This window comes from Mustela lutreola, chromosome 5 (assembly GCF_030435805.1).
Source record: "Mustela lutreola isolate mMusLut2 chromosome 5, mMusLut2.pri, whole genome shotgun sequence".
Taxonomy (NCBI): domain Eukaryota; kingdom Metazoa; phylum Chordata; class Mammalia; order Carnivora; family Mustelidae; genus Mustela; species Mustela lutreola.
Genome location: NC_081294.1, coordinates 120,597,369 through 120,738,621, shown reverse-complemented (window position 1 = coordinate 120,738,621; position 141,253 = coordinate 120,597,369). Strand labels below are relative to the sequence as shown.

Genomic DNA, 141,253 nt, shown 5'->3' with positions numbered 1-141,253 from the left:
TTCATCCATTTTGAGGATGCCTGGGTGGCTCTATGGGTTAAAAACTCGGCCTTCAGCTCAGGTCATGATCTCAGGGTCCTGGGATCGAGCCCCACATCAGGCTCCCTGCTGAGAGCCTGTTTCCTCCCCTCTCTCTCTCTCTCTCTCTCTCTCTCTGCCTGCTGTGATCTCTATCAAATAAAGCAATAAAATCTTAAAAAAAAAAAAAAACCTTCATCCATTTTAAACTTCATGTTGTAAGTTTCATGGACAGGATAAAGACAACAGAACTTTACACCAGAACTTTAATCCCTGGCTTATGAGCATTTTGCTTCTCTTAGTTTCATTCAAAATCACTTGCTAAACATTTATTATACTATTGAAAGCTCCACTCCCTCAGCACAAATCATCAGTAGTAGAATTATGAAGTTGGCACGAATCATTTACACTACTAACTTAAAAATTTAGTGAGTAAATATTAGATGCAGAACAGTATGTAAGATGCTGCTTAAGATATAAAAATGAGTAAGACTCAAGACCTACTTTCAAGGAATACTATGGTATAACATGAGATGAGGATCTCGAAGTAACCATAGTAGCTTTGAATGAGGTCAGTGAATCATCTCTACTATTAGGACGTGATCGTGAGGATGGAAAGAGCTATGGAGGGTGTGATCACATCCAACTGAAGTGATGATGCAAATCGAAAGGAAAGAAGAAATGATGAGCAACATTCATGCTAAGTACCTTGAGGGAGGGTAGCATGACGGCAAGACACTGGGCTTGGGAGTCATAAGGAGGTGGGTTCACCTCTCGGATCGTACAATTACTGGACTGACTCAGTGAAACCACTCCTCTGTCCGTTTTGCTTCGGTAAAATGCCCAATACCTCCAATCTGTTGTAAGGACTGAGAAGAATAACGCATGTCACGATCCCTGCACAGGGCCAGGCTCACTGTAGGTGTTTCAAAAACATTTATTTTCTTGCCGAATTAACTCTGTTCATGTTTCATCCCTTAATTGCCATAGCTCTTATATTAACTATTTAACATACAGGAAAGTTTTTTGTTTTTGTTTTTAAAGATTTTATTTATTTGTCAGAGAGAGAGAGAGAGTGCGCACAAGCAGGGTGAGAAGCAGGCAAAGGGCGAAGTAGGCAGGGAGCCCAATGCAGGGCCCGATCCCAGGACCCTGGGATCATGACCTGGGCCAAATGCAGACACTTAACTGATTGAGCCAGGCAGTTGTCCTGGAAAGTGTGTGTGTGTGTGTGTGTGTGTGTGTGTGTGTTTTAAGATGAGTGTTCTTACCCCTTGTTAATTCTATCTGCTATATAATTGCATAATTCTTAACTATAATCATTGCTCTATTAACTCTCTCTCTCTCTCTCTGAAAAATCCAAAGAGAGAATCATGAAAGTGTTCCACAAACTGTTAAGTAATAGCCAGTGTAAGGAAATAGTATTACTGTCGACCTTATCTTAGGTTCCGGCCTTTAAAACGACATCCCAGCCCCCCTTTGAATGGGAGAAACCTTTAACAGACCTGAACTGGGTTTTACCCTGCTGCGCATTTAGACAATTTCTCTATTGATTGAAGGCTATTTCTCGGAGAATATTTAGAGTCTGCTTGAGGCTGGCTTGGGATCTTGCCAATGTTTTCCGTGGATATGCAACACTATACACACAAAAAGAAAATAGGTCAGAATCTCCTCTGGTTGTGCTGCCTCTTTCCTTAGCTAAAGGTCATTCTTAATCCTCCCCCAGCTCCCAGAACGCCGTGTGCAATGGGTTTTGAAGTGTTCTGGGAAAGAAGTGGCTTCTATAAAGAAAAGCAGGGAACAGATTTTTCATGAGAGCGAAGGGCCCTGCGTGTTTCTCAATTCCGTTTAAAACGCTGTAAAAAGGAGTTCGAGGGAAACTTCATGTCGGTCTACTTGCCGTGGTTAAACTTCGAAGTTACATCCCTGGACAGAACCCTGGCTGGAAGTTTAACCATGAGCCCTCCGTGACAGAGCATGGTAAATGAGAGGTTGCCACGGGCCGGTGTCACCACACCTCGTGCAGAGGGTGGTATCAACACGGCCCGAGAGTTCCCACGAAATCCAGTGACCAGCACGCTGGGACCAGAGTGAGACGACAGCACTTCTCGGAAACCCAGCAATGAGGACAAATTCTGAGAATGCCACGCGGCATCCTCAGACCGCCACAGACGATGTGGGGTGGGACAAGACACACACACGACAGCGAGGCCAACCTGGAAAGCCGCCTCCTTGCTTCCTCAGAGCTCCCACTGCTCGTGAGGAACACCAGCTGCTCCCAGATCTCTGCCTGCAGCAGCGGCCAACCAAGTCCATTTCCCAGAGACACTGGCAGGCCCCCCATCACCCTGAGTGTTGGCCACTGGCTAGACCACACAGCGGTCCCCATCTTAGAAAAGCAGTTATTTTCACCATTTGTTGTTCCCTGTGTATGAGCTCATTTCCACACTTCCTAAGGCTACCACACAATTTGAATTCCCTTTTTCTATTCATAGCAGTTGCCTCATCTAGTTTTGACTCAGCCATTATCAAAGCACGTGTCATGCTCTCAGACATGTGTCTGGAAATACTATGTATGTGACTCAGGAAACAAGGAAACATGAGCACGCAGGTATCATCCCTTTGGGATGATGTCCTTTATTTTCCAAGAGTGATGTTTTCCAGGTATCTGCTAATAAAAACTATACCTACCTACATACATGCATGCATGTGTAAATACAGGTACATATTTATGTGCGTATATAAAATCTGGTTGACGCTAACATAATCTGTAACAATCATTCACGTTAAAAGAAAGCATGGTAGTAACGTCTCCCGAAACAAAAATGATGAAATGGAAAACTATGTCACTGAAAATATGAAACAGAGCACGTTATTTCTAGGATCTATTACATTCTTTTGCTTCCTTGAGCACACACTCTATATTGATGTTGCTAAATTGTGGATATCAGTACATTTCTGCCTCCTTTTAGCCACCTCTCCCTTCCCTGCCAAAAAAACCCCAATTCTCCCAAACCAAGAAATGGTAGGTTTTGTGTTTACTTCCATTATATGGTATTTCCATTCATGCTGGGGAAGTGACTATGTATGTGTTTTGCTGTGAAACTGGTAAAAATGCCTGTGACTGCCCAGGCTTGGGGGCTGGAGTTCTAGAAGAATGCCCAGCCCAGGCTTATCTCAATGCCTGAGCTCAGACATTTCATACCTCTTCTACCTCTCACTTTCATGTCTCATCTTAATGTGGGCTTTCACTCACCTTCGTCTGGCTGTTAGCCCACCTTTGTACTAATCTCCTTAGCTTTCCTATGGGGTCTGGAAACACTCAAATAACATCAAGATGACCCTAACACTTTGTTTTGTCAAGTACTCTGAAACCTTGGCTCCCTGTTGTAGGGATATCTGATCACCGTAGCAAAACAAGTATATATCGACTCTAGTTCCCAAATGAATTGTACCTTCATTTCTTGCCATTAAACAGAAGTATGGCATTTGGGAATGAACTGGGTAAGTTGAGTTTCATTAAGTAGATACATTGAGAAGACATAAGTAATGCTGCTCTTAGTTCACATGGCTGTCCTTTGAACCAAAGAAGCCACTCTGGCAAGGGGTGCTTACCCTTGGGCCCACAAACACCCAGAGGGCTCTTAGATAGAATTTCACGGGTATATACATTTGGAGGGAAAAACCCACTAATTTTCCAAACCTGAAATTTTGCTTTTCTTTTAATTATGAAGATAGGCAACAAACTATAATGGTTTCCTATGACTTTGTCACCATTAGTTGTTGCCAGTACCTTGAAATATCATTAATGTTCATCCCTACTTTCAAGGTGTAACACTTACTAAACCCACCAGATCTTATTTAATGTGTTAATAAAGAAACACCTATATTACTATACCACATCTGTTTTTAAAATTTTCGTCAACATAATTGGTTCCCTTAGTATCCTATGTTTTTTTGTTTTTTTGTTTTTTTGTTTTTTTGTTTTTTTTTTTTTTTTTTTTTTTTTTTTGGTCCTTGCAAGAACATCACTGGCTCAGTGGGTTAAGCCGCTGCCTTCGGCTCAGGTCATGATCTCAGGGTCCTGGGATCGAGTCCCACATCGGGCTCTCTGCTCAGCAAGGAGCCTGTTTCCTCCTCTCTCTCTCTCTCTGCCTGCCTCTCTGCCTACTTGTGATCTCTCTCTGTCAAATAAATAAATAAAATCTTTAAAAAAAAAAAAAAAAAAGAAGTGGTTCACAGGCTCCACCAGACTTCCAAACAGGGCCGTGGCTCAAAATCAAAGAACGTGACTCCCTGCGCTAGGGTTTCACAGATGAACTTGAGTTGCCGATTTATATATACATCATCCCAGTGGGAGCACAGCAAATGATAATGACTAATGCTCGAGAAATGGGATTTAGGCATGGGCTTCTAACAAGTGTTCAACCCTCCTGGGTCAAGAAACTTCAATGAAAGGGCGGAGAGAAAGAGAACCCGCTGTCAGCAAGCGTTCAGAACTGCAGAGCAAGCCATTGCATAACCATAGGCTGGATTCGCTGGTTGGCCTTCTTTGTCCAGCTTGCTGAGATGATGATATCCCGGTCTTCAAGAATGATTATAGGTTACGAGGCCTGCAGGTTCAAAACTGCCCTCTGCGGCTATTTGTAAGTTCCTCTGACTCTTCCTTTATTGCCTACTGAGATCCCTGGTTGTTCACCCTAGAAGTTCTAGCTCATTCCTTTGACTCAGGGTTTCAATTAGACCTTTACAACGGAAGATGATTCTTCGTCTTCAAGAGAAGCTGACTCCATGGTGTCAGGTCCTGCCGGACTTGAGATGACCCCTCCCTTAATTTCAGTTGATTCATATTCTCCGTGGCTGACTCAGAGGCATGGCTCAAATAATGATGACATCATTTTAAACTTATAAAATTTGAAGGGGGCCAGGGACAGAAATAGAAGGGAAAGCACGTAGAATGGATGATAGGAATAAAAGGAAAACTGTATATGGAATGAATGACTGCCAGAGGCCCTTTGTCTTGGAATAAAACAGAAACTTAACTAATAATAGCACATAACTTACATGTGAGTGGGGTTTGTCTAGTCATTATTCAGTTCAAGGTCCTTCGAACCCAGCCAAGAGTTACAAAAACTGTATCTCAGAAAACATTAAGGACAGGACCCAGGCCCCATATTGGAAAGTGAGGCTTAAGCCAGGCCAGGGGGCTAGGCTCTCTACTCCCTACTCTTGGCAGGACTTCTCCACACAACACAAAATCTGAAAAGCCTAGAGTCCTCGGGGGTACTGCTTGAGAAAAACGAAACAAAACATAGAACTGTATACTGGCCGAAAACTAAATGAGACTCAGGAGAAAAACAGTAAACATCAGCACTTCCTAATGTTTATAACACTCGCCAAAGATCAAAAAGGACAGGGAAGCATTGTTGGCCATTTGAAGTAAAACAACAACGACAAAAGTGGTAATACATAGAGAGGACAGGATTTAGCAAAAGAAACTGGAGGTCAAAAACCATTGAGAATCTACTTGAAGTTATATTTCAATTTTTTAAAAGGTTACTGCTTATCTATTCATAGGTTTAGTTTTGGTTTTTTTAAAGATTTTATTTATTTATTCAACAGACAGAGATCACAAGTAGGCAGAGAGGCAGGCAGAGAGAGAGGAAGGGAAGCAGGCTCCCTGCTGAGCAGAGAGCCCGATGCGGGGCTCGATCCCAGGACCTTGGGATCATGACCTGAGCCGAAGGCAGAGGCTTTAACCCACTGAGCCACCCAGGTGCCCCCATAGGTTTAGTTTTTGTTCATATACATTGAAGCATAATATATGTACATTGTATTATCCACAAGACAACAGGACCTGTGATACAAATAATATCTTCCATGGTTTTTAAGTACATTTCTTATATAGTTTTCTGAATAATAGCCAAAAAAATTATGTAACATTCTTGGGCTTTATTCAAAAATAAGTAAATAACTTTATCTTTGGGTTATTTTGTTTCTCATGATCTCTCACCCAACTACAGGGAAAGCCTGATGCTTGTAAAAAGGAAAACACACACACACACACACACACAAACAAAAAGGAGGATGGAGGGCCCCACTGGTCTCTAAACATTGTGCACGTGAGCGGTTGCTACACAGGTTTCCAGATTCTGATTTGAATCTCAGGGGCCAGAGCTGTGTGTGTTCCACAAAAGGCCCTTTGAAACTCTGTTCCCTTCCTGGTCTGACAAAGCCCTAGATGGCTGACCTTTGAGGGACGGACAGGTTGGTTTGGCTTGGCCTCTGATCTCCGTGAAGGACTGTGAGCCATGCTCCTCTGTCTGGGAGCTGCCGACTACTTCCTCCATTATATTTAGCTCTTCGGTTATTTTCCTAATGAGCTGTCTGTTTGCCTCCAGCCTTCCAGCCAGAAAATGAATGTGTGCAAATTACAAAGTACTGAGTGCTTGAGACCTACAAGGGGCTGCTCTACACACTTTGAAATCCACCCGCTCTAGAGTTCTTGCTGGGGCTGGGTCTTTATTCCATTTGCCCCATGGCCCGACAGGAACATGACCTTCCAGTCCTTCTCTCAAATGATCACCTCCACAGCTGCCCTTCCCCACACCCCCCCCCCAGCCTTGCTGGAGTGCTAAGGTAGCTAAGAGGCTGATGAAGCACGGGCTTACTGTGGCAGCAATTCAAGGACAAAGGAAAAATTAAAATGTATTTTAATCAACCTGGTAATTGCCATGGGAGAATTATTTACAATTATGACATGACTCTGAATAGTCTATTTTGAATTATGTGCAGAGAGGTTGGAGAAGGAATCTTAAGAAGAAGGAATGGGGACTCTTAGGGTCATCATCAGCCTCTACTTCCTAGTGTCCTACAGACAGGTTTTTGACCTGCCCCACTCCTCCACGAATCTTCCGCTCTGAGTCGACATGACTCAGAGAATTCAGTCCCACTGGAAATGTGGAACGTGGTGAGCCTCAATCTGCCTTCATAGGAACTTCTCCACTCCTGTAGTTGTACCCTTGCATGCCCCCAAGTAACTGGAAATTGTAGAAACTCACTACTTTCCATCTTCAAAGCCAAATGACATTTTGGTGGTGGCTTGGAATCTTCATTTTCAGGGAGTTGATGGACACCAAAATATATACATGGCTATGTCTTCACAGACAGAATATTGCACGACCCCCGCCTTTCATGTCTTACAAAGGACTTACGTGCACATTTTAATTAGGTCCCATTATATAAAATGGACATTGATATTTTTAATTTTAAGACCTAGGAGGTACTGTGTAACCAAGCTCTCTCTGAACCAGGAGAAGCATTTTGTACATTGTTGGTGGAAAAGCCCATCATCAGTATGTCTGTGAGAGTCAACACAGATGGACACATGGCTGCCATGCAAAAATCGTTTTCTGCTCAAGGTGAAACCAAAGAATAAATGACCTAGAGAAGATCTGGAGTTGATTTAGCAACTGTTAGATACTGCCAAATACTGAGACTTGATTTTTAAAAACTTATTAAAAGTATATATACATATATATATATACATGGATAGTGTATGTTTTTAGAGGACTCACAACAAGAATTCTTGGGGGGGGGGGGGGACCATTACCCAGAGCACTTAAAATACAGTGTAGGTTTTAAAAGTTAATTTATACATAGCTTTTAGAAATCGTTTTAGAAAAAAGAAAATTACAGGCAGAAGATCCCATGACTTAATTGGTGGTGACAATTTTTAAATTATATTTTCAGGGCTCAAACAACCAATACGTCCCACACCCCACGTATCCCTACTTTTCCCCCAGTAACTTTCTGCTGGGCAGGAACGAAGGGACAGCAGTTGCAGGGTCTGACTGACATTATGTGCCTACTACTTCTCCAGCCCTGGCAGGGCGAAATCATGGGGCTTGGAATTTTATAAACACGAGTTTCTTACTCCATGCTCTAGGGAAGGTAAACTCCAAGGCCTGGCAGACGGGGAAACGCCTCCCAGTTTCCAAAATTGGACAGTCAGGCCTGAACCATGGGATTCAGCTGCCCCAGAGTAAGCCTGGGTGGCCACACTGTGGCCACATCAAAGCAAAACACACATGCAATTTGGGGACATTCACCCTGCAAGTTTTGATGGGAATGTGAGTAGGAGGAGAAGAAGGAGCAGTCCCTACCTCTTACTTCCAGGTCCCCCCTCCCCCTGGGACCTCTAGGATAAACTGCTCCCCTCTGTAGTCTGGGACTCTCACTTGTTGGACAAGGAGCTTGTTGAGTCTCACACATGAATGAGGAGCAGATGGAGAAGTAAGCCTCACTGACACTGCTTCCCTGAGTGATTCCTCTCCCAAACCCCTCATGGAAAGCCCTCCCCCACCAAAAAATCAATCTCCTGACCTTTAAATCTAGCTTCTGTCCTACTGAGAGGTTGCCAAGCACAAAGCATTATAGGGACTCCTATCACAAAACTAACAGGGCCTGAGCCACCGGAAGGAGAGAGCTGCTCTTTAAAAGCTTTTAAATGCTGTTATATTTTTACAACCACTTACTGAAGAGGTGAATTATTTTCTACTCCTCCTTCCCCAGAAGCACAGACATTAAGGTTACCTGGAAACCTGTCCAGGAAGCATGGGGCAAACAGCAACCAAGCCATGGAAACATCCAGATCCGTCATCGAAAAGGAGATGCTATCAACAAGGTCATATCTGGGTAGAGGTGGACTGGAAATTTCATTAGTTTGCATGTCCTGGCTATTTGGGGTATGTGGGGGGGCGTTTACACATGCATTTGGGAAGGGAGTTTGTTCTTAGCTTGGCATGTGGGGGAGCTTGGTTAGGCTAAGTTGGAAAAGAGGCTCGAGACTGGATGCTACTCATACTGTGGACTATCCCAAGGAAGGAGGAAGCACAAGGAGAAGACAAGGCGTCGGAAGGCACTGCGTCTCATCTGGAAGAACTTCCAATCTGCTGGCGATGTGATGAACACAGAGAATGACCCGAGAGCCATCCTCAGGTTTCAGAAGCACAATAACATACCACGGAATAACGTCTCCTAGGGAGACCGGATTTCATACTGAAGGTGGTTTTGAATAAGATCTTGAGAGACACAACAGCAAAGATGGGAGAAAAGATGGGGTGGGGAGCGCCTGGCATGGTATGTTAGCCGGACGTGCGCACTGAGGACATGAAACAAAATGACGGGAAGAGGGTTTGAGGAGAAATTTACAGTGTTGTTTATTTTGAGGTTTTCATTTTCCTGACTGTATGGGTGAGAAGGGGGAAATGACTGTTCTGTCTCTTCATGACCTTAGCTACTGAGGAAAAGCCTTCACATTGTGAAAGCCGGGTTTTTCGCTTTTTTTTTTTCTTCTTCTATTTCTAAAGAGCTTATTCCTAATGTGTATTTCATTTCCAACCAACACCCCGTCTATGTCAGATGAGGTGATAAAACGTGTAATTATAGAGAAGCAAAGCTGTGACTCAGCTCCTTCCCCGCGCAGCCTTGCCCACAGACGCGGGGCTTTGGGAAGTCCAGCTGGCAGAAAAGCAGCCGCGAGGAGCGGGGACACAGAAAAAAAGGCTGTGTGGCCACTCACTGCACCCATTCCCTTTTGCTCTACCCCCAGAACATGTCCTTTCTCTGATTCAGCATTAAGAAAGCGAACCAACGAAACTGTAATCTGAAAGGGAAGCTATGGGCAAACCCTGTTGTGAAAAATCAGCTGGAACCCTTAAGGCAAGCTGCGGGACAAGCCCTGGGCTTTCCACACCGAGTGCTTTCCACACAGCAGCCCTCGGTTGGATGAGGGGCGTCTGGGCCTCTGGTGAGTCAGTAGAACATGGCCACGAATCTTGAGCAACCGTAGAGAATCAGACACTAAAAATACAGACAGGAAATCTCCACAACACAAAGAATTCTCAGGAAGGGAAAGGGGGTGAGTGATAAAACCCCAGCCGATGGGGCCACACACCTCCCCAATTACACAAAACCAAAGCTGTCGATCTGGGACTACCGAACGACATTCTCGCCAGCCTCTCGGCCTGCGTGTTTCACAGATGGTGGCTTCCTTGGGTAATAGGACTGAGAGAACACTCATCTGAGCATCAGGGAACGTAGCCATGGTCTCGCCAAACCCTCTTGATTGGTGGGAGACACCTGAGCTCGGCCCCTCTGAAAATGGAACGAGCACATATCAGATTTGCACCTGGTCTTCCTCACTCACCTCACAAAGGGGAAGTGGTGTTTAAAGGCATGAACTGGAAGCTGGGTACTTCACTGTACCTATGATATCCCGCGGTCTTAAAAAATTCAGACAAGCCCTCTCTGAGTCTTAGTTTCACCATCTCCAAAGTGATGTGAATTCACCTTACCTATTTTATTCTACAAAGGTCACATATTAAAAATGCCAGACCCGAGCATGTTTCTTTGAGTGAAGAACTCTTGTTTTCTGGCTTTATTCATATCTACTACCCTCATAACTCAGGATCAATCATAATCTCTTAGCAAAGTTTCCTTTTGCATTTGTTTCCTCTCTCGCATAAAACACATGCGCATGCGTGCACACACATACACACGCTAATAAAGATTCTGAATTCTTTCATTTTCTTCAATTTCCATACATTTCTCTGAGTGAGCAAGAACAGGAGAGAATCTACAACACAAGCCAAGAATTACTCATAATATTGCATATATCCATGAGAATATATTACACACACAAGCATCATTCTTCCCCTGTGCCCTAAGGGGTAGGGATGGGGTGAGTTTATTTAGACTAAGCTAAACTCTGCTGAACTTGGTTTTCAAGGTGTTCAAGCTTTTGTGTGCTTACTCACCTGAAATGTCCCTGTCCCTGTGCCTGGAAAGTACTCAGTGCTTGCATCATGCTCCTCCCTCCTGTGGACCCCCACCCAATTCCACTAAAGCCAGAAACCCTGGGACAGCTGGTGACCCCCGCCCCATCCCCCACCAGTGAGTTCTGGAAGGAAAAAGGCAGTCAAGAGAAACCGTATATTTCCTAACTTCTCCAGCCCCCAAAGATCATTTTTCTCAGTAAAAACCTTCAAGAACCAAACATCAAAAGCCAGACACAAAGCCCAATTAAAAGCACACACACACACACACACACAAAATTAACGAGGCATAGAGATTTCTGTAGGAGAACTTTGAGGGAACAATGAGATTTGAGATTACACAACAAGGTGGGAAAGGGGATTGGACGCGGGTCGGAAAAATCCCGGAGGAACAGCTAGCTGAAACTGGAAATGAGGACGTGGGTATCTTCTCTGGCATCTATTTCCCTCTAAATGTGGGAGAAGAGTCAGAGCAACACACTGGGGAGAGTCAGGTGAGAAAGTCACCTTTGTGTGGCTCAGACACTACCCTGCCTACCCTGTGTACCTTCATGTCCAGGCCAGAAGCTGCTCCCATCCCCCTCCTGCAGGTGAAAAGCCCCGCCGCCTGTGTCTCCTCCCTCCCAATTCCAGTCAAGTCAATTCTCTTCAGGTGCTTCTGCTGCTGTAAATCCAGGCTATCATTCAGGCTCCCTGGTCACTGGCTCAAACCCTTCAGAACTTTCCAGGTCTGTTTTCTCTCTAATTCTAACACCATCTTGTGTCTCTTCCCCAACACCAAAATTCTGCCATAATCCTCAGAACAGATCAACTCTAGTCATCTACATTTTTTTTCTAGGTGCAGAAAAAAACAAAAACAAACAAACAACAACAAAAAAGAAACAAAACAAAAATCCTCCAAAACCAAAACTCTGGGCGGGTTCCCCTCAGTTCATTTCCCCTCACCCACATTTTCAGCTCCCGCTCTGACCAACTCACCGTCTCCAAGAACAATCCCATCCTGGGCCTCCTGCCAGAATAATGTTTTTACAGTTTTCACTTGAATTTCTAAACAGCATACTTCTGAACACACAAATAATAGACAAGGCAGACCTATTTTTGGAGCTAAGAGTGACAAAAATCTCAAAATACAAATCTGTCCCAAGTTGGTTTTAAAAAAAGATAGTGCCCTTGAAAAAATAGCTGTGCTTATCAAATACTCAAATATATTCCACGAGCACAAATAGTAAGCGTCCAAAGCGAGGGGAAAGGGTCAATGCCGTCTGGTTTACAGAAAGTGAACCTGAGTCATGGTGAGGTCCTGAAATTCCATGAACTCATTCTGCCTGTAAATGCCCCAGAACCAATGGTGAGCAAAGCAAACTCTGGCCAGGCAAGCAGAAGCACTTTGTTTTCCACTACGCGGTGACGCCAGATCCCCCGTGCCTCTGACAAAGGCCCTCGTCAAGCCGGTGTGTCATCACTTGCGTTCGCCACGGCTGCAGCTCAGGGCGCAGGAAAACCCACTTCCCGACTTCCCAGTAACTGGGTTGCCTCCCCGGGAGCGGGGGCCGGCCGGCCGGGATCGCGCGGGGTGCAGCGCCATCTGCTGGACGCCGCCCGGAAGAGCCGCAGCCGAGCTGACCTCGGACTCCCCCGGAGGCCCTAGGGGTGCCCTGTTTGCTTTGAGGCAAGGACCGAACCTGACTGGAAGGAGAACAAAAACACTAGCAGAAAGACGCACTCTTGATCCCAACCCACCCTCAGAGGCTCACGCGATCCTTTCTGCACTATATTATGGGGTGTGGTGTGTGTGCACACGCCTGTGTGTCAAGGTTTGATGTGGTTGTACATTTGGGTGGGTCCAGAGGTGATCTCTTAAAGGTTGGGAAGGTGTATCATCGTCATCCTCCGTGCTGGATTTGTGAGGAGCTCTATAGTGGGCAGCTACTCTCACATAAATTACCTCACTGAATCTCCTACTACTCTGTACAGGGGATAAAAACCCTCTCACCCCGGCTCTGCTCTAGCAGAATTACTTATAACCTCACCTGTTGACAGCAAACGAATGAGTTTTCCCCCCTCTCAAGCGACTTCACCTGCATGGAGGCAAAGACTCACAGTCCCTCAGCCAGGTGGTACTGGCCATCACTGTGGAGGAGATCCAGGGCACACCCCAAGGGGAAGTAAACTCCAGCCAGCTGTGTGAAAAAATCTGAAGTCAAAACTCAGCCACTTCCAACAGGCTGTGTGTCAGAAAACCCGTGCGTGTGGGTCTTTGTCAGAGATATACTCACATATGTCACAATTATGAGGTGACTTTCCCTCAGAAGTTCCTGACCTAAAGCCGTGGATATTTGTTGAAGCAGGAGGCCTGAAAGACAAAAGTAAAGGTGTTTCATGAAGAATGCCACTGTTTAGCAAGATAGCAGTGTCTACCAACAGTTCTAGAAACACCAGGGATTGACCCAACAGACTGAGTCTTCTGGATTTTCCTGGTGACTGAATAATACAAACAATAGTACGGCGAGGGCTTCCTTATGTCAGGCAGTAGGATAAGTACTTCACCTTTTCTTTTCTCCTGTAATCCTCACAACTACTCTAGGAGATAAGCACTAGGCTTAGCCTGCTTTACACATGAGGAAACTGAGGCTCAGAGAGTTTGAGGCCTAAGTTTACCCAAATCAGGTATAAAGGTAGGACTCAAGCCCAAATGTGTCTGGCCCAAAGACTATGTTCCCAATGTTTACTGCTTCCCAGATGTTAGTGCCATACGAGGCAGTGAACTATAGTATATTTTACTTGTTATTTCAAGGCCAAAAATGACTCATCAGCCACATGACCACACCAGTCATTTTCAATGACCCCTGGACTACCCAAGCAGGGCCTGAAGAAAGAACTTTCGTTCATTTTGTTTTGAGCCAGGATGACAGACCAAGAATGGCTGGAACAAATAGTTCTAGGTCAGAGGTCAGAGGACAGACCCAGACTCCCAGGGCCAAAACAAACAAGGCTCTCTGTGCCTTGTGGGGGCCCACAGGCTGGGTCTGGCACCCATGTCTTGGGATGGGATGACGGGGTGTGAAAGGTGGCCTCCCCCATTCTTAGGCAACTGGGGTGGATGAGGAAAACATCGTCCTGCCTTCAGCTTCCTGTTCTGCCACATACCAGCAGGGAAGCTGTGTGACGGCCAGGAAGGGCAGCCTTCGGCAGCGTCATCTCCCAGAACTTCACAGAGGCCAAAGCTTCTCACTCTAAAGTGGCATTAATGACTTCCATGCTGAACTGTCATCAGGTCACGCGAACCAGTGTGTAAGAAGGTGCTGGTGGACCCCAGGGTTCTGCAGATAACAGTGAACGTATGGTTATCGGTTTCACAGCTAAACAAATATTTTATTAATTCTCGCATGTGCTTTTTGGAGAAATGGTAAAGAGATATTATCTGTGCAGTCTTTTGCCCTCTGATAAAAATTCTGGGTAGTTACACACTTGGAGGTTTCTGTGAGGCGGTTTGACCTGCCCGGCCAACCCAGGTGACATGTTCATCAAAAGCGTCCTATGGGGCCCAAGTTCACATCTACTAACAGCAGCGCTATCTTCCCCCATTGAGCCAAACAGTCTTAAGAGCAAACAAAAATAGTGCCAGGTGTACATAAAAAGGCTCTGAATCATTGAACACTACATCAAAAACTAATGATGTACTACAGAGTGGCTAACTGAACATAGTAAAATAAATTTTAAAAAATAAATAAAGTAAAATAAAAAATTTTAAAAAATTAAAAAAAAAAAAAAAGGCTCTGGGGAGCACTAGAGAGACAAAGTGAAGAGGGGAGTGAATGCCAGAGCCCAGGGCCTCCCTGTGGAAGCAGGGCACTAAACCCTAGCTGTTCTCTCCTAGCCCTCCTAAGAAGGCCCAATTGGCCCATCAGTGCAGGGCAAAAGGACACTGGAAGTCTAGGTGACACAAGCCTCAAGACTTCTGACAAGTCTTTTGTCTAGGAGGTGCTGGGAGATGCCATACAACATATTTCTTTCTAAATTGATTTTTTTTTCCCCTCCTAAATGTTATCTAAGTCCTGGAAAGCTATCTCCATGAGCTGATTTTAAAATATCATAAGGTATTTTAAAATACCTTATGATACGTGAAAAACTGCCAGCAGCAATGAATGTCTACCATGAGGGGAATGGTGAAGCAGAGGCTGGTGTAGTCTATAATGTTTACAAGAGCTTATTAACACAGAGAGAAGAGCCATAACGTAAAGGAAGCCTTGTGTCAGGCTCTAACAGAAAAGCATAGAGAAAAGCACAGGCGGAACTATCTTACGGTGGCGTCTGATAGTACGAAAGATAAATGATGATGGTGATCGTTATGATACGGTAATGGTGGACGCATGAACTTGTGCATTTGTCAAAACCCACAGAACTGTATAACACAAAAACAAACCTTAATGTGAAGAAGGCAGTTCAGCTAATAATAGTGTTTCAATATTGGTTCATCAATTATAACAGCTGTACACCTCATGCAGGATATTAATAACAGGACGAATTGTATGCATGGGAAGTATGTAGTATTGGTTCAGTGTTTCTGTGACCCTAAAACTGTTCTAAAGAATAGTATTTCACTTTTGTTAGCAACCTAAAAAACAAATAAATGAAAACCCAGAAGGAAATAATTAAAATGCTAACAGTACTGTTTTTTGGATGGTGAGATTATGACTAGTTTCTTTTTGTTGTTGTTATTTTTACTCTTCAAATTTTCTACATTCTAACTTTGTCTCTTTTTACCTATGTATATCACTTTGCCAACTGGGAAAAATAAATGTACGGTTTTACATTCTTGTCTGGGTGGCCAGTCTCTGTGACAGAAAATGTATTTGCTCCAAGTGTTTGGTTGTCTAGTTCTTATACACAGTAGTAACTTAATAAATTTTGCTTATAAAACATAAGCACCTTTAAATATGTCGTCACCTCTGTCAGCCCTGGAGCCCGAGAATTTGTTGCCTCACAGCTCAGAAGACAGCAGATTAAAATAAAAATTGTGAGAGAAAGGGCTCAGAGCCTTGAAGGATGAGCTGGATGGGTCTCTGTGAATTGAAAGTCTCTTTCCGGGGCGCCTGGGTGGCTCAGTGGGTTAAGCCGCTGCCTTCAGCTCAGGTCATGATCCCAGAGTTCTGGGATCGAGTCCCACATCGGGCTCTCTGCTCAGCAGGGAGCCTGCTTCCTCCTCTCTCTCTCTCTGCCTGCCTCTCTGCCTACATGTAATCTCTCTCTGTCAAATAAATAAATAAAATCTTTTAAAAAAAAACAACAAAAAAAAGAAAGTCTCTTTCCAAGTAGCCAGAGGCCTGTTCGGGCATCTTTAGAAACACCCAGTAAATGGTATTGACTGTCAGGAGAGTAATGGGTACTGAGATAAGACAAGATCCCAAGATGTTGTATAATTAAGCAAGGAGAATCATATAGAAATTAGTCGTAGTACTGGTTTGAGGACTGGGGAAGGTTAAGCCAGGAAAGCTCTTCACTAAGTTCCTGATTCCTGGCAAAGCAGTCAAAAAATGGTAACTGGTATTTGAGAGCATCAGAGGAGTTTGTTATATTCTAGTTTTAGAGCAAATCTTCATCGTAGAGGTGTTTTGCAGTTTACAGTGAATCTTGGCATTGATCTCATTTCCTGCTTTCATTTATTCATTTGCCATATGACCCTTATGTGACTATGAGCTTCTCGAAGAGAGAGCCATGTGTTACTTGTTTTTGTATGGCCTATGTTTGCCTGGCCCATTGTTGGATTAAAGGTAGCTGCAAATTTTTTGACATCTCCCACCAAGAGGTGCAATCTATTTCTCCTTCTTTTGAATCTGGGTTGGCCTATGACTGCTTGGAGCAATGGAGTAGAGTAGAAGTAGCATTATGCCAGCTCCAAGCCTAGTCTTAAAGAGAACTTGGTATCTTCAAGCCATGAGCATTCACATACAAAATCCAGCTACCCTACTGGAGAGGGAGATGAGCCCAACTGAGCCCGGCCTTCCAGCTGAACCTGCCAAAAAATCAGACAAATACAAGGCGCCATTTTGAACTATCCAGGTCAGATCAGCCACCATCTGCCTGTCCCAGGGGACCTCAGTTGACTCCACATAGAGCAGAATAATCACTCAACTAAGCCCTGCCTAAATTCCCAGCTCATAAAACCATGAGATACAGTAAAATGATTAATTCAGTCACTAAGCTTTGGGGTAGTTCATTATGAAATAAGAGATAACTAGAATAGGTCTTAATAAATGTTTGCTGCTGGCTGGCTGGCTGGCTGGCTGGATAAATGGGTGGCTGGGTGGATGGATGGATGAATGGATGGTTGGATGGATGACTTAAAGGGCCATTGTCTTTCCTAGAGAAATAATGCTCAGAAAGCTAAAGAAACTTGCCAAAGCTATCAAAGTGCACGTTTGTCATTCACTCTCTTCCTCCAGGATTTGAACCTCCTCCTTCTTTTGGAGAATCCCCTCCCATTTGAATGTGGCTGGAATACAAGAGTCTAAGTTGGAAGAGGGCTGCTCCATTTCTTGACTACCTCCAGTACTGCTGTGAGAGGTCGGCTGCCATCTGACTCTTGCTCCTTTACAAGAGGGTAGCATTTTTACTAGCAGCTTTTAGACTTTTCTCTTGCTTATAAAACTTTTCTTTTGTTTATAAAACTTTTAATTGCTCTACAATTTGTCTGGGTGTGGGTTTTTCTTTATCTCTCTGTGTGGTACACCACAAGTCTAGTTCATCTGACACCTTTAAAGTTCTTTAATTCTGGGAAATGTACCACCTCCATGATTTCCCCAAATATTTCCTGTATTTGGTTTTTAGTTTTCTCTTTTCTCTGGAACTCCTGTGGTCTGGATGTTAACATCTTTACTTCTTTCTTCCTTATGTCTTAGCTTTGTTTTTATGCTATTGTCTCTTTACCCTTTCTTGCTCCCTTCTAGGAAAGTTCCCTTAACCTTATCTAATTCATTCTTCAACTCTATTTATCCTACTATGTACCTTATATATTGTGTTATTTCAGCTATTTTAATACTTAACATTTCTATTTAGTTCTTTTCATGATCTCCTATGCTTGTTTCAAATTACTAATATATTGTCGTTTTCTTCAGGATATTTATATTAAGCTCATTTTATATCTTCCTTCTATTCATTTTAGTATTTTTGCTTGCATAGTATGTATTGTTCAAATTGGGGTACTTTCTGTCCTTTGAGCTCATACTGAAAGGGGGAATCAGCTATCCTCTGACACTGCATATCAGGAATAGAGTTTAAGGAAAAGGAGGCATGCACCCAAGCACTAGAACCATTGCCTCATTCCCATTTGCAACCCCTTTATGGAGAAGCACAATGGAGGTGGGTAGTTTGTTCATAATTTTTAAAATCTATGTTTCTTTCTTGCTTCTGTAGTTTCTTCAGGGTTGATCTGGGGCAAGGAGCTTCAGCCATGCCAGTTGGGCAACTGTCAGGAAGTTCTGATTCCAAATAAATAATTAATTTATTAATTAATTTCAACTAAAAGGACAATTAAAAGAGGAAGAACTCACATGTGAGGCAAAGCTGGTTCCCAGCTCATGGGGGCGTGCACTGTTGGCTCTGAGTGTTCCTACTGTCATTTTTGCCATATAGTCACCCAGTGGTCCCAAACCTGGCCTGCAGAAGCAGCTGATCTAACCACAAAGCAATGACATCTAGAGTCCTGGCCTCAGTGACCCCATCCACATCTGTGTTTGAAGTTTCTGTAGCACTCGGAGACGGATTCAAAATTGCCGAAGACATTTCTTCATTGCTCATTTCAAACACATGCCACAATTGCCCAAGCAAGTAGGAAGAGAGGGAGGACTGTCAGCTACGGGGTGGACTTCACCAAGGAAAGCCTGGCTTGGCCGTTGCCACCGTAGCAGCAGTGGGCCAGGTGGACAGGGACAGGACACAGAGCTTCATGTTACACAGAATAGCAGGTCTAAGAAACAATAGGGCCTTGTTCTGTATTGCTTACTGAGAAGTGTCCTCAATATTTCTTTGCACTGAGAAAGTCATTTCCTTGGTAACAAAGGCACGTCCTTGTGTGCTGTGCTGAGAGTCTACAGCAAAAGGCCAAGGCTATGACGTGTGAGTGCATGCCAATGCTGAGATTTTGAAACAGGTTTTTTGCAGATGCTCATATACCAACAAATGACCTCTGAACCCTGTTTCCTTAAAGAGTTCAGAGTTAAAATTTTCTAAGGTTCATAAGTTAGAAAGAATCAGAATGAAAAATCTTTTGAATATCAGTGTCTGACCCTGAATTTAGGCCTGAAATTTTTAGTCTTATTCCCACAGGTCAGGGTCAAAATCTTATTATCTATTCCTCTCCATGCTAAAGGAGGCTCCTGTTCCGGCTCCTGAATACGACATCATACTTTCAATTTATTTTTTAGAAAGAGAGCACACAATGGTATGTGCATGCATGCATGGGATTGTGGGGGTAACCATAGGAGGGCGGGAAAGCGAAAGAGAGAAACTTATGTACGACCCATGTGCAGTGTGGAGCCCGATGCAGGGCTCCATCCCAAGACCCTGAGATCATGACCTGAGCCGAAATCAAGAGTTGCATGCGTAGTAGATTAAGCCACCCAAGCACCCCATACTTCGAGTTAGAAACATTCTACCCTCTAAAGTCTACGCATTATTATTCATGTAAACTTTCAAAGAGATATAATTAAAATATCTCAGTGACATGTTGTTATTATACACAAGATGACAGTGAGTAGATAAGATAATAACAGTTGTCACATATCAGTGCTTTACATACACTTATTTATTTGTGCCTGTCATCAAGTAAAACAAAGGCCATCAAAGATAAGGGGCATGAGGCTGGCTCAGTGAACATGTGACTCCTTTTTTTTTCTTAAGATTTGTTTATTATTTGAGAGAGAGAGAGCACGTGCATGTGCATGAACATGCGCGCACGTGCACACACACGCACGTGAGCAGGGAGGGGCAGAGGGAGAGGGAGTCCACTTGAGAGTCTCAAGTGGACTTGAGCATGGAACCTGATGCAGGGCTCAGTCCCACGACTCTGAGATCATGACCTGAGCTGAAATCTAGGGTTGGACTCAACCGAGTGAACCCCCCAGCTGTCCTGAGTCTGAGACTCTTGAACTTGGGGTTGTAAATTAAAGCTCCACATTTGATGTAGAGATTAGAGAGGACTTAAAAATAAAATCTTTAAAAAAAATTTAAAAAGAAGACCATTAGAAGTAATAAAGAAGTGGAGAAGAGACGGATAGATGGATGGATGAATAGATTAAAAAAAAAAAAAAAAAAGCTACGTCTACTGATTTGCCAGACAAAGGAACACAGGCTAGTGAAAAAAAAAAAAAAAAATTCACTGAGTAAGTCAAGGTTCACTAAGAGGGAAAAATTAGAGTTTTTAAAGTCCGGGGGAAGGGAGGTGTTCCTGTAGTTGTTGCTGACTAAGGCATGAAAGCTAGTACTCTGGAGAGGACAGAAGGAATCCACGGAGTTTAAATACAGTTGGCTGAAACAAACCATACTCCAAGCTCATTGCTTAGTAAAGCCTTCAGTTAGGACCACTAAGAGTCTGGGGTCTCAAGGTCAATACAAGGTCCTGGTCCTTTATCAGCTCCAGCTGGTCAGAGCCAGCTGTGAGAAAGACACCGGGGTTTGTGATTCTCCTTCACCAGCACCACGGCGGGCAGAACATTTTCCTACATGTTCTTCACCACAGCCTTTAAGACAGTGCAGGTCTTACTAACACCCCCCGCCCCATTTTACAGAGCGGTAGATGAAGGTACATGAAATGTTAAGGAATTTGCCCCAGGTCAAGACAGAATTTGAACCTGGGCAGGAGAGTTCAGGACCAACATGCTTAACCCCTCAACAGCTGAGCACAGATCTAAAATCAATATTGATATACGTTGCTTATGTAAAATAATTCAAATTATTTAAATTATATTTACCAAACTTATTTCCCCATCTCATCTAAACTAAACAAACAAATGTCAGTTCAAAGAGTGCCATGAGTAATACTATGACCACATGCTAGATTTAACTTGGATCTGCCTTTAACCTTGAAAAACTGCTTGGTACAAGTTGAATATTCTATGAAAATAAGAAAAGGATATATTTGCCTTTTAATTTTTGCATCTTCTGTCACCATAGGAACCAAGTCTATCTCTCTACAGTCCTATACCTTATACCAAAACCATCCTGAAGGAGCAGGGGTCCCCTTTATAAAGACTTTCTCACAGACATCCCCTCCACCCATCCCAGACTTAACCACTCCACTAGTTTAAAACCTCATATGAGGAATATTATCTTTTTTTTTTCTTTTAAAGATTTTATTTATTATTTACAGAAAGCACAAGTAGGCAGAGTAATAGGCAGAGGGAGAGGGGGAAGCTGGGTCCCTGCTGAGTAAGGAGCCTGACACGGGGCTCAATCCCAGAACCCCGGGATCATGACCTGAGCCGAAGGCAGACGCTTAACCCATTGAGCCACCCAGGTGCCCTCAGGAACATTTTCTAAGTGAAAATTATTTGCAGTTGTTTGCCCTTTTATCCTTTCCTTGCATCTTAAACTCCAACAAAAGTGAAACATCTCTTGGATTTAGAGGAAATATTAACATTGTCTTCTCATTTGGGGAGATTTAGTTTTTAGAAATAGATAATCTCTGATTAATCTGATGACTGAGAAAGTTGGCTAAGCTGCCTAATGGAGTTTTTAGCTCCAAAGGAGTGTCACCCAAAATAATGTAATGTGACTTTCACCTTACCAGTGAAAACTGTTAATAAGGCAATTCCAAAAGAGAAGCCCCCCAAATTTAAAGATCAGTGATATGCCATTGCAATAAAGGAACTGCCTCCCAAGATGATTTTAATGATAATATTTAGGTATACACATGTCAGTATGTTTGTTAGAAAACTCCACGTGATACAACTTGAGTCATACCTCAGATGTACATTGAATTCAAGCTTATAAACAACCGCATGGCTTCCCTTCTTGCCAAGTCTATGGGTTATAAACCTAAATATAGATGACCAAGTAAGATTTCACTAGGATAAAGAGTTCCATGGCCAAGAAAACAGTAAGTAAAGGACTGCAGTATCTTTAGGGCCCTTTACAACACAAAGATTCTAAGATTCAATATTTCAAAAGAGCTTCTGGCAGCTTGAATTATTTTTCAGCAGTGAGTTCCCACTGAATCAGCTATATTTTTTCTCCAAATTTCTCTTGTAAATGATGATGTTCATTTATAGGCTGGTATTAAGAATCTTGTCACTGAGAACCCTTTCCTTAGACTCATTAGCACTGAGCTCCAGGCAACTGAATTAATTAGTTTGGGAAGTAGCTTCAACTCCCACTTTTCCAGGACCCAAATAACCAGAGAGCTCAGAGAACCAGATTTAGTTTTTGCACACAGCTTTGCTAGAAGGAAATGAAAAATGTCAATATTATGACTATTCCTAATACTGCTACTATCAATAATCATAGTAATGGTTACTATTTATTAATAAGTACTATTAAAGATTTTATATATAATTTTTTTCTTTATTTGGATATGTAGCATATTACTTGCTTGAATGCAAAGGGTATAAAAAGAAATAGCATCAACAAATTAAACATCTGTGTCTGTGTGTGTGTGTGTCTGTGTGTGTGTGTATGTATGTGTTTTCTTCCTTCCCCCAATCCCTTGGTTCCTCTCCTCGGAGACCACCAGAATGACTAGTTTATTAGATATTCTTCCAGAATAACAAAACAAACATGTATTGCTGTGTCGTACGTAAATCATACACATACACATAAAATATGTATGTGTGTATATATAGATACACAAGTGTATATATATATATATATATATATATGTACACACACACATGTATGTATATATGTATTTCCATATATACGTATTTTTTGTTTCCCATGTGAAATACAGCATTCCAGTGATACTGTTCTACATCTTCCTTCTTTTAATATTTCTCAAATATTTATTTGAGAAAATATCAAATATTTATTTTATAAATATTTATAAATATCAAATATTTATTTCTCAAATATTTACTTGAGAAAGAGAGAAAGCCTGCATGAGCAAGCAAGACCGTAAGTGGGGGAAGGGCAGAGGAGAGAATATCCAAGCAGACTCCTCACTGAGCACAGAGCCCGACATGGGGGGCTGTCGACCCCAGGACCCATGAGATCAGGACCTGAACTGAGACCAAGGGCTGTACACTTCACCAGCTCAGCCATCCAGGCACCCCTCTTAACTAGCACTTTCTATAACCCTCTTTCTTTAATGGTTACAGGGTATATTATTTCTGGATGTACAGATTTTTAAAAATAGAAACGTAGATGAGATAAAAAGTGTTTTATATATTTTTACAATCTGTCGCATTTATAGCACTCTATAACAATAACTAGCGTTCATTATGATGACACTCATCTGTTCTTGGAATTATCAAGATAAAACTAAAAATTATGTTTATATATGTATATATATTAGCATATATTAAATATATAATCTAGTACGCTTATTGTAATTTTGCTTAAAATCATATTCTCAGCAGAATTGTTTTTGGAAATCAAAGATCCCTAAATGCTACTTATCTCGCTCTCCATCCTTTGGAAAGATTTCTCGTAGTCATTCATCTCACGCACACTGTTCCTCACCACCACTAGATGGCGCTCACACATTAATGTCTCTACCTGAGCCTCAGGGACACTTTCACCCTAACACATTGTCCTAGGTTAGGCCCCACACTGGACAAGGCCAGACCTGAATGAAATTGCACCATATGAAGTATGTTTTTAAGCCCCATAAAATTCACCCAGATCCCCAGAGTGAGGACGAGAGTGGTAAGGCCCTCTCCTCAGAAGAGCGGAAGTCTCTTTCATGGGGGCGAGGAAATGACTAAGGCGGGTGGGGTACAAGTGACTGGCCCAGGCTTTTTCCTCCTGGTGATGCTTTCAATAGTAACTTAATCTCCCACTCCAGGAACTGGCCCAGTGAGGCTGAAATGTGAGGCCAGCACCCAGCTCACAAAGACCTCTTCCGTGACCTTCCATCCACCACAGCCCAGCTGGCCTACGCACAGGGGGAAAAAAAGCTCTAGACAGAGCACCACGGCGGGGCCCTCCAGCGTGCTGGTCCTGCTCTGCCCTGGGAGGTACTCCGGAACAGTCAGCACAGGAGACTTGCCACAGAGGCAAAAATCCATATTTCCCCAGTCTCTGAACAAAACTTCTCTCCACAGTTCCTGCAGTTCTTTCCATTACATTCGGTTTCTCAAGCAACTCTTGAGCCACTTCCCAAAAGAAACACAAGCATACACCAACTTCACTGGAAGACAAATCCTCATATCCAGGTCAGTTTGCAAACACGGGGCAGGGTGTGTGTGGTGTGTTCCCAAATGCTAGTGGCGCACAGAGAAAGACGGGATCTGCACGGGCCGGGGTACTGACAGAGTTTCATGAGAGGTGGCACTTAGAATAAGAGAAGTGTCATGTTTGGAGCTGGAAAGGCCTTGGCAAACATCTACAGGAAAGGGCGGTGGGTGGGGCGGGGTCGTTCCAAACAGTCCCTCAGAGTCCGAGAGCTTCAGGGACTTACCTCAGGTGCCTCCTGTGAGGCCGAGTTGTGTGCAAGCTACGTCAGAACCAAGCACCTTGTCACTCAGTTTCTGTTTTTTGTTTGTTTGTTTGTTTGTTTAAGCTGGAACCACTGGTCTCATCCAAATTGCTCATTTTACAAATGAGAACATTGAAGCAAGCTGGGGGCTTGCCCTAAGTCACACACTGTGAAGACCATTTTGGATTGGGACAGAAGGGAGAATGAGGAACAAGAAAGAATCAAATTTCATCTGGCGCATGGGTTCGAAGGAAATATGTATCAAGCCATGTGAACCTAAAGGCAGTTTATATTTACTTGCCTCTCAAGTTCAATTAAGAGATACATTTCCTCTTACCAGAGACAAAGACGGGGAGCAATACATATTTCAAAGTTACTAAACCCAAGCCCACACCCACAGAACTTGAAAAGTAACAGAATACTCAGACCCATTGCCCAGACACACTTTTTTTTCCATCTTTTCACTTGCTCTCTTAAAGCCATTTCCTACTCTTTGTCAAAATACAGTTAAGAAAAAGGCAACCCTCCCTTCTGGGAGGCTGATCCAAGCCCACTCAATCCCCGGATCCAGACTTGGCAGTCGCTCTGCACTAGTTGATGTTGGCAACAAATCCCGTCTCATTGTAAAATGTTTTCTCTTTCTCACCAACTTCTGTTTCCCCTTATTTCACAGATGTGAAATTCATTTCAGACTAGCTTCAAGAACTTAAGTCAAGAGGTGGGTTGGGAAAACCAAAAGTGAGCACGGAAAGATCAACTCTTAAAAAGCGGTAGGAAATCTATGATCTGTGTCATGAAGAAAAGGACCCTTTTGCTTTTCTACTCCCCTGATGAAGAGAAAACAGAAGGTGTTTCCTGCTGTATTTAGGTGAAGAAAGCCCACCTCAAACCAACTTAAGCAAAAAAGGGAATCGGTTAGCCTAAACGATGGAAAAGTCCAGGGGTGGGTTATGCTTACCCGGACATAGGTATACAAATAGTGTCTTCAGGCATCTATTTCTCCCTCCCTTGTCTCCTTTATTCTTTATTCTTGTCTCCACCTCATCCTCACTCAGACTTTCCTAAAGGGAAGGCAAAATTTCAGAAGTTGCAGGCATAAAGCCTGCCAAGGAAAGAACACCCATGTCCAAATGGCTCTAGGTGTTGGGAATTGCATCTCATTGACTTGGATGGTACCACATGCCTCTCTTTGAACCATACTGGTTTGGTTCTGATGGGCCAGCCTGTCTCAGATGCCCACTCCTGGCACTGGAATTTGAGAACTAACCAGAGGTCATGTCCCACGAGAACGGAGTCCTAAAGGATAGAACCCAAACCAAGGGCCAAGCATAGGAGTGGGGTCTTTTCCAAAGGAGAAAGAGAGGTTCTGGCGCTGGAAGAAGGGATGTGGAGCAGGCAGAAACCCTTCATCTGCCCAGCTCCACTGCTCTCCGTGAGGATGGGAGAAGACACATCTGGTACCCGTGGTCTTCTACAGATCAGTTAACTCACAGCAACGGTTAGCTAAGCTACCCCGCCCATTCAACAAATGTTTATTTGTAGTAGGTTCTGAACTTGGGCTGAGCTCATGCAGGGAGTGTCATTGGGTAAACTGGCTTCCAGAAGACACTGTGTCAGGAAGTACTGCAGGCTGATCAGGTCCCTAGGGCTACATTTGGAGCCTCAGCTGACGTCAGCTACCTTTCTTCCTTTCTGCAGACCCCGGGTTACCAGCCGTTTTGTTTTTCTGTCTACTCTGTTTCCTGGGAGTTTTTTCTTCTCCTGAGTTTGAAGAGGACTAGGACACATCCTTCCAGCTACCTCTGATACTCCTGAAAATGAGGAGCAAGATTTTCTTCCTCATTAAACCTAGAAGGGCACAGAAGACTGGAGGCAGTTCAAAGATTCAGAAGCCTTTCAGGTTCCTCACGCTTATTTCTGATCACCACCCGTTTCAGGTTCCTAACCTTAAGGAGCTCCTAAACCTTCATGACATCTCTGTCTCCTCTTACACTCATGAAGTGGAACCCACCCCCAGAACCTCTCCCCCGCCCCCATGGATGACCAGTCCCGGCTACCACTTCCTGTCATGTAATTCTCACCCCTCCTCTGAGGGGGTGGCCATCTTGCTCAATCTAATATTGCCCATCAAGGAGGACACTGGGGGCTGGAGAGATGAAGTCATTTGCCTGAATTCACAAGACCGGTCAGTGACAGCACGGGACCGAACCTAGGTCTGCCTGACACTGAGGCCCTGCCCTTGACCATTACACTCTGTCCTCCATGGCCTTCTGCTTCAGAAAGCCCTCTCACAGCCTGGAAGCCTGAAGGCACAGAACAAGACCCAACAAGGGTGTCCTGGAAGACTACTCAGGAGCCCCCAGACTCAAGAGCACCATTTGCATCTCCAGGGGTCTCAGGGATTTCAGTCTCCATGTCTGACGAAGCATCCTTTCCTCACAGCCAACATACACAGAAGACGTTATCGTAACAGGGGTTTTCTCCACATGTTACCCACCCCTGGTGCCTAACCAGAATCACCTCTGTCTTCTGTAGTTGAGTGTTTCTCAACTTTATGTCATCCACGTGTCCTTCTGATAAGTGCAAACTTCTTACTACCACTGTCCCAACATCTGGGATGGTCCAGGGTGGTTTCTTCCCTTCCATTCTGTCCTTTGCATTCCTCCATCTCACCAGCCAAACCAGTTCCCTGAACATCACTCCCTGTAGTTTGAATTACAAGATGGATCTCCTTTTATAGTCTCCATGTATAAAACTATTTTGTGATAGTGAATATGATTTTCAGAATATGCCCAGCCATACCTAAAATAGTTAACAACCCAGATGGCATGAGCTTCAGCCTATCAGAGCTGCTGCTGGCCCTTCCAACTCCCCGGGGACCACCACCAGAACGTCAACCCACCCAGCCAGGAGTCCCTGCCGCACTTCCCAAAGGCACGTCTCCCACCATCACAAATGAGAAAAACTGAAGTAGGTCCCAGTGTTTCTGCGAATGTTGCCACCAAACCACCAGGTGAGGAAGAAACAAAAATGGAAATTGTGTAATTCTCTTTCTCCTTTCTTTTGCATACAACTTCCTTCCTAACCAATTTCTTCTTATACAAGAGCAGAGAATTTTCAACCATGATTAACAACAGCCCAGTAGGCTACTGAGTGTCAGAATGAGGACCTAGAGTCCATCAGGTGGCGTCATCCCACTACTCATCTCAAAATGCAACTCTTAGGAAACACCAGGCTCCTATCCAGCAGCCACCCACTTAGTCCTCCCAAAGGAAGCTCGTGAAGTCATGAGGGCGTGAGGTACGTGGTTTCGTAATCCATGAACATTGACCCAGTCCTGGACGAACAAGACAACACCCAACCCTGAATACTTCTGCTTTTTCTTTTAGTAGGGAGGGACTGTGGTGACATAGCAGGGAACTTGGAGGACCCATGCCCATCGCAAGAACACAACTCCCGGTATAGGGTTTCTGGGTCACGTCAGAAGTACAGAGTGCTGCTTGGCCCAGCAACGCAGCAGAAGGGCCCCAAAGAGACAGGACCAGAGTTAGAAGGAAGGTAAAAAGTTTCACGGATATACTGTAGTCACTGAAGGGATTTATCATTAAGTGCATGTGAAGAACCCTCTGTTGATTCCCAGAAATAACTGGAAGGTCTTCACAAGGACCATTTCTCCACTGGAAGATTCAGAAAGGGGGGAAAACACACACACACAGGAATAAAAACAGTGAAACAGTGGGGCACCTGGGTGGCTCAGTGGGTTAAGTCTCTGCCTTCAGCTCAGGTCATGATCCCGGGGTCCTGGCATAGAGCCCCGCATAGGGCTCTTTGCTTCCCCACCCCCACCTGCCTGCCTTTCTGCCTACTTGTGATCTCTCATAAACATAATAAATAAATAAATAAATAAATAAATAAAATCTTTAAAAAATTTTTTTTAAAAAACCAGTGAAACAGATGTTATATTTTTGTTCACAAAAAATACGGCATATTTAATTTGATATTTAATTCAATCAAATCGTATGGAGAGCCTGTGATAAGTGAGTAAGCACTGCCAGGATGGAAGGCAGGCTTCCATCCTCAAGGTCCTACTGCAACCCATTAGAAGTGAGTTAAGATATTTCTGGATTCTGGGGAAGCAGAAACCTGAATGAGCAGCTCTTGAGATCTCTTGAGGATCACCTCAAATCTCAATACCTGAGCTGAAAAAGCTCCCAAATTCCCCAGTATTAACAATTTCTGGAATTAATCTCTCTCGGTCCTCTGACTACGGAGTGCCCTCCAGCCATGCGTGCAACATACAACCTCCCTCTCAGTTCCAGGAGAGAACACACTCACAACACAAAGAATTACACTGTAACAGTATGTGCAGACTGAAACAACCCAAAACTTTAGCTGTAGGATGTTGGTTTATGTGTGGCGGCACATTCATGAAATGGAATACTAAGTAGCATTTACAAAGATGAGTGGGAGGGGCAGAGGTAAATTCGCTGGACCATTTAAGAAAAAATACATAAATGACAACCAGAAACATGGTTGCATTTGAGAGAGGAACATGAGGCTAGAGATCAAGAAGAGGGGGCAGTTGGGGCGCCTGGGTGGCTCAGTGGGTTAAAGCCTCTGCCTTCGGCTCAGGTCATGATCTCGGGATCCTGGGATTGAGCCCTGCATCGGGCTCTCTGCTCAGCGGGGAGCCTGCTTCCTTCTCTCTCTCTCTCTCTCTGCCTACTTGTGATCTCTTTCTCTGTCAAATAAATAAATAAAATCTTAAAAGAAGAAGAAGAAGTGGGGGGCAGCATGCCTTCCAAGGTGATTTTGGGTAGCAATGACCCAGAGTTACTTTGAAACATTTCCAGTGAGGAAGAAGGGAGAGGAGAAGCTGCCCACACGACAGCATTAGGGCACAAGTTTCAACTTCACTGAAGATGTCCTGGAGAAGGCAGAGGGGGGGCTTTAGATCCACACCCCATGGAAAACTGCAGAGATTTCTGGTCCCATAGTCCCTCTTGGAACACGTGCTCCCAGGAGCTCTGCTGCTGGTTTCTCCCAATCACACAGTCAGCTCTGCAGACCCTATTCATGTGTTCTCCTTTCTCCACACACCAAACTTCAATTCTTCCCCCTCCTTTAAAGCCACTAGATGGAAACTTTCTTCTTCAATGACCTAACGGTAAACCAGTAAATCTCTGTGTGTGGTGGGAATCATTCCACTACCCTAGAGCCCAAGAATTCCCACCATTGCTTAGTTTCTCCAAAGAAAATGAAATCCAGCTGTCCCCAGCCACACTGCTCCCGTCCCTCCTTTGGGATCATCAAAGAACTGTAGAGTTCTAAAGTTTCTAGGATCCAGGAATATGATGCAGGGGCCCTGGATGCGTCGTGGTCGCCGTCCCCATCTCCTGGCCCATGGTCCAGCTCCCCAGCTCCTCTGTAGGCCCCTCCTCCTCCAGACCACGTGAGACCCATTGCTCACCCCTAGGTCTCCTCCAATCCCTATGCTTGATTCCCACTGGGTGTATTACAGCTCGGGATGCTGGACGAGAGGCACACAGGCCCCTGATACTCAAGACTGACTGCCCTCTCTCTGTTGTCAGCTCCAGGCCACTCTCTTCCCTTTAAAGTCAAGCCCCACCCCCTCCTTTTCCAGCTCTTCCTTACACTGCAAAACCAACACTTCCATCAAAAAAACATGGTAGGGCTTAACACTGATGCCTTCCCTACCCAGAACAAGACAACGCAGAGCTCAGAGCACCAAGGCCTGTTTGTCCCGTCTGCAAGGGGGAAAGAGAATTTACCCACACCACAGAATCCTCCCCATGGTAATTATCAACCCACTACTCTCTCATACCTTCTGCTCAATAAATCTTTGTGCTTTATAAAGGGGAAATACTTTCCATAAATAAATACGGATACTTTCAAAGGGAGGTAAGGGCACTTCTTAGCCAGGGTAGCTGAAATGCTTTTTCTTACACTTAATTTACTATTGATTTAGGGAGAGTAGTTTTCATAGGAAAACAGCACCTCACAATGCAAACAAGCTTCCCAAGCTTTGGCAGATGAACCTGGGCACAAAGAGGACTTTCCCACCTCCTGGCCAGGACATATGTGTGTGTGGGTCTTCCTCTGTGGAAGGAAGGTCTTTGGTGGAAGCATCACCCCAAGGGGTTCTGACTCAATAAACCTAGAGTGGGACCCAGGCAGGTATTTTTTTTTTTAAGATTTATTTATATATGTATTTATTTATTTGACAGACAGAGATCACAAGTAGGCAGAGAGGCAGGCAGAGAGAGAGGAGGAAGCAGGCTCCCTACTGAGCAGAGAGCCCCATGCGGGGCTCGATCCCAGTACTCTGGGATCATGACCTGAGCCGAAGGCAGAGGCTTTAACCCACTGAGCCACCCAGGCGCCCCCAGGCAGGTATTTTTTAAAGCTCCCAGGTGCATCTTACGTGCAGACAGGACTGAAAGCTGATCACACATAGGCCTGTGGCTCTAAATTTCCTCCAAGCTATGAAATTGGTTCCCTAACCCCAATCTCTGTATCTCTGTGGCACGTCCTCAAATAATAATCATTCTGTGTGTGTTCTCCAAGTATTCGAGCTCTGCACAGTCCCCAGATCAACATGTGTAGATGTCAATGTCCCCTTCCTCCTCCTGGGTCTCCCTTGCAGTAGCAGGTGCCAGAAGTGGAGCCCGCAGGCACCCTCATTAGGGTTGAAGAGAGAGGAAAGTGGAGACCCTTCTGGCTTCGGAAGCCAGAGAGAGTGTGGCAGGGCAGAGAGGACATGCCACAGCAGGCTTTGGGAACACTGCACTTGAGTGATCCCAGGTTTGGATAGCCGAGTGACACAGTCTTGGCTCTCCCTAGTGGGCAAGGCCCAGATGCCCACTTCTTTTTTTATTTTTATTTTTATTTTTATTTTTATTTATTTGTTTGTTAGAGAGAGAGAGCGCACGAGCACAGGCAGACAAAGTGGTAGGCAGAGGCAGAGGGAGAAGCAGGCTCCCCGCCGAGCAAGGAGTCCGATGTGGGACTCGATCCCAGGACTCTGGGATCATGACCTGAGCCGAAGGCAGCTGCTTAACCAACTGAGCCACCCAGGCATCTCCCGGATGCCCACTTCTATGCTGCACTGCCTGTAACCGTGGAGACAGGCCAGAACTCCATCTCCCTCCCCTTCTTTCACCCGTTCCCTCTAGCTGTGAACTCCACCACCACTTTCCTGCTGTTGACATGAGGCGACTTCTTACTCTTGAAGCAGTGAAGACCTAAGAAGGGCCTGAAGCCAATCAGGCTGGTAGAGAATGGCAGCGTCCTTCAAAGTGTCCCTCTGGGTCCACCTGCAAATGGACGGGCCCGGTCCCACAGCTGGTCCTTCACCTCCCCTAATGAGGATGCTCTGCACCAGTATTTCTAGCCCATGGGCTGTAAAAAGCACATCTGGCCAGGTTTGAGGAGGGGACTCAGAAGACTAACATGCCGCATCTCCAGGCCCCTGTTCTCAGCTTGCCGTGGGTCTGAGGAGCCTCAGGATGCAGTTGGCGTCAGGTGATGCTCACTTGGGGGCGCAAGAAAGGCCTCGAAGGTCAGGTCTGTAAGACATTTCAGCATCCTGGCCCCCAGCCACCAGCCACTTGCACAGCATCTCCGTTTGAGCCGAGGTTCAGACGTTCCCTCCTCTGGGATGAGATACTCCTGCTCAGAGAACACCCTGCACTTCTGAGCACCCTCCGTTGCTCTCACATGCAGACTGGCCTTTGCCGCCCCACGTCCAACATGCTGGCCCACCTCGCTGGGCCACAGGGCAGCCTCACGGGCCGGCTCAGGCATCACCAGCCATGGGGTGACCATCTGCCAGCTCCAGAAATAGTTCGAGTTTTTAGTAATTCAGAGTTCAAAAGCAAATCCTTAAAATTCCGCATCCTGAAAATTGTAGAGAAATAACTCTTCCATGGCCCTGAGAAGGCTGAAGTTGGTTTCTCCCCACTTCCCATTGCCTGCCAGCTGCCCAGGGGTTCCTGCTATTTGACAAGGACTTTGTCCCCCGGCCTCCTTACAGCTCCCTGGTAGCCCCATGGCTGTGGAAGTGAGGGACGTGGGCCTGGGACATTCCCTCTCTCTTTTATGACCCCTCTGTTGGTCCCTCCCAGCATACGTGTGATTTACTAAATGGGGGATGTGTCCCCTCTTGTCTGTACCTTCTGGTCCTCTACATTCCCAGGAGGGTACCAAGAATGATCACACCACTTTCATTTTTGGCCCTTATTGTTTCTTTTCTTTTTTTTTTTCTTACATAAGTAAGATATGAAGACATCCTTACTGTACAAGTTTCAAATAATATATAAGTCTATGGAACGATGCTGAAAACCTGCACCATTCCTCCCATGGCCACTTTCCCCCTTAGAGACCCCACTGCCCACCATTTACAATGCATGCTTCTAGCCCCTTTTCTAGGCATTAGGGACATCATATGTAGTACACGGATCTATGCATCTGTATCATTCTTTATTTCTCATTTAATATGCAAATATTATTTCACAACTTTTAAAACTGGATAAGTTTTTCCCTAGGAAATCTTTCGTGTTAGGATATGCAGATACAGCTCATTCACATGTACGTATATATATCACACGCACACATAGAATACTCTCATAGCCTACATTTCTATCTTCGTACAAAAGACATTGTCAGTATACAGGTTTCTGCAGTTGGACTTTCAGACCCCTGAGGGGTCTCAGGCACTCTTCGTATTAACAACTGCATCTGCTCCATCATTTGGATGTGCCAAAATGTACTAACTGGAAGCCCACTGAAGAACACACTTACTGCAAATATACTTGTCCCCTGTCTTCAGCCAAGCCTCACGGTCTGTGGAGGAATCACAGAACCAGTGGGTGGCTGTGTGGGGGCAGAAGCAGGGCTAAACGGGTAGGGGGGAGGGCTCCTGGGGCAACTGTTTCCTCTTGGTTCACTTCCTAACGCTCCTGGAGATTTTGTTCTATCGGTACTGTCTGCTCAGATCTTTTCTTTTTCCAGTTTCCCTTCTTTCCGCTTTACCTCAGACGCTCAGGACCGTCACTCCCAATGGCAGCTCCACACACTTGTGCCCAATGATGGTCTCCAGCTGAGACCCGCGGGGTCCTCTTCGTCACAGACACTCTGTCCCTGTGATTCAAGGCTTTTGATCTTCTCCACTCAGGGCTAAGGACTGTTTTTCACAAGCAGCGGCACCTGCAGGTAGCTGGTACTTCTGCAGAAGACAGTTGCTGTGCAACTGGTAATCTGAAAACACGAAGTTGAGATTTGGATGCGTTTGAATGACTTGACCTTGGTGGTTAGTGTTCCTCCAGCGCTGCCTACCTGGAGACTCGGACTTCGGACCTCCGTTAGTTATAGGGTCACTGTGGCCAAAGTACAGTTGCACTTCCCAAGAAAGATTTGAAACCGCTTTTTTGTTTTGTTTGTTTTTGTTTTTAACTTTATTTTGTTTCCACGCTCTTATTTGGTCACACAGTCAATCATCCACCAAGTGCTTGCCTAGGAGCCTGAATTTCTTGTCATGGAGCATAACTTCTTTGTTTTTGTTTTTTAAAAGATTTTATTTATTTATTTGACAGACAGAGATCACAAGTAGGCAGAGAGGCAAGCAGAGACAGAGAGGAGGAAGCAGACTCCTCTCTGAGCAGGGAGCCTGATTCGGGGCTCGATCCCAGGACCCTGAGATCATGACCTGAGCCGAAGGCAGAGGCTTTAACCCACTGAACCACCCAGGTGCCCCTGTTTTTGTTTTTTTTAATATGATTTTTTAATCCCTGCTGCTGAACCAATTTTTCAGTTTCATTTGGCCATCAATTCCTCCCATTCTGCTCTTTCGTGATCTTCTCCTGGAGCCCAGCCTGGCCGTTTCAGCCATGCATACATATGGAAGAGAGAAGATTGGCTTCAGTTTCGGTCACACTGAGGCTAACACTTCTTAGGAATCCCCGGGAGGATCTTCTCAGTAGGGAAAAGCTGTCCATTCCTGAGGCTTAGGAGAGAAGTCTAGATAAGAAAAATAAACGTGATACTCCTCGGCAAACAGGTGCTAACTGGAGCTACGTGGGCAGATGAACTCTTTCAAGGAGGGTGTGTGCACAATGACAAAAGGATCAAGCCACAGGATATACCACATGTGTGGGCAAAATTCTTGAGCGAGAAATCTGAGACAGAATATCCAGAGATACGGGAAGAATTTAAAAAAAAAAAAAAAAGCAAGTTGCAAATGACCTTTTGAAGAAGAAAGTTTCAAGAGGAGACGGTGATCTATGTGGTCAAGTCCTACAAAAGGGGAAGCCAGGAAAAAGCCTGAAATATGTTCATGTGTGGCCAAATTTCCCCAGCCCTCATCAGCCTGTGGGTCCACTCGGGGGTCACACGAATAGTACCAGCCACCATTTCACACACATCACTGGCTCGATGCCATTGCCAACCGTCTGCAGAGCAGGACCTCCACTCCCTGAAGAGAAGTCCTTGCTTCCCAGTATTTCTCTGAGTGCCTGGAAGAGCAGTGTCCAGGCCCAAGAAGAGGTGTGCTTCTCCACACACACCAGCATCTGATATCCACCACACTTGGGGACCGGGCCTCCCCACAGCCCGCCTGAGATGCCGCCGATTTTAACGGGTTCCATCTCTTAAACTGCCAAAGCAACGCACCTTCATGATTCTGAGGCAGCAGAGTATTCTAAGCTCTGACCTATTCCCTGAGCTGAAGCCACAGCATTTTCTGAGAAATGAAAAGGACACCCCCCTATTTGTCATCTGTTTGTGCTCCATGCCTCACAGAGTCCCTCAGGAAAATGCCTTCTCCAGGTCTGTGCCCATCTGTCCTAAGGCCTCAGACACCAGTCCATGGGGCTGAACTGTGGAGCAGACCACAGAGTCTCCCCCTACCCCAGGCTCTGCCCTAGGTACCCAGACTCCCAGGGGACCCTGTGTGCCGAGATCTTTTGGGAAGTTTACTCCACCAGTTTACCAAAAACTCCACACCCACACTTGTGCATTAGTCTCTCAGGACACCTGGCCACACAATGACTTAGCAAAAGAGTTTCGGCAGAAGAGCTGATAAGGAGGTCAGATTGCAATGCGGTGAGGAAAGAGTGGGAGGTGGAGAAACTACAGATGGCAATTGGCAATCGGAACAGCTTGACACTTGACAGACACTTGGTTGTGGGGGAAAGGGCGTGGGCAGGAGAGCAGGGTCGAAGGAGATGAAAGGTGGTGGTTTTCAACCATGAGGGACTTGAACAGAGTTGCAACTGGCAAAAAAGAGCCCCAGAGAGGGGCAGGCGAACCCCAGGCAGTGGGAAGACAAAGGCTCTGAGGAAATAGCCAAGTACAAGGCCTGCCAATGAACCTCAGACCCAGGGAACAGAAGGCGGCACCCCACTCCCCTAGGTCCCTGAAGAGACTGGGGGCCCTGGGGAGGAGCCTGGCCACAGGAGCAGCAGCAAAATGAAGGAAGGAAGTGGGCGGAAATGGTGAGAGAATCTGCTCTGTGCTTGGGCAGGAGGGACTTGAAGCCATGGGCTGGGCAGTTCCCAGCCCTGAGTGGGACAAGCTGCCTCAGGCCCCCAGCCCCTAAGCACATTCTTTTTGCTGACAGAGATCTCAGTAGCTCCCTCTCTGTGACTCAAAATCTGGGTTTCTCATTTTGCCGTTTAATTTTAGTAATAGTTAGAGCTGCTTCTGGGAGTCCATCTTCTTCCCTCTGTGAATCGTAGGATGCCGGGGATTCCGCTGACATGACAATCCAAGGAAGGGTCCCTCGCTGGCCCTAGCCCTACCCCTCCTGAAAGACTTTCAGTGTAAAACTTCTTGCAGAAAAGAAGGACTCACTTTTAAAGGTGGTGTTTCTTGGATTGTTTGATTTAACTGACTGTATTCGGTGGGGAGGGGGGCGTCAGAACTGAACCTAGAACAGAAGACTGCTCCCCCCCACCAGGGACTGTGGGCCATGCAGGGGAGAACATCACAGTTTCCGGTGCCACAGACCCTGCTTGAGGTGAATGCCATAGCCAAGTTATTACACCACTTCATTCCCAAACACAGAAAACAAAGGGGCACAAATGGAGGGTTAAACAGAGAAAAAGACCCTCCTTGAACCTGCAGTTTGAAATCCGGGTGTGTGTTGGAATCTGCCTTCATGGTAAACTGATGTTCAGAGGTCCCAAATTCAAATGCTTATGGCCCTAAAGCAGCAGGTGTCCGGGAAGACAGGAGCTCCCCGGGGCCTATAGCAAATGGGAGCCACTCCCATCGGCCCCTAGGAGAGGGTGCTGCCACAAGTCAGTGTGACCCAGCTTTTCAGAAAGAGGTTGCAAGACCAGATCCTTCTGTGAAATCTCCAGATTTTTAAGGGTTGGGAACTAATTCCATTAAAGTAATCACAACCATAAACCAACCATCCACCAGGCCAACCCAAATGCCCTGGGAGCCACGTCAAGATGGAGGCAAAGTCCCAATTTCAGTTTCACTTCCTCTGAGGGGATTTCCATGTTTCATGAGTGATTCTGTTTCCACGTGAGCATCGGTGGGTCTGAGAGGGAAACCAAAGACTGGACTCCTAATAAGTCACTGCTGGCTCAGCCCTCTCCCCTGGGGCTGGTCTGCACATTGGATGCTTTCCAGAAGGGTGCTTTGACTACACTCTCTGCCAAAGGGCGGGTGCTCCTGGAAAAGCTGAGGACAACACCGACACCCTGGACATAGCTATTGATGAACAACAAGTATGCCGTCCTCGGCATCGCCAGCTGGTGAATCATACCAGGCTGAGATGACATTGGAGCTGTCTCTTTAAAACCCCAGCACGCGCCGGGGCAAACTCCTCCTCCGGGGAGGTTCCTTTAAATTCGAGCCAGCTGGCCCGGCCACCGCTTTACACCCCAGCAGTACCGGCAATTGAGGATTCCTCCCCAGGAGGCAGCCTCCTGTCAGTATGGCTCAAGAGTTCGTGAACAGCAAAATCCAGCCCGGGAAGGTGGTCGTGTTCATCAAGCCCACCTGCCCCTACTGCAGAAGGACCCAGGAGCTCCTCAGCGAGCTGCCCTTCAAACAAGGGCTTTTGGAATTTGTCGATATCACGGCCACCAGTGACACAAGCAAGATTCAAGACTATTTGGAAACGCTCACAGGAGCCAGAACGGTGAGTTCTCAAAGGCTGGGCAAAGGGTTCTCAGATTCCCTTTTCTTGTGGGGGCTGTGCAGGGGATCCGCCTGTGCCTTTCTCTAGGACACCGCTAGGGCTCCCTCCCTCAAGGCGCCACCGGAGGGCTCTGCAGGGTGGGGGAGGGTGACGAAGAGAAGACACTGCTGCTCAGGGGACCGGGCAGCTGGGCTGCAGCCAGAGGTCCTCGCAGACCTTGTGCCGTGCATCGGCTCCGCGGGCCCAGCAGCTGTCCGGCAGTGGGTGAGCTATCTGGAGTCTTTGTTTCAAGCACTGCTGGGAAATGACAGTTTGCAGCTTGCAGGGCTGGGGTTGGAAGGTGGGGTACAGGGGCCCCGGGTGACCTGTGCGTTTCTGTTACTGAACGCAGGGATCCTATGCACTCTTCCTTCTGGGTTCACCTGGCCAAGCAGGATTTGCTGTCCTTCAATCTTTTCTCTAAGCTTGCTTTAACCATATAACCCAATTAGCTCATTCTTCCTTATCTTATCTAACTCCACCCACTGGAAGAATCTAAAGGCTCCTGATCTGCCCCTTCTTCTCTGAGATGCTTCCAGGCCTGTGCTAGTAGGGAGTCCAGGGGCCAGAGTTCCAGCATGGCTCTCACAAGGGCTTGCAGTGTGATCCTGTAAGACACTACCTAGGTGATCCTCAAGGACCTCCCCCTATGCAAGACCAGACGAGAGCAAGAGAGCAAGGGACCACCAAGTCCCCTTCATTCTCAATAGACCATGAGCCCCTCTAAGAACTGCTTTTCTCTACCTAAAAAGGCTTCCTCTGCCTCGGCACCCCCAGCTTCTGGAGCGATGGCCAGCCAGCTTGCCTGAGTCCTCTGGTGCTGGGTGGGCTGGGGGCCGGCCCCCCAGCTCACCCCAGCCTGCCTCAGGATGCACGTTCTTGGATACAGCGTTTGCAGAAGCACATATCCTGCTTCAGTCTGTGTTGGACTGAAGGCTTCTGTCTGGGTTCAGGGCATAAAGCACCGGAAGCTGTTTCTCCTTGCCTCTCCAGTCACAGACAAGTATTTTGGCACAGATGGAGGCTAACCTGTTACCCTATTGCTTCCAGGGCCCCAGCTGTGAGCTGAGGACTCCAGTGTCAGAGGGGTCCTGCAGCAGAGAACACAGTGGTCAGAGACTCCTGCTGTCCACGTCCTGAGAGCCAAAGGGCAGGGCAGATGCTGCCAAGGACCCCGCTGGGACCCCTCTCAGTCAGCGGCTCCTAAAGCTTGCTGCACATTGGCACCATGGGGAGCTTTTTAAGAAATCTGGATGCTCAAGTCATTCTCCATATCAGTTAAATCAGAGTTGGGAGTGAGGCATCAATAGTTTTAAAGATTCCCAGGTCAAAGTGTACAATCTCTGAATCATAAGACAGGGAAATTCTAAGGATATAGTGGACAGCAAGATGACTAGTTAATAATACTGCACTGTATTCTTGAAGTTGGCTCTGGAGGATATCTTACATGTCCTTGCCACACAGAGACAAAAGTTAACTATGTAAGGTGATGGGCCTGTTAATTAACTTGATTGTGGTGATCATTTAAAAATGTGTATGTATATCAAATCATAGTGTTGTAGATCTTACATATATACAAATTTGTCAATTATACCCTAACGAGGCTGGAAAAAAATAGTTCCTTTCCTACCAAAAGAAGAAAAAAAAGATCCCCAAGTAATTCCAACATGGAATAAATTTTGGAATTCCTTTCAGCTTGGTAATATCTCTTCTTTAGAGGGGGAAACCTCTTCATGCATTCATTTGGCACATTTTTTCCCCTATCTCTCCACAAAGAAAAAATTTGTCTTCTAGTCTTTTAAGTTTGTTTCTGAATTCTTAAAAAGACCTTACACAGGTTCTTGAACCTGAATGCATTCCTTCAAGGGGAAGAACAGATCCTTTCATGGGGTCAGCTTCAGGTTCCCTCCCAAGGAAGGATTTACATCTGAAGAAACAAGAGACTTAGTAAGTTGTTGCTCTTACTTCCCTGTAATGACCTATAGTGATGGGCACATAGTAGGAGTCCAGCGGGACCTGACTGATTCCAGAAACTTATGTCTTCAGTCAGACCGTGTACTTAAAGAAATTGTTTGGGTTTTGCCATGGCCAAATCTCGTAGATCAGTACCTTCATCTATTCTCTCTCTCCTGCTCTTCCTTTATGTGGTTCCGAGTTTCTGACCCATATCATATTCCTTCTCTCTAAAGAACTTCTTTGAACATTTCCTGCAAGGCAGCTCTGTTGGCAACAAATTTCCTCAAATTTTGCTTGTGTGTGAAAGTAATTTCTCCTTCGCCTGGGAAGAATAATTTTGTTGGGTGCAGCAGTTTTTTTAAGCACTTTCCCGGACCTTGGAAAATCGCCAGGAACCAAACAAAAACTCTTGCCTTTGAGGAATTTACATTCTAGTAAACACAAAAAGTAAAATGGTTTGTTGGAAGGTGGTCAGTGGTAAGTGCTAAAGAGAAAAAACTAGGTAGGAAAGGGAGCTGGACACTTGGCAGCAAGGACCGGTTTCAAATGAAGCCATCAGCGCCTTACTGATTTTAGATCTCTGATGATGGTGAGAGAGCAATGAAGGCAGAAATTTCGCGGTACAGTGTTCCAGGCAGTGGAAGGAGTGAGTGCAGAGGTCCTGTGGTAGAAGTGCGCCTGGCAGGGAGGCTTGCGTGGTGGGAGCATCATAAATCAGTAGGAAAGTAGGAGGAGATGAGGTTGAAGAGGTAATAGTGAGGGCTGCGAAGGCTTCTCAAGCTGTTACAAGGACTTGTGAAGTGGCTTGTGAAGTGTAATGTGATTCCACTGAAGAGTCTGGAGCGGAGGCGTAACCCAAACTGACTTTGAAAAGGGCCATGGCTGTGGGGAAAAGTGAGTGCCGGAAAGTCAGCCTGAGGTCTGAAGCTGGGAGACACCTGGAGGCTATAGCAGTTCACTCAAATGAAAATTAATGTGGGCTGTACCTGGGCATAGCCAGGGATGGGGTGAAGAGTTTGGGAAATAGCTGAGTCCTTGGCTCCCAGCGAGCACCCTGGAGTATAGGAGAAGCTGCCTAGCTGGGGCCAGGTCTGGAGAACGGTATGCCAGGCCAGTCCAGGCCCCAGGATCAGAAAGCTTGTTTTAATGATGGCAAGTGTCTTCCTGCTCCTTGACCATAAGAGACTCTCAGGTTCCTGGAAGGGGTGCTGGGGCCAGGCGGGGAGGACACAGGGCACGTGCTCCTTCATCCTTCCTCAGCTAGGATCAAGAGGTAGCTGCTGGGTCCCCACAGTTCCCCACATGGCCCTGTGCAGCCTGTGGTCCACCTCCTTTCAGAGGTTCCAGGAACTGCCCTGCTGGAAGCGGTTTTGCTGTTGCCTAGCCTAGAGGGTGGGCGGGAGGGCAGGGGGCCTCTCAGCTCTCAGGCCCACCAGCCTCTTTGCCAGGTGGGGTCTAAGAAGAAGACTCCTTGCTCTTCAGGGCACCCTGTCCAACTAATTCAAACCCTCTCAACCCACAGCCCAGCCGAAGGTAACCATCACTCAGTTCTTTTAGAAAATACAGACGTTCAAGAGTGAATACATCTCCTCCTTGTTTAAAGCTCAGAAGATTTCGGGGCACCTGGGTTCTTGGTTTCAGCTCAGGTCAAGATCTCAGGGTCATGGGATCCAGCTCTGCTCGGGCTCCATGCTTGGCAAGGAGCCTGTTCGAGATTCTTTCCCCCTTTCTCTACCGCCAACCCCCATCCCGCCCCCGACACATGTGTTTGCTTTCTGTCAAATAAATACACTAATAAAGCTCAGATGATTTCTACTTCACTAGGCAATGCCTTTAACAGAAGGAGCCGTGCAGCATAATTATATTAAAGTTACACCGGGATTCTGTTCTGGTTACAGCTACCCTGACCACAGCCGGGTGTTCCTGGGGTGATAAAAGCCAAAAGACCCCCCTCCCCCAGTAATTTGGAGGAGTGGGAGCTTTGTTTCCAAAATATTGGAAGGACCCAAGGGAAGACTTAGATGTCTGACCTCCTCTTCCCACAGCTATCCTGGCAGCTGATACAAATGATGCTGCCTTGATGGCCATCCCCATGTACGGGGTCCCCACTCAGCCATGGGGCAAGTAGGGCAGGCAGCACTGTGTGTGACTGAAGAGGACACGTGTGCCCTTTCTCTCTGACGTGCAGTTTTCCGTGCTATTTCCCAGTCTCCAGACACAGGAGATAGCCACGGAAATGTGGTGCAGATTCACTTACTATCTGGCCTTCATTTTTAAAGCTCACTCCCACCAAAACACCTTCTTAAAAACACTGCAAGAACTTCCTGAAGTAATTCAGCTCTGTTTCTCATCTCTCTTATGCTTGAAAAGATTCACTTGAATTGGCATGCCTTCTGAGGAAAATCCAATGCTTTGAAAATATTTTTACCGCCTATCTTTCATGTCTCCTGCCCCTTGTGGTAGGTTGTTATTAGGGTTCAGGAAGAGGCCCTGCTTGCTTCTCACAGTCAGGTGACCGTACTGTTTGTTTCTTCAGGGCCAATCAGCCTTTCCTTAAAAGTTGGCCTGGAAGTTGTCTGGGCCACTGGGAGAAGACTTCCTCCTCCCTCCAGGACTCTAAAAACACTTGGGAAGCTAGTAGCAGGGAGGGAGCCCGAGTATGACTGGAGAGGATCTCAGTCAGCAGGGGTAATGACTCTGTCAGTCTGACTCGCCTTGGGGGACCAAACCAAACCCTTACTCCCATGAGCGATAGCCCTTGGACAAAGGATTACAAGGGAGGGACAGAAAAAATGGAGAGTCACATGCCACCACCACTTCCCCAGCAGAGGACAGAGCTCACAGCAGAGAGAGATGAATCTACTGCGAATCAACAATAGGGGACCAGACCCAGAACGCAAATCCTTTTCCAGCTGTGTTTAGAAACCAACTGACCTCTGGTGGTCCTGGCTCAACCTCAGGGCTCAGGTGTGGTCCCAGCTGCAGAGAAACCAGAATTCAACCAGGGTGGTCTAGCCAGGGTCAACCAAAATTCTTTCCCTGAAATGTGTATCTCGAGAATGAAATTTTTAAGTTATTTTGACAAGTCAGACAATCGCACGCACCACATTCGCCATAGGAAATACATCTTGGTTTACCAACATTCTTCAAGGAATAATTTCATGCTTGTAACTGAGTTCTGACCTGAAAGAAATACGTGAGGACATTGGAAAGTGACGGTAAAAGCTCTGGATCATGGGAAACTTTTAAAGGAAGGAAAAAATGTCATTCTTCCTGATCCAGTAATGAAGGTCCTCACCTATCTTAGCTTGTTTGCTTTCCTAGGTACCTCGCGTCTTTATCGGTAAAGATTGTATAGGCGGATGCAGTGATCTGACGGAAATGCATCAGAGTGGGGAACTGCTGAAGCGGCTGAATCAGATCGGAGCTCTGCAGTAATTCTAGGTGAGTGAAGGGAGGGATGCTGGCCAGGACACTGGGAGATGGCGGCATTCTACTGGATTTTATTCTACTCCAGAGAGGCAGTGCAGCTAGAGAAAGAGTGTTGCGGGGTGATTTAAAGAACTGTGAGGTCACTGAGGAGTTTCCTGTTTTACAAAGAGGTTGTGTGGATAGGAGGAAATCCTGTCACTTGACCTTCATTTAGCACATCTTTATTGAGCACTTACTATGTGCAGACAGTGTACGAGGCACCAGGAATAGGGAGAGGAACAAAAAGATGGTGTGGAACCACCATTCCAGAGAAGGAACCTGACCAAAAACAAGTAAGGGAATAATTTCTGAAACAAATTAATAGAATAACGTGATAGGACGAGGCAGGGGGTGGGGAGCCAATTTAGAGCTAATATGGTGAAGGAAGGCCTTTCTCAGCTGGTGGAGCAGAGACCTGGTTGACAAGAAGGAGAGCCATGTAAAGATCAAGCCAAAGAGCTTTTTGGACAGAAGAAATAGCAAGTGCAAAGGCCCGGAGCTGACAAGTCTGGAACATTCGAGGAAAGGAAAGTGAGCAAGAAGAGACTGAGTGAAGTGTGCAGTGAGAAAGGAAAGTAGCAAGAAATGTGGGTGGGGGCCCAGGCACAGAGGCTGTGGTAAGCCATTTGGATTATTCTCCGTGCAATTTTGAAATCAAAGTAATTTTTGTATTACCTGTGTTCACATTGCAAATCAATTCAATCTCATTGGGTTCCCAAATGTCAAAACAAAGTTTTCTGCAGTTATCACCCAGAAGAGATCCTTGGCTGAATAGAAAGCCATAGGGTGATGAATTCTTCAAAAATGAACCAGGGTAATTTGGGGGTCTGATGAGCTCTTCTTTCCCCCAGATCTCACTATTGCTAGTTAGCTGCTAAGTAGGCCGGTTTCCCTGACTCACAAGCAGAGAGATTCAGTGTTTTTGTTTTTGTTTTTGTTTTTAGTTAAAGGAAACTTCGACTAATACATGGTTCTTAGACCAAAATATTCCCTGAAGGATATTTTTTGCCCACTAATTAATAGCTTGCCCTTGAGTAATGTCTGTATATAATTTGTGGCAATTACTCAAAATAGCAGTAGAAGTTAAAAAAGAATTTCTGAAGAAGTATAACTGAATACCTTGGAATGAAGTAGTCAATACCACAAAACTCCTAATCACAATTCCACGACACCCTCGCAGCAAGTGAACACGAAGTCTGTTTGTGGCTCACGCAGCCCATTAAAGCACTCAAACCCCACTTAACTGTGATGCCAAATGTTTTCTATTCCAGAAATTTAGGTTTAGATTAAAAATGGACGAAAACAAATGACCTTGCTGGGAAGTCAGGAAAGACCATTTCCCCAGCAACCCCCGTATCACGGTCAGTGTTAGTGGCCCCGTTTTCACTGTCTTTCAGCATTCTACAATCTCAGTATTTTTTGCTGCCAACTGTTTCTGAATGAGTCTGTGTTCTGGTCATGGGAAAAATAAGGGGATTTACCTTTTCACGAAAATCCACGTCTTTGTATTTTGTTTTTCTGGCAGAGCTGATCCCAGGACGCTATCCCTGAGAGCTGGATGCCACTTCAGTTGATAAGCACACTTCCTGGTGTAGTGGATCATGTGGTGGATGGAGCCGGGGCTAAAAGCCACAGCAACTCTTTATTTAAAACTCTGAAATATGTTAACAAAGAAAAGGGGTGGGGGTTGGCAAAAAAGAGCTTCTTCTTCTTTTGACTCAGTATTAAAAGTGGACCAACTTGCCCCAACCCACAGGTCTGAGAAGGTTGGTGGATATCTTGGGTTTCTTCTTAATTGGCCCTTTGGGTTCCAAAAGACCCTGACTGCTAAGTGGATTAGGATTCACTCAGTGACCCAAAAGGTCTTCTTTCTCTCTGGCACATGTCTCTTCCTAACTGCTCTGCATATGCTAGGACACCTCTACCTCTAAGCCAGTGTTTCTCGACCAAGGTCCCCTAGGATGAATCTGTAATTGGTTTTTGGCTACTGCCGGAAAGGTACTTCACTGAGATTGACTTATAGAATTTGCATTACAAAAACAGTATGTCGTTTGAATGTACTTTTTCAAGATACGGGGGTCTCCTAGTCATGAACTCCATCCCACACCATCCTATCTTGAGAATCACTGCTCTGAATCCATGTTTTTAACCTTGGCAAGTCACAGACTCTCCTAGGGAATGTTCAGCAATGTCTCTAAGGGTCTTGAGAACCTAATTTGAGAAACACCACATGAAAACGGGTGCCAGAGAGATCACAGCTGCTGCAATCATGGGCACCTCTGTTATGTAAGATGGCATCCAGGTAATCCAGAATAACCGTCTATTAACTTGTTTAGATTATTAACAGAAGTAAAATACAACATTGAAAATGCTACCACAGGGGCACCTGGGTGGCTCAGGGGGTTAAGCCTCTGCCTTCGGCTCAGGTCGTGATCTCAGGGTTCTGGGATCCAGCCTCGAATCAGGCTCTCTGCTCAGCAGGGAGCCTGCTTCCTCCTCTCTCTCTGCCTGCCTCTCTGTCTACTTGTGATCTCTGTCTGTCAAATAAATAAATAAAATCTTAAAAAAAAGAAAGAAAGAAAGAAAGAAAAAATGTTACCACAGAAAACTTACAAACCCCTCCCCCAAGAATAGGTCTGTGAAAGTGGCCATATTCGAGAAACAAGGTCCTAAATGAGTTTCTCTCTCTCCTTTTGACCTCCACTCTATGAAAACTTGAGTCCCTTATTAAAGTGAAGTTTGTTCTAGAATTGCAATTTTAAGTTAATTTTCTTCTGCAGTCTCTAGTATGAATGGTTAATGGACAGAGATTTTTGTCTGTTTTCTATGTTCTCAGTATCTTGAGGAATGGTATTAATGTGAACTACACCATATTAAAACTTTATTTGTCTTTGTCCCTTACCGTTATAAATAAAGGTACATGCTATTGTCCTTTACGGAGTACAAATGGTTGGTGTGATTTTAAATTTCATACTGAAATGACAAATAATTGGGATATGTCAACACGGCACTGAATTATATTTAGAATCCTGTAATAGTTTCATTTCACATTCTATTTTTCCATTCCTTACCTAATACCCTTCAACCAGATGGCTGTGGACGATGGTGCAGGTTACGTTCTGCACAACACTGTGAATGCCCCTCTGGGGGTTGTGCAGGGTGCAACCTGCATAGTCTCAGTCCCCTCCAGACCATTTGCTCACACTTGCTTTCACACTTCATCCTCGGACACCCTTTCTTCGCCTTTACTTTCTTTTTTTTTTTTTTTTTATTATTTTTATTTTATTTTATTTTTTTTTAATTTTTTTTTAAAAGATTTTATTTATTTATTTGACAGAGAGAAATCACAAGTAGGCAGAGAGGCAGGCAGAGAGAGAGAGAGAGGAGGAAGCAGGCTCTCCGCTGAGCAGAGAGCCCGATGCGGGACTCGATCCCGGGACCCTGAGATCATGACCTGAGCCGAAGGCAGCGGCTTAACCCACTGAGCCACCCAGGTGCCCCTCTTCGCCTTTACTTTCAAACTTCTCATTTGAGGCCTGATTTACAGTATCTCTTACCCTCTCCCCTCACTGCCTTTGTACAAAAAAAACGCCACTGCTCTCTCTCTTGTATCCAAAAGTATCTGCATACAGGGACTTCAAAACTCTCATAAGGTTGAACTGCAGTTAATCCTCTGTACTGGTCTCTTGCCAGATTCAGAAATACTCCAAGGCAAGAGTATTACACATCATAGTAAGCCCAGTTTCAAGCACAGATTTTTTTTTTTTTTTTTTTATCAAAGCAACACATGCACGAGATTTAAAATGCCAAACAATACTGAAAGTTCTTCCTTTTCCACCCATCTACAAACCCTGTTTTGACCACACATTTATCAGTTTCATTTAAGCCTCTTAAGAAATGTAAGATAAGGCACGTGCGTGGCTCAGTGGGTTAAGCCATTGCCTTCCACTCAGGTCATGATCTCAGGGTCCTGGGATCGAGTTCTACATCGGGCTCCCTGGTCAGCAAGAAGCCTGCTTCTCGGGGCGCCTGGGTGGCTCAGTGGGTTAAGCCGCTGCCTTCGGCTTAGGTCATGATCTCGGAGTCCTGGGATCGAGTCCCACATCGGGCTCTCTGCTCAGCAGGGAGCCTGCTTCCTCCTCTCTGCCTGCCTCTCTGCCTGCTTGTGATCTCTCTCTGTCAAATAAATAAATAAAATCTTTAAAAAAAAAAAAAAAAAAAAAAAAAAAAAAAGAAGCCTGCTTCTCTCTCGCCCTTTTCCCCCTGTTCTCACTCGCTCTGCACTCTCTCTTAAATGAAAAAATAATCTTAAAAAAAAAAAAGAAAGAAATGTGAGATACATTTGACCTATATAAGAGAGTGTAGAATGCATAGTTCTGTAAATGGCCAGCCATATATCTGCCTCCTAGGTTAAGAAATGAAACCTGTCTCTAAGAGAGTCATTCTAAGGTCCCAATAAAGCACCAGAGAAGCCCGCGTGCCCCTTCCCAACATTTCCCCTCCTTCCCTCCACAGAGGTAACCATGAGCTCATTTTTGGAATAATTGTTCTTATGCTTCTCTAGAGTTTTATGCCCTAAATATCCCCAAGCAACACATTTTAGTTTTGAAAAGCAATAACAAATACCAACCCAGCTGTGTAAGGCAAGGGCAATAGTATGACAATCAGGTCAATGGCCCCAGGAGAAGATAAGCTGAACAGAGGCTCTGAGTCTTCAACTGGCTTCTGTTTCCCTCCAAATTTACTAGAGGGGTGGCCCCATGAGTCCTTGGGAATCCCAGGTACCCCCTGGTTGGGAAAGCTAGTGCAGGAACAAGTACAGGGCATCCCCCAGAAACAGAGTCCATGGACGTGGGCTGCTCTGCATTCTCTCCTTCCACGGCGCCCCTCCGGCCATCAGCAGCAGGTCAAAGCACGCCACTTGTGTGGGAATGTGGCATGCCTGTACCCTCTCAGCTAGCGAAATGTGTGCTGTGAAGAATGAAAACGTCACCAGCACATAGCGAAGACCCTATATCCTCCAAGGTTTTTAAGAAAGCATAGAAGGTAAACTTTTTGAATCCTGGCTTGTCTAAAAATGTTTTTATCCTACCCTCCTATTTGACTGATAGTTCATCTAACTACAGCTTCTAGTTGGAAATCATTTTCCTCCGGAAGTTTGGAGACAGGCTCATGGCTACCAGTGCTGCTGCTAAGTCGGAAGCCATTCTCATTCTTGGTCTTTTGTAGGTGACCTGTTTGGTTTTCTTATTTGCTTTATACTCTGGAAGTCTATAAAAAAATCTATAAAAGTCTATAAAAACCTTCTCATTAAGCCCCAAGTTCTGAAATATCATGGTGTGATGCCTGGGTGGGGGTCTATTTCTTTTCATACATTTTGGGGACTACATGGAGGTTTAGAGTGTCCATTACTAGTTTTATTGGATTATTTGATAATTTCCTCCCCTCCATTTTCTCTGTGTTCTCTTTCTCCAACTCCTAGTGGTCAAATATTGGCTTTTCTGGAATTGTCCTTTAATTCTTGTTCGATTTTCTCTTAATTTTTTCTTATTTTTCTTATTTTTTGAGGTTTACGTATCTTTATCTTCTTATTTTTCTAGTGAGTTTTTAATTTCTGATATCAGGTTCTTAATTGCCAACAGCTCTCCAGTATTATTTGTACCTTTTTTTAAATGGGATTCTTTTTGTCTCATGAATGCAATATCTTATCTCTCTGGAGTTATTGTGATTTTTTTAAACTTTTTTTACTGAATTTTTTTCCAACTGTGATTTATTTATTTTTATAATTAAAAATTTTTTTTAAATAAACATATAATGTATTATTAGCCCCAGGGGTACAGGTCTGTGAATCGCCAGGTTTACACACTTCACAGCACTCACCATAGCACATACCCTCTCCAATGTCCATAACCCCACCACCCTCTCCCTACCCCTCTACCCCTGGCAACCCTCAGTTTGTTTTGTGAGATTAAGAGTCTCTTATGGTTTGTCTCCCTCCCGATCCCATCTTGTACCCTCCAAACCCCCCACGTTGCATCTCCACTTCCACATATCAGGGAGATCATATGATAATTGTCTTTCTCTGATCGACTTATTTCGCTGAGCATAATACCCTCTAGTTCCATCCCTGTCATCACAAATGGCAAGATTTCATTTCTTTTGATGGCTGCATAGTATTCCATTGTGTATATATACCACCTCTTCTTTATCCATTCATCTGTTGATGGACATCTAGGTTCTTTCCATAGTGTGGCTATTGTGGACATTGCTGCTATAAACATTCGGGTGCACGTGCCCCTTTGGATCACTGCGTTTGTATCTTTAGGGTAAATAACCAGTAGTGCAATTGCTGGGTCATTGGGTAGCTCTATTTTCAACTTTTTGAGGAACCTCCATGCTATTTTCCATAGCGGCTGCACCAGCTTGCATCCAACTATGATTTATTTCCCAGAGTTCTTTCTTGTTCTTAGTTGTTGTTGTTTTTCTCCTTGTTCTTGTATTATAAATGCAAACAATTTTTCCCCCTTAATCTCTCAAAGATACTAGCTATACTTGGGGCTTTTCTAAAAGCTGTCTTCTGATTCCTGCCTCATCTCTTTTCCCACTGAGTCCCTATTTTCTATTTCTGCTTTATTCCTGCCCTGAACATTTGAGATCTGGCTGCACCTATTTAAGAATGAGGTACCAAAAACTGGTGACCTTCCCCATAGTCCTTGTGCAGATGTCACCATCTCAACAAGGCCTCTGGTAGTACCCTGTTTAAAATACCACCTGACATTCCCTACCCCTCTTCCTTGTTTTATGTTGCTTTATAGCATTACTTACCTAATTATTGCAGTTTATTTTGTTTGCTGTCTTCCCTAAAATGTAAGCTCCTCAAGGCCAAGAATTTGTGTCTGTTTATTTACTGCTATCTCTGCAGCATCAAGAAGACTAGTTGCACATAATAGGCATTTGATAAATATCTGTTAGGTGTTTGGATGGATGAATGATGAATGATCAGGCGAGGCTCACCCAACAGTTAGTTCTGGATGTTTTTCTTTTAAGCCATTGGGTTTCCCCAGTTTCACAGCTGAGGGGTTGGGTCTTGTCTCCAGGTTCTGGCAGCCAAGCAGGGGAAAGGGATTTGGCAGCCCCCCTGGGCCAGTGTGCAGTCTCTCCTGTGATTAATCTCCTGTTACCCGTCAGCTCCTTGCTGAGTAATGCTGTATGATAAGCAGGGATAGGAAGGAATATCATCCAAAGGTTACTGAGAGATTGGCACAAGGTGCTGGCAGGGAAAGCAACAGGCATACCCAGGCAAACAATTCAGAGCCAAAGCTCTTCTCCTTCTGTTTACGTTAAAAAGAAAGTAAAGATTTGATCTCCTCCACATGTCCCATTTTAATAACGGCCATAGATCTGCTGCTTCCAGCCTGGCTCCTCAAATGGGACAACAAACAGCTGTCCTTCCAAGTTCAAGGCTGTCCAAAGATAGCCCATAAGGGGAAATAACACCTAGGATGATAAATGGGTCTGTGTGGTCCAGATCATGCTATTTATATCCCTAGTGAACATTATTAGGCCATTATCTTAACATTTGGTTGTAAGGGAGAAAGCCAAGCTCCCTAATTCACTGTACCATACCTGCTGTTAGCAGGTTCTGGGAAATTCATTAAAGAACCGGCCTCCTGAAATGTGTTAAGACAAACTTCTTTCTTATATTAATAGCAATCTTTTCTTATTAAATACATTCAACATTTGGATGGGTAATATTTGCTCTTACTAATGAATGGAAGAGAATTCTAGCCTGGTCCGTTTAAACATAGGTGATATTTAGACACAGGTCTATATTTACACACAGGTTTGTATTTGCTGTCCCCAGGTGACTTTTCTGGTGAGCTGTGCAAAGCTGAAGGGAGGAGGGGGAGGAGAGAGAACAGGGTATTTGGAGAGGAAATGAAAGTGCAGAACTCTGTGTCACCTTCCTAGGGTTGCACCCACCACAGCTGGGGGTTGGTTTTTTCTGGATCTTCCTGCCCAGTCAAGGTTCTCCCCCACTGCCAGCAGGGCTGGAGCCCCTGGGAGCCCATGGCCGAGCCTTCTCAAGAGAGAGCAAAACTCTCAGGAGAGAGCCTTCTTGATTTTCTGTGTGCCTTGTGAAACTTGGCATACTTTATACATAACATTACAAATTGTTTTTAAGGTGAGGGTTTTCTACTGCCTCTCCTTATTATTCTTCCAAGTCATCCCGAGGATCAGGTATGAATGTTCTTTAATACAGTTTTCCCTGACTGCTACCCAGAGGTGTCAAACAGAGACCAGAGGATCCGCTCTGGCAAAGAAGAGCTGTGTAAAGAGCTCCTGGGAAATCAGAGAATTGAGCCAGAAAGCCGGAAGCTGTGGCCACAAGGAGGGCAGGAGGGCCATCCCCTTGCATCTAGGATGCAAACGCCATGTGCAGCGAAAGCTGACTCCAACTGCCTTGAACTAGCCACTTGCTTGGAAGATGTCACTCACAAACCCAGTCATTGGGTGACTGCAGAGGGCCACAGAGTGCAAGGGAAGAAAAGGATGGTTTACGAGCTGTCTCCCAAAAGGGCAGAATGTGGGGACAGCCTGAGACAGACAAAATGCACACCGACCAGAAAGGAGCTGTGCTTCTTTTCCCAATCCGGGAAACCCAAGGCAGGCAGCACCACAGACGAGAAAAACGTGGCTCTGGGCCACTTTACCCCACTCCTCGGCACCCAGGTATGGCCCAATGGCTGATAGACTGTTCCTAATATGACCAGAAAAATTCCCCTTGTCCAAATGGGGGATGGAGCCACGAATGCAAGGTGCCCCCTCAAACACACCCCGAGCTGGCAAGAGAAGAGAAATCCTCCTTTATAGGAATTTAAAGGGTGAGGGTTATGTGTTCCCCACTAACAAGATCATCTTCAGTATCTTCCTTCCTCTGGTTATTCTTTGATTTCGGGAGAGTGGGTCCTGGAGCTTCAGAACCCCGGCCTGGTCTCAGAGCTATCAAGAGGGTCAGAGAATATACACAGATCGTCTCATCTTTATGAAGTGCCTTTGCATGTATCTTTTACTGCATCTGTTTTTTCTAATATTTCAATAAAAGTGAACAATTGGTTTACCCAATTGGGATATAAATAGAAGAAGTTTTTCTTGGTTTATTTTCTTGTATGGCAGCAGGAGTAGGGAATAAAATATAATTCATCTAGAGAACCATTACACGTACATATAATCATTCAAAATACTGAGTTTACTTACTTACTTAATTTATATATATATATTTTCTGTACATGGGGCTTGAACTCACAACCCTGAGCTCGAGATCTGGGCTGAGATCAAGAGTTGGACCTCGATAGGCTGAGCCACCCAGGCACCACGATACTTAATTTACTCTTACAAAAAGAGCATCCCAGCATATACAGCATATACAGTGGCTTTTGATCATTACTGTTTCCTCAGTAATGAGGAAACATTACTTCACATCTTCTACATGTGAAGAGGCTGTGGTCCGCACCATCTTTTAATACTGAAAACATGGGGAGGGAGGTGGTCCACAAGTTTGGAAATATTAGAAATTGTTGCAAAGAAATGGCTAACACCACTGGTCCTTTGTCTTTCTGCTTAGATAGATCAGAATCTAGAAAACAGCTGCCGTGTAAAGGTAGTATCGGATAATGGTTAACTTATCCCAAAGCAAGTGTATAATGAATTTTCTCCCATGTTTTCCAGGCATTTTTGAAGGGCTATGGAATCTCCCCTTCAGCTGAAATAGAATATTAAAGTCTGCGTGGTTTTTTTTCCCTAAAGATTTTATTTATTTGATAGAGGGCTCACAAGTAGGTAGAGAGGCAGGCAGAGAGAGAGGAGGAAGCAGGCTCCCTGCTGAGCAGAGAACCTGATGCAGGGCTCCATCCCAGGACCCTGAGATCATGACCTGAGCTGAAGGCAGAGGCTTAACCCACTGAGCCACCCAGGTGCCCCCAAAGTCTGCATGTTTTGACAAAAGGAGCTTAAAGAGACCCAGCTGCTCCCACCAGGTGCCACACTCATTCTAAGTTTTGAACATTTTCCCCCATAGGATCTTTACAGCAGCCTTGTGAGCCAAATACTGTCACTGCCATTTTCCATTCTAGAGACAGAAAAAACCAAGACACAGAGAGGTCAGGTAAGTTGCCCAGAGTCTCTCAGCAGAGCCAGGATTTGAACCCAGCAGGTTTCCAGGAGCACATCATGATACCATGCTGCCCTTCACTATCTTTTCACTGTAAAGAAGACCTACCTGTGTTTCCTGGTCCAAAAGGAAGCATTCAAGTGCTTTCACAGGCCTCTGGGCACCGAGCCATAACCACAAGACATAATCTGACTCTTCTCCAGCATGGACTGTCTCTTAGTTCAGAGATTCCCAGAGTGGGTTCTAAGAACACTGCCTCCATGCCACATTACTATATGTTACAGGACAAAAGCAGTTTGATGGTCAAATGAGTTGAGGAGAGGCTGGGCTACACAACATGCTGGCTGTGGGCCTTGTACTCCTTTTGAGAGTCTAACCGTTTTATCTGATAGATTTTAAAAACTGATGCACTTGAGGACCTCTAGTGTCCAATTCAATATGTAAGAAGCTTGGAGGTTGACATTCCACCTCAACACCCGTAAAATACTGTATCAACTGAGACATTAACGGTATTCCTTAGATCCCTAAAAGGAACGGAGTCACAGGGTAAACCACTGCCCCTCAAACTGGAAAGACTGAGGCCAACACAGTGTGTCTCAAGTGACTGCAGCCAAAAGCTCTGTGAGAATTAGAGCCGGAGACGGACACCTGGACCGTAGCTACTGAATCACGGGAGGCTCAGTGTGGACTACATGAGGCCCCGTCATCAAAGGGCCCCCACACTTGGGCAAGATTTACTTCCTGAAGTTCAAAGGTCTTACAGTGAATATTGGAGAAAAGTCTCCTCTTGCTTCCAGCAGGGGAAGGGGGGAAAAACAACTTTGAAATATATCAGAACACTTTGTTTTTCTTAACAAGGTCTATTCTCAGGAATGAACTCTAACTGGGGCCTAAACTGCTGGGCTTTTATCAGAAATGAACTGACCTGGGGGAGGGGAAAGTCCAATTTTGACCCATCTAGTCTTCCAGGAGGGAAAACGGAAATACCCAATTCTATTCTAGCCATCCTATCCTACTTGGGGTGTGTGTGTGTGTGCGTGTGAGAGAGAGAGAGAGAGAGAGAGAGAGAGAGAGAGAGAGAGACATGTGAAGCTTATAGTCCAGAAGCACAGGCTCACTAAAACCTGATACCTACTCAAGGGACTATGGAAGGCTTCCCTCCTTCCACACATCCCACCACCACATTACTAAAGTCCCGTTTATCACAGTTACCCAGGACATCATGAAAAAAGGCATAAAAAAAAAAATTGGAAGAGGGGGAGAGAGAGAGAGGAAGCATCAAAACCAGATACAGATAGGGCAGGGATGTTGGGATTATCAGACTGGAAATTTAAAACAACTATGATTCATATGTCAAGGGTTTTAGTGGACAGAGTAGACGCATGTATGAACAAAGGGGCAATGTATGCAGAGGCTTGGAAACTCCAAGAAGGAACTAAAAATAAATGCCAGAGATCAAAAATACCATAACAAAAATACAGAATCACTTTGATGGGTTCATTAGTAGACTGACATGTGCTATGGTCTAAAATGCACCCCCTTCTAGATTCACAGGTAGGAATTCCTTTTTTTTTTTTTAATATATTGTTTTTATTTTTATTTTTTTAAATATTTTATTTATTTATTTATTTGACAGAGAGAGAGAGAGAGAGATCACAAAACCAAAAGCTCGTTCTTTGTAAAGATCAGTAAAATCAATGAGCCTCTAACTAACCTACCTAAGAAAAAAAGAGAGAGGACACAAACTACTAATATTGGAAATGAAAGAGGACACATTATTAAAGATCTCATGGGCATTTCAAGGATAATAAAGGAATACTATGAACAGCTCTATGACTGTATCTTTGATAATGTACATGAAATAGGCCAATTTCTTAAAAGATACAATCTGCCAAAATTCACACAAGAAGAAATAGACAAAATGAATAGGCCTATATCTGTTACAGAAATTGAACCAATAATTAATAACCTTCCAAACAGAAAGCATCAGGTCCAGATGGGTTCACTGGTGAATTCTAGCAAACAAGTCTTTACAATCTCTTTTGGAGCATTGAAACAGAGGGATTATACTTCCTAATTCATTCCATGAAGCCAGCATTATCCAATAACAACAAATACATCATAAGAAAACTACAGATCAATATCATTCATGAACACAAATGCAAAAGTGCTCAACAAATTATTAGCAAATCAAATCCAACAATGTATAAAAAGAATTACACACTTTAACCAAGTGGATTTATCTGCCTCAGGTACGCACAGCTGATTCAACATTTGAAAAATCAATTAACATAATCAATCACATTTACAGGCTAACACAAGAGAAATCATATGATCCTCTGAATAAATTCAGAAAAAGCATTTGACATAATCTAGCACCAATTCATGATAAAAACTCTCAGTAAACTAAGAATAGGGGGGAACTTCCTCAACTTGATTAAGAATATCCACAAAAAGCCCACAGCTAACATCATACTTAATGGTGACAAACTTGAAACTTCCCCAGTAAGATCGAGTACGAGGCAGGAACGTCCCTCTCTCACTACTCCTTTTCAACATCTTCCTGGAAATTCTAGCTAATTCAATGAGACAAAAAATGGAATAGAATGTATATAGATTGGGAAGAAAGAAATACAACTGCCTTTGTTGACAGATGACATGTTCATCTATGCAAAAAATCTAAAAAACATACCAAAGAAAACTCCTGAACCTGATAAGCAATTATAACAAAGTTGCAAGACACAAGAGTAATATATAAAAGCCAATCACTTTACTATATACCAGCAATGAACAAAAGGAATTTGAAATGAAAAACACAATACCATTTCTATTAGCACCCCCAAAAAGAAATACATATGTATAAGTCTAACAAAACATGTAAAAATCTATATGAGGAAAACTACAAAAGTTGGATTAAAAACAAAATCCAAGAAGAACTAAATAAATGGAGGGGTATTCTATGTTCATGGATAGAGTCAATACTGTCAAGGTGTCAGTTCTTTCCAACTTGATATATAGCTTTAATACAATCCCAGTCAAAATCCCAGAGATTTTATTCTTACGTATTGACAAATTCATTCTAAAATTTATATAGAGAGGCAAAAGATGCAGAAAAATGAATATAATATTGAAGAATGAATGTAATCTTGAACAAAGCTGAAGGACTGACACCACTTGACTTCAAGAGTTAATTATAAAACTATAGTAATCAAGATATTGTGGTATTAAGTGTCCACAAGAATAGACAAATAGAAAAATGGCACACAACAGAGAGCCCAGAAATAGAGCCACATAAATACAGTCAACTGATCTTTGATGAAGGAGCAAAGGCGATGCAATGGAGCAGAACAATCTTCAGCAAATGGTGATGGAACAACTGGGCATTGTTCTGCACATGCAAAACCAAGAGTTTAGATACAAACCTTACAAACGTCACAAAACATAATTCAAAATGAAGCACAGGCCTAGATGTAAAATGCAAAATTATAAAACTCCTAGAAGGTACCATGGTAGGAAACTGGGTGATCCTGGGTTCAGGGATGACTTCTTAGATACAACACCAAAGGCACAACCTACAGGGAAAAAAACTGATAAGCTGGACTTAATTAAAATTAAATGCTCTGTGAAAGACACTGTCAAAAGAATGGAAAAGCAAGCCACAGACTGGGACAAAATATTAGCAAAAGATATATCTGATATAAGATTCTCACCCCAAATATGCAAAGAACTCTTAAAATTTGATATTGAGAAAACAATCTGATTTTAAAATGTGCCAAAGAATTTAACAAATACCTCACCAAAGAAAATGCACAAACGGTAAATATGCATATAAAAAATGCTTTGCATCATATGTTATGCAAATTAAGATCAGATACAGCTGCATAACCATTAGAATGGCCAAAATCCAAAACACTGACACCACCAAATGGTAAGGATGTAGAGCAAGAACTCTCATTCTTTGCTGGTGGGAATGCAAAATGGCCCAGCCACTTTGGAAGACAGTTTGGTGGAGTCTGACAAAACTAAACATACTCATAACATATAATCCAGTAATGGCACTCCTTGGTATTTACCCAGAGGAGATGAAAACTGATGTCCACACAAAACCTGCACATGGACGTTTATGGCAGCTTTCTTCATAACTGCCCAGTTGGGAAGTAATCAAGATGTCCTTCAGTGGTGGTATTGAAAATAAACTGGGTACATCTAGACACAGGATAGAACTAAAAAGAAATGAGCTATCCAAGCCATGAAAAGACGTGGAGGCATTTTAGAATTATATTAATAAGTGAAAGAAACAAATATGAAAAGTTTACATACTATAGGATTCCAATTATATGACATTCTGGAAAAGACAAAACTATGGAGACAGTAAAAATGTCGGAAGTCGCCAGGGGTAGCAGAAGAGGGATGAAGAGGCAAAGCACAGAAGATATTTAGAGCAGTGAAATGATTTTGTATGATACTATAATAACGGATACATATTGTTATATATTTGCACAAATCCACAGCAAGTACAATACCAAGAGTCTTGAAGTCTAACATAAACTACGGATTTTGAGTGATAACCATGTATCAGTGTGTCCATCAATTGTAACTAATGCACCACTCTGGCAGGGGATGTTGATAATGGGGGAAGCTATGAGTATGTAGAAGAAGGGCTATATGGGAAATCTCTGTACCTCTGCTTAATTTTACAGAGAACCTATAACTTCTCTAAAAAACAAAGTTTATAAAACACACACTCGTGCATGCACGTGCTCTTAGCCTCACCAAAGCCCACATACATACAAACTTACAACCTCTCTCCCTTTGCTGAGATACAGGAAGAAGACAACAAAGGATCAATGGTGAGGAAACAGTCCTGAGAGGCATCTCCAGCTTGGAGGGATGAAATGGGGGAGGTCACTTAGGGTCACCACTAGGTAGGCTCAACCATGCTCTAAACCCATTTAACCAAAAACAAAATTTTTATCCAGTTTTTCTGGTCTTAACTCATGGCATACAGTGGTTACTGGATCAGTTAGAAAATATTTTTTCTAACTACTCATGTTTTATTTTCCTTCTTGTTTCCTTCCTTCATCCTCCCCTCCCTCGCTCTCTAATTATTCTTTTTTGAATTTCCTTTCTTATTTCCTTTCTTTTTTAAAAATAACTTTATTTAGGCATGTTTTATAGCCTATGTAATTCACCCACTTTGTTCATACAGTTCAATGAAACAGTGTTCCTCAAAACTACAAATTTCCTGTAAGAACTGGCCCAAGACCTGAGATTGCTACTCCAAGGGAAAGATTTTTTTTTTTTTAATGGTTTAGGGGAAACATGGACGAATTCAAATTCTGGTTAGGCTATTTCCTAGCTGTATGCCTATGACTAAGCAAATGTCTTCAGCTGGGCGCTGACTATAAGAATTAAAATGAACTAATCAAAATTAATTAAAATGCAAGAGGATTACCAGAAACCTCACAGTCTGGCTGCTGGGATTGAATATGCTCTGCAACCAGCCGCCTTTCGCTCTGATCACTTCCTACCAGCACATGCAGATTGTTTTCCAGTCTTCAGCCTTGGGTTATTTACTCCAAATATTAACTGCAAGGGTGCTATGTTAACTAGTCATAGCATTTGAAGAATCACGATCAGATTAGACCTTGGACTAGTTTTCCGGGACAAGGGTGGGGATGCTGTTTGCTATTTGGTAGAGCATCTGGGCTTTGGAGTAAGGTCTCTATTCTTCTCACTCTGCCACTTATTAACTATGTGACCCACCTTAGGTTATTACTCCTTGTGCTCATTTTAGGATGGACACAGTGACAGCTCATGGCCCATAGAATTGTTGGGATGATAAGATGATAACAGGTAAAACTTAAGAGTGCTAGCTCTGTGCAAGTCAGCATTTTATGTGTATGACCTTATTGACTCTCCTATGAATCTATGAAGTTGCTGCATCCATTAGCTCCATTTTATAGATGAACAACGTCCAGAGAGAAGCCATTTCTCATGTCCGAGGTCACATGGGAAGAGACAGAGCTGGGATCTGAATCCACCCAGGCAGTGGGCTTCGTTAGCCACACTGACAGTCAGCCCACCAGACCACCCTCCTCTGTGCCAGTGCCACTTCGAAAGGGAAGAATGTATGCAGAACTTAGTAAAAATGCAGTAAGTGGTAATGGGGATATAACAAAAGACCCGTCAATCTGCCCAGGCCTCATCAGCCTACACAATTCACACAAACTCTAGTCACAGAAATTTCACTGTTACACGCTTGCCTATAGGACATGGGCCTCAGAGTCTCCCCAAGTTATTCCTGGGTGTCTCCTGGCCTTCCACACTGGCCCCTCGCTAAAGGCCCTGCCCTTAAACTGGGGTCTTACCCAGATTCTGTTGTGGGTATCTCTTGTACCCTTCCCCAGGGCCAAGACCTCTGGTCCCTAAGCAGAAAGGGGACACCTGGGCCATAAAAGTCAACACAGTTGACTTGCACCCAGTATGTTTGCTGGGCTCTCCATCAACTGTGTCCTCTTATATTGAACACATGTTTCTTAAGCAACTATTAATGCTTATGGAATGGTGCTAAAAGACATAAAATCACACAAACAAAAAAAAAAGACATAAAACCCTCGGGCAATCAGTTATGTCCATCATGGTACCTTATAGCAGTTTTGGAACCCCTGGTCCTTACTAATACTAAGATCCCATACAAGACCAGCCTTTCTTAACATAGTCATTAAAATGACTAAGTGTTATAAAAGGCAAAGTTTTCTTACTGGTAGTGATGTGCAGTTTAGGAAACTATCCAGGCAATTCTTTACTATAAATTCCAATTTACTTTATCTAAATGATCTGCTTTTATTTGGATTCTTGCCAAGGAAATATCTTAACTTTTGTTTTCCATCTATTCAAGGAAATCATTCGAACCTCACATGGGCACTGCTATTCTAATCTGCCTTCCTACCCATTACCAGGGGTTTTATCTGTGGCCTCTCAGGCAGTTTGGTCTGTAGTTAACTCTACACCAAAATGTCCTTGTTTACTCTGAGACAATTCATTCCTCAGAGGAATTTAGAAAACCAATCTTACTCTTCTTCCAACCAAGGAGCCATAAGACCCAAGAACAATGATGTGTCCAGTTATCATGGTGACACATGGGGAAACTATTAGAAAAGAGATTTCTAGGAAATTTAAAATGGCCTACATAAATTTTATGAAAACTGAAACATAATTATTTTTCTTCGGCTTTAAACTTATTAAAGTAAAGGCAAAAGAAAGACTTCCATTCAGGAGGAGGAAGGGAAAAGCACTCAGAACTTTGAAACAAGCCTGTGTGAGCGGGACAGTTGTTACTCAGTAACTCCCAGCCACCTATGGGAAGAATTCCTGGGGCCCACAAAACCGGTTTAACCAAACTTTGACCTTCTAGGACCTTCCCTTTAAAAAAGATCATATATGATTATGCTCCAAAATTGCTTCCAATTCTTACAGCAGCCGAACATCCTTTTAAAAAATCAGAGAAGACAACAAAGACGTAGACAATTTTCAGGGAAAAATGTATACTGTGAGACAGTAGCGAAATCTGAAGGACTCACATTTCCTGTTTAAACTCTTCCAAGAGTAATATATAGGACTGTGTCCAAGGCCTTCGGGAAGTTAAGTTTACTTTCATTCTTCGAGATTTCAGAGCTCTGCATCATCTCTTGACCAAGAAGGTCAGAGACCCAGCACACAGCAAAAGCACAGAGAGACCTAGAGCTCCAGGGGAGACTGAAGGTCAACAGCAATGTGGGGTGAGGCCTTTGGGAGGCTTAGTGTGTGATTTTTTTTTTTTTAAATATTTTATTTATTTATTTATTTGAGAGTGGGAGAGAGCATGAGTGCAGGGAGGGTCAGAGGGAGAAGCAGACTCCCTGCTGAGCAGGGAGCCAGAGGCAGGATTTGATCCTGGGACTCCAGAATCATGACCTGAATGGAAGGTAGTAGCTTAACCAGCTGAGCTACCCAGGTGCCCTTAGTGTGTGATCTTGAGTGTTTGAGTCCAGCCCCTCTCCCCTGGCTCATCACCTCACCCCCCCCAACACCCCCTCCCCCCAATAAAGAGAAATCATCATGGGAGGCTCTGCTCTGACTGGCTACCTCACAGGCCGAGGCCTCAGGGGAAACTATTGGCTTTTGGTCAAACTCTTACGCAGCAGAATCAGAAAAATGAAGGGAGGGTAACAGAATTAGAAAACCTATCAAGGAGAGAGAGTAGGGGCCTGGGTCTGGAGGTCAAAGTTCAAACAGAGAGCAGAGGTTTGGGGGAGGGCCTGGAGTGTCAGCTGCCTCAGACCCAAGAGAAATGGAATTGTTTGATGAGTTCTCAAAGTGTGTTCTGTGGACCAGCAGCATGGGCATCACCTGGGAACTTGTTTCAGATTACAAATGCTCAGGCTCCAACCAAGATCTGCAAAATCAGAACTTTGGGGCTGGGGCCTAGCACTCTACTTTGAAAAGCCCCTTCAGGGCTTTTAAAAGTAACCCCGGAGTGCCTGGGTGGCTCAGTGGGTTAAACCTCTGACTTTGGCTCAGGTCATGGTATCAGGGTCCTTGGGATTAAGCCTCACATCAGGTTCTCTGCTCAGCGGGGAGCCTACTTCTCCTTCTCTCTCTGCCTGCTGCTCTGCCTACTTGTGATCTCTGTCAAATAAATAAATAAAATCTTTAAAAACTAAAAATCCCCACACATTTGTTTTCTAGTCGTTCTGGAAGTCAGAAGTCCAAAATCAGTCTGACTGGGCCAAAGCTGTCAGCCAGCAAGGGCTGGTTCCTTCTGAAGGCTCAGGGGAGAATCCATTTCCTTGCTGAAAGGCTCCTGGAGAATGCCCTTCTTCCTTGCCTCATGACCCCTTTCCCATCTTCAAATCACCCCTTCCCCCGCCCCGCCATATTGCCTCCTATCCTAACTTACTCTACCGCATCCCCCTCATAAGGGCACTTGGGGTTACAGGGACCCATTCAGGATAATCTCAAGATCCCTACCTTAAACACACCTGCACGAATCCCTTTTGCCATGAAAAGTCAGGTTCTGGGGATTAGGATGTGGACACTTTGGGGAGGGTGTTACTCTGTCTTCCACAGGAGGAAGATGAAAACATGCATGCTCATTGCTCATATTCACATAAGTCAACAATGTAACGATGTCTCAAAAACGAATGCAAGTGATTACTATGGGGAAACAGGGTAAAAGGAAACAAGTGGGAGCAAGGACTCTTTCCCCAAAGTATACTTTCTCTATCATTTTGAGCTTTTGGCCTTGCAAATACATTACCTATTAGAAAATGTTAACACTAAAAAACAACAAGAACAAGAGACCTCTTTAGTAACTTTTGGCTTTTGGGGTTGCTCTGCTCGAACAATGGCATGTCAGAGACTAAACCACTGGCAACTCTGGAGTTGGAGAAGTTATACATATTAAAAGAAAAGCGTTCCAGTGGTGATGTGGTTATTAGAGGAAGAAGTAGTAAGATAGAAGGACACCTGTTCTCACGAACAGAACAAGACAGGCACTAAGTCATAGATGAGAAGCTAAGCTCAGCCTCTAAGAACATTATGCTCTGACAGTTAAGCAGGACAACTAAGAATTTGAGAACTAGCATCGCATGCCAGGGAAATTGCTCACATGCAGTTAAAGAATCGTTTGCGTACAAACATTATGTGTAACACTGGGAGCGGCTCCCCCTTCATCATTCACCACTGAAACTCTTCTGTTCCCCCAGCTCGTCTTTCTGCTGACTTTCATTGGCAACTAACTCCCAGGCAGGTGTCTCCAAGGATCCCTTGGTACATGCTCTGCACCCACCTCAACAGTCCAGAATTCTCACTCTTCCATTCTGTTCACCAGTTCCCCAGAGAGCCAGCCACCATGGTCATACCAGGTTCCACATGCCGGCTGACTCTGGCGACTCCTGACACAGGGCAAACAAAGCCTCAAGTGTGAGCATACTACTCACTTGCATTTACAAGTTTTTTTTTTTTTTTTTTTTTTTTTTAAGATTTTTTCTTCATTTATCTGACAGAGATCACAAGTAGGCAGAGAGGCAAGCAGAGAGAGAGGAGGAAGCAGGCTCCCTGCAGAACAGAGAACCCGATGTGGGACTCGATCCCAGGACCCTGGGATCATGACCTGAGCCGAAGGCAGAGGCTTAACCCACTGAGCCACCCAGGTGCCCCATTTACAAGTTTTTGATTACCGTTCCAACAGAAGCGATCTAGCCTTTTTAGTGCCATTTATGATATACAGTCTATGTCAGTCCCGCGCTTGTTGAAGGGTTACAGAGGGGCCATGAAGATAGACCAGGACATGGTCCCTGCCCTCAAGTTACAGCCAAGTAGAAACCACTGATACAGAAATACCTAAAGCGCACTAGTGCCGTAATAAAGGTGAGAATAAAGAGCTAAGGAAAGACACGTGTGGAAGCAATTCATTCTTATTCACATGCAGAAACAATTCTTCAGTCCTAGAGAGCAAAAGAGACATGTTGAAGTGGGGTTTTTACAGGACATGCAGGAGTCTGCAAAGTAGACAGGGAATGGCAAGCCAACCCGAGGCACGGGAAGTGTGTGAAGTGTGCGAGTACACCGTCAATGCCCCGCATGTCAAGGCAGAACAGACGGGGCTACTTAGGAAAGGCTGTGATGGCAGCAAGGGCTGCGGAGGTTCTTCTACAGGTAATTGGGGTCCTCTAGAAGAGTGTGTCGCCGGTCAGATATGTGTCTGCCACATCATTCCAGGGGAACTGTGGAGGCCTTTATGAATTTAGTAGAATTTACTAGCAACTGGGGAGCCTGGGGGAGGGACTGTGTTACATCGTGCATATCCCATTTTCGTATTATGATTGCCTTGTGTTTCTCTCTCTTCTATCTGGCCTCTTCTGCCATGGCAAGTTCAGGTGCACAGATAATGATTCAATATCTGTAGATACTGCAAAATGTTCACCACATTCTAGTTACCGTCCATAACTGCACAGTCATGGATTTTTTTCTTGTGGAGTATTTTGAGATCTATTCTCTTAGCAACTTTCAGAGAGACAATACAGGATTAACCTGTCACCATACTGTATATTACACCCAATGATGACATCTTATTACTAGAAGTTTATACCTTTTGACCTCCCTTTACCCATTTCACCCATCCCCAACCCCCAAACTCTGCCTCTGGCAAAACACCGATCTGTCCTCTGCATCTATGAGCTTGGTGGTTCGTGTTGTTGCTGTTGTTTTAAGATTCCACATATAAGTGAGATCCCATGGTATTTGTCCTCCTCAGTCTGACTTATTTCACTTAATGTAATGCTCTCAAGATCCATTCATGTCACAAAAGGCCAGATTTCATACTTTTTTATACCTGAACAACATTCCATTGTATATATACACCACATCTGCCTTATCCCTCCACCCATTAATTGAGACTTAGGTTGTTTCCATGTCTTGGCTATTGTAAATACTGCTGCAATAAACATGGAGGTGCGGATAGCTTTTCAAGTTAGTTTTTTCCATTTTCTTTCTTTTTTTTTTTTTTTTTTCAGATAAATACCCAAATGTGAAATTGCTAGATCATATGGTAGTCTCATTTTTAATTTTTTGAGGAACGTCTCCACTGTTTTCCATAGTGGCTGCACCAATCTACATTTCCACCAGCATTACATGAGGGTTCCCTTTTTTCCACATCCTTGCCAACATCTGTTATCTCATCTTTCTTATAACAGCCATTCTAACAGGTACAAGGTGATACTTCATCGAGGTTCTGACCTGCATTTCTCTGCTGAGCATCTTTTCATGGGCCTGTTGACCAAGTCTATGTCTTCTTTGGAAAAAAAAAAAAATCTCTGTTCAGATTCTCTGTCCATGTTTTATTTTGTTTTGTTGCTGAGATGTATCAGTTCTTTACAAATTTTGGTATTAACTCATTATAAGTTAAATGATTTTTATTCTCTCCCCTTCATCAGCTTGCCTTTTCATTTTGTTGGAAACTTCCAACTTCTTAACCCTTTATTATGCAGAACAGCTTCTCTGCTTCTCAGAAGTCTTGGCTCAGGCAACATTTGAGCCCACAGGGCTCACTTCTATGCTAAACAATTATCAAACTATTTTTCTAAATAAAGACAGTTATTTTGTGAAGAGAAATTCTGGTACCAGCTGGTAAAGGTAATATAAATGTCTTTATCTGATCTCAGGCATCTACAACATCAGCAATATTCTACATACCTTACGTGTAATGGAAATTATCTGTGAAACATAATGATGCTTGAGAAACACAGGCAATATTCCCATATTTATTCCAACATTTCAACATCCGAGGTAAAATAATTGCAGGACACTATGTTAAGCTTGTTTTAAAAAAGGTTTATTTGTTACAAAATGTTAAATACTAAAACTAAAAACATATAAATTCAGGTCAGGCTATATTAAAATACACACATAACCTTCTTAGCAAAATTATTAAAGATTGAATTAAACAGATGCTTTAAATAAAATAAAGTACTCTCGAGGAAATTTTGTTTTTCTAATTAAGTATGTCAATGTAGTGTAGTTTTTAAAATTGGAATCGAAAAGTTTAGCTGTCTTGGAAGTTCCATTTATCCAACTGTTCGGTTTTCTGCCACTGCCCAGTGTGAAGCTGCCAGGCTCTCTGGACAGGGTGAATTTCACTTACATTACTGAAACTTCTATTTTATAAGCCTACTCTCTTATAATAGGAACAGAGAGCAGTCAGAAGTATACAAAGGGTTATAGAAAGTGAAAACCTGGCTCAGAAAGAAGAGGCCTTAATTCTATCACATGGTATCTTCTCTAATTAAAATGTTTGGTAAATATATTGAAGCAGAGATGAACACAAAGCATACATTCATCTAGAAATAATCTCTCAATTAAAAAAAAAAAAAACTCAAAAAGAGCACTCATTTCTCCGAGAGAGTTTGTAAGTATTTCTAAATTTCTTGTTATTTTAAATTGAGTTAATTCAAAGGTACCGAAGAGTCTAGGTTTAAAAACTAATTTGATTACTGTTCTGACTAGCTCTGCAAAGCCACGACATCAGGGTGGCGGAGTCACTCCCCCAGGTGGTCAAGGACTTTTCATAATAAAATCTACATGCTCAACCCCCACGGAGCCCCAGCTTTCAAATTCAACTTCCACTCCGGACAAACAACCTCAAAAGTATCTATGGTCTATGTAAATGTGAAATAGTATTTTCAACCAAATACTTTGTTTTGCCTTAGAACTTAATGTTTTTCAATTTCCTAGATCAAAAGTTACTGATTTAGAATTTTCAGTGCTGTAACTCACATAGGGGAAAGACTACCTTAAGAAGAACATAAGGCTATCACTGTGTTTTAAAAGATCTCAAATGTGATGAATTTCTAGAAATCTAATATAGTCTTTATTCTTTACAATGTTTATCCTTATCAGATGGGATTTGCCAAGAATTGATTAACTCAAGTGGTTAAAATACAAAAAACATAAAATGCATTCTGGTAACCTGCAGCAATACAATCTAATTAAAGTCAGGGTTCTTGGAAGATATATATAGGGTGTTTTTACTGTTGTATTCTAACAGTGTTGACATACATTCAAGGACTAACTGTACAGCAGTATGTTTAATACTGTGATATAAAACTATTTAATCAAACCTTTGAATAGCTGGAAAAATTCGGTGTTCTTGAAAGTCATTGGAAATTAGAAGAAAAATATATCCCAATACTGTAGATGAAAATGATGTTAACAATAAATAGTAATCTGGTTTTCCATCTCTCAGCTTACGAGCTTTCGATGTAATTATTTCTGTTGACATGTGATACAACAGAGACTATAATTCTATCCTAGTACCATTTTCTCTCTATGTACTGAGTCTTTGATTTATAACCTTTCTCTTAACTTACTGGGTTATCCTGAACGACAAGATTCCTGCTACTCCTCATTAAATAACTTTGCGGCCCTCAGAAAGAATTCAAACAATTCAAGCCGCTGGTCTCCTAAGCTTAGTAAGTACACGAAACAAAAAACTCTTAAGCCACTGATTACAATTTCTCTAGAAGGCAACTCTTCCTAGGAGCATCTTTATAAATGCGTTTTAAATTCACACTGATCAGTCGCTTTTACCAACATCCTGGTCTTAGAATGAGCAAGAAAGCATTTCTTCCACTGTGATAGAGCCAGAACTGTGAGTGTTTTAAAGCTGAGTAAACACAAGTCATGTCTCCCTTGCCCGCTGAAGTGGCAGCAGAGAACCCCGCCTTGTGACCCTCCACTCCTGCAAGAGGTCCTCAAGGTTGGGAAACCCCTCGTGATCTCTTCCCTCCAGCAAGCCTCCTTCTGTTCCCTCCATGTCAGTGCCTCTTTTTTGCTTTCAGTGAGAATGGTGGTTAGCAAGAAAATATAGTATATATCCTGCTAGGAGACACACATAATTTGGGGAGCCCAGTATAAGGTGAAAATGCAGGGACTTTTTTTAAACATTATTAAGAATTTCAAAATGGCAAGAGCAGAGCCTCAAACCAAGCACGGGGCCCTGTGTGATGACACAAGTTACACGGCCTTAAAGCCAGCCCTGTTTAGGTTTCCTGCCCAATCAGAATCCCACAGAAGAGACAAGGTGGCTCAGTTCGGTAGTCCACATTAAAAAAAAAAATTTTTTTTCATGATGGTTCAAACATTTTCACTGATTTGAAACCACGTGGCGTTTCACTTTCAAAATCCCATGCAAATTTCTATTCCTAAGATTTCAGATTGATCAGCTTTACGCTAGATTTTTTTGTTATTGAAATAGTCATACTTGGTCTTTAAAATGCCCCTTATTTTAATAGAGCAATTTATCAGACATAATGAACATTTTTAATTAATACTACATGATTTTGTTTTTAAATTTAAACATTACTTAACTGGGAGGGGTATTAATATCACTAAAGCAACAGGGCATCTTAAAGGGAAAAAGAAGCTGTAGGACAGCTTTACATACTAGGATGGTGAAGCCTTGGTTTTAGCCTATGGTCTATTTTGTTCCCTTTAAAGATCACAGTAGTAGTTTTTTTCAGAGAACTAACAAACACATTAAGCTGTATGGTAATTTTTTTTAACGCCCATATTGGTTTCAGTCACAGAATTTTACTGGAACACAGAGGTATCCCATTCTTCTGCTTCAGAATGATAGTAATAATAATAATAATAATAATAATAAAAAGCATATGCATATAAAAGCTCTGGGTTACATTACTAAGCAACGACATTTCCGGGAGTGAATATACTTCCTGTATTCCGCAAGCTGCTTCAAGTACATATTCGAAGGCCATCTGTGCTTTTCAACAAAACTGCGTTCTTCCACTAAAATTTTTAGAAAAAGAATGTTAATTGCATGTATTTTATTTTGGGTTAAGTTTAGATATTAACTATTACTGATTTCCTATTTGATAGAGGGGATCTGAGCTCGCCTATATATCCCTTACCTTTTCCTTAAATCAGTCATCAGGATTTAAATTTTTACGTGGTTTGCAATAATACACTGCTTCATCAAGTACTATGCATATTCTTTTGCTTTTTCCAAATGCGACTCATTTGTCTTGGAGATGATAACAGACTTGCTTTTCATTTAGTTTTCTTTGTAGCCACCTCACCCTCCCAAACTCTAAGGCCCTCTCAAGTCTATCTTCCACCCAGCCACAGTCACCAGGCAAGCTAACCACTCCTGAGGCAGCTGCCAGCCCCTTCTCCTCACAGCCCCACACTCTCAGGCTTTCAAGGCCTGCTTCCTGCTTCCGTGTTGGATCTTTCTGCTCTTGGAGTCCAGCCCTTCACTCAGTTTGTTTTTCCCTTCTGGTGAAGCACAACCTTTATTAGCTCCCTGGAAAAGAAGGGTAGGTCTGAAGTATTTTTGAGACCCTGCGTGTGATGAAACATCTTTATCCTCCTCACACACGATTGATAATTTGGTTTGGTACAGAACTCTAGGTGAAAAACTTTCCTCAGAATGTTGAAGACAGAATTCCTCTGCATTCTAGTTTTCAAGGTTATTAAACACTCCTCTACCATTCAGATTTATAGCTCTTGGCAAGTCATCTGTGTTCTTTTAAAACTGTCATATTTTTCTATTTATGGTTGGTGTTCTCGCACGTCCCAAGGATGGACTTTGTTCACTCATACTGCTGAGTGCCTAGCAGGTCCTTTCAGTCTTAAGACTTGGGTCCTTCAGGACTAGGATAATTTCTTGTATTACTTCCTTGATATTTTCCTCTTCACTGTTTTATTCTGCATTAACTTCTTCAAGTCAGATACTTCATCTGGATTGAGCCCCAAATTAAAAAAAAAAAAAAAACTTTCTCTCCTCTTAATCTTTTTGTCTCACTTTTTAGAAGATGTCCTCATCCTTATCTTTCAATTTTTATGTACTTGTTTAAACTCTTTTATTTATTTAGGGGTTTTCGTTGTTGTTATTTGTTGTTTTGTTGTTGTTTTTGTTTTTTGTTTAATTTCTAAGAACTTTTTTTTGTACTGTTTTCTACACTATGGTAAAGCATACATAACATAAAATTTACTATCTTAACAATTTTTAGGTATATAATTCAGTATTGTCATGTACATTCACATTATGGTCCAACCAATTTCCACAACTCTTTTCATCTTGCAAAACTAAAACTCTATACCCATTAACAACTCCCCATTTCCCCTTCCCCCCATCCCTGGCAACCATCATTCTACTGTCTTTGTGAATATTGTTTTTTTTTAAAATAACATTCTCTCCTGCTTTATGAATTATATCTCTTATTCACTGATGATATTTAAGATTTTTAAAAGATTTTTTTCTATTCTTTGTTCCACTAAAGTCCTTCTCTTCTGTTTTATCAATTTTATTTTGGTTTTGGTATCTATCTTTCATGTTAGGTATTGCCTAAAATATCTGAAGATCCTCAGTTATATCCTTACGTTTGAGAGTGAGATACCAGATAGCTGTTTGGGTATCCTGTGGTCATGGGTAGGACTTACTGACTGTTGGAATAATTGAGAAGTTATCTGTTGGGTTCACAGACAGAATTTCCAAATGATTGCACCTACATATTTTTTCTCCAGGGCCAGAGAAAGATGCTTCAATCTCATGCTCAGACTGTGGGAGTCAAGGCAGCAATACCTGGTGCTGGAATTCTAGAAGCTGGACACAGGAAGGAGGTTGGTGGCTTACTATACAATGTGCACACTTTTGCATGATCCCCATGTTCTCAGTTCAGCTCTTTTTTTCTTTTTTTAAGATTTTATTTATTTGTCTGACAGAGAGATAGCAAGAGAGGGAACACAAGCACAGGGAGCTGGAGAGGGAGAAGTAGATTCCCCGCTGAGCAGGGAGCTCAATGTGGGACTTGATCCCAGGACTCTGGGATCATGAACTGAGCCGAAGGCAGACACTTAATGACTAAGGCACCCAGGTGCTCCTTCAGCTCAGCTCCTTAACCTAATCTTAGCTATACCTGGAGTTTGTGATTCTAGAATTCTTTTGGTTTAATTTCTCCAGGAATAAATCTCCCATCTCCTACAACGATGAAGGAGAAGGAGTTGCCTGCCTGAGTGGGATGGAGTGCAGCAAATTGATAGTTCATAACTTTCTTCTTCTTTTCTTAAAATATTTTAATAATCTTTAAAGATTTTATTTATTTATTTTTTGTAGAGAAAGAGCACACACAAGCCAGGGGAGAGGGAGAGAATCTCAAGCAGACCCCATGCTGAGCGCAGAGCCCGACGGGGGGTTCAACACCAAGACCAAGACCTAGGCCAAGTCCCAGAGTCTGATGCTCAACTGACTGAGCCACCCAGGCACTCCCTTCTTCACCTCTTTCAACCAGTTCTACTAATTTCAGCCCCAAGCTTTACTCTGCTTTCTGAAATACCTGGTCCCTCACATTTCTAAGGTGTCTTGGTACTCTGCTGAGGGAGTCAGCTTGCTTCTCATCAGCATTCCCTTCTGTGGGTGCTTAGCTTTCCTTCTGCTAAGTCAGTTCCCACTTCCCCATCTATTGTGTGACCGCATATATTATAATTTGGACTAATGAGGTCATGATCTAGGCTGCAGGACTTGGACAAAAAGAAATGACCTAGCAGCTCAGGGAAGTTAGTTGTAGGATTCATTAGTAAGCAAACGTGACATAAGACTACTCTCTTGGTTAAGATTTAAAAAAAAAGAGAAAAAGTTATCACAGATGAGCTCTGGTAGCCAGCAAAAACCAAAACAAGACAAAAGACTCCACATATATAATATGTAACATAATATCAAGCTAAATTAACCTGTGAGAATATTGAATCCGCAAATGCCAAGGGTAACTTATATTCCTATGCATTGCTGTTTGTGTTCAAAGAGTCCAACATATAAAACATACCTAACACTGAATGAGCTCTTCAACTGAGTTCTGCTGTATCAATGCCAACATTAACACAACATCTTGTTTAGTCTCACTTTTCAATTCCTAAACACCTTTAAAGAAGAAGAATTCTCAGGCAAGAGAAAACGGTTCACAGAATTCCAACAATAACTTGGTAATTTTTGAAACCAAAGGCGGAAAATCATTGAAGGGAGCTGTAAACAGTGACAAGAACCCTTCCAACTTCAAGCAACCTTGTGAGGCAGTTCAAGTGTGAGACAGCAGGGAGAAGAGCTGACTACGACCTTCAGCAGGACACGTGCTCCTGTAAATGGGCTGAGTTACTGCTTAGGTCCAGGTTGCTTCCACGTGGGAAGATGGGCCCAGGACAGCCAGATCTTCCAACTTTTCCAAAGAAGGCAGAAATTTGATTTTTAAGATGTGCCCTGTTATAATTTTTAAATGGTGACACTAAAAAAAGGTAATACCATGTAGCCCAAATAAAACCCCTTGGCAGACCGTATTCAGTTCCTTTCAACCCCCAGATTCCCAGTTTGTGACCACTCAGTTAGACTATCTAACTCTTCCCTATCCACCAGGGGCTTTTATTCTCTGCTCCCAAGGACACATCACAGCAGGTCCTGAACATAAACAGGTACCAATGAACTGCAACATTCAGAAGACGCTTCTAGTCCTCATCAAAGGAACAGACGACAATCAAGGACACAGTCTCATCTTCTTACCCTGTCTTCTCAAATTACACCCTGGAGTCCAACTTCTCACTATGCCAGGTGGTCATAACACACTTTATAGTCAATTGTGTAAGTAATAAAATAAAATAAAATAAAAATTTATAACACAAAGGATTTACAGAGTACATTCTCCTAAGCTTGTACTAGTACTCCATGTGTAGCATTCATCTATACAAGACAGTAAATGGAAAATAATCTTATTTTTCTTTTACAAATGAAGGGAACCTAAGGCAGCATAACAAAGGTGGTTCTAAAATCACAATGTCCACTTGTTTCATTTTGAATTGATTTCTTAAAAAATGACTGTATTAGAATGTCCCTACTAATGGCAAGAAGCATGCCTTCTCTTTATGAATGGAATTAGTTTCTTTCTTTCTTGCACAGAGAAGATGGTTAGTAAATATCTTTATTCTGCTTTACTGTGTTTCTCTACTGCACTAATAAGTAAGTTCTATATAAGAAGGCTCTCAATAGGCATACGATCTTTGTCAACCAACTGAATATATCTGCCAAAAATGGACCGTTTCCTGGTTTCCTTATCTAAGAAGATGAAAGAAACCAGAGACTTTCAAATATTTTAGCAGCAGATCATCTTTTACAAGTAAAATGTTATGGAGAACAGCAGATAAAACAGAAGATAAAAACTACAGGCTAAAGGGCCAGGGGTCTAAGAACTACAGCCTCCAGCCTTCTCTTCTTCCTTCCCTCCTCTTCCCTCAGCCACTCCCTGCTCTCAGCCCCCACCTCAGAAAACCTTCAGGTGTCTCTATGGACGTCCCTGCTTAGAGTTTAAAACTACTTAACTAGGCGATTAAAAAAAAAAAAATTTATTCCCTGAGCCTATTCTAAGTAACATGAGCACACCATCGTATCTAAACTGACCATCTACTCTGATGACTATTCGGTTCTCATTTTCTTTCTTCTTGTGCAGCATTCAGGAGCTCACACTTTGACTGGTTTTAATCTTCACAACTCACCTTAAAGATCACATTATGTACACTCTCTGTTCAGTAAGTTTTGCAACACTTTCTGACCAATTAAAAAACTGTTATTCCCGAGGAATATAATGGATTCCTATACAGATACGCTTAAATAAATGTGCATATCAGAACAACAGAACTACATATTATAAATAATAAATGACAGTTACAATTTCCTTCACAAGAAAAAAATTTAAATCTGTACTGTTAAAATTTTGCTTCTGATTTAGGTAGTTAAAACTAAAATATTGTTTGTCACAATCAAATTCCACCTGAGGCTACCTTATCACTTTACTTCAGAAAAAAAGGCACCCTTAAAAATGGATGGGAGCTATAAAACAATCATTAGAAAGCTTCTTGTGTAACACAGGTCAAGCTATTGTTATAAGCAGGTGACTGTAAGTTAAAGTGTAAGTTAAAATTACCACACTGTGTAGTTAAGAGGAAGGTATTACACTGACTTTTTTTTTAACTTTTTGTTTTTTAACAACTACTATCCCTACAAACTACCTCTTAAACCTAAGAGCAAAGAACAAAGTTTTCATTTCAAAAGAGTAATTGGGAACCTACCTGAAAGATCCTGAAATTCAGGCTTTTGGCTGAAGATGAGGTAGTTAGTAGCAATGAAATGAAGCAGCCAGGTTGAAAGGCAATCCGAGTGGTGAAACTGCAAGAAAAATGGAAAGTGAAACAATGTTGTACTAATAACCATCCAGACATCCAGATGATGAATAGGTGGAGAGAACGGTCTGGCAGGATTTGTATAGAGCAGGACTCCATATTGACTGTGTCCGCATGTGACGCAGCCTTCCGCCTCCTCTGAGAGCAGAAAGGAAAAGGGAGATTATTTGCATGTAATAATAAAATTACATCAGGGAAGAGACCAAATCAAATGAATAACAAGCCACTGGTGCTAGAGCATCTCACTGTCTTGAACACAGGCACACTGCATCAGTGGTTAAGAGACTCTTTGAGGTTCTTAAGGATTTCCTTTAATCTAAGGTCATGGCCGTCACTAATCGCACTTACAGCTGTGTAACAGAGATATGATTATGGTTGACGAAGGTACATCCTTGGCCATAGCTAAACAAGTTCACCCATGGGGCAAACTGAAATATATTTTGTGAAGGAAATGTCATCAACCTAAGGGCATGGGCTTCAATGTGTACATACCTCTATGAGAAGGTTATGTCTGAGCAGTTGCTTTTATCTAGGATATAGTTAAGAGGATGCTTTTAACTAGGATGTAGTTATATGCTCTTACGGTGAGCAGGATTTCCAGCACATTTCTCATTCTGAATTTCAATAGCTAATGGAAGGGAAATTGAGAGCACTGTGGCCATGACATCCTCACCTTGGTGCCAATCGACCAGTGATGCTCACTGATCCATCTAACCACTCAATTCAGACGACATAACGTGCTGGCAGGCCACTTTGATACATGAGTACAGTTCTTTTTTTTATTATTGTGGTTAAAATGCACAAAACATAAAATTTACCATTTTAACCTTTTTTAAGGGTACCAGTGGCATTAAGTACATTCACATTATCATGCAACCATCACTACTATCTATTTCCAGAAAGTTTTTATCATTCCAAACTGAAACTCTACACACTAAATAGTAACTCCCCTTCTACCCCTCCCCCTAGTCCCTGGTAGCCACTATTCTATTATTCTCTCTCTGAATTTGACTATTCTAGATACCTCACAGACCCTGGCTTATACAATAGGTATGCTTGTTCTGCCTGGTTTATCGTACTTAGAATAATGTCCTCAAGTACCATCCATGTTGCAGCACATATTACATTATTCCTTTTTAAGACTGAGTAATATTCCACTGTATGTATATACCACATTTTATTTATCCATTCACCTGTTGATGGACATTTAGGTTGTCTGCACCTTTAAGCTAAATATAGCTCTTTGAAGGGAATGCTAAAGTATTATATAAGAAATAATGCTAAATCGAAGAAAGATTTATAATCTCAAATCTTAAAGAAGAAACTCACGTATTGCTCTTTTAATATAATGTGGGAATATTTTCACATGTTAAATCCACAGGTTCCTCTACTTTTCATTATACAAAATAAAAATTTTTGAATGTAAGATACTTTATGGTTCATTAGATCCCACATCACATTTTACCAATTTTTACTCGCCTTAACTTTAAGCCGATAAATGTGAGTGATCTCAAAGAGATAGAACAAGAATGTGTAGCTATTTTAACAGAAGCCACCAGCACGATCAAATGATTAACCCAAAGCAGATAACCTACAAAGAAAAGTTCAGGACATCACCTAAGGGCTGCGACTTTAAGGAGAAGGACGATCACAGAAATGAACAGCTAGCTACAGAAACATGGTTAAAATAAAGAATTTTAGTTTTGACCAAGATTCAAGGTATCATAACTATCACACACAAGCACGAGTCGGGGAACAGAGGAAGAGGGAGAGAGAATCTTAAGCAGACTCCCCACTGAGCATGAGCCTGAAGCTACTTGGAGGCTCAATCTCACAACCCCAAGATCACAACCTCAGCAGAAACCAAGAATTGGATGCTTATCTGACTGCGGCACCCAGGTGCCCCTGACGAAGCAGGTTTAAACTGAAATAAACAACAAAATAAAAAAGAAAGGCTTTAAAAATACCATAAACACAATGCATTTAACAGTTCTGTGAAGAATAATAGTGGTGGAAAAAATACCCAGAAACTCACAAGGAAAAGATCAGAAAACTGGTAGCCTGCAGCAGCCAAATATTAACGTACAGATTATAAAACATTGAGTTTTTATAAGTAAGATACTGAGTTTGAAACTTTAATATGGTTAGCAGGACTTCAGAGGAATCACCAAAGTTTGGCTAGTTAGAACAGAAAAGGGAGCAGAGATAAGGAGATGCCTACCTGAGTTCAAGGGACTGAATCTGATTAAGGGAAAGAAGCTTCTCTTGCATGTTCAAAGTCCAACTTGGGGCACCTGGGTGGCTCAGTAGTTAAGTGTCTGGGATCAGCTCAGAACAGGATCCCAGAGTCCTGGGATCCAGGCTCTTATCAGGCTCCTGCTCAGCGGGAAGCGCCTGCTTCTCCCTCTCCCACTTGCCCTACTTGTGTTCCCTCTCTCACTGTGTCTTTCTCTGCCAAATAAAAGTCCAACTTGATGGAAACAGATGAACTTGAAGGTAAAATCATGATAAGGAATTGAGAAACATTAGGGGAAGGGAAAGGAGGAAGCAGAAGTGAGAGAATATCAAAGCGCTCCACTCTAACAAAAGTATGAAGGATGCTTTCCTGATAAACAATGAAAAACTAGCAGAGATGACAGTAGAGTGCTTGGAGATTTTGATTATTCAAAAAAAACTACTCCAAGTCTAATTCTGCTAAAAGACAGTTTCACCTCCCAGAAGTCAGAGAAACAATGAAGGAAAAATTACCTAAAATTCTGACCAACAATATGAACTGGCTGGTGAACTAAAGCCTCAAACTAGGAACTTCCAAAGAGAACTGGCAATGAAAATGATCCTGTTATCTTGGATTTGTAATTGCCAAATTGGGGACCACCAGGAAGAGAATAAAGAAAAACTGGTAATTGGAGGCTTAATCCTATAAATTAAAAAAGTCTTCAGAAACAAAAAGTAAAATTCAAAAAGGTCTGGTATCTTAAACTTTTAAAATTAAAGAGAAAGAAATAAGGATAATTACACAATCAGAAAGCACAGAGTCAGGGAAAACAGGTCAGAAGAACTACTGACAACGCAATCATAAATGACACCAGTGAGGAGACCTGTACGCATGTGCACGCGTGCGACCTGAAACATCAATGCAACCGGACAGGAAGTTCTTGAATGCAGCTACTAAAAGGACACGACGAGATAAAAAAAAAAAAGAGAAGCTTGTGCTCATTCTTTTAAAGTATGACAGACTTGGTAGAACAGTATGCAAATGATACAACAAAAATGAACATAGGCTGTAAAAAATACCAGAGAGAATGAAAAAGAAATTTTAAAGTAAATCTAGAAGTTAGCTATTTATCCCAGGCTCAGTGTGAATGAATAACAAAGAGAGATCAAGGTTACGCAGTGATGTTTTGTATTTTTCTGGCTTTGTTTTGTTCTTGTAGCAAGAATTACTATCACACTGCACTCGCTGGGCCAGAGGCCCTTGTGGTGTTAGCAAAGGGCTTAGCCCTCAAGTGCACACTGCCTACACTTGTGAGCTCAATGGCCAGCCAGTGGCCCCAGCATCAAGCTCCAACACTGTGCAGAAGGTTACTCAATTCTTTTGATTTGTTTTTATCCTTAAAATTAAATATGTAAGGCCTTAAGACTTGATTATGAAAGAAACAAACTCCAAAATAGTTTAAAAGACAGTAAGAGAAGACCTAGAGAAGACCTAGAGGCTTTAAATGAATTCCCTTCTTTGCCCAGAAATATACATTATTGATTTATGAGTTCATCTCAATGTGGAGGCAAGATTTTAGCGGTCTGCCCTTTGCCACTTTATGTGGCTCCATTTCAGCAACTTGAAGACAGAATTGTCCTATTTTTCTAATTTCTCTCCAAGTTGATAGGGATCGCCAAATGCTGTATGACCGATGACATTTTGCGAAGTCCTGATAGTCACCAATGATGGATCAAATATATTCCTGTAAAAAAGACCTAGACGTTTCAGCTTATGGCAAGTTCAATATAGACCACTATATTCCATGACAGCCGGAAGCCCTAAAACTGTCACAGGGCAGAGGATGGAACAGTAGAATAATCAGGGGTAGGATGACATATTTGAATAAACTTCCTGCCCCCCTTTAGTGGGAATGAGGAAATAACCAATTTTTGACTGGCACATCTGCCAGCTCCAGACGACTTCCAAGACCGCAAACCTACTTTACTTATAGATCAGCCCAGTCCTTTGTCAGATTCAGGTTCTAGGCTCTTTGTGACTGCAGTTCCTTACAATTTGCTTAACCATGCAAACTCTATTCCCTAGAATGTGGAGAAATCCAATTCTTAAAAACATAAATGCCCTAAGCTTAGAAGAAGCCAGAAAGTGTGGTGTACTGTAGTGATTCTCAACACTGTTTTTACTGAAGGTACATGAGACCCATCAACAAAAGGCATTTTGAAAGGATAAATGAAGTACACTGATACATCCTACAAACAACAGGGAACTCTAAAACACGTCCATGAAATGACAGATGAATGAATGAACACATAAATGAGTTTAGCCTAACTATCTCTGTCAATATGCATGGACCAGTTCTGTCATTTTTCTTTCATGAACCCTAAGATGGGACAGCTCTGGGGAAATTCAACCTAAGTTCTATTTCCTACAATGCCGATATGGCACAATAAAGCACCACACTCAGATGAGACTAAAACAGGCTGTCATACAGGTGAAAAATTTCCCATCAGCAAATTCTACCACCCTGGAAAACACTGCTCAAACATCCGATGCTTCAAAATGGTCCAGTCCCAGAAACTGTTGTGAGGGCCCTTTAACCTCATTTGGCCAAACGTCTAAACTAAGACAAACATGGGTGTCTCTCTCAAGAAACAGAATCTTTTTTTTTTTTTTTTAAATCCAGCAAGCAGATACAAATGGGCAGGTACCTTGGCTTTTTTGAGCAGGTCGACGATATCCAGGTTCATAGACGCCAGCTCCCTGCTAGGCATACTCTGCAGCTGCGTGATGATGAAGAGCTCACAGATGTGCTGCAACCTGGACACCTGGTACATCTCAGCACAGATCAGAAGACACATAGCCTGGAAAATGCCAGCTGACGAGGAAGGGAAAGAAGAGAAGGTGGACAGTGAAGCCAGGCCACGAACTCACAACCCTGAAATCCAGAGTGGTGCACTTCGCCACGGGAGCCCCTATCAGTAGGTGCCACTGTCGTGCCATTTTAGAAAGAATTAATTCAGGCCTTCACACTCTAAAGTGACTCTTTTTGTTGTTGTTGTTTTTAAGTCTTCAGAGAAGGCAATTCTATGATTGCCCTTAAATAATCAGTCTTGAGGCTGTTACATAACTCTGTGCCAGCTAAACCAAATCCCTGCAAATCTTCCTTCTCTTTAGTCCCCAGGTTTGTTTGTTGTTTTTGTTGTGACAAAATAAACATGACATAAAATTTATCATAACCACTTTCAAGTGTACAGTCCAGTGGCATTAAGGCACACTCACATTGTGGTGCAACCATTGCCATCTTCCATCTCCAGAACATTTTTCTTCTTCCCAAACTGAAACTCTATATCCGTTAAGCAATAACTCCCCATTTCCACCTTCTCTTAACCGCTGATAATCGCTCAGGTTGTATGCGTGTGTGTGTGTGTGTGTGTGTGTGTGTAATCATGCCTAGAAGTTATTTGTAATCTTTTTCTAAGGTAATTCTTTTTCTAAGCCCTCCTTAAATTCCTTGCATTGTTTTTTTGTAGCCAGGAACCATGAACACCGTGTATGATCAATCCTTAACACAATGAATAGATCACCTTTCTGCGATTTCTCAGTGCAAACATTCTAATACTGATCTTCTTTCTGATTATTCCTTTTTTTTTTTTTTTAGATTTTTTTTATTTATTTATTTGACAGAGAGAAATCACAAGTAGATGGAGAGGCAGGCAGAGAGAGAGAGAGGGAAGCAGGCTCCCTGCTGAGCAGAGAGCCCGATGCGGGACTCCATCCCAGGACTCTGAGATCATGACCTGAGCCGAAGGCAGCGGCTTAACCCACTGAGTCACCCAGGCGCCCCACTGATTATTCCTTTTGACTCATTTTCTCCCCACACCTTTTACCAAAAAAAATTTTTTTTAAAGATTTTGTTTATTATTTATTTGACAGACAGAGATCACAAGTAGGCAGAGAGGCAGGCAGGGAGAGAGGGGGAAGCAGGCTCCCTGCTGAGCAGAGAGCCCGATGCGGGGCTCAATCCCAGGACCCTGGGATCATGACCTGAGCTGAAAGCAGAGGCCTTAACCCACTGAGCCACCCAGGCGCCCCACCTTTTACCAAATTTTAAAGGGCTCTGTCCTACAGTTATTAGTGCTTCTCTGAGCATTTTTTTCTAATTAGCAAGAGAAAACCTAAAATTTGAAGCTTCAGTTACACTAATGGGAGGACAACTGAGCAACTAAACTTTCTTATTATTTTATGTCTGGCTCAAAATTTTTATTTAACATACCATACATATTTGCCAGTATTAAATATAAAATAAACAGTAACACACATTTTGATGAGAATCGATGCTTTCATTTTTATTAAGTACATACTATAAGCCAGTCTTTAACGCTGACCATAAGAACTCTAACTGGTTTCAAGACCAGAACTAGCTCCTTTAAAAAAGGAATTTTCTTTTTGAACTTCTAAAACCTTTCACTAGAGGGCTCCTGACTTGTTTAAAATTTTAAGAGGTTTTAATGACAACGATTGGAAATCTTCCTAATCTAAAAGTGAAAGTAATAAATCTGAAGAGAGGGATGGTCTGAAATGTGTGTTTTCTTTTTGTATTTGCTAGAATACGTTGCCAGGTTCTCTAATCAAGGTGTTGGGCTCCCTGACTGAGTAAACTGCCGGGGACTTATTCTAGCTGTGTATGTGGTCGTTGTGTTTGCGGTGGGAGCCATCTAGTGGCCAGAAGATGAAGATGAATTCAAGGGGCTTCTGTGCGGGTGTCCCAAGGCTCTAGGATGGTAGAAAGGATTTCGCAATTTCTCCAAGGAGACCCCCAGCTAGGGGAAAACAAAAACAAAAACAAAAACAAAAACAAAACAAAACAAAAAACCCTGCAAGATCTGTTTCAACTTACAGCTACCAAAGATGATTAGTTTTTAGTCAAATATAGCCCTAAGTCAGTGAATAGGGAAATAAATCCCACAGTCTGCTGGGCATCCTAAACATCTCAGGAAGTTTTTGAAGAAGTTAGTTTAAGGACAGTATAACTTTAGGAGTAGTCAGAAGAAGACTTAAAAAAAAAACCCCACATTCTCTGAGCTACAGAGATGACCAAGGGGTCTCAGAATATTCAAAGTCCTTAAAAGAGCCTCAATCACAAGTTAGAGCCATAAAAGTAGCTGCTCAAATCTCTTCTCTTTATGGAAAGGATGTCCCAGTCTGTCAAACTAGTCACTGGGTACCATGAAACACCTCCATTACCAGGGTGTCCACATAATCACCACACTGTTGGGACTAGCTGGGATGTGAAAACTGACTGAAAATTAATTGTCATCCCAATACTACCTCACCTGACCAGCACATTCCATGATGTCAACTTCGATCAATCTTAAGCAAAAACAAATTTCATAGAAAGCAATGCACCAAAATGTGTAACAAGGAAAAAAAATTGTGAGATATTATCTAATATTCAGACTGCTCACCTGGGCAACAGGAGTCAGTGTATAGGTATTCTAAGAATGACAAGAAAGTTTCTTTGGAAACACCGTAAACTGGAATCAGAACACTCTTTGCTTCCATGTAGTTCCCATTGAACATGGCTGCCATCACTTCACAGCGGGCCACCAGGATAGCCCTGTGGGCTGGCACCGTCGTACCTGCAAGGTTCAAAAGTTACATAAGCTACATAAACTTGCAGAGCTGTTATTCTAACAATCTCCCAGTCAGTTAGTGGGGTATTTATTAGGCACAGCTAAGCCTATGTCAGAAAGCAAAGTCTGGGGAGATAATCAGCACTAACCAGAAACTTTTTAGTTTTTAATTGAAAAACAGAGAGTCCAAAAATTGATTTGGAAACCAACAATTTATAAGACAGGCAATTATTTGTTACTCAGTTTATATTTTCTGAAGATAAAAACACTGAAATGAAATATTTTGCTTCCTGTTTTTATAATGAAACATGTATCCTTTGCAATTGGCTTGAAATACCATCACCCATTCTTACGCATGTACCTCCCAAGAAAACAATGCCACTATCCTTCTTGGATACACTTAAGGAACAGGTCCTGGGACCGCTTCCCCTTGTGAGAAAGAGGAAACTGTAGAATGTAAACTACCCCTTGGCCTAAACAATCCATATGTTACAGCAAGCATGGCAAGGGACTCTTTTGTGGAGCTAGGAGGGGGTTTCAGATGTGATGGAAAATTTGGAAGGGGATGACCTAGTCCCCGGATGTCTCTCCAGGTATCACCTCCTCAGGGAACAGGGCTGCTTCTGGGAAAGCCAGAGCTACTTTAAATTTTAAAGGCCCCTCGTCCCATACCCTTCTCTGAAGCTCATCAAACTAAACAGACTCTCTAGCACAAGTCTGCTGAGCTCTCCAGTTCCTGGGCCGTCCCACCAAAGCAGCCCCTGATGGCACATGTGTGAGGAAGCAGTTCTCACCATTGCCAGCACCTAGGAAACCACGAATCCCCAGGGAGCCTTCAGTTCAGTCTACATCAGTTTGACACACCATTACTGAGCACCCACCATGTGCTAATCACTATGTTATGCATTAAAGATACAAAGATGAAAAAGACCAACTCCCCTGCTTTGGAGCAGTCAAGCTTTTAGTCTGGTGGAAGACACCACAGCCAATGTGAATGACGAAACCTTCCAAAGAGTAACTCTGTGAGTCAAATCACTCTGCTCCGCTCAAGAGTCCTCACCTATACATCCCTACAATCTCAGACCTCTCAGAAGCATACATTCTATGCTACATGAAGTATTCTAAAATATTTTATAATGAGAGGTGCCTGGGTGGCAGAGTCAGTGAAGTGTCTGAGTCTTGGTTTCATGTTCAGGTCATGATCTCAGTGTCATGAAATCGAGCCCTCCATTGGGCTCTGCGCTCAGCATGGAGTCTGCTTAAAGGACTCTCTCCCCCTCTCTCCCCCTCTCCCTCTCTCTCAAATAAATCAATAAATCTTTTAAAAAGGTTTAAATAAATATTTACAATGATTGGATTCTTCAGCTTCTTTAAATCCAAGCAAAACATCTTCTGATTCAAAAAAGAAAAGAAGTGTTCCACCTAAGCCTGGTGACTTCCTCCAAAGCCAATAATCCCCTAGGATTCACTAACAAGGCCCAGCATTGCCAGCTCTGAGCTCAATGCTTACAGCTATGATTTGTACAAATGCACCTTCCAGAGGAGCAGGAAGAACAGACTACCTACAGTGAATACTGCTGAGTCATCACACACCTGCTAGCAGGCGTCATCCTCCCCCCTCTGGGCTCTTTCCCCTCTCTATGCTTCTGCGGTTGGGCCACCTGCTCTCAGTGGAGCAGGGTCCACTGAGGGGCATGATCAGTTTCCATGATTAAATATCCTGGTTATCTTTGTACCCATCAATTCACAAAGAATTCAAACAGATAATGCAACTGGGCTTGTAATTCTAAGGTTTTAACACCTGAAGTAGGACTATTGAAAAAAGAAAAAGAAAAGCAGAAGCATGGCTTAAACAAACTAGAGAGCCTCTCGTTTAGGTTAAGCAGAGGAATTTTGGATTGACCCAAAACACCAAATGGACAGTAGATGGGGAAGGAATGTGATAAGTAACCTTGGAATTTTTACAGAAATTTTCCACTGGTAACTCCATTATAATGGAGTTACAAGACCAGCAAAGAAAACACCAGTACCTGAAAGCACTGTCAAACTTGATCAAGCTTTGCATTTGTTTGGAAAACCATTATACCTCCATTTCAGAAAATCATTGCTTCTGTTTCTCACCTTTGCTGACTACTGTTTGGTATCATAAACTGTTCCATTATGAAACCATAATGCAATATCTCAGTATAGTCACATTTTCAACATAGTATATATACTGTATAAATACATAAGCTCTGTATCAAATATGCCAAATGAACACAATCCAGTGTTCTTTCACCAACCAGCAATAAGATAAAGCTGAAGAATGAAAGGGGGGGGGGAGCATCAATTATCTACTTTAAAGAGAAACATGTTCTTTGAAAATGTCAAGGCCTAAAGTATCTTTCCTTTGTAGAATTCAACTGCTGTTACAGTTTTAGAAACTTTTTTAAAAAGGAAAATGCTTAAGAATGAAATAGAACTTGAAAGCCCAAGTTTCTTAATAAAATCCTGTATTTGTCCTACCTTCTTTGCATTAACTTTACAAGTTTCAAAGATGGAATTTTTAGCATTTTTGTTTTGTTTTATTCTTGTATAACAGGAAAGTTGCCTAGTTCAAGAGAGATTTAGAATCTGTACCATCAAGTCCTTATATATACCCTTACATGCACCGTCCCTATCCTCATGACCAGTCTACCAGGTAGAAATCAGCATCCCCGTGTTACAGGCAAAAAGACCAAGGATCGGGAAGGTAAAGTAGCACAGCCACACCAGTACAGTATATCTGCACCCACACAAGAGCCCAGTTGGATCTTTCTAGTCCTGGTCACTACTGCCTCAGTAAGCTTAACACTAAAAATGACCTTTTAGAAGCTATCTGGTTCACCTTCTTCACTCTGGAAATGAGGAGACTTCATCAAGGGAGCCACATTAAGTGACTGGTCTAAGGACACATGTGGTTGGAAGGCAAAGCCAAGGCTAATGCCAGGTTGCATTAGCAAGCCTCCACAGCGAGCCTCCGAGGAGACAACAGTGCTCCCTTCTGCACACTAGAGCTCCCTCCCCAAACTCCAGAAGCTGGGCTTGCCTCTCTACCTTCACTTGGCAGAGAAGCTGTTGCTAGACCTGGCTTCCACCCCTGCCGGCTAGTCTCAGCTCGGATGTGGGGAGGCCTTGGTTTCTGAGCTGAGGGGGCTACAAAGAGCAGCACAGCAGCTGAACGTCCGCACATCCCCCAACCAGCCCCTGCACGCCCAGCCTCCGCATAGCTCTGAAACACGGGCAGCTGTCCACAGAAGAGCTGGCAGGTGAGATTGTGAGAGGAAAGCATGAGATTATAAGGATAAATAACTCTCCACATCACTGGTTATTTCTTGGCTCTGAACATATATTTTCATATGCGACATATTCCTTTTGAAAAGCTTTTCAGTAGGTTATACTAGCTTGATGTTTGGTGTGAAGGCCTCCTATGCAAATTATAACCAAATATAGGCTCTTGTAGCTTTCTCTTCCCCCCTCCCATCACTTTTTATGTGTTTCAAGGTCACTCTTATTGTCCCATTCTCAGTGTCTCATGCTCACATTTCAAACAGTGCTGACTGGAGCTTATCAGAGGGCACCTGGGAAGTTTCCAATTCACTGCTTGTCTTGGCAAGTGGCCAAAGTTAAAATGAACCTTTCTGAGGAAAATTTTAAAAAGCTAATGACTGTTAGCTACCATACATTTCTATCCTAAAATTATAATTTTATCTTGCTTCTAGTAATAGCCTACTGGAAATTCTACTTAATACATGTGGAAACAACTCCTAGCCTTCTTGCATAGTTGCAAGGTACCTGACAATTCACTTGTAAGATTATGCTTTCAATCTACTGAAGTGGCAAAATTACCCAAGCGAATAATCAATAATGGGCATTAAAACAGCTTATCATTATTAAAATTAGGTAGCATTACTTTCCTACAGAGATAAAAAGCAGCTCTCAGTTGCTCTGGTGATAATTCTCAGAGTGCCGTGAGGAATAAATGTAGCAATACCTACCCAGGCCTAATGTGAGCCAGGCATGACCCTCAATGCCTGCTTAATTCCTTTTGCTTAAACAGAAAGAAGAGAACTGAATGAGTTACAGGTAATAAAATGTGAAGGGAGCTGGTTTCAGATGATTCAACAACTAGTCTCTTAAAGAAATACACAGATAAAAGTGTACAATGAGGTGATATTACAGATCATTCCATTCCACACTTTTCCCTAAGAACTAATGAAGCATATGGTTAGGGGGGAAAAAAAAACTAGAAAAATATAAACTGCTTTCCTAGTCTTAAAAAAATACTTCATTTCCCTAGATTTTGCTGAGGGTCATCCAGTCATCTATATCCTGTATTAGAGAATAGTATTTTCTTCATCCAAAATATTCAAAGCTGAAATAGAAAGTTAGGTAAGAAAATAAGAAAGAAAAATGAGTACTGAACTTCATAAAAATTGCTCCATACCTTGTATTTCGAAGACAACATCAGCAAGCATTGGTTTATTAAGGAAAAACTTGAGGGAAGTGTTATAAAACCACAGAGGTTTTCTGGCTTGGTAAGTTTTGCAATTCCTTAGACAATTAATCTATAACGGAAAACAAAAATACAAGAGGAAATGTACAATATGCTCTGGTAATAAATACATAGATTGGTTAGAGAATTTGGAAAACGGCACTAAACGTCTAAAGAAATAATGATTCCCTCCTCCACAGCACCTGTGCTCATAGCTGCCGTGAAAACTTGTCCTCAAGAACGACACGCGCTACACGAGAGGCAGCAGCACGGCTGTGTGTCACATTCTCAGCAGTGAGCGAACTAAGGGCAAACTTAGCTCTCTGGCTGAGAAACGCAGGGTTCTGAATCCATGCACGTGCCCGTTAGCTGGGAAGCAGACAACGGTCAACCTCAAAGGAATGCCTGGTAACATATGTTCATATATACAACCTGTTAGTGTGTTCACTAACTAGAAAGGTACACACACACAAATTTAATCTGTCATTTAAAAAAAACATGCATTTCTGCCCAGCACATCATGTCCTACTACTTACTAGATGAACATTAAAATACTGGAGAGTGATGAATTGATTCATCTCCTTCTTAATGTACAGTCCTACAATCCTACCCACAGCTGGAATTCCTGGAATCAATCAAGACAATCTCTACTCCAGCATTCCAGACCACACCTATCTGTGCTCGCACACCTGCTCTCTCTAGGGGGTGGCCTCCCTTAATAGTGCCTAATAGTGCCACGGCCTGACTCAGCGGTCTCCAGCCCCTACTACATCCCACTTTGGCTTTGGGGCTTTGTTTATCCTTCCTGGGATCTTTCAAACATTCCTTTGTTCCAGCCCCAGAATTCAAGAGCCAGCTCCTCTTCCCTCACCCTCCAGTTTCCTTAGATGAATCTCAGGACTTCTGCCTGCATCAGCACTCTAACCTCTACTTGGCTATCCAGGGAATATGGAAAGCTCCATCCCCACAAAATAATCAAGCATACAACTGCACCAGTAAGAATAAACGGCACCTACTCTCCACTCGGAATTAATGCACTCTGGTGGGAAATTAGAATCTTTGGTAAGAGGGAAACAAAATATGATCCTTCCTCACAAGGAAGAAGAAAACACACTTGCTCCTCTGAGCAAGGCAGAGAAGCAAAACAGGGTCACACAGGACTGGAAGAGATTATGCTGAGTGAAAAAAGTCAAGCAGAGAGAGTCAATTATCATATGGTTTCACTTATTTGTGGAGCATAACAAATAGCATGGAGGACATGGGGAGATAGAGAGGAGAAGGGAGTTGGGGGAAATTGGAAGGGGAGGTGAACCATGAGAGACTATGGACTCTGAAAAACAATCTGAGGGTTTTGAAGGGGTGGGGGGTGGGAGGTCGGGGTACCAGGTGGTGGGTATTATAGAGGGCACAGATTGCATGGAGCACTGGGTGTGGTGCAAAAATAATGAATATCGTTATGCTGAAAATAAAAAATAAATAAAAAAAAGAAAAAAAAAAAACAGGGTCACACAAATCCTGCTCCTATAGAGCACGTTCTCAGATCCTGTACACAACCTCCCTTAACACATGTTAGAGGAAGTGGTGGAGAGGATTCGGGCAAATGCCACATGCAAAGCAGAGCAAGTCAAAAAGCAGCGCATAATCTGAGAACCAGCAAGGGCTTTAGAAATCATCATCTCTGCCTCATTTTACAAAAAGTCCTGAGGAGACGTGCTCAAAGCCAAGAATAATTCGTGGACAACTCAGAATTCAAATGCACATTTCCTCATTACTAACTCGGGGCTATAGCTCAATGCTGTACTCAGTGAATGAGAGAGACTTTACCCCAGGAAAGCAAAGGAAGTGCAGAATTCATCCCTCCTCCTGTACAAAGGAGGCAATTTAGTTCAGTATCACAGAATCATAGAACCTCCAGCCTCTTCCCCAAGAATTCATTTTTTTCTCAGTACTCAAAGGAATGACCATTTAAAATCACTCAAGGAATGGCACAGATTTAGAACAAAAAGCAACACTTCGGTCCCCACCATTCATATAAAGGTTATAAATTTGTATATCATGAATACTGTGTAGATGTATATTATTCATGAATAGATAGATCGATCGACCATGAATCCTTTGTCACCTATGCCTTGAATTTGAATGCAAAAACGATAGGAAGATAGTAGTTTGGACACAACACTGATGCATGTGGTACACATTTTCACTGGTCTATACACAAGTAATCTAGAGAACTTTTGGCAAATAGAATGCAGGTTTAAGTGCACAATTCTATGAAAGCATTATTTAGTTGAATTAGACTGCTAAGAGAGAGCTACTACTCTGCCATCCACTGGAAAACTGGACAGTTCTTTGTGGCTGCTTCTGTGTGTGATGGAGATGAGAAAAAGCTTGCCCCCTAATTCCATATTACTCTGTTTACATTTTTTTTCTCAAATAAGTCAGAAATCTTCATTAAAAGCTAGTGCAGTTTTAAAATACTAATTTAAAAATATTAACTTAAAAAGTCTTAGGTTGTAGAATTAACAAAGTCACCCATATAAAATAACTAAAAGAATAACCATTTCTCTTACATATAACGTAACTCTATTTTCTGCTAGGCACTGAACATAGCTTACCTTTTCGTCTACTATAGCCAATCTGTTTAGCATAGAATCTGAAATAAGAATACACTGGCTTAACTGTGTAATGTATTTGTCTCTAAAACTAACAAATGTATTTTTAAAGCCCTTACAGACTGGACAGTCTAAGGGACTAGAGTTTTAATATGCACACATTTAGGACTGTATACAGAGTCTGTATTTTATAACCTCTGACCTTGTTTATAATTTTAAATCTACAAAAGATGAGAAATCCTTAACTGTCCACATGATCAAATGGACTTCTCAGGAATCTTGAAAAAGGCATGCAGAGAAACTGCCTTGCTCCTAAAAACTACTTGGACTTAAATTTGGAGAAGAAAGCATCCCCTTTAACAAGCTTAACTGGAAATGGACAGATTCAATAGCCCTTCATTCCTCACATAGATTGCATATTCCTGGAGCTCTATGGGAATGTTTCGGAGGATGGAATTCACAAACCAACATTTTAAAGACATGACTCACACATATTTCAATTCTTACATGAATTAAAATCCGAGGTAGTGAGAAATACATGTTTGTGTTTAAAATATTCAGACGGCAGAAACAGACTCAAGAAAAACATATTTCTATACTGTTGACTCTTCTCATGACTCAATATTATTATTTTACTATCATATATTTGTTAAAATACAGAGAACATCAAGGTAAACTGATTTTCAATAAAGGAATTTACCTTTCCTGGTGTTTTTAAAATGCATTTAACTTTCTCAATTACACTTGAAACGTCTCCAGAATCTTTCACTTTCTTTCTGATATCGTCTTCCAATTCTTCCCACTGAAAAGCACCTGTAAACAATTAATATATGTTGGATTTTTATGTTAAAATAGGAAGTCCTAAAATAAATATCTTATTACTGTTCTTTCTTTTATTATTTTCTTTTTTCCTTACCAAATACATATCCTTGTAATTACACTAAAACATTTAAACAGTTCTCACATTTAAAAAAAATCAGTTTGCCTTCTCCTAATGTACTTCTTGAAACCTGAAGTCTGTCTCCCTGGACAGCTGTCACCTCTTTATAATAGATGGTCATCTAAAAATGATAGCAAGAGCCAGAATATAGGTTGCCATCACTAGTAGTCCTTCCTACACTCAAAGTATTTATTTGTCCTGGGTAAGAAGGCAGATGTGGCTTTTCCAAGTTAAATTAAACCATACTAATCAAGGAAGGCAGCGACAAACATCAAGTAGAAGAATGAGCAGCAGGAACAGAATGCATTCAGAAGATCTCATGCAGCCACCTCGATAGACCCAACCTGAAGAAGGGAGGTATACTGTCCTGAGGAACTATAAGACCATAGCACTGGAGTAAAATCACAACACCTGGTCCCTTCCTTCCTTTATCCTCACCCAACCCACTTCCTTCCAAGCTATCTCTTCTTAGGCTCATTTTACATTTGTCTACACTGTCAGCCCCTGTCCTCTGTGTCTTACAAAACTGTTTGACGGCCAGCAGAAGTTCTCCTTTCTCCAGACACTTCCTTACTTGGTTTACAGCAGTCTCGTATACAGCCTACCTGCTGCTCAGCGGCCCTCTCCTCACTGAATCAATCCCAAAACTTAATGCCAATAAGTTTCCAAAGTACGATTCTGATGATGATATTTGAAGAGACAATCCCTATCTAGCCCATGGCTTACACAAAGTCCTAACTCCTAAAAATAAAATTAACCAAGGTGTAATGTGGGCAAACATAATTGGGAGACCTAAGCTGTAGTTCTACCTCTTCCATTAATTGCTAATGTGACTTGGAACAAATCATCTCACCCAAAATCCTTTTTAATCTCTCAATCTGTTTCTTCTGATGTCCCACTTTCTGTATCCAGAGCTTTGCCAGATGCCTTCATGGACATCAGGGATGGGGACAGCTCGTAATAAACATTTACTGAACCAAGGATATCAGGCAATTGCAGCCACCCTGAGCCAACCGGATCCAAAGGTACTCTGAAGAGTCATGTGATAGTCGAGCCCTATAGTACTGAACACTTTAGAGTATCTTTGAACTTCTCCTCACCTAAGCTTCATGATTAGTACAGTGTACGCTGAGGAGTTGGGGAAGGGGAAGGAGAGCCCTGATCTGGGCCATTTGCTACCTCAGTAGTGCAAATACTCACACCATGGCCACATTCAGGCCTCTGACAGGACATCACAGAGCATGGAGCTGGGAAGAGATAAACACAATCGGCTCTCACAAGGTGGTGCCTCCAGCTCCAGCAACCCCACTGTTTCTTCCTACATTTGATGCTCTTTTTCTGACTTCACTGTCAACTCTTCTTCCTCCTCAAATTCCCAAAGGTTTGCAGTCTAGAAATGTCCAGATTTTTTTTTTTTCATTTTTCAGCACTAAAGATTTTTAACTTTAAGGTCCCGCACTCTTTGCACAATCTGATAAATTCTTTGCATCATCTCTCCAGGAAACTTCCCATACACACACAAACATTACAGTCTACATTAAAATGTCAGAAGTGAAGGAACCCCTGAGAAGACAACAGAACCCAGACCAAAAGAATTTATGCCAGCGGTTCTCAATTATAGCCGTGCATTTCATTACATTTACCTGGACATCTTTCATAAAACACCATCAAGGAGGTATCAGTCCCAGGCCAATTAAATTAGAATTTCTGGGGCTGGAGTAAAAGTCTCCCAAGTGATTTTAAGTGTTGATCAGCACTGAGTGTTGATCATCACTGCTCTTCTTCCAGACATTCTACCCCTGATCGAAACCCAGGATCAGTGGTATGCAGCAAACAGTAGGTATATTTTGATCGTCCACACTTACACAGGCTAAAGGAGAACAGATACTAACTGTTAAAAATAAACTGTATTAACAAACAAATACCCCCACAATACCTCCATTCAGAATATTATTTGAGAGAAAGCAAGAATTAAGTCGAAGTACATGGGATGAAAGCAGGTAAATCCTTACAGGCCATTCATTGTCTAAGAACAGACACAGAAGGATCCAATAACTAAAGACGAAAATAAGAATAGTTCACAGAGTGCTCTAAGGATTGGGCTGTTCATAGAATTAGAAATGCTAACCAAGTCATGAAAACATTTAACATGAGGGGCGCCTGCATGGCTCAGTTGGCTAAGTGTCCAACTCTTGATTTCAGCTCAGGTCATGATCTCAGGGACCTGGGATTGAGCCCCCGTCAGGTTCTGTGCTCAGCGTGGTGTCTGCTTGTGGATTCTTTCTCTCTCTCCCTCCACTCCTCCTCTCACTTGCTCTCTCTTTCTCCCTCCCTCTAAAATAAATAAATAAATCCTTAAAAAAAAAAAAAAAAACGTAACATGTGATCTCTCTTTTTGACAGAATTTTAGGTGTATATTACAGTACTGTTAACAATAGCCATGATACCATACAGATCTCTAGAACTTCTCTTGCATAACTGGGATTTTCTCTTCAGTTAACTTCTCAGAGCACTGATGGAGTTGACTGAGGTTCTTAGGGAGCATCGTGTACTCATGCACACAAACTGTGCTTTTAGGCAGAGCGGAAAAGAGCATACCACAGAATAATTCCAAGAGCCGGAAGATACAAGGGAAGCTGAAGAGGAAAGCTCCTTTCCACATGTTCATTTACTCTGGCGGCATTTCAATAAGCGATGTGAAACTCTAAGGGCCATCTGTGGTATGAAGAGCTCAAAGCAAAATTCTTGAGGCTCTGACATACATTTCAATTCCTAACCATCTGAAATTGTGTGCATCAGGAATTTGCAAGCATAAGGACTATTGAGTATTTTAAGAATGTCACAACTGTATGCCAATAAAGGATGACTCGATCGAGACCCAGAACCTGCTGGCCTCGCTCCTCCTCTCTGAGTAACAGACCTTCAGTACTTACACAGCCTACAGTGTTAGCTGTTACCCATGAGAAAAGTAACATACACAAAACACATACTTTTACTATGTCTATTTATTTAGGAATCTGCATTGGAGAATATACCAAAGCTTTATGTTAACTAGACCATTATCCATCCAGACCCTTCCTAAATACAGGACCCAAATGTCCGTCATGACACAATATATACAAAATTTGAAATTCCTAAAAATTAAAAAGAAGTATGCTATTTAGAGGAAATTAAGACATTCTTTGTAATTTGGTTTAAAAAAAAAAAAAAAGCAGGAGATAGACTGAAGACGGTTTTTCAGTCTATGTTTGCTCAGGGCAAATATTCCTGACATGCGTGTTGTGGAGTTCTACCTCTGCGTAGACCCAAAAGATGAGAGTACAAACAACTCCTGTCTTCATTGCCCCCTAACATAATCTGTGGGTAAGCCAGGGCTTCTGTGAGGAAAGCTCTGCATAACGAGGTCTTAAAACTTGTGCTTGGTTCAAAAGTTTTAAAGTGCTCAACAACAGCAAAAAACAAAGCAAAACAAAAAATTCCATAAGCCTGTCCTCTTTACTGGAGTCTGTGTGTGTGTGTATACATATACACACACACAATATATAAGCATATATGTAATAATTGTTTAATATATATCTGTAAATCTGTATTTACATGTATATATGTTTAAAACCTTTCTTTAATTTGATAAAAAATGTTCTTTTTTTAATTTATTGAGAAAGAAAGCATGAGCAGCGGTGAGAGGTAGAGAGAGAGAGGGAGAAGCAAACTCCCTGCTGAGAAGGGAGCCCAACATGGGGCTCCATCCCAGGACCCCAGACTATTACCTGAGTCAAAGGCAGATGCAAAACAGACTGAGCCACCCAGGTGCCCCCAATAAAAAAAATATTTTCTAAATAAATGGCAACCCTAAGCACAAAGACTGGAGGATAAAACAAAACATCAGTAAGTGTTTCAACATTTGAGAGTAGGAATTGGGTTGATTTTTTTTCTCTTAACAAATTTTCTCAATTTTTTCAAAATTGTCTTTACTGTACAAATACAGCTTTAGTATCTTTTTAAACATTATTTTTAAAAAGATTTTATTTATTTATTTATTTGACAGAGAAATCGCAAGTAGACAGGCAGGCAGAGGGGGAGGGTGAAGCAAGCCCCCCACTGAGCAGAGAGCCCAATGCAGGGCTCGATCTCAGGACCCTGAGATCTTGACCTGAGCCGAAGGCAGAGGCTTAACCCACTGAGCCAGAGCCACCCAGCTGCCCCATAAACATTATTTAAATGCAATATAACTTTTGTTTGAGCCTGAGGTTATACTCTATAAATGCAGAGTAACAGGTATCTGCTGAAGCATTTCATTTCCCTTCCCCTCAAAACATCAGGGTCTCCCTGCAGCCCCAGGTCAATGGCCTGTGGCCCAGCCCTTACCTGACACCACCTCTTCTCTGGGTCTTGACATACAAGGAGAGAAAGAACAGAGCAGAAATGCAACAGCTCAGTGTCAGGTTAGGAAGCCTGTGCTCTGAGCTGGTCAAGGGCTTGGAGCAAGCTCTGCATGCCATGATGCACCTCTGCCTCTCACTGCTCTTCCCAGGCTCACTTCGTTTCACCCAGCCACAGAGCATCTCCCGCCCCACCCTCAGGCAGAGGCTATCCCGGAGCACCACCAACTGCTCCAGGTCCGAAGAGCTCACATCAGTCAGTCTTGCAGCTGACCCCATTTTGACTTTGTGCCCTAGGACTGGTAGACTGGGTTCCTTCCCGGGCCTCTGGACGGAATGCCAGGCTCTTATCCCCCTGGCCATGGCTGGCGTGTGGTTCTTCCAAGAGCAGGTGGTGCAGCTGCGTGTAGTCCCGAGCAGCAGCCTGACCTGGGAGACTGAGGGAAATGCAGACTCTCAGGCCCCACCCCTGGGCCTACTGAATCAGAATCTGCACTTGAGAGGCACCTGGGTGCCTTAGTTAAGTGTCTGCCTTCAGCTCACGTCATGATCCCAGGAGCCTGGAATGGAGCCTGGCATTGGGCTCCCTGCTCAAGGGGGCATCTGTTTCTCCCTGTGCCCCTCCCCCTGCTTGTGCTCCTCCTCCCTTCCTCTCACTATCAGATAAATAAATCAAATCTTAAAAAAAAAAAAAAAAATCTGCACATGAACAAGATCCCCAGCTGACTTGCATGCACACTGAGTTTGAGAAGCACTGGTCCAAATGATGGACAAGCTGTAGCACAAACCACCTGTTGTCAGAATAATGGCCTTTGGCTGATCTCCAGAGTAATGGAGCTTCCTTATTAAACTCTGTCTTGCCTGCTCTATTCCGTCCCTCTACTATCACCAAAGATGAGCACGCCAAAGCCCAGTCTGATCATGCTCAACATTCTGGAACAGCTTTTATGAGCAGCTTCCATCTGGCTTGCCAGCCTCATCTCCTGCAAGCCCTCACCTCCCACTCTATGCTCCAGCCCGTTCCCAGAAAACAACACTTACTAAAGATTACATTTTCCTTAATGTATATTTCCCAATAAATTTATTTCTTTCAAATAGCATTAGGGCCAACACATAAGGGGGCTGAGGAAAGAACTTTATTTTTCTTTGCCTTTTTCTTCCATCTGCATATATTAATTTTGCAATTTAAAAGATCACTCCCTATGAGAAAGACAAGTAGGTTCTGTCACTGGAGATAGAGCTAGCTATTACTGCTACTTATTAAAGAGGATATAACTGACTTCAAAGTGTTCATGTGTCTTCAAAGGTATTTGATAGATATTGTCGTAAACTTACTGAATAACTCATAATCTCAACAGTAACATCATTCAAAAGAAAAGTCTGACACTTCCTGTATAGTTCTCTAAACATCATTAAAGACATTTTTTTAACATGTAAATATTTTTGTTTTTCAGATCTAGCCTAAAATTCTAAACTGTGAGATTCAAAGTTTAAAATTAAAAATCTGTAGTAGTAAATGAAGTGTTTAGTCTGCTTTATTCATATGATGATTCACAGCTACTGGAGTCTACTCACTAATTCAACCAACACAAAACCTGCCATGCTGAACACACTGTGTTGGAGTACTCTGTGGGAGTGGTTATTTATGCCTTCCCCAAGCCAATATTCACTGAATAATGGGTTTAAGGCCTACCACTACCGTTCTACTTCTGTATGTGTATTTTTATAGGGAGATTTTTAAAAACTTTTTAAAAGTAATCTCTACACCCAATCTGGGGCTTGAACTCATGACCCCGAGATCAGGAGGCACATGCTCTACTGACTGAGCCAGCCAGGCATATGTATGTATATATATATATATGTAAAAGATTTAAGTGGCTTGAAATGTGTATATATATTATATATATTATATATATATATATATATATATATATGAGTATAGGGTCTATACTCATCATAGACCCTAACTGTAAAATATCTACTGGCTAGCTTTATACCAAACTGAGCTGAGGAAAGTAGAATTCAACCTTGAATTCAGTAGAAGTCGAATATATATATATATATATATATATGTACACATTTCAAGCCAATATACACATTTCAAGCCACTTAAATCTTCATATTGCAACTGTACTTTTAAAAAACTTTAAATTTTACTTTAACTTATAGTAAAATTACATAACCACAGCCCAAATGAGAAAAAGTAAAATCTTAATTTCAATTATTTCAACTATCCAAAAGTTTCTTATAAATATGAAACAGCGCTTTATCTGCAAACATTTGTAAACTTGTCTGTCCCCCATTCTGAAGTCTAAAAGCAGATTATGTTTCTCCAGAGCCACACTCCAGAGGAGTTACTTTAACTTAATATTTCATCAGAACATGATTCCAAGTGCAAAATTAAATAAGAGAGACGTTCTCGGAAAATCTTTACTTAGATGCTTACTTTAAAAGTCATTTACATTAATTCTTTTCCATTCTTATATGGGACACTTAGATGTGATACCCTCAACTCACTGGCTAAATGACTCAGATAAAACTTCTATTTTTTAAAATGTAGTAGTTATAAGTATTTAAAAGGGCAACAAGAAAAGTAATTGGGAAGCTCTATGTTAAAAAGATAAGTGCACGATAAGAAAAAATAGTAAAATCTAAAATAGTCAAAGTCAGGGTGCCTGGCTGACTCAGTTGGTGGAGCGTGTGACTCTTGATCTTGGGGTTGTGGGTTCAAGACCCACACTGAGTGTAGAGATTACTTAAAAATAAAATCTTAAAAACAAAATAGGGGCGCCTGGGTAGCTCCGTGGTTTAAAGCCTCTGCCTTCGGCTCAGGTCATGATCCCAGGGGTCCTGGGATTGAGCCCCGCATCGGGCTCTCTTCTCATTGGGGAGTCTGCTTCCCCCTCTCTCTGCCTGCCTCTCTGCCTACTTGTGATCTCTGTCTGTCAAATAAATAAAGTAAAATCTTTTTTATTTATTTTTTTTATTTTTTTTTAAAAGATTTTATTTATTTATTTGACAGAGAGAAATCACAAGTAGATGGAGAGGCAGGCAGAGAGAGAGAGAGAGAGAGGGAAGCAGGCTCCCTGCTGAGCAGAGAGCCCGATGTGGGACTCGATCCCAGGACCCTGAGATCATGACCTGAGCCGAAGGCAGCGGCTTAACCCACTGAGCCACCCAGGCGCCCTAAATAAAGTAAAATCTTAAAAAAAAAAAATTAAATTAGATTTCAGGCTAAACTAACTTTGGAGACTATTTCCAGTTACTAAATTGAATGTAAGGATCCTCCTAATTTCTCTCAATTCCGTCCAAAACCTAAGAGTAAGACAGAAAAGTGAATAAATGGTCAGTTTTTAAAATGCAGACATTGGGGTACCTGGGTGGTTCAGTCTGTTAAGCATATGACTCTTGGTTTCAGCTCAGGTCATGATCTCAGGGTCAAGATCTCAGGGTTCTGAGACCGAGAGCCCCCATTTTGGACTCCCCACTCAGCAGGCAGTCTGTTTCCTCTCTCCATCTGCCCCTGCCTCTGTTCATGCTCTCTCTCGCTATCTCAATCTCTCTCTCAAGTATATAAATCTTTCCAAAAAAAGATGCAGATACTTATTTTCATTTACACTTTGAAAATTTTGTTTCTTTAGAGTTAGACTAGACAATAAATTCTCAAATTTTCACGTTTTGGATATTTTTGTTTAAATAAAATATATAATACATACATAATAAAATACATCTGCTCAGTAGGAAAATAAATTACTTTCACAAATAGATTTAAAACCAAGGCAAGTAAACTTAATAAGGAAGATGGAAAACTTAGACCAATTCCTGTATATAAAGTAAAGATTATTTCATGTATAATCCTTACCTCAGATGGTAGAAAGAAGATAAATGTGAAACTAACCAATACACCTGAGGCCCACAGGCACAGTTCCTTTCAAAAGCTTAAGAGAACCTACCAGAACCATTTAACAAGATACCTGAATAAATGAAGCGCAGAATGTCCGACAAACAAGAACAGAAGAGGGCATCTTTGACAACGACACGTAATGGCGGGTTGCCTGGAGAATCCTGGCTAGCACCTGGAAATGCAGGGTCTCTGTTGATAGCAAAGAGGTCCTGGGTAGTTCGGATGATACTGGAATCCTGAATGTCAGCGGGACTCTTCACATTGAAAAGGAGCATGAAAACATGGCTTACGGCACACAGAACAATCTTGTGGGCCTCGGCAACTTTCTTTAAATCTGGGTTGTAAAATACCACATCTACACACTGGCAGCAGAACAGCAAATTATTTAAATCAGAGTTATAATGCGATGCTTCAGCCTTTAAGACAGGCATCTTTTCTGTTTCAAAAAAGAGAATAAAAGTGATAAATTACTCTTTAGGTCTATAGACCTGGACATTTCAAGTTTCTTTTAAACATGAGAGAGTATTTTCTTAATGTTATTAAGTTGAACCATATAAAATTGCCAACACTTGACCATTTGTGACCCTATGAAAACAGCAATTTTGTATAACCTAATCTAACTATAAACACATATAAATTAATTATCCTGAGATAACAGTTACAGAATTACATGGTGGTTTTTTTTAGCGAAAATGAAAATTGTACTAATGCCATTAACAGCAATATAATACTACTGCTCACTTTTTGTGTGTCCCCAAATAAAATCTCTCTCCAAATATTATATTTTAGTATGTTGGTAGTTATAGCTCCTTACTTTCACCTGATAAAAATTCAAATAAATTACTAAACAAGTTCTGAAGAACCTAACCTCACATTTGAAGTCACTTTCCTCCTGGGTTTGGAAATGGCGGGGGGTGGGGGGGAAGAAACTGTCAAAATTAAATTGTTAAAACTGTAATCCCTCAAAGCCAGGGCTCTGAATCTTGGGACTCTATTGTTGGAAACCATCTTGACCATTTTATTTTGATCCTAAGATTAATATTGTTTTTTTCCTCCTAGTAAATCAGACACCAGTCTTTCCCCTCAGCACACCTTAGGTAGAGTGTTGGTTAGACTCCCTAATTTTCAAAAAAGGATGCAACCTTCCATTTCCTAGTTTGATCACTAACAAAGATTAATTAGCTCTCAGTTAAGTCAGAATATCCCCACAGAGGATCATAGGCCCTCATCATAGACCCTAACTGTAAAATATCTACTGGATAGCTTTATACCAAACTGAGCTGAGGAAAGTAGAATTCAACCTTGAATTCAGTAGAAGTCAAATTGTTTTAGGAATGAAAACTCTTTACTCTAAAGCAAAACTCTGGTCTTTAAAACTGATAATAACAAGGTGCTCTGGTGGCTAGGCTTTCCTGAACTATACCCCCACTCATCCTTCCCTCCAATGCCAAAGGCATCTCACAGACCCTTAATGGCTTAAGAACAATCTGAAAGCCACATGCCCCAGAGACCAGCATCTATCCTTAGAACAAATGAGCACCAGAACAAATATTCAGAGTGATACCTAACAGAAGGGCACAGGGTACCACCTGTGAGAATGAAAACTGCATTTGCTGACCAGACACTTCGGAAAGGCCTGTCCATTAGGTCACCTAGTGCCCCCAAGCAGAACCCACATGAGAAACTTTTCCTATTGCTAAATGGCATGAACAGCTTTGTTTTCTCAGAGGTACTATTGTGTTTTCTCTTCTTGAATAGTAAGAACCAAGAAATTATCTATCTTCGTTGTTTATTTGGCTATTCCTCACACATCTTCTCATCTAGAAAGTACTTAAAGTAGCAGATTTGCTATACAACAGACCAAGTCCCCCCTCTTCCTTTGCACACCAGGAAGTTCAAAGCCAAATTGTGTATCATCACTTAGGATCTATCTGCATTTAAAAAAAAAAAAAACAACCTGGAATTGACTTCCCATACTAACTTATGTTTTCCTGCTTTTTAATTTATGTTGATTTATTTAACAAGTACTTAAAAGGCACCTACATTCTAAAACCATTTCCATAACAAATTGGTCTGCATAGAGTACTACTATATTTCTATGACATAATTATTCAAATATTTGATAAAAGTTAATTTTGATAACATTATATTTATGTTTCTTAACTTTATTTTGCACTAACCTTGGGTTGTGAACATTTTCAAACATTCAAAAAGTTGAAAGAATAATACAATAAGCACACACATATCCTTCACCTGGATTCTACAATTAACATTTTGTTTGCCTTATATCCAGCTAGATACACAGGCACACACTTACCACACTGAACCACTTAAAAGTAGGTTGTAATCATCAAGATATTTCAGCTCTAAATAATGTCGTGTTCATTTCCAAGGAATAAGGACATTCTCCCATTAATCACAGAACCATTACTGTATATACAAAAAATTAACAATTCCCTCGTGTCATCTAATTTCCAGTCCATATTAAAATTTTACCCAGTTGCCCTAAGAAAGTCTTTGAGATGTTTTTATTGAACCAATTAAGGTTCATGTATTGAACCTTATTGTTGTTATTTCTCTTAGACTTTTATATAGGATAGCTCTTCACCATACAAACTATTTCTTAAAGAAGCTATGGACTCAAGTTTAACACAGGATTCCTCAAAATGGGTCCAAGTACCACCTGCTTCAGAATCACCTGGAGACTTATTTTAAAAGCAGATTCTACACCCCACCCCAAATTTACTGAATGAGAATGTCAGGTGAGTCCTCAACGTACTCAAATTTGGGAACAACTGCTCTAAGACTTGTGAAGTGATCTATAACAAATATCATTTGAGTGTCTAAACATTGGTTAATAAATGCACCTGGTTGTTCAAGCTGAGGTGGTCTAATTCCATGAAATGAGTTGCTCATTTTCCTCTTCTTCATTTTTTCACTTGTCTTCTGATTTAAGGCTTGAATCATAAAATACTCCAACTAAAACATGAATTGAATTTTAGTTAAAGCTTCAACAAAATTATGTCTCTGGCAAGATTATTGGTACCCCAAATCACATTTGCCAAATGTTTTTAATGCCAGTACCATCTACATGTAAGCTTTAGCAAATACTTCTAAATAATTTTTTATTTAAAAAATGTATTAAGTAGAACAGACTGTGCCTTGTCTAAGCATAAATAAACTATTCATTCAAAAAGGAACTGTTTATTCTCTGGAATAATCAAGAAAGCCCAGCAGTGCAACTATGTGACTATCAATAACTATCTCGTGAGCAACCACAGCAGTTAATACTAGAGAAACTCAGGGCAGGACAGATCTGGCTCTATGTCACAGATGCTCATATCAACTAGGAGTGTCTGCACGCGCTCTATTTTTTTCTTGAATAAATTTCATTGAAATACATCCTTTATGTAATAAATTTCAAAATCTTGGGGCACCTCGCTGGCTCAGTCAGTAGAGCATACAACTCTTGATCTTGGGGTTGTAAGTTCAAGCCCCACATTAGGTGTAAAGATTACTTAAAAATAAAACCTCAAGGGCACCTGTGTGGCTCAGTGGGTTAAGCATCTACCTTCGGCTCAGGTCACAATCTCAGGTTCTGGGATCCAGCCTTACGTCAGGCTCCCTTCTCAGCAGGGGGCCTGGTTCTCTTTCTCCCTGCTCCCCAACCATGCTTTCTTTGCTATCCCTCTCTCAAGTAAATAAATAAAATCTTTTAAAAAAAATAAAAATAAGAAAATAATAAAATCTTTTAAAAATCCTAACCACATGCACTTACATGGTACCAGGCCTATGCCTTATGCTGTAAAGTTTGGGGAAAAGAATAGATAGAGGTCTATGTACCACATACACAAATGTTCAAACTTCATAAATTAAGAAAACAAACTATTATGTAGAAGCCAGGCTTAGCTTTAAGCTCTCAGCCTTCTCAGAGTTTCATGTAGCACAGGGAGAACTGGCGCCTGACTCCTGGGCCCCAAGACTGTCCCTTCTCTTCTCATCCCCTGCTCCAGCCCATGCCTTGAAGAGCTTTATGTGTACAAGAAGACTCTACTCCCCCCTTCCCCAGTCCTCATATGAGTCATCCTTTGGCCACTCGTCAGACCTAGGGACACACACACTACTAATGCAATTCACCTTCAGGAGGACTGACCCAGGAAAAAGGCCAGCACAGGCCTGAAAAACAGCCTGAGTGTCGCCAGTCAGAGACCTCTGGGGTCCTGGGTTTTGGAACACAGTTGTAGCACTGTACAATAGAACCTTCTGTTCTGTGTTGATGAAAATGCTCTGTATATCCGTGCTATTGAAGAGAGTAGGCACAAGCCACATGTGGCTATTACGCACCTGAGATGTGGGTAGTATATCTGAGGAACTGAACTTTCTTCAGTTAGTTTAAACACAAATAGCCACCTGTGGCTAGTGACCGCCATCATGGATGGCACAGGTCTAGAAGGGCTACAAGCTCCAGGGGGGTGTACATTCGGCTCCATCAACTTGTGTAATGGGGGTGCAACTGGAGGAGGACCAGATGGGGCTCTCTAGAGCTAAAGGGCCCACACCTCTCTTGCCCAGGTCTTCATCTCTGACCCTTAAACACAAGACTTTAAATGCTCCTTTCAGGGGCGCCTGGGTGGTTCAGTGGGTTAAGCCTCTGCCTTCGGCTGAGGTCATGATCTCAGGGTCCTGGGATCGAGCCCCGCATCAGGGTCTCTGCTTATCAGGGATCCTGCTTCCCCCTCTCTCTGCCTGCCTCTCTGCCTACTTGTAATCTTTCTCTCTGTCAGATAAATAAATAAAATCTTAAAAAATAAATAAATAAATAAATAAATGCTCCTTTCAGTCTGACATAATCATCTCCATCTATATTCCTACAAATGCCACTATTTCTTACACTCAAGATCAAAGCTATACTTAACTATTCAACAATCCCATAAGGGATCATTCTGATCTTATTTCCATATTCTCACCAAGTCTTAGGGAAACAAGAAACTGCCGTGTCTTTCTTCCAATCCTTGACCACATCTTCAATCCTTATTAAGTGTCCAACTCTAACTGCAACACCCAGTGTTAGGAACAAAGAGAAACAAGGGGGAGGAAGCAGAAGCAGGCAGAGAAAAGTGGGAATTGGCAGGTGGGAAGAGTGACCCGGAGATTTCAGATTCAGGAAGTGGAGCAGGGAACAAGGAGACCACCATACCCCAAGAGAACCAGCCCCCTCCTCTCCAACAAATGAAGCCAAACTATTATTTTTCCTCAGTTTCCTAAATATTTCAGGGAAATACAAGATTCTTAGACTAAATTAAGATTTTTAAAAAATCCACTACAATATAATGTCTTTGACAGGAAAATTACATTTCAGTCCTCTCTACCTTTCTACCCTTTCTACTTTTTTATCACTATAAAAAAATAAGACAAAAGTTTCTCACAGTTATCATGATACCAATATTGTGAATATATCTTCCTTAATGCTATATTATTAATGTTTCTTTTCATTACTGGGCTACATAATAGCCACATATACATGACAGAAATCAGAACCATTTATATTTGGGTTTTATTTTATCTTTGGTTCTTATTTGGAGTTTGATAACTGTCCAGAACAAATGAAATTTCTACAGTCTTCTGTGGAGACCTCAACATTTTGACATGAATCTACATAATGAATATTCTAGTATAATGGAAAGCGTACTTGACAAAGAGCCAGGGAACTAATGGAGAAGTTCAAAGTGCTCCTGCTTAATGCAGGGTTTACTTTGGTGTAAACCTCTTATCCGTGTTTATCAAATTTGTCCTTGAGTGGAGTCACTTCTTACAGCGTTGAAAAGGTAGCTCCAAAGTGAGTTAATACTTACATGATAAAACTCCACAGTATTTCCCAAGGACCATGCAGTCCTAATAGTGTAGGGTAGTTGCTGTGTGCTAAGACAGGTCTCAAAATGCCTATGGGACCCAATAAATGCCATAGCTACAGACTAAGCAAATTCTAAATGTATTTTTTTAAGATTTATTTATTTACTTGAGAGACAGCATATAAAAGCAAGCAAGGAAAGAGGCACACGGAGAGGAAGAGGAGAGAAGCAGTCTCCCTGGTGAGTGGAGGCTGAGGGCTCGATCTCATGACCCTGAGATCATAACCTGAGCAGAAATCAAGAGTCCAACACTTAATCAACTAGGCCAACGAGGCGGCCCAACAAGCTATTTTTAGGAGTAGTTGCTATGGATACTTCTGAGTGGAATCATTTAGGAGTATACAAAATCTTACCAAAACACACATAGAGGAAGAAAAATTATTCTTTTCAAATAATAGATAGAAATGATGGAGAACATGCATGGCCCAATGGTTCAGGTTGCAAGGCTCATTGAACTATATAAAGATTAGGAATAAAACTGGCATCACAGATTTGTGTAAGTAAGTATAGTTTAGATATGTTCAACAAAAAACAATAGTATCACCAAATGGAAAATTCTAAACTATCCCGTTAGACAATAGAAAATGCTTCATTTGGAGAGAAAAATAAAATTATAATTTTATTCTGACAAAATCTTACTTCTACTCTCAGTTTGTTTCTCAAAGTTAAGACCAATCATGCTTTTAAAACTAAAGTTCTAATTGAGGGTCTAGAAAATAGCTACCACAGCCAGCCTGACAAATGACTTTAATTTATGTAACAGAGATTACCACTCACCACTCCTCCAAAATATTTTCCTATATAGAAGTCATCAAGGCTGTGTAGTTCAAGATAGGTAGCTCCCAGTTCTTTAGCAAGTTGGATTCCTTCAGTGGTACTGACACAGCTCCCTCTGTCTGAGGTACATAGCGGGCATGTACAAGGTAATTCTTCTGAGGAAAGAAATAGGAGTAACAAAAGAGCTTTGAAATTTAACAGGAAAAGAAATATACACAGGCAACCTGAACATTCAACAACAAATTAACAATTCAGTTCAGGGGCATGTAGTACGTCCACTATCCACTGGACTCTGAATAAAAAACATCAGTGTTAATAGAAAGGTCTTTCAAGTAAACAAGCTTTGAGTGCAAGAAGAGTAAACAGTATTTTAGAAAACATAAGAACTTAAAAATAAGTTAATATATATTACCAAGGTTTTTATAGTAATTAAACCAACCAGCTAGTAATGGAGGACATGTTTCCCTTTATATACCCATGACATCCTGAGTATCAATACAAATTAACAACCTAATTGCCCATAGAAACCATGGAAACAGTGGGTTAGCTTTTTATTCTTTTCTTTTTTCTTTTCCTTCCTTCCTTCTACCTTTTCTTCCTTCCTCTTTTTTTTTTTATAAACTTGAAATACATTCACAAAGTTGACTAGATCTGAATCCTCAAGGCTGCAAAATTTTGTAGATTTCATATAAAGTACATTCTAATTAATCCAGACATTTCAATTATTAGATTCTAAAGTATTCAACTGCAGAAACTAAATTAAATCACTTATCTTTCTCTTCAAGACTAAAAGATCATTAACTAAAGGAATAAAAAGCATTTATTCAAAATGTGAACTGTCCTAAGCGTCATGGTTGTACTGTGTACAGATGCATGGCTGGGCAGGTGAGAGACCAACATACCTATTAGGACACTCCTCAATAAAGTTAAAAATTTATGTTCAACTCTAAATTCAGCAGAAAGCTTTGTTTTGTTTCATGACACATCAGATATATCATTGTTTAAATGGCAGCCAAATTAAACAGGGATAAATCCATTTTTAGAAATGCATGTTGTTATAGTTTCCCTGGGAAGCAGAGGCTGAAGTGGAGACTGGAATGCAGGAGATTTACTGAGGGAGTGATCGTGGGAACAAATGTTTTCAGGGGTAAGGGAAGTGGGACTGCGCAGAGGAAAAATTCAAACTGCAATATAGCTATAACAAAGATCTTAGCAGATCTTACTGGGGGGTCTGGGGCTTTGATGGCCTTTTAGAATGGTTCCCCATTTGGAGAAAGGCAGCTGTGTCTTTGTTCCCCTTCAATGATCAAGATAATCAGTGGTTAGATGAGGGCTGCTGTGGAGGGGGCACAACCTTGAGCAAGCAGCTTCTATGAGCTAAAGGTAATATCTGGCAACGGACTCCACCATGCACCATGAGCACCCAACAGCCTGGTAACTGAGAGAGTAAGTACAGTGGCCCTCAAATGGCATTTGTGGGGCACCTTCGTGGCTCTGTCGGTTAAGCATCTGACTTGATTTCGGCTCAGGTCATGATCTCGAGATCGTGAGATCAAGCCCTATGGGGGCTCTGCACTCAGCGTGTGTTCTGTTTAAGATTCTTCCCCCTTCCCTTGCCCTCTGCTTTTCCCTCTCCTCTCTCTAAAATAAACAAATAAAATCTAAAAAAAAAATTTTTTAAAAGACATTTGGGCAACTTCCACAGCCTACACAACAAATTCCTTACCAATGAACTGCATATAGGTGAACCATATATATGTACACATAGGATATTCAGTGCATGCCTGTGCTACATATGTAACTATGTAGATAATTTTAGCCTCATTGAAAGCATTTTAGAACTCAGAAACCAGGAATTTACAACCTCCTTCTGCAGAAGAGGAAACTGGGGCTCAAGGAAGATAAGTGACTTGTCCAAGTCTCTTTGTGTGTCAGAGATGGAAAAACAATGATAAAACTGTTTCTTGCTCTATTTGATAAGTAAAGTGATATCAAAAGATAAGATAACAATTCAGTTTAAGTAAAGACACAGTGATTTAAAAGTTAAGCTTGGGTTCTCAAAACTAAGCCATGAATTTTGAGTTTTTGCTTTTACTTTTTCCAAGATCATCTTGGTTTGGAGCACATAAATTTTTTGTACAGAATTTAGCCTATCTTGAAAAATAACACATTGATATTTTGCATTCTTTACAAAAATTCATAAACAGTGCCTTTGATTTTCTGAAGACAGAGGCCTTCTTATGCCTACAAAGCACTCCTTATGTTGATGGGATGGGGTGAGAAGGCGTCCATCTTATTAAACTGTATTTCTAAACAAAAATAAAGCAAAGTGTTTCAAGTGAAAAATTAAAGGAACATAGTGTAAAACAATTTTTAAGAAATAATCTTGATTTGAAGGAAAATCCAACTAATTTCAGGTTCAACCCTGCTAAGCATGGTTTTCCACTGTGTGTAACCATGGCCCTTTATGGACATACATGCCTAGAAAATCCCTCTTCACATCTAGTCTTCACATGTCTGTGACACAGAAGACATTGCTTTTTGTTCACATGTACCCAAGAGGAAAAAAAAAAAAAGTCTCATCATTATGTGGTGGGTAAAGCAAGAAAAGCAACAAAACACTTTTAGAAAAAAATAAACCTGTATTATGCATTTCACCAGCAACCATAAAAGGACTCAAAATATTTCAAATTGTGGTGCCTTCTTCAGGATATCACTTCTGTTAGCCCACCTCAGGGTCACAGCGACTCTGGACAACATTGTTACACTTCTAGTTAACACTGTAGTCTTTTTTCTTTCTCTTATGCGATACCTTTTAAGGTGTTATCACAAATGTCTATTTTTTTTTTTCTAAAGCAAACACGTTGTAACTCTGGAATTCAAATGAATGGTATCTCTTTCAAAGCAGTGGTTTTCAGAATCCATAGGGTGATTCTTAAAATGTTGCCAAGTGCTTGAAAGTTTTAGAAATCCTTTTAAGAATTCTAGCCTAGCGATGTACTCAACTCTATCAGAACTTCAAAAAGAAAAGAAGAAAGGATGCCCATTTTTGGGAGCTTAAGGCTATGAATACCCCTAGGTGTGTTCAGAGAAAAAAATTCTCCTTTAAAAACGGGTTCAATATTTAGTAAAAGCCAAAAATTTGTTCAAAGCCGAATGTGATGAAGAAGACATACAAGTCAAGCTTGTCAAAACATATGTAACAAAGGAAAATGATGAGACTGATTGTGTTTGCTGAACTAATTCTAAAAAGAGCTCAAGAGAGGAATTATCAGGAGAACACACAGCACAGCTTCATGTATTACAAGGGACTGGGGGAGGGAAGCAATAAAAATCCTCGGGTGGAATAACAGATTTAGCTTGGTAATTACTTTGCAATCACATCTATATGTGAAATGAATTTCACCTTGTTTAAAACCATTCATCCACTAACTGAACAAATGTTTCTTGAGTACCTACCACGTATCAAACAAGAAATATACATAGATAAATGCTCGTAGTCAACTAAGCCAACATAGACATGACTGAAAATTATAATATAATAAATACTAAAATAAGGTATGCAAAATCACCATGGGAACAGAAAGGAAGAAATTAACTCTGCCTGGGGATTATGGAACACTTCGCAGAAAAGGTAGTGATTTACTGGATAGATATGAATTTGCCATGCTGATATGACAAGAGCTGTGCAGGGCGGGGCACTCCCATCAGAGGGCATAGCACATGCAGAGGTCTGGATGCAAGAAAAAACAACACATTAGCTGCCAGTTTCAAAATGGCAAGCTAAGCCCACATTGCAACTCTTCTCCCTGTCAAATCAAAGAAATGATTGAACAAAGAGGGGAGGGAGAGGGGAGGGAGAAGGGAGGAGAGAGAAATGGAAGGAAGGAAGAAAGGGAGGGGAGGGGGAAGGGAGATGTGCATATACAGCAAGGCTCAAAAATTAAGAGGAGAGAAACTCATCACCCAGAAAGGGGGAGTGCCTAAAGGCTGAAGGCAGATAGCACAGGACCAACGAGGGAAGCTGAAGCTCAGAGGACAGGTGGGAAGTCACACACTGGGCAACATCGAGAATACTCACTGCTCAGTCATGGGGGAGCAACAAGGAGGCCCATGGACAACTGAGTGGAGATGAGTTGCAGAACCCAGTGGAAGCAGCAAGGCTTACAGATCTCATATGAGCTCTCACTCCCACCCCAACCTCAGAGAACAGCTGGGCAGAGGAGGAGAAAGGCGTTAATCCAACAGAGACTCTAAACTGCAAACTAGGCAATTTAAGAATTACCCAACATTTAAGAAGCCTCCATACTATGAAGTAAAATCTCGTCAAATGGCAAGACTTAGATTGTCCTCCTTAAGGCAAGATTTAATAGACCTACCAAAATAGAATCTTAAAATATATATAATTACTTGAGAGAAGTTTTCTTCTTAAAGTATTTACATGCTTAAAACAGGTATAAGAAATTATGAAAAACAACCAGCTAGAGATCTTGGATATGAAAAGCTGTGGGAATTTTTTTAAAGCATAATAAAGCAAAAGAGTAGGACAGACCCTGTGGAAGCGATTTGTGAATTGGGAAAAGAAGACCACAGAATTCTCCTCTAACACAACACAGAGAAAGAAGGCTTAGGAAATATAAAAGAAAGATAGGAGAAACAGAGGAGAGATCCAGAAGTTTCAACATCCATCTAATAAAAGTCCAAAAAGGACAGAATAGAAAAAATGGAGGGAAGGAGATATCTGACGAAATCATGAAGTTGAGACGTCCCCAGATCTAAAGACAGACATTAAGTTCAAGGAGTTCAGTGTGTTGGGTACATAAGACACAAAAGACTGTGCCTACAAGGTTGCCAGAGTAGTCAGAAGATAGATCATGAGTGATCATGACTTTCAGGTAAAGCATTACAAGAGAAAATTACTGAAGGGAGATAAAATACTGGATTGGAAAAAGTATCAATGGGAACTCGTGATTAAAAGACATATATTTGGGGCGCCTGGGTGGCTCAGTGGGTTAAGCCTCTGCCTTTGGCTCAGGTCATGATCCCAGGGGCCTGGGATTGAGTCCCGCATTGGGCTCTCTGCTCAGCAGGGAGCCTGCTTCTCCTCATCTCTCTCTCTGTCTGTCTCTCTGCCTATTTGTGATCTCTCTCTCTGTCAAATAAATAAATAAAATCTTAAAAAAAAAAAAAGACATATTTAACATACCTATATATCTATGTATCTATCTCCAAGGAAAAGGCCTTAAAGCAATGACAAAGTTATGAGCACCCCTAAAGCCCCAATCTTAGTTTCTTAATATCATTGTTCACTAAATGGAACCAGGGCTCCCTGAAGAAATGACTGATTGATTCCAGGTGAGCCTGGGACATCTTATGCCATACAATAAGGAAACACTCAAAAACTAATTGGAACTAGATTGAAAAGACTCCCTCCATGCAAATTTGGAGTAATATGAGCAACAAAAGGATAAGGATAAGAACAGATTATAAAATATTGAATTTAAAAAAACAAATCCATGAATTATAATGATTCTAAAAGAAAGGTGGGAGCAGAGAGAAAGATAAGCTCTATTTACAGAAGAATACCAACTATAAGTGGAGGTGGAATGACAGAAAATCACTATTTTGCAACCACTACAACTAAAGGAATTATGCAAAATAATGGGCTTAGATTCTTTAAAAATGTCAGTGTCATGAAAGACCGGGAAGGCGGGGGGAAGGCTGGGGAACTGTTCTGGATTAAAAGAGACCAGAGAGATATTAGAGACACATTACATTTAAATGTAGTATGTAGTCCTTAATTTCATCCTGGATTTAAAAAAAAAAATAGGTTTGGAACAATTGGGAAAATGTGAATGTGGATTTTGTTTAAAATAATAGGATCATAGATAATAGTATGTCACATATCTTGAACGATGGTTGGATTATGGTTGATAGGAAAATGGCTCTTTTGTATTAGACATGTACAATGTATTAGACAATACATGCTTAAGTAATTAGCACTGAAGAAATACCATGATTTTTATAATTCACTCCCAAATGAAAAAAGAGAGAGTCTGTGTGTGTGTGTGTGTGTGTGTGTGTGTGTGTGTAAAATCTCTGGGGTTCACTGTTCTGTTCTGGTCAATTTTCTTGGGTTTGAAATTTTACAAATAGAAGGGAAAAAGAAGTAAGTTTCTAAAGATTTGAAAGCATTGACTATCATGATCTGACCTATATCCTAGAATGATTATTCTGAGTGGATTTATTTCAGAAAGAAGCAAAGATGGACAGGAGAACACAGGTCAATTCACCACAAAGCTGATGAAGCCTAAGTGTCAGGGTCCTTGTGTGTGAGTCTTTTCCAAAGCCTGGGGAGAAACATAATCATATGCTTTTGTAAGATTTGCAAAATAAGATCCTCTAACTCTACTTGGTTAAGACCACTGCCTCTTTCCACTCCAGCTCACTTTTATGTCAGGCAGTCTGGGAGTAATGACAGGCATTTTTGGGATCCTGCTAATGTGAATTTAAGTTTAGGTTTAGTGAGATACTATTTGTGGTTTGCAGTCACTTCCTTGTACAGTTAAATGTTTGAAAACTGTCCTGGTACACGAATAGCCTTGAGGAATGCTTCTGCCACCCACATTGTAGACTTGGTTGGTGTTGTGAAACAAAGATGCCGGGCTGAAAGAGGAACACAACACAAATGACAGTGCCCGTCACCAGAAACATATGAGGTGTGAAGAAATACACTGGAAGAAACACTATAATTTTCTTCTCTATATAGAAGATAGCAAAAGTGGTTTTCATATGAAGAAGTAATCAAGACTATGCAGCCAACAAATATAAGAAAAATTAAACAAATGTCAAGCTGTTAAATAATAGAAATATTTTTTAAATGTTTGTGGTATTTGACAGCTTTTTAATTAAGATTCTATTTATTTATTTGACAGAGATCACAAGTAGGCAGAGAGAGAGAGGAGGAAGCAGGCTCCCTGATGAGCAGAGAGCCCAATGTGGGGCTCCATCCCAGGATGCTGGGATCATGACCTGAGCAGAGGCTTTAACCCACTGAGCCACCCAGGTGCCTGGTATTTGACAGCTTTTTATATATTTTCTTTTTTCTATTTAAATTCAATTAGCCAACACATAGTAATCAGTAGTTTCAGATACAGTATTCAATAATTCATCAGTTGTGTATAACACCCGTGCTCATCACAACACATGCCCTCCTTAATGCCCATCACCCAATTACCCCATCCCCTTACCCTCCTCCCCTCCAGCAACCCTTTTTGTTTCCTATGGTTAAGTCTCTCATGGTTTTTCTCTCTCTCTGATGACTTCCCATTTAGTTTTCCCTCCCTTCCCCTACAATCCTCTGTGCTGTTTCTTATATTCTACATATGAGTGAAATCATATAATTGTCTTTCTCTGATTGACTTATTTCCTCAGCATAACAGCCTCCAGTTACACCTATATCAATGTAAATGGTAAGTATCCATCCTTTCTGATGGCTGAGTAATATTCCATTGTATATACATACCACATCTTCTTTATCCATTCATCTGTTGATGGACTTCTCGGCTCCTTCCACAGTTTGGCTATTATGGACATTGCTGCTATGAACACCGGGGTGCAGGTGCTCCTCTGAATCACTACATTTCTATCTTTAGGGTAAATACCTAGTAGTGCAATTGCTGGGTCACAGGGTAGCTCTATTTTTAACTTCTTGAGGAACCTCCATACCCTTTTCCAGAATAGCTTCACCAGCTTGCATTCCCACCAACACTGTAAGAAGGTTTCCCCTTCTCTGCATCCTTTTTGTTGTTTCCTGTCTTGCTAATTTTAGCCATTCTGGCTGGTGTAACATAGCATTTTCACTGTGGTTTTATTTGATAGCTTTTTAGATTTGCAAATTGTCATGCTTATCTGTGTGTGTGTGTGTGTTTGTGTGTCTGTGTGTGTATCTGTAATGTTGGTTTTTTCCCCTTACAAAGGACCTCTAGAACTCTGTAAGTTTCAGATCCTACACGATCAGGAACTGCCCCTTTAAGCCAAAAGGAAGATTACTATGACAGATAATTAAATGACTAGGATCTGAAATCCAATGAAGATAAAGGGAAAGCAATGAATTTGAGGTTTATTTGAAATGTGAAACCAAAAGAGCTTCTAGTGCACTAGATATGGGGAATGAGAGGGAAGTTGGGTTGGATGATTCTAGTAGGGGTGAATGGATAGGTTTGACATCATTCACCAAGACATGGAATTCAGCAGAAAGGGGAAGATTTTGTGATCACACAGGTTGGAAGAGAAACTAAAGCTGGAGAAAGAGACTGGGTATTCATCAGTGTCTATACAGGGAAAGGGAGAACGGGAGATTAACAGATTCAAGGTCAGAGTAAACAGCAAGAAGTGAAGCCAAAGGATGGAACCCTGGCAACAACGAAGTGCTTCAATATGTGTATGGGGGAGGGGGTGTAGACCAGTAACAAGACAGAGAATTGGAACAACCATGCAAGAAAGAGTGGTTTTTTTAAATGGAGGAAGAGATGTGTTCAAATAACCTCAAAGGGCGAATTGTTATTAAAATAAAAGTTAAAGTGGAAATTAAATGGAAAGGGAAATCAAATTTGGCAAGAAGCATTTAACTGGTAACCTTGAGTGAGAACAAATACGATGTAATTGTGAAAGTCAAAGTCAGACTAGAGTGGACTGAAGAATAAATGGGAATTCAGGAAGTAGACTCAGGAAGTGTGGATGACTCTTTCAAGAATCGAGGCCAGTAATAAAAAGAAACACAGGGAAGTAGAGGGGATGTGGGGTCATGGAAGGGTCAAGCCCACTTTATTTGTGTCTTCTAATGCTAAACATATACCTACCCTATGACTATGACCCAAAATCCTATTCCTATGAAACAACCATGAAAAGGAGAATGAATAAATGTAGTACAGCACATTGACACAACTGAAAAATACACAGCAAAATAACAAATTGTAGACAAGCACAACAGGGATGAATGTCAGTATTATGCTAACTGAAATTAGACACAAGATACTACATACAGTATAATTCCAATATGTAAATTTCTAGAATAGATAAAACGAATTTATATGGTGAGAAGTCAGAACAGTGGTCATCTCCATGGAAGGAGGGCCAGTGACTGGGAAGAGGCACGAGAGAACCTTCCAAAGGGAGGCATATGTTCTCTATCCTGACCTGTAAGATGGCTGCAGGGATGTATTTATATTTAAAAATGCATTAAGCTGCACTCATGGTACCTCATGAACTCTATGTCCTTTCCTTTGCTGTACCTTAATGAAAAGGGGGAGAAAAAAAATAGAATAAAATTTCCAAGCCAGCTTCACTGAGGAAACACCACTAAAGAGAATTATCAAAATACCACCAAATCAAAGTAACTTCTGTGTCAGCCCGAGGATATCTGACAACGATATGCATAGCAGCAACGGCTGCAACAGACTGAACCAACTGAATCCATTGGCCACGGAGGAAATGAACCCCTCCCTCAGGCAGGAGTGTCAGTGTCTCCACCTCACTCGTTCCTAGCTATGTAAAAATCCTGCTCCGGAGCCCAATCCTTTTGCAGACAATCTATCCTTCCCACTGGACGGGCCTTTAGAATGTCAAAAAGAGTCTTCCAGAGCTCAGCACCAGCCTAATGCCTCTCCTAGATCAAAAGAACACAATCACTGACTTCCTTCACTTCTGTAAAAGAGCAATTTAGAAGACAAATTTGTACCCATCAGAATCCCAGCAGTCATCTGTGACACTTTCCTTTGATGTCTTACTATCATACCCAGTGATGAAGAGATAATAGCTGGCATTTGAACAGTCATCTTCCCCCCCAAAAAAACCCATATCAATCACTAGTAAACTCAACACTATTTAAAATTAATGGGGTACCTGCACTCTTATCTTAAAAAAAAAAATTAGATACTTACCATTTTGTCTGGTACCAACAGCGGCAATGATGACTGGAACTGAATTTAATGCTCTTTTTATCACTGGGATATAATTATCCTTTACTTCGTGGAATGAGAACTTGTCATTTACGTTGTATTTGATCACAATGATGTCGGCACTCCCGATTAGGTTTCTAGAGGTATACCAATCACTGTCAAAAATGTCCTAAACCAAAATGCAAAGAGCACTCGTTAGTCTACTTGTCTTCAAATCAGTCATGAAATAAAATGGGACACACACCATTTTTTGCTATAGTTTAATTTTTGAAATTCATGAGAAGAATTGATTTTTAAATAAGTAATTACCTAAAATAAAAATGTCTGAAGCCTACCAACTCTTCTATTTTTGTGTATTCATTTAGCCTAGACCACAGTGTAGTTGTTGTACTATAAAGGAAATCTAGAGATTTACTGAGAGTACAAACAAGCACTTGGTTTTCAAATTATGTCATACTTTTATCACCTAATAATTTTGAAAAAATTTTAAACATTTTTATTTATTTCTTTGAGATAGAGCAAGAGCAAGGAGGACGGGCGGAAGGAGAGGGAGAAGCAGGCTCTCCCCTGAGCAGGAATCCCAATGCGGGGCTCCATACCAGGACCCTGAGATCATGACCTGAGCTGAAGGCAGAGGCTTAACAACGGAGCCACCCAGGCACTCCTAATTTTGAAAATGTTAACACAGCCTTAGATGCCAGAGCATCAGTATGAGTAAGGAAGCTTCGAAGGATTTTCTGTGACCCAGTTAGACATTGCAGGATTGTTCAGTGTTTTAAACTGCAATACACTGTGAATTCTGCGGAGTTGCACATATTGTATACATATTTTCAAAATGCATGTATACTTTTCAACTTTATCCACCCTTTGGACAGTAGTGTATACATATAGTGTATATGTATGTGAAGGGGATGTATGTTTCATAAAAAGACACTGTATATTATAAAGTGTGAACATTGTAATGAACCAATTTTTCAATTCATGTATTTAGCTTATATAAATTAAAAATTCAGGATTAGTCTTTCAATTTAAAATTTTTTACTTCTAGACTACAATTAATAACATTTATATTTAGAATCAGGGCCAAAAGTAATTTATTATGAAGCCTACTCTTTAAAAGCTTTGGTATTTTAAAAGTATTTTTTTCAAAGTTTCTATGTAGCATAAGAAAAATATGTATCTTAATACCATTGCTAAATATGCATTAGTAGGTTTCTTCTCATATTCTAGTTAACTACTAATCATTATTTGTCATTTCATGCAGCCTTTGGTATGTATTTCCAGGATATATTAAAGCTATATTAAGAAAACAGTTAGATGTGGCTAAAAGGTCTAAAAACTGCTGGGCTATGAAAGTTCACATTTTGAAATATGAGTCCAAAACAGGGTAATAATGCTGGAACAAGTCAATCAAGAGCCATGTGACAGAGCTTCTACTTATGATGGAAAGTTCTAGAGAAGTGTTACACAGCAATCCCCTTTTGCAAAGGGAGCTGCTTCTCACCAGTACCTCCACAGTGTCCAGCAAAGCCTCTCCCAATTCCCTACATCCAGCCCAATCCACCCACTTCCTAACAAGTGCACTCAGAGTAACAAGAACAGCAAGATTTTTAGATATAACTACCCTACTGAAAACAGGAGCATTTAAAAAGGAAAAATAAAAGGACCAAAAAAGAAAAATAGGCAAACTACAGGAATATAAACTCCAAAGGCAGTCCTGAACTTGAACTCAGCCGGGGGAGAAGTGAAGTGGGACACAAATCAAGAAAATGTGAAAGCTTCCCAGCAGAGCTCTACCCTAATTTCCAAATCCTAAACCACAAATCCATTCAGTTCCAATTGTATCTGTTGTAATATCCAAGTTCAAAGTATACAAGCATAACAAGGGTACACAAGTATAACAAAGAAAAAGAACAAAGTCAGATGAATGGAATAAAAAACAAAACTAAACAGAGGTGGGACCAACATTAAACAGCCATTTAACTCTGAGAGAACAAATCAAAAGTAACTACTCTTTGCATTCCAAACAGTTTAAAATTCCAGAGTAACTAGAGAGGTGTACTTGGAGGAAAGGAGACATTTAGAGGAAAATATCATGAGAAAATGGGTGTTGGCAACATTATCACTGTTGTATTGAGGATATTAAAACTAAAAATAATTTTGTTTTTAACACAAATCAGAGTTTCAAACCCTGCACAAGAAAACTGTGCATGCATTACCTCACTGCTTTTTGTGGAATATTTTTGGTAATCAGGAAAAGATCTAGAAATAAAATAATGTAACTGCACAAAAAAAAGGGAGGGTGGGCTTGAGAGAGACATAATAATGAACTACATAAAATGAATCTGAAACACATTTATGTTAAAAGTGTCAAGTATATACGGCAAGGATCCAGAGTGAGGCTACAGATCTACAGAAGAAACTAGGAAAGAGAAGCAAAACTATCTCATTCTGATTCCAAGGAGGAACGAACACCACATTTCTAATCAAGCTATGTCAAAGAGAAAATGCTCTCCTGGTTTCTAGAAATATGAAGGAAATCAAATTTTCCCACCCCTTGTAAATCAGTTCCAGGATTTCCTCTGGGAGGTTATGCAATGAAACACTTGGACCCACATTGAGAGAATGGAACTCATCTTCTTAAAAATAATCTAAAATTTTAGAGCAAAACAACAATTTTATTCCACTTGCTGGCGCTGAAAATACAGCACCTACTAAGTACCAGCACTGCTACCTCAATGTATTGTATTTGTGTAAATCTTGAATGATGTGTAGAAACACTTTACCCTTGCTTAGTATAAGGGATACATGGTTATACTGTTGTTGTAATAAACATTGTATTACTAGAGTAGCTACTACCTGGACTACTTACTAGAGCATGTCAGTTTCTATCTTAAGAACTTTACATGTATCATCTCATCTACTCTTCAGCATAACTCTAGGAGCCAGGGGATCATTAGGAGGCAGGGAGTCTTATTTTATACACAGGGAAAAATAAGGCTAAGAGAATATAGTGACTCACCAGAAAAAACCACTAAGCAGCAATGTGGGGATCTGCAATCAGGTCCTTTTGCTATCAAAAGCTGTGCTCTATCTGCTTTGTTATACTGAATATTCTGTTCCGGTACATGCCAAGTATTAGCTGATAAACACAATCAACTTGAGTATCTCTGAAGGACTTTTACTTACCACCAAGAAAAGAAAAGCACCTTATAAAGAGAAGGTCTGCAAATGTATTCCCTTATGTTTAAAGATCATTATGACCCAAAAAAGTGTACCAAAACTCAATGCTTTAAATCTGAGTCTAAACAAACAAAAGGTGATTAGTACAATAAAGCACAATAATCAGTATATGGCAAAAATCTTGACTACAGAGGCTTATTTTAATCCTTTGGAAAATTTCATTTACTACAGTATCTGGCATCACAAGTATTGTTTTTTGCTAAATTAACAACATGAACAGTAAAGAGTTAACGGCTTGAAGAAAAAACAGGAAAAGTAATCCTAACATCCGAATTCAGCTTATTTTATTTTCCTTAAATTTATTTACTCTATTCACTCCACATTTGTTCAACTGCGTATAAAACCGGTAAGTTTTTAAATTGTACCATCTTTCACAATGAAATGGCCAAAGTAAAAGAAGTGTTTCACTTGTTTGCATGGACTCCAGCCAGTGAGTTCCTTGTGATTGGCATCATCACTATGATAAATGGGAGTTTAAACCTGGTTATTGAAAAAAACCTGTTTTATTTATTTTACCTCATTAACATAAATATCCTTTAACTGAAAATTTCTTTGAGCTAGTGATCTTTTCATTCTGTAATTTGCATAAGTAATTTTTCTAGGCACATTCCATACATTCCTTTAGAAAGGTGTATTAGTTCCCTATAGCACACAATTCAGGTTTTTACAATTGATGTTTAAACATAAAATCTCACATGGTAATTTGTATTCTTTTTCAGACACTAAGCTTTCATCTGTTATAAAATATAATCTTCAGCTTTAGTTATACTATTTTAACTCCAATACCACTATAGAATCAGAAATTTTCAAATAAAATTAAATGAAAACATTAAAATAACTACAGTTCTTGTGTATTACATTATAATTGTTATATTATAATGTACTGAAAAGATGTATGTGTTAGAGAGTAGCTTTCTTTCTCCTTTTATCAAGCACTCAAGAATCAGACTAGAATTTTATCGACTTCATTACAATTTCTTTTAATTATTACAAATTTTAAAGCTTTTTAAAAATTCCAAGCAGTGTTATTATTTCTGATTTATGAGTCACTGAAAACAAATGGCTACTATATTAAGAGTATCTGCATTATTAAACTTAAAATCAAGAATTAAATTTTTCAAAAGTGGACACTGTTATAAATGAGTGGTTTGAAATTAATTCCCAGTCCCTCTCTCTTCCTCTCCTTTCCAGGGGTCCTACTCCTGAACTGTCCCAGTGAAATTTATTTTTGCTTGTGTTGAGCTTTCAGAGGACTTTATTTTTAGAACACTAATATTACACTCTCACCCACAGGGTAGGCATGAAAAAACATTGCTCTCTGCTGGTGAAACTTAGTGACCCCGTCCCTTGGGATTGTCACATTCAACTGCCAGCTACCAAGGGACAACCTACAGTCCTGAAGCCTATGAGTAAGTGCTCCATGTTGCCACTGGGGCTTTTTGCCTTCTAAGAGTGTTCTCTGACCGGGCTGCCCCCTGCCCAATGAAACAAAGGAAAATAAAGATTTCCCCCCAAATGTTTAAAAACTCTACGCAGGTGACCCAGACGGTCCACAGGATGAAAGGGGGAAAAGGGAGAGGAAGGGGAAAAAAAAAAAAAAAAAAAAAAAAAAATTGAAAGAAAATCTCCGTCAGCCTCGGCGCCGAGCAGCTGCCACCACTTACCCAGACGGGACAGTCGTGGACCACCAGCTTGACATTGCCAAAAGCGCTGGCCTGATACTCGGTGAACACCGGACGTGCGACCGTACTGGTCGCGTTCAGCAACAAGCTGCTTTCGTCCCCCGAGACCAGCGGGCTTCTCCCCAGGTAAGTGCGGATGAGCCCCGACGGCCGATTGTCCTGGTGAAACGCGTCCCCCTCGTTCCCCAGCGCCACGATGTGAATGGACCTACACGACAGAGAGGGGCGAGGGGGAGAGAGGCGCGTGGTCAGCGCGAGGATCACTTTAATCCGAACAGGAAGGGCGGGGGGCAGCGCGCGGCGAGGATGAGCAAGAGCCCCTCGCGCTGGGGCGCAGGACACGCGTTGGGGTAGAGACAATGGCAGGACCGCGACGCGTACGTACATGATCTCAAATCCAAGGGCAGGGCGGCGACTCGGAGAAAAGCTGCTCCTCGCGGCCTCTCGGGGCCAGGCGGCGGCGTATTTACCCGCAATCAGCTCATCCCCGGCCGCGTCCCCCTCTCGCGCCTCTACCGCGGCGCGGCCGACGCAGAGCGGGCCCGCGCGAGCGAGCGAGCGACAAGGGGGCCGGGGACGTGCGAGTCGGGCCGTGTGCGCGCTGCCAACCAGTCAGGAAGTGCCCGGGAACATCCCGAGCGGCCCGCCGCTCCCCGCCTCCCCGGCCGCCGCTGCTAAGAGTGGCCAGGCGCCCGGTCGCTGCAGCCCCCTCTCCGCCGCGCTCTCAGGGCAGGGCAGCTGTCGCCTCCTGCTGCTGCTGCTCCTCCTTCTGGACGACAGTGGCTTAGGAAAAAAGCCGGGGCCTCCGCCCCCTCGGCGGGCCTGGCGGGCGGGCGTAGCACGTGCTGGCCTTGAGGGTCGGGCGGACGCGGGAGCGCGCTCCCGCCGGGGCCCCCAAGCCCGGGCAGCGGAGGCCGGATACAAAGGGCCAGCCCGCACAGGGCCCCGCGGAATATAAATTAATAAATACAACGTCCAAGCCTGAGAGCTCCTGATCGCCAATCCGCCTGCAGCAAGTTTGTTCAACTCGAAAGGCTGTAACCAGAGCCAGGGAAAGGGGGGAGGGGCGGTGAGGCCCCCACTCCCTAAAGACTGGGGAAAAAAGAGGTTAGGGAAGCTAGGCATTCAAGCCCGTTGGCCGCTCCGGCAGCCCAATCTTTTTTTTCCCCTCTTGGCTTTGACGGAAAGTGTTTTACCATGTCTGCCGCTTTGTCATTTGTCAACATGCACTACAGCTGTTTTCTAAAATCATACTTGTGAGAAAAAAATAAAGGCAACATTCATGCTGGTGCAGAAAGGGATCTTTGTTCACACACCAATTAATTTGCTAATATCGCTTTTGAGGGATTATTTACTATTTCAAGCTATATTTGGCATATTTTACCAAAAACTGCAAGGTGATTTTTTTTGTTTGTTTGTTTTTAAGTGCTGGGGTTCTTACTGCGATAGTTTTAAAAAGAAGTTACGTGTGAGGTGTTTACAAGCTAAATGCTCATTTACTTGGAGATTTTTCAGTACACAAAACGGCTACACATTTAATAATAGCTTCTTAGACCAACTGAAATAATAATAATCGTGCTAATGCAAGGATACTTCAGATTCTTTCATGATAATGCACTAATGTAAAGGTTATGAAGGTCTCTAAACGGCCTCGAACTACCTTAATGCAAATGAACGCTGGAATCCACTAACACCAAGAAGAAGGGCCAGAGGTTACTGTGGGACTCAGCTTCTCCACAAACGTAAAAATCCTCACAAGTGCTCTGTGTTTTAAGAGTCCTTATTTATCCCTTCCCTTATTTATTTTGCCCTACTTTAAAATTTCTTTTCTCAAAAGAGCTATTTTGAGGGCATGAGGTACTGAAGAGGTACTGAGGTGCTGAGTAGGGCAGTGACAAGACTAGGGTAAGAAGCCTTTGGAATGTGAACAGCTTTTTATTAAGGGCCCTTGCTGCTCAGTTGGAAGCAGTATAATGTAGTTTCTCATGATCATAGGTTATGACAAGAGGCATTCATTCTGTAGTCACTGATTTTTTTTTTTAAATCTAGTTTCCCTTGCACAAGTATAATTTCTCCTTTTGTCTCTAGAACATAAACCATCCTGAAATATTTAAGAGTTTAGGATCACCTTTTCTCTTGGGTCAATAGAAAATATATTTTCCCCCTTTAGTAATCAAGCACAGGTCAAAAAGACAGACACTAAAAATGAATGGATAAAGAAAATGTGGTATGTACCTACAATGAAACATTTGGAAAAAAAAAAAAAAGAAAAAGAAAAAGAAGGAAATCCTGTCATCTGTTACAACATGAATGAATCTTGAGAGTATTATGCTAAGTGAAATAAGTCAGTCACAAAAAGACAAATACTGCATTATTCCACTTACATCAGGTATCTAAGCTAGTCAAACTCTTAGAAACAGAAAGAATGTTTACCAGGGACTGGGGGTAGGAGGAAATGGAGAGTTGTTCAATGAGCAGAGTTTCAGTTTTGCAAGATGAAGAAGTTCTAGAGATCTATTGCAAACAAGACGCATATAGTTAACACTACTGTAATGTACACTTAAAAATGGTGAAGATGATACATTTTATATGTTTTTGCCACAATATGAAAGGGGGTGTTGGGGATTGGAAACTGGCAGGAAGAGAGCATTCATTTTTCTCCTCTGTTACTGAGTATGTGAGCCTGGCCTGTGCTAGGCAGGCATGGGAGATACTGAGATACATAAGACACAAGTTAACCTTGAGAAACTAAGTCTATAATTAAAGGTCACTATATTATAAATATTAGTCACCCAATTCTTTGAAAACATACAGGTTCCTTTAAATAATTATAATATAGGCTCACACATGCAGTAACAGAGGTAGGTACAAAGTACAAGGATAAAGTTCAGTGAACATGAGGAAGAGATCTGTGCCTGTGTGTCATCAGAGAGAGGGTCATAGAGGAAGTAAACATTGCCTTGCGTCTTGAAGGATGAGGATGAATTGCTAGATGTGGAAGAAGAGGAGGGAGGAGGAAAGGGAAAGGGTTTTAGAAAGAATGGACAGACATCATATGCAAATCACATGTAAAGGTGTAGAGACATGGAAGATCATATCTTGTTCGGAAAACATCAAGAGTTGAAATTCGTGCTGGGGTGCAGATGCCTTTATTACAACAAGCAAAAAAAGAGACTGATTTCCCAAGAGATTTTCAAAGTCAGACCTGATAATAATTATAGATTAGAAATTCACCTGTATATACAATAGAGCTCAGCTAGATGCTCACCAAACCCATCTTCTCTTCCGGGTAAACTAAACTACACAGCTAAACTACATTTCCATAGTTTTTACATGTAAATAGGGCCAGACAATTCATTTTTGGCAGTAGAATATAATCCCCGTTGAGCAGTTAAGAAAAGTATGCCTACTCCACTCTCTTTTATCCCTCTTTCTGCTAACTGGATGAAGCCAGGTTGATGTGGAAGCCATGTTTTTTAAATTGTTGGTCTGCAGCATGGAGGAAGCCTGGATTCCTGGACGACTGGTTATAGCAGAGCTGCCACACAGCATACACTGAATTGAGACATGAGTGAGAAGATGGATCCTTATTGAGTTAAACAGGACATTTTGTGGTCAATTATTACGGTAGCTAGTGTTACTTATCTTGGCTAATACAAGATCACAGATGGTCCATTTCCTGATATTTTAAAGATTCTTTTCAAAATTATCTTAATACTACTTTTTTATACTTATTTTCCTTTTATTTACAATGTTTATTTGGTTTATATATTTGTAGTTTCCCTCAGTAGCATTTAATAAAATATTTACTTTTACCAGGGTATAACAAATTCAATTATCATTATGTTCTCCAATCTCAAGGTCACTGGGGAACACAAAAGCAAGCACCTCTAGTCCAAACAATATGTTTTCCTATTTTCACAGCTGAAATGCCACTATTTTATATTCATTCTAATAGATGTTCTCATCCCCAGATAAAATGTAGCCACATATGCGTGTCAGGTATGTATGAGGTAACTCAATAAGTTATTACTGATCCCCAGACCATGAATATTAATATACCAGCCTTTGAAAAAAATCTTGATTCCTTAATGACTAAATAGGAAGCATAAGATTTTCCCAACTGTGTTTCATGGAAACTAGTTTTCCACCTGAGGAGGTTGGGGAGAAAGACGGATATCTAGAGAGGTCTGAGCACCACCTTCTCCCATCTCAAAGTCAATCAGACCATTGTTATTGTTACCTAATTTTTTAAAATACCGGGGTTCAGAAGATGACCCCTGACATTTTAGAGTATTTGAACTTCTATGTATAAACACATTTTTTTTTTTTTTTACCAAAAAAGAGGGGAAGAAATTAAGCTTTACTCATATTGAATGTGAGGACTGACACCAACATCCTCACCTGATCCATAAGTGGGCAAGCACCTGGGGTGCTCTGGGGAGAGGGGGAAAGCACAGCAGCACATAACAGGGGAGGGGAGGGCTGTCTCCTTTGTTTTCAACATATTGCCACATGGTGCAATTTCTGTATCTAAGTAATTTTATTTATGATATTTATTTATTTTTAAAGATTGTATTTATTTGACAGAGACAGTGAGAGAGGGAATACAAGCAGGGGGGATGCGAGAGGGAGAAGCAGGCTTCCTGCTGAGCAGGGAGCCTGATGCAGGGCTCGATCCCAAGACTCTGGGATTGTGAACTGAGCTGAAGGCAGATGCTTAAAGACTGAGCCACTCAGGTGCCCTATTTATGGTATTTAAGTAAAACTAATTGTTACTGCATGGACCAATGGAGATAGTGTTCATAGTGCAAGGATAGGCAAACACAATTGACTGAGCTGACATTCCTGATGCCCTTCGGAAGCTACATTGCAAAGTAAAAACTAATGACTAATCAGATCTGACAAGGTGGCCATAATCACTGAAATTAGAAAGAACATTGTTTTAAATATGAATTTACACCTACTTTTACTGACTTTACCCTAAGTGTATATCCGAGTTAATCAATGATGATATTCTGAATTGATTACAATTAGCTAGCCATTTAAAAACTTGGTATCCAAACATGAAGGCAAAACTCCACAATATCTCCAGCGTACTTAGTAATGTACTATTTAAGCCAATATTTTAAAGAAAATTCATATATTATAAATGCTAAAAAGCCTCTTCTGAGCTTTCTTAACAATGAAAGTCAAAAAGCTACAAACGTTTGGGAAAACAATTTTCTTCTTGCTAAGATAAAAATATCTGAAATTATACATGGAACACAAATGGAAAAAAACAACAGCATTCCTTTGACAGCGAATACCTTGAGAATATGCATATAAAACACTGCTAAAGACCCCAAGACACAAGTATTGGAACAAGTTACACAATGTGGGAAGTTTACCATCATGTTAAACTGAAGGCATAGATGTTTTTAATATGTCTCACATTATGGTAGATAGATTCTCTTATGATAGCTAGATTCTGTTTCAGTGTGGTTATTTACTAGACTGTGTTTCAATAATGAAATACAACTTAAAATGACAATTTTTTTTGTGAGCCACTAAAGGAAAGCTACAATAGAGAAGATAATCTTTCTCTGCTACTTCTTTAAATGGTATTTTAAGCAATAATTGAATTTTTAAAAACAAAAACTATATTTTATGCAAAACCTGTGTAAATGTAAACACTGACTGATTAGTTGTTTTGACAAAAACTTTTTATTAAAAAAAAATAAAGGGAGGATTCCAAGCTAAGGTTACAGTGAGCACAACCACGTGAAATTCATTCATAGTACATCTTACAGGCAGATATTCCAGCAAAGAAGTTGGGGCCAGAATACACAGTACTATAAGATGTTAAAGCAGTTAATTTTGTGCAAATAAGACTTGTGTGAGTTTTAAAAAAATTTTTCATCCTGAAATATAACACACATACACAGAAAAGTACATAAAACTTATCAAAAGTTAATAATTATAAAATAAACATTCCTGAACAGCTCCCAAATCAGAAAATAGGAAACTATCAGCATTCAAGCAATGGACAGGCATACATACTCATGCATCCACCTCAGGTGCCCCTCCTCAGTTACAGTCCTCTTCTTTTTTTAAAGAGATAATCATGAGCCTGACTTTTGTGATGATTATTTGTTAATTTTTCTATATAATTTTACTATCTGTGCATTCCTAAGCAAACATTTTTGTTTTGCTTCTTTCTGAACTTTTTATAAGTGGCACCATAGTATGTATACAGTTTCGTGCCTTGCTTCTTATAATCATCACCATTTGCCAGGTTCATTCATGTGAATGTAGCTGTGGTTTGTTCCTCCCATTCATTTTTATTGCTGAATAGCATCCAGTGGATATATACAAAGCCATTTACTTATCTATCTCATTGTAGATGCACATGTGGGTTATTTGTAGTTTTTGCCGATTACAAACAATGCCTTGAGGACCACTTTCATTGAATATATTTGTGGGTATGCTAGGGCACAGGGTATATGTATGTCCAACTTTAGTAGATAATACCCAACTGACTTTAAAAGTAGTTTTAGTTATTACATTCTTCTAACAGCGGGGCATGAGAATTCTCCCCCTAATCCTTTATATATTTAAGTATATTTACTATATGTCAGATATTATATTCAGCACTTGACTAAAAAATTGTTATTCAGTTTTCTTTTTTATTTTATTTTATTTATTTATTTGACAGAGAGAGAGATCAAGATCACAAGTAGGCAGAGAGGCAAGCAGAGAGAGAGGGGGAAGCAGGCTCCCCGCTGAGCAGGGAGCCCAAGCCAGGGCTCTATCCCAGGACTCTGAGATCATGACCTGAGCCAAAGGCAGAGGCTCAACCCACTGAGCCACCCAGGCGCCCTTGTTATTCAGTTTTCATAATGGCCTTGTCGAGTAGGTTCTATTACCATTCTAATTCCCAGGAGAGAAAATTGAGGCACAAACCCACAGCTACATAAGCAATGAGTGGAGGAGTTAGAATTCCATCTTAGTAGACTGGCTCAAGTCTGTGTCTTTACCCACTATGCTATGTTGATGTTTGAAAATATTTCCTTCATTATGTAATTTTGTGATGAAAAACACAATCTATAAAAACTCATAACCTATTAAAACTCATATCTCATAAGAATTTTTAAACCCAAACATTTTCTAAATAAATTTTCCATGCAGTTTGAAGCCATTTGTTAAAAATATAAACATTTACAACACTCTCATCAGAGTGTAGAAACAAATGAGTAAAAGGCAAACTGGAAATGTCTTCATTAGATATTAACCAAAACCTTTACACAGCAAGTGGTACTGAAAAATAAGTATTGTGATTTAGTAACCCATTTAAGGAAACAGCTCTTCCATTTAAATTCATATATCTTTGTAAGCTCTTTTCAGAGAACCTTTAAATAAACTGAATGTAAAAGTAAACATCTGGGGTGGTTGGGTGGCTCAGTCAGTTAAGCGTCCAACTCTTGGTTTTGGCTCAGGTCATCATCTCGAGGTCGTGGATCAGCCCTACAATGAGTTCCCTGCTTAGTACGATGTTTGCTTCAGGTTTCTCTCTCTCCCTCTGCCCCTCCTCTAGCTTATTTGTGTTCTCTCTCTCAAAGAAATAAATAAATCTTAAAAAAAAAAAAGTAGACATCTGTGTTGCTGTATCACAAAAATGTTAAATCATTAAAAAGTACTGAGGCATATTTAATTATTGCTCTCTCTAAAAAGCTTTATTAACAGTAACATTTTAGAGAAAATGAATTTTATATTATTACTAATACAGCTTACATTTATTTAAAATATGATTTACTTCATCTTAATCTCATCTACTGAAATTTTTCTGTTTCAGTATGCTATATTGTATTCTTAATGTATTAACAGAAATTCATGCATGTAATTTATGACGATACTAAAGGTGTGCTCAAAATTCTTTCTTTTAGGTTACTCTGTCAAAAACAGTTTGGAGACTATGGATTTGATGGCTTGGGCTGTGCTCTAGAGAATGAGCTCAGAGAGATAGGGTAGTGGAGTCCTGAGCTGCCAGGATGCAGAACAGGGCATCAGGGCTGGATGCTGGGGTGAGGGAGGCTGGGAGAGAGGAAGCAAAGAGGAGATAGGAGAAGGCAACACTGATAAACTGTGGACCCACGGGCCTAGAAATCAGCCTGGTAAAAAATGTATTTGTATTGTATTAACTTATCTAGGAAGAGATAAAGCTTGTAAATTTACACAAAAATCATAAAATTCAAGATTAGCAATTTTTTTTTAAAGATTTTATTTATTTATTTGTTAGAGAGAGAGAGCGAGACCGAGCTCACAAGCAGGCAGAATGGCAGGCAGAGGCAGAAGCAGGCTCCCCGCTAAGCAAGGAGCCTGATGCGGGACTGGATCCCAAGACTCTGGGATCGTGACCCAAGCGGAAGGCAGCAGCTTAACCGGCTGAGCCACCCAGGCGTCCCGAGATTAGCAATTTTTAAAAACAAGAGCTTGCGTGTACTTCACACAGAATAACGTAAGCAATGTTACTTACCAGGGTCAGTAATGACATAGTCAATAATAAGAAAAGTTGACTTTATTCCTTTTATTGCCTGTATAATTCTTCCTAGAGAAGTAGCTGACAGATTTCTTCTAGAGGATTTCTTCTAAACAGCAAGGTTGCTCTATTGTCAATTCTGTTTGGAGAAACCAAGGTGAAAATCAGAATGATACTTATTTGTCAAATCTAACCACCCCAAAAGGTCTAAAATGTCCAAATATTTGTTTGAATAGATACTATCCACCCACCTCTATCATTATGCCCAATTGTGTTTTTCAAACAACCTTTCTGTTTTCCAGTTAAAATGTTACTTAAAAATAACTGAGCATATGTTCCTTTGAACCAGGAGTGCTTGTTTCTACCAGCCTTTTTCAAAGGATTGAACTTCAAAGAAATCTGGTTGTTCAGCCTTTAATATTCCTGCTTTGTCATTTAGTTTTTGAAAAATATCTATACAAGTATTGTTATAAAACATTACTGATGATATAATTTATTTATGCATAATATTTGTGAATATTTCCATTTTTAGCCATAACGAGAAATATGGAACATTAGATTTAAACAGTTTCTTTGCTGATAGACCTTTTTGAAGATCTCTAATACATTAGAAAATAGATTTTTTTCAATATTACTATAATCTGGCTCTAGGGTTAACTGTACTAAAATTTATGCTATTTACAACAGTAAATTGTTCTTAAGTCTTCCTTCCTCATTTCTTACTGCTTCTCTGCTATGCATCCCTGCTATGATCATCTGCTGGGCATTATCCCAACTGGGCATTTCACAAGCGTGCTTTGAAATGTTCTCCTTTTTCATTCAATAGCTTAGACAAACCAATTCACCTGACTTCTGCTCTCATATAATACTTCTGATCCTTATTTTTCTCTCCTTGCTTTTTACTTTCTACTCCCAAGTCTATAATCCTGTCTGCAGTTAAAAACTCTATTTTACAGTGAACATTTGAAATTTTCTTAGAGGCTTTTTTTTTCCTAAGAAAAGCCCAGCTTATACCATTAAATATTAAGTAAACGGCTTGTATCCTTGGTGAATAGTCCTTTTGGCATCCTAACATCACCTAATGGGGCTTTTAAAAATTTCAGCTTAACTTAGGGACATTTTTTTCTCTTCTTTTGTCTTGACTCTCACCAGATTCCCTGGGTATATTTTTACTGACAGTCATCTCCATAATTTAGAGCCCATTCAATGTTTTAAATCTTAGTATGAAGCTTCAGTATTATTTTTGATTGATACTCTCTCTTCTCATCTTCAAATTAAAATATCTAGACTTGGGTTATTATTGGAAGATTATTATAATCTTTCCAGTTATACTACCAGTTTTTTTCCCCACTGAAGCCAGATCCAAACCCCTTTCCCAGCCAGTAACTGCCCCCACTCCTACAGGGTCAATACTATTTCTACTAATAAGGGGTATGTCCAATGTTCTTACTCAAGATGTTCTAGTGTTACAAACTCCTTCCAGCTTTAGGACCAGAGTGGGACAAGGGCAATTCAATCTACTTAAAATATTCAGTATTTTCATTCAAAAGTATCTAGACCTTTCTCAGGAAAGTACTAAAGAGGAGAAACAAAGCAAAGATGATTCTGGACTAATCCCAGTTATTGAGAAGCAGAGCTTCTCAAAGTTTCCATTGAAATGTCCCCCAAAAGAAAGGAACCTAAATAACCATCCCCAACATCCCATCCTTAAACTCCCATCCCTCCCACTGCAAGCCCAGGGCTTTGTTTAAATTCTCGAGTTTTGGGCGCCTGGGTGGCTCAGTGGGTTAAGCCGCTGCCTTCGGCTTAGGTCATGATCTCAGGGTCCTGGGATCGAGTCCCGCATCAGGCTCTCTGCTCAGTGGGGAGCCTGCCTCTCTCTCTCTCTGCCTGCCTGCCTCTTTGCCTACTTGTGATCTCTCTCTGTCAAATAAATAAATAAAATCTTTAATAAATAAATAAATAAATAAATAAATAAATAAATTCTCGAGTTTTACCTTGGGCCATAGTATATCCTTGCTGATTTAATATAGAAACAAGGATTAAATTACTTACCAGCAGGTAAAATTAAAGTATGTGCATGTTTATACTGTGACTTTTTTTTTTCACATACCAAACTGACAAATCATTAGGAGAATTTATGAAATTCTGAGGGACAAGAAAACTCTTTTCTTCTAGTGAAATCTAGCAAGAAATGACTTTTTGTTGAACTTAGGTTAGTTATTTTTTTGTAGGTGAACAGAAACAAAAGAATAATCAGTAATTGTTATTGGAATGGTTGCCATGTTGGAAAAAAACCCTGTTTTTACCAGTCATTATATTCCACTCTTCAGAGTAATGGGAAAAGTTTATGAGTCTACGAACAAGAAGAATGAGACACTCAGAAATATGCTACTCTGGCATAACACAAGAAGCAGTGAAGTATAATACAAACAAAACAAACTAGTCAAAAGAGCAGAGTCTGCTTTGTTTTGTTACAAGCATTTTAGTACTTACAGGCTGTAGCCTTAAAAAATGGAACAGTCTGTTACTAGGTCACTACCCATGAACAGTCACAAATTATATACACTGTTTATAACTCCCTGTGCTAGACTCTAGAATTAGGAGACATTTTCAGCCACTGTATTTTATTAACTCACTATGATTTCTAATACATTACTTAGTCCTCTTGCATTAACTGAGATTACCACAGTGTTTTCCTAACAACTCCATCATGGTCTCAAAGATTTTTATTGCAGGAGGTAAAAAATGACTTCAACAGGGTTTCTGTTCTAAACAACCAAGTTAGATGTGTCATATGGAGAGGCCAGCTGGGCCGCACAGGCTGGATTCAGGGTAATACTGCCTCAGTTAAGTCATATTTTCCTGGGCTCATTTCTCAGTTTTGCAAGTCCAGAAGCTCAATTTTGTCAGGGTGCCCAGAGTTCATCATACTCAAGGGATGAGGTTTGTGCTAACTCAATGCACAAGAGGACACTGTATAAACTAGAACACCAGTTTGCTCATTTATAATGAGAAGGGTAACTATCAAAGGGCCTAGACACCTGATATGTAGCCAACACCTTCTTTTCCTTGCAGGAAAGTCTACATGGAAAGTCTGCTCTTATCCTTTCAGTTCAGCAAACATTTATTAAGCACCTAAGGTACAGGTCATTTTGATCCCAAGGATGTTTTGTATATTTAAATAAACATTTTAACTGGAGTTACACCAGCAATGAATTGTTAAGGAGACATTATTTTCCAGAAAATAACTGCAAATCTGTACTAACTTATAACTTGCTCAATTTTCTAAATTTTCTCTTCTGATTGGCAAGTTCAGCCTTAGGAAAAACTACTATCTGTCTACATAATGGAATTATCCAATAGCCATATTTACAAAACTACCTTCTAACTATGGTTCTTAACCTAGAGCTTCGAAGAAATCTCATAACCCACTGAATGAGTATGCAAACATTTGTGGACATTATATGAAGCGTGTTCTTTACTACTAGATTCTCATATCAGGGAGCAACCTAAAAACTAGGACTCTTCCAGAGCCAACTTGGGTAATCTGGGATACCAATACAACTCATTATTCAAAATCAGGGCATCTAGAGTGAATTCTTGAAAGTTTTATAGCCAGTTTAACCTAATATACCCTATTCCCTGATATCCTTTTTTTAAAATAAGATTTTATTTATTCAACAGAGAAAGAGAGAGATCACAAGTAGGCAGAGAAGCAGGTAGAGAGAGGGGGAGAAGCAGGCTCCCTGCCATGCAGAGAGCCCAATGCCCACATTAATCCCAGGATCCCAAGATCACGACCTGAGCCGAGGCAGAGGCTTAACCCACTGAGCCACCCAGGCATCCATTCCCTGATATTCTTATCACCAGGCCCAACTATAACTTATCCTGGTCATCTAGGTTTGCCTATGCATTTTTTTTTCCCTGCAAAACTCTTCTGGTTTACCTTCTGGAATTCCAAATGGGATAGAGGGGAAAACCAGACCATTATTGCTCTATTCTCCTGAAGTGCCATTCTTCTGATCCAAAGAGCCATTTACTCCACTTCCTTCTACCGGTCCTAGTGCTGTCATTTAGCAACATCTCAGTCAACCCGACCTTCGTTTCATATAATGTCCACTCTTTTTCTATTTCAAACACATCTATGATCCTCTGTGATGTCAATGTCCACATGAACTACTCTTTCAACTTCTCAGCCTCTTCATCTTTGATGACCTTCACCTCCACTCCACTTCATCCCTCCCTTCCCATGGCCAGTCTTTAGGTATTATCACTACATGCAACTATTTCCTATTCAGATATTCTACAACCTGGACATACAACCTTCCATCCTTCCATTTCCATCATTCATTTGCTCCCTACCATGCTCTTATGTAACATCCAAATCCTTGACCCTTCCATGTTGTCCTTCTCTGCTAGCCCTCTTCTGCCTTCATTTCCTGTCCTATACATTTGAGATCCTATGGTGTTTCTCTTTGTCCTTAGATTCACATTCCTTGTTCTATTGTCCTTCAGTCCAAAATCCCAACCCTGCAGGGATCAATTCAGGTGTCTGATTTTTCTATAACCATATGTGAGTTGCTAAATAATGCTATATAAGTCACCATCAGATTGATGGTGCTACAAATTCATGGTCTCCAACTTCAATTGGGTATTTGGTACTTCGTGGAAAAACCTGGTTATTATTCTTTTTTTTTTTAAGATTTTATTTATTTATTTGACACACAGAGAGAAATCACAAGTAAACAGGGAGGCAGGGGGGGCAGGATCCCTGCTGAGCAGAGAACCCAATGCAGGGCTCGAGCCCAAGACCCTAAGATCATGACCTGACCAGAAGGCAGAGGCTTAACCCACTGAGCCACCCAGGTGCCTCCTGGTTGTTGTTCTTGTTCTCCAAAGTAGTTCAAACCTTCTCCCTGTCTTCTGTCTCATATTTGACATCTCTTCCCCTCCTTCTCTTCCCTCATGCTTTCTGTCCCAGAGAAGAAGGAAGCATCAGATGGGGAACTCCCCTCAGCTTCCCACTACTAAGCCGACAAATTTATATGCAGCCACATACATCTTTCTCTTTTTCCCTCAGTCACAGAGCAATAAATATCCCTCATATTATTTAAGGCTAATCCCTCTGGTAGTGCTGTGTGTGCTTCCCCTTTTGCCATTTGAGGAACCGCACTCCATCTGTTTCCCATTTCTTCTCTGTTGTCTTCAACATTTACCTCTATACTAGTCATTACTGTCAGTATTTACACATGTCCAAGTCTCTAGCCACTATTTTTTCTTCCCCATTTGGCTCAAAGCAACTTTTTTTTTAAAGAAGGAAATATCTTTTAGTCCTGAGTTATTTAATCATTTCACTTGTCCAGACTTGTATACTTGTTTATAACAAATTTCTAGTGTTTTCTTTTTTATAGATTTTATTTATTTACCTGACAGAAAGAGAAAGGGCACAAGCAGGGGGAGCAGTAGAGGGAGAGGGAGAAGCAGGCTCCCCAATGAGCAGAAAGCCTGACACAGGGCTCAAATCCAGGACCTCAGGATCATTACCTGAGTTGAAGACAGGCACTTAACCAACTGGGCCACCCAAGCACCCCACAAATTTCTAGTGTTTTAAACAGACTATTTTAAGTGCCACAAACTTGCTCACCTGAAAAACTGTTATGACTTTTAAACTCAAGTATTATATAATTTCCTACTGTTCAGTATTGATTTCTTCTTTAAATGTTTAAATTATGAAATATACAAAAATCATAAAATATAAATGCATGGTTTAATGAATAATTATAAAACAGACACCCCTTTAACCATCATTCAGATAAGGAAATACCCCAACACTGGGTCCCTTCTGGATAGTTACTTTCTCACCCTCCTAGGGAACCACTATTCTGATTTTTATGGTAATAATTTCCCAGCTTTTTTTTGTAGTGTTTAACTCTTTCTCTGCCTATCTAGGCCCACACTTCTCTCTTCTCCACCCCACTCAATATACTGGGAAGCTAGCTTGTATGAATTATATCAACAGGTTCCTTTGGCCTCTGGCTTCCACTTGCATTTATTGACAGAGAGATCAGAGGGAGTGGATTGAAACAGGATATTTTCCCCCCTTGCCTCCTCCCCTAGAGGTCTCCCTAAGGGCTGGCCAGGTTGGTTTTATTACCAACTGTATTCATAAGTGTAGGCAGAGAAACATAATCAACAGGGTGGGTGTGTGTGTGTGTGTGTGTGTGTGTGTGTGTATGTGTATGTGTGAGAGAGAGAGAGAGAAAGCGAGAGAGCATGCACATGTGTTTATATATGTAATATTGTTATAGATATTGCCATGATATATATGTTGTATATATATGACATACATATATATGAGAGAGAAGGAGAGAGAGAGATTTATTTTAAAGAATTGGCTCATGCGATTATAGAGGTTTGGTAAATCCAAAACCTGAATGGTAAACCAGCAGGCTGGAGACGGCGGGGAAGAGTTGTAGTTCAAGTCCAAAGACTGTCTGCTGGCAGAATTCCTTTTGCTTGGGGGCAATCTATTCTACTAAGGCCTTCAAATGATTGGGTGAGGCCCACCCACATTATGGAAGGTAATCTGCTTTACTCAAAATTCACTGATTTAAATGTTACTCTAGAATGAAAAAGTCAGAGGAATAAAAGACACAACATAGGAAATATAGTAATATTGTAATAGTGTAGTATGGTGATAGGTGGTAACTACACTTGTAGCACTAGGCACAGTACCATTCCTTACATTCCTCATAGCTTTTCCCAAACCTTTCCCATACCTTTTATTAAACAATATTCAATTATCTAGCTTGAGAATGTCAATACAACTACCCACATGTACAATCCTAGAAAACAGAGTTGCCTGTTTTAGAACTTGATGTAAGTAAAGGCATGGTGTGTGTGTTCCATTGTGTCATGCTTCCTTTGTTTAGTGGTATTTACAGAAGGTTCACCCATGTAGCAACAGTTTGTTCACTTTCAGTGCTGTTTAGAATTTGAATACATGAAAGTACCATGATTTATATATCCATTCTAGAGCTGATGAATACATGTGTTGTTTCCAGCTTGGGGCTATCATAAATAATACTATTATGGATATTATTTACATGTGTATTATTTACATGTATGTATGCAATCTTCTCTACAGTATATACATGGGACTGGGATTATACATAATAAAATATGCACATATTTAATTTGATGAGATAATGCCAATTTTCTAAAGTGCTAACTCCAACTTATATGTTATAAGTTGTTATAAACTCCAACTTAACAGAATATATGAGTGATTCTGTTACTCTATATTGTCAGTAAAGTAACCATCTTGTCTTTGAATTTTTGTCACTTCTGGTGGGAAGTAAGTCATTGTGGTTTTAATTTATATTTCTCTAACAAATACGATGATTGATTTTATTGTACATTTGGATTTCTTCTTTCATAGGTATCTGTTGAAGTTTTTTGTCCATTTTTACATTGAGTAGTCTTTTCCTCTTGATCTGAATGAATTATTTCTTTATCCTATAGCTGTCGGTTAGCTATCTCTGCAAGAATATGTCTTCACATCCTGTGGCTTATCTTTTTCTTTGTTTTTATGAAGTCCTTCAATTTAAGAATGTCAAATTTCCTTTATAGTTAGAACTTTTTCTGTCTTGTTTAAGAAATTCCTCTCTAGGGGTGCCTGGGTGTCTCAGTGACTTAAAGCGTCTGCCTTCGGCTCGGGTCGTGATCCCAGGGTCCTGGGATCGAGCCCCGCCTCAAGCTCTCTGCTCCATGGGAAGCCTGCTTCCTTCTTTCTCTCTACCTGCCTCCCTGCCTACTTGTGATCTCTGTCAAATAAATAAATAAAGTTTTTTTAAAAATTCCTCTCTAGCCTAAAATCAATTTTTTTCTATATAATTTTTGTAAGTTTTATATTTTCCTTTTCACATGTAGGTCTTTAATATATCTGGAAATGACTTGTATGTGATGCAATTTTGCTTTTCTCCATATGGATATCCAACTTTCAAACATCATTTATTTAAAAGAGTGTTCTTTTCCCACTGCTCTGTGGTGCTACCTATTTCACATAGTAAGTATCAATAAATGCATGGATCTATGCTTTTCCACTGGTGTATTTGGCTTGTCCTATCAATATCATGCTGTCTTAAATATTATGGTATTAAGAAAAAAAATAATATAGTGCTACAATAACTACTTCTACTCAAGTCTACTTCTTCAAAAGTCTTGTGCCTGTCCTTGGCTCTTTACAATCTTATGTAAATTTTAGAAACACACTGTCACAGTGTGTCACAGTGCTAAATGAGAAAAATATGCTGCCAAGAATACTTTATCTAGCTAGGATGTCATTCAAAATAGAAGGAGAGATAAAAAGCTTCTAGGACAGAAACTTAAGTAATTTGTGATTACCAAACCAACCCTACAAGAAATATTAAATACGACCCTCTAAGCAAAGAGATACCCCAAAAATAACACAGACCAAAAAGGAACAGAGACAATATACAGAAACAGTGACTTTACAGGTAATACAATGGCACTAAATTAATATATTTCAATAGTTACTCTGAATGTAAATGGGTTAAATGCCTGAATCAAAAGATACAGGGTATCAGACTGGATAAAAAATCAAGACCCATTAATATGCTGTCTGCAAGAGACTCACTTTAGACCCCAAGACACCTCCAAATTTAATGTGAGGGAGTGGAAAACCATTTATCATGCTAATGGACACCAAAAGAAAGCTTGGGTGGCGATCCTTGTACCAGACAAATTTGATTTTAAAGCAAAGACTGTAATAAGAGATGAGGAAGGACACTACATCATAATTAAAGGGTTATCCAACAAGATCTAATAATTGTAAATATTTATGCCCCTAACATGGGAGCAGCCAAATATATAAGCCAATTAATAACAAAATTAAAGAAAAAACATTGATAATAATATAATAATAGTAGGGAATTTTAACACATCCCTCACTTCAATGGACAGATAATTTCAGCAGAAGATCAAAAAGGAAATAAGGGCTTTGAATGAAATACTGGACCAGATGGACTTCACAGATATATTCAGAACATTCCATACTAAGGAAAAGAATACACATTCTTCTCCAGAACTTGGAACGTTCTCCAGAATAGATGACATACTGGGTCACAAATCAGGTCTCCACCAGTACCAAAAGGCTGGGATCATTCCCTGCATATTTTTAGACCACAATGCTTTGAACTGGAATTCAATCACAAGAGGAAATTTGGAAAGAACTCAAATGTGTTGAGGCTAAAGCACAACCTACTGAAGAATGAATGGGTCAACTGGGAAATTAAAGAAGAACTTAAGGGATCCTTGTCTGGTTTTGGGATCAAGGTGATGCTGGCCTCATAAAATGAGTTTGGAAGTTTTCCTTCCATTTCTATTTTTTGGAACAGTTTCAGGAGAATAGGAATTAGTTCTTCTTTAAATGTTTGGTAGAATTCCCCCGGGAAGCCGTCTGGCCCTGGGCTTTTGTTTGTTTGGAGATTTTTAATGACTGTTTCAATCTCCTTACTGGTTATGGGTCTGTTCAGGCTTTCTATTTCTTCCTCGTTCAGTTGTGGTAGTTTATATGTTTCTAGGAATGCATCCATTTCTTCCAGATTGTCAAATTTATTGGCGTAGAGTTGCTCATAGTATGTTCTTATAATAGTTTGTATTTCTTTGGTGTTAGTTGTGATCTCTCCTCTTTCATTCATGATTTTATTTATTTGGGTCCTTTCTCTTTTCTTTTTGATAAGTCGGGCCAGGGGTTTATCAATTTTATTAATTCTTTCAAAGAACCAGCTCCTACTTTCGTTGATTTGTTCTATTGTTTTTTTGGTTTCTATTTCATTGATTTCTGCTCTGATCTTTATGATTTCTCTTCTCCTGCTGGGCTTAGGGTTTCTTTCTTGTTCTTTCTCCAGCTCCTTTAGGTGTAGGGTTAGGTTGTGTACCTGAGACCTTTCTTGTTTCTTGAGAAAGGCTTGTGACCCAGCAATTGCACTATTGGGTATTTACCCTAAAGATACAAACGTAGTGATCCAAAGGGGCACGTGCACCCGAATGTTTATAGCAGCAATGTCCACAATAGCCCAACTATGGAAAGAACCTAGATGTCCATCAACAGATGAATGGATCAAGAAGATGTGGTATATATACACAATGGAATACTATGCAGCCATCAAAAGAAATGAAATCTTGCCATTCGCGACAACATGGATGGAACAAGAGCGTATCATGCTTAGCGAAATAAGTCAAGCAGCGAAAGACAACTATCATATGATCTCCCTGATATGAGGAAGTGGTGATGCAACATGGGGGCTTAAGTGGGTACGAGAAGAATCAATGAAACAAGATGGGATTGGGAGGGAGACAAACCATAAGTGACTCTTAATCTCACAAAACAAACTGAGGGTTGCTGGGGGGAGGGGGTTTGGGAGAAGGGGGTGGGATTATGGACATTGGGGAGGGTATGTGCTTTGGTGAGTGCTGTGAAGTGTGTAAACCTGGTGATTCACAGACCTGTACCCCTGGGGACTAAAAATATATGTTTATAAAAAATTAAAAAAATAAAAAAAAAGAAGAAGAATTTAAAATTTCATGAAACAAACAAAAATGAAAACACAACAGTTCAAAATCTTTGGGATGTAGGGAAGGTTGTCCTCAGAGGGAAGTATTCTCAAGAAACAAGAAGGGTCTCAAATACACAACCTAACCTTACACCTAAAGGAGCTGGGGAAAGAACAGCAAATAAAGCATAAACCCAGCAGGAGAAGAGAAATAATAAAGATTAGAGCAAAAATCAGTGAAGTAGAAACCAAAATAATAGTAGAACAGATCAACAAATCCAGGAGCTGGTTCTTTAAAAGAATTAATAAGATTGACAAAACCCTGGCCAGACTTATCAAAAAGAAAAGAGAAAGGACACAAATAAATAAAATCATGAGTAAAAGAGGAGACATCATAATCAATACTGAAGAAATAGAAACAATTGTTAAGAACATATTATGAGCAATTATATGCCAACAAATTAGTCAGTCTGGAAGAAATGGATGCATTTCTAGAGACTTATAAACTACCTAACTGAAAGAGAAAGCAGTAGAAAACCTGAACAAACCCAAAACCAGCAAGGAAATTGAAGCAGTAATCAAAAATTTCCCAATAAACAAGAGCCCAGGGCAAGATGGCTTCCCAGGGGAATTCTACCAAACATTTAAAAAAATTTTTTTAATTTTTTTGAAAGATCTTGTTTGTTTATTTGACAGAGTGAGAGAGAAAAAGTAGGCAGGGGCAGCAGTATAAGGGAGGGAGAAGCAAGCCCCCTGCTAAGCAGGGAGTCTGAAGTGGGGCTCAATCCCAGGACCCTGGGGTCATGACCTGAGCTGAAGGTAGAAGCTCAACCATCTGAGCCACCCAGGTGCCCCCTACCAAACATTTAAAGAAGAAATAGCACCTATTCTTCTGAAGCTATAAACTAGAAATGGAAAGAAAACCTTCAAATTATTTCTATGAGGCCAGTATTACATTGATCCCCAAACCAGAAAACTGCCCACCAAAAAGGAAAATTATTGACCAATATCCCTGATGAATATGATGGAAAAATTCTCACCAAAATATTAGTCAATAGAATCCAGCAGTATATTAGAAAGGCTATTCACCACGACCAAGTGGGATTTATTCCTGGGCTGCAAGGGTGGTTCAACATCTACAAATCAATCAATGTGATACACTACAGAAATACAAAAAAAGGACAAGAACCACATGATTCTCTCAATAGATGACAAAAAAAGCATTTGACAAAGTACAGCATTCTTTCTTGATTAAAACTCTTGGTGGTAGGTATTATAGAGGGCACATATTGCATGGAGCACTGGGTGTGGTGCATAAACAATGAATTCTGGAACACTGAAAAGAAATTTAAAAAAATAAAAATGTTTAAAAAACCTTCATAGTGTAGAGATAGAGGGAACATATCTCAATATTATAAAAGCTGTATATGAAAAGCCCACAGTGAATATCATTCTCAATGGGCAAAAACTGACAGCTTTTCCCCTAAGGTCAGGAACACAGCAGGATTGTCCACTATCACCACTGCTGTTCAACATAATACTAGAAGTCTTAGTCTCAGCAATCAGAAAACAAAAAGAAATAAAAGATATCCAAATCAGCAAAGAAGTCAAACTCTCACTCTTTGCAGATAACATCATACTCCATGTGGAAAAACCAAAAGACTCCATCACAAAATTGCTAGAACCCATAAAGGAATTCAGCAAAGTGTTAGGATATAAAATCAATGAACAGAAATCAACTGCATTTCTATACACCAACAGTGAGACAGAAGAAAGAAATTAAGGAGTTTATCCCATTTACAATTGCACCCAAAACCATTAAATATTTAGGAATAAACCTAACCAAAGAGGCAAAGATACTTACTCAGAAAACTCTAGAACACTCATGAAAGAAATTGAGGAAGGTACAAAAAAATGGGAAAACGTTCCATGCTCATGGATTGGAAGAACAAATATTATTAAAATCTCTACACTATTGAGAGCGATCTACAAATTCAATGCAATCCCTATCAAAATACTTTCTCCAGAGAGCTGGAACAAATAATCCTAAAATTAGTATGGAATCAGGAAAGACCCCAAATAGCCAAAGGAATGTTGAAAAGGAAAACCAAAACTGGCAGTATCACAATTCCAGACTTCAAACTCTATTACAAAGCTGTAATCAAGACAGTATGTTACTAGCACAAAAACAGACACATAGATCAACATAACAGATACAGAACCCAGAAATGGACCTTTATGGTCAATTAATCTTTGATAAAGCAGGAATGAATATCCAATGGGAAAAAGACAGTCTCTTCAACAAATG

The 141,253-nt window shown here is 41.3% G+C and overlaps 2 protein-coding genes, 1 long non-coding RNA gene and 1 other non-coding gene across 5 annotated transcripts; 1 reads left to right on the top strand and 3 right to left on the bottom strand.

Annotated features, from left to right (window-relative positions):
* Nucleotides 1-169: 169 nt before the first annotated feature.
* On the bottom strand, nucleotides 170-14,132 carry LOC131832480 (uncharacterized). Its single transcript, XR_009354069.1, has 4 exons — nucleotides 14,004-14,132; nucleotides 13,133-13,209; nucleotides 12,887-13,036; nucleotides 170-1,655 (listed from the first exon to the last, which is right to left on the bottom strand). It is a non-coding gene; the product is annotated as an uncharacterized LOC131832480 (long non-coding RNA).
* Nucleotides 14,133-37,359: 23,227 nt separating this feature from the next.
* Nucleotides 37,360-46,068, top strand: GLRX (glutaredoxin). Its single transcript, XM_059175514.1, has 3 exons — nucleotides 37,360-37,666; nucleotides 42,986-43,105; nucleotides 44,658-46,068. The coding sequence occupies exons 1-2, from the start codon at nucleotides 37,460-37,462 to the stop codon at nucleotides 43,097-43,099; spliced, it is 321 nt and encodes a 106-aa protein (XP_059031497.1). The 5' UTR covers nucleotides 37,360-37,459; the 3' UTR covers nucleotides 43,100-43,105; nucleotides 44,658-46,068.
* Nucleotides 46,069-65,657: 19,589 nt separating this feature from the next.
* RHOBTB3 (Rho related BTB domain containing 3) lies at nucleotides 65,658-120,585 on the bottom strand. 2 transcript variants are annotated; one of them, XM_059175513.1, is made up of 12 exons: nucleotides 120,233-120,585; nucleotides 119,830-120,055; nucleotides 114,905-115,091; nucleotides 104,964-105,115; nucleotides 101,145-101,256; nucleotides 98,348-98,713; nucleotides 89,755-89,867; nucleotides 86,395-86,515; nucleotides 81,762-81,935; nucleotides 79,005-79,171; nucleotides 73,971-74,067; nucleotides 65,658-68,651 (listed from the first exon to the last, which is right to left on the bottom strand). In XM_059175513.1, coding segments are annotated over exons 1-12 (1,833 nt in total). In that variant the 5' UTR covers nucleotides 120,235-120,585; the 3' UTR covers nucleotides 65,658-68,535. The 2 variants fall into 2 exon arrangements, with proteins under 2 accessions (XP_059031496.1, XP_059031495.1); XM_059175512.1 differs by having other exon boundaries at nucleotides 104,964-105,118; nucleotides 120,233-120,580.
* LOC131832900 (small nucleolar RNA SNORA62/SNORA6 family) lies at nucleotides 77,508-77,660 on the bottom strand. The gene has a single exon (XR_009354244.1). It is a non-coding gene; the product is annotated as a small nucleolar RNA SNORA62/SNORA6 family (small nucleolar RNA).
* Nucleotides 120,586-141,253: the final 20,668 nt, after the last annotated feature.

What these genes read in the sequence shown, in the direction of transcription:
- GLRX (XM_059175514.1), top strand. Translation starts at nt 37,460, where the DNA reads ATGGCTCAAGAGTTCGTGAACAGCAAAATCCAGCCCGGGAAGGTGGTC. An exon ending in CGCTCACAGGAGCCAGAACG is followed by an intron (nt 37,667 to 42,985) that starts GTGAGTTCTCAA and finishes TTGCTTTCCTAG; the next exon opens with GTACCTCGCGTCTTTATCGG.
- RHOBTB3 (XM_059175512.1), bottom strand. An exon ending in GAAAATATTTTGGAGGAGTG is followed by an intron (nt 101,257 to 104,963) that starts GTGAGTGGTAAT and finishes TTCATGTTTTAG; the next exon opens with TTGGAGTATTTTATGATTCA. An exon ending in CACTGACTCCTGTTGCCCAG is followed by an intron (nt 79,172 to 81,761) that starts GTGAGCAGTCTG and finishes CTTCCTCGTCAG; the next exon opens with CTGGCATTTTCCAGGCTATG.